Here is a 125,513-nt window from a genome sequence, read left to right as displayed (position 1 = left end):
TGGCTTGTGATACATGGACGGAGCAATATATCATGAACTACATTAATGATTTGAAGTTGAGAAAAGATAAAAATGGAATCATTTTGGTTATGCTCCTTCAGCGTGGTGTCCATCCCTGAAGGGGAAATAGCACAATGTTATTGAACACCTGCTATGAGTCAGGTGGCGGATGGTTTATGCGTGCTAGCTCAATCCATCCAACAGCCTTATTTGGTATGTTATTCCTATTTTACAGATGAGAAAACAAACTTGGAAACTCCAAGGTCTCCTGACTGTTCAGAAGAGGAATCCTATTCAAACTACAGGTCTGCAAAGCCTGTTCCTACAGAGGTGCAGTAAAGAACACAACCCCACACTCCATCCTCTCTTCCCCACCTTGGAGTTTGAAGACTCCAGATGGTTATCTGGTTTTCAGAGCTCACCGCCCTCTTCCCTCCCTTTGAGCCCAGTTCTTCCTCCTCCATATCTGTCCTAGTTGGTCATCTCCAAGCCAGTGAGTTACTTCCTGTCCATTTTATTTGCTCCCTCACTTACAAATGTAATTTCAGAATTTTAGAACTTTCCAACTGGAAGGAACCACATAGACTTTTCTGAAGAGGAAGACCTAACTGGCTTGTTTAGATCACAGACCCACTGTCTGAAGGAGCTGCCACCTATCTGCTTGTGCCCCTGGTGTGTACACTTTGTGCTCTCCTGGGCTGGTTCTCAGAAGTCCAGAAAATCTATATGTAACCAAAGAGTGGAAGATTCGAGCTCAGCAGCCAGGCATCCTCGCTAACTCCAGTCCTGTGCGTTCCCTCAAAAGCTGCATTCATTTGAGCTGTGTCCTGCATTTTAATAATGACCCCTCCTAGGCACAGGGCATTACTGGACACAAAGCAGTTTAGGTTCCTGTCCCCATTTCACCTAAAAGAAAACTAGGCTCTGCAGGAGACATTCTTCAATAGTTACCACATTGGGCATCTGCCATAGACTTTGTAAATATCATTAATGCTTGAAACATATGAAGGTAAGCATGATCTCCATTCTATAGAAAAAGAAATCTGCCCAGGCAAGTTAAAGGGCATATTAGGTCACGTATGAGATTGCATAGGATGTGGCACAACCAAGTTTTGAACTGGGGACTCTGTAGCACCAAATCCCCACTTTTTGTATAGTGCACACAGACAAGGTCATATGGCAAGCAAGGGATGGAACAGTGAATACAGCTGAGGATTTGGGCATCAAATACTGTCCTTTATGATGTACAGGCTCGAATATTCTGGGAAAAGATTGACATACACTCATACATATGCACAAACACAGTGTTTTTTTTTTAAAGATTTTATTTATTTATTTGACAGAGATCACAAGTAGGCAGGCAGGCAGGCAGAGAGAGAGGGGGAAGCAGGCTTCCTGCTGAGCAGAGAGCCTGATGCGGGGCTCAATCCCAGGACCCTGAGATCATGACCTGAGCCAAAGGCAGAGGCTTAACCCACTGAGCCACCCAGGCACCCCACAAACACAGTTTTAAATACCCTTTCATGTAAATATAAAATTTCATCCAAAGTGCTAAAGTATTATTAAATGTGCTTATTTTTGAAAAAAAAAATGCTGTTTTTATTTACATGTCCTAACCTAAGCTCTGAGCACTTTTTATATCATTTGAAGAATGGAATGCCATTCTGAATTTTGAGTCCTGTGAGAGATGTTGGGTAAAGACCCTCATGCCATAAAAAAAAAAAAAAAAAAAAAAAAAAAAAAAAAAAAAAGACCCTCATGCCATTAAAAGGAGAGGTTAATGTGTTGGGCTTTATTTCAAGGTAGAGATGAGGCTCGTCATCAGTTTGGGTTTCACTACAGAATGGCAGTCTAACTCCCTGAGAGCCCTGATTTATTATAGGGAAATGCTGGCAGACATTTTAGACTTGCAAAATGACTACCAATCCCAGTTCAAGCTAAATTAGTTCTAAATTCGTTCTGCTGATTTAGATGTTTGGAGGAGCGGGTTATGCTGTCCTTATTGAATTCATGCCATGTTCCAGATAAGAAGCTGTGTTTCTCACCCCAAGCTGATGGTGTGTCCCTCCCTGGTTTTGCCTTTTGGCTGAATGCACTGCTAAGCATGGAAAAAGCCTTAAGTCAAGCAAAGAACCCACTCCTTGAAGCCCTGATTTCCTTGGCATTTGCCTTTGGCGTCATTTCAAAGCACCTGCCTTTCAAGGCAAATAGTACATCAGGTCAGCTGTCCCTGGGGTCCATGCACCTAGTGCGACCACAGCTCTTGGATGCTGCCTGTCCCCCAGCCTGCCACTGAGCTCTGCTAAGGAAGGAAAGATTCCTTACCAGGCAACTTTGTGTAATCACGTTGTCTGTTTTTATCTTCTTCTAGATGAAATAGATTGGCCCTTTTTCTACTGGTGGTGAGTCTTAATTCGTCCTGCTTAGAAAAGGGTGCCCATAGAGAATTTTTTTTTGCGAGGGGGGAAATGAGTCAGATGGAATAGGTGCTGCTTGGCATACTCAGCCGAGACCCTAACCGAGCCCATGACTGGAGGGCCTGTAGGAAAATAACACATTTCTCTCTCAGGGTGAGCCGTGACTCAGGGGATTTGGTGTTGCTGAGGATGCTGGAGGCCAGCTCAACAGGGGAGGAGAGGTGGGGTCCTTGTGACATGTGGAATTAAGCATCTGCCCTCGTGATAGCATTTCCAGTGCAATGTGCATATGTCCGTGGGTTCGGGGGCCTGACCTAACTGAGCCTAATGAGAGGGTGAACTTAGGTGTTCCCTAGGGTGCCTGCAACTCTGATATTCGGATCGACATAGAAGGCTCAGTGAGTAGGAAGTGTTGATGGGGGTTAATATTAACTTTCTTAAGAGTCTGAACACATCATACATTTATTTTTGAGCTCTTAAAATGACTCATTTTCAGGACATACGAATAAGACTTTTATTCACTGGAGAACCTAAAGCATAATAGCAAGTGGAGGAGGACGGAACTGGTAGGAAGAGCCGTTCTGCCATCTCTGCGTCAGAGAAGATAGCGCGACAGTGAAGAGGTGCTCTCGAGGGCGGGCCGGCTAGAAGGAGGGCCTTCGTCATGCTCAGATGATAGGTCCCAGTAATGACAAAGGTAACCCATGAGGTACTTGACCCTCGTGGGCTTTAACACCAAAGCTGGAAATCTGAGGCCGCTCCATCACCACTTACACTGAGCCTGGAGTCTGACTTTCAGACTCTGAGACTTTCAGGTCTCAGGATTATGTTCCATGGGGCTCTGAGCCTAAGCGTCCAAGCAGCAGACAGGCTCAGTTGGAGAGACACACCTCCAGCCTTGGTGGACTGAGGCGTGTCAGCTTCTCCCTGCATTTAGGATACGCCTCCAACAGGGTACCAGCTCCCAGGGCAGACTGTGTGCCCATCGGGCTCACCTGACATGAGACGGGCTGTCCTGGGTCTTGTGTGCTGTGCTCCTCCTCTGGGCCCTGGTGCCCAGCTCAGGACTGCTCTTAGGCTTGTGCTCCTTTGTGTCTAGAAGAAGAGGAAGCAAGACCGGTGTCCTAGACAGAGCCGGACAATCAGCAGGCTACCAGGAAGGCACTCCGCTCCATGCTGACTTGGAGGCCTTTCTCCACCAGTAACACGTGAATAACCTTATGTCTCTGAGCCTCTGTTTCCTCTTCTATAAAATGTAAACTCTTGTCTACAAATACTAAGCATCTGTTCCCAGCCAGTTGCCATCCTAGGTACTGAGGATACAGTATGATCAATGCGGACAAGACAAACAAGGGTCCCACCTTCGTGGAAGTATGGCTTCAGGCGGGTTCCCTGAGATTATACAAAATGCCTAGCATCTTTTCTGACCCTAGTAGGTGTTCACTGCTGGTTAGTCCTGATGACTTTTCCTCCAAATACAGTAGAAAAACTTTTAAAACATGATCTTTCCCACCTCTTGCACATGTACTTCTCTTTGACTAGAAGGCTCTTCCATGCTCCCTTTGCTTAGCTAACTCCTGTTCATCCAGTGCTTGGGGTCCCTGGTCACTTCCTTAGCACAGCACCTCCCAGACAAGGTCCAAGTTCGGGGTTCCCTGTTGTGTGTTCTCATTGCAACTGGCGCTCTACTTTGAGGTATCCATCCTTTTGATAACTACTACTCATCCAGTGTCTATGTTCCTGACCAGACTATAAAACTGGGGTGGATGGCATCCATGTCTACCCAAGTCTCAGCTCCTGGCTCCAAGATGTTCCATAAGTATTTGACCATCCGACTGGATCACATGTGAATGGGATGTTCTCTTCCAAATTAGAGAAGTCTATGGGACCAGAAAAAGGAGAATATGGCCCATCAGGAGTACTTGGGCCCTTTCTTTCCTCCCTCTTCTCTGACCTAATATGAAGAGGAGAGATAGCCAACATGGCTGATAAAACAGGCCATGCCCTGGGCAGCATCTACATCTCCTTGGAGGCAATCAGATAGCCAAGTCACCATGCAAATGATGGCATGTTGGGTTGCCCATTGGTAACAAGATTTATCCATCACCACTCAGGGTGCTGCTGAGAACAGGGCAGTAGGAGTCTCCTTTGGGACCATGTACCACCGTCTCATCCTCATCTGCTCTCCCACAGCCAGGCAGTAGGATTTAAAGGAAACGGTCTTGTCTCTTATAATTAGCTAGAAGAAGCTTAGAAAAATGAAGTCCAATGGCACATGGCTAGAATGATGTCAGCAGTAGAAATGTAACCATGTTGATTTTTTGCTCTGTCACGTGGTATGAAAGATGCCCCCAGCCTCAGTACATGGAGGAAGAGACTCCAGCAAACACAGTCATTTACATGTGACTCACTGCAAAGGTTAATGTTCTGCCCTTTGGAGCCCTGTGGGATGGAACAAAACAGCGATGTGGCCTGACCCCAGTGGTTTTCTTTTGGCCAAAATCCAAATGCACTGGGCCGTGCTGGACTTCCCACATGCATTCCTATGAGCCCCCCACATGGAACTGCATGGCAGTCCTCTTTACCAAGCCTTTCTAAGCCTCCGTGTGTCTTTGCCCGTGCTGTTCTTTCCATCAGAAGTTCCTTCCTTCCATGGAGATACGGAATAATATCTATCATCTATCTACACATCATCATCTCTCAGTGTTTTGGTCAACCCTCCATTCATTCATCAAGACTAAGATGAAATATCATTTTGTCTCCAACCTCCTCTGGCCACCTTCCTTCTCCAAAATTGATTAGGTGGTTTTATTCAAAATAACGAGGTAGTAAGGTTATTTCTTGATTTCTTCCTCACTTTCATTGATTTCTTCCTCACTGATGACAGAAACCAAATATTCTTCACTTTTTTATCCCCTTCAACCAGTGCAGTGTCTAGGACGTTGCCAGGTGCAGAGTGATAAATTAGGAGAAAACTAGGCACTGGCAAACTGTGCCATGGGGCCAGTGGGTCAGCCAGAATGCCTAACTGCAAGGATATGTGCCAGAAACTACTAGTGGGTATTTTTGTGGACAGACTGTGAAAATGACCAAAAGTCATTGAAGGTTGGTGGGCAGAACAGCACAAGAAAGTAGAACTTTGGGTACATTATTTGAAGGTGTAACAGGATGGTGAAATTAAAGGATGAAAATCTTATGCCCATTCTACAGATGAGAAAACTAAGGCTCAAGGAAGTTAAATGTTTTACCAAAGCACACAGAGCTAGTAAGCAAAGAAATCTGCTTTAGCAGATCCGATTTCAGAGATCGTGTTCTTAGATATTATGCAAAACCTCAAACAAATCTTCAAACACTACCTTGAACTTGGGTCCTTCAGGTCTTTGGGGAATGCTCTCTCAGCTGTATTAAGTTTAACTCCAGAATGTCACTAACCCTTATTGGAGCCTACTTTAGTTTCCTCTTCAATAAAATGAGAAATGCTGAGCTATGTGTCTGTGAGACCAAATTCAGGCCTGAGATACTAGGATTCTCTGCAGGATGCCAGCAGACTTCTTAACCTGGTGATCAGCTCAGTCAAAACATAAGTCCACTGGTGTCTTGGCCCTAAAAACCTTGTCATGGGTTGCAATCATGACCCTAAAACACAACAAAGCCTAGGAAATACTATCTTAGAGGCCCAATTATTCTTCCCAAATAGGTGTTTAAAATATATTCACACATTCAAGTATAACCGTTGAACTCACAGAAAGTAACTTTATCTGAATAGTTGAACTAAGTCCAAGTTTCCACTCCCTCTCCATGGCCTTAGGACTTCATTCTACCTGTAATTCTGTATCATACTGAAATAAAGTCCAGCATTTTGTGCCCCATACCTGTGGCACCCCACCACAACACAGGAATCTCAGTCAGATAATGCATGCAATTCTGACTTGAGACTGAATTTTAGGGTCGAACACATCTGAAAATGGCTGTATGGTTCTGAGTGAACTCTGAAATGAAAACTTCCCACCCAAACCACTGAATAACATCCTGTTGTTTTCATCAAATCTATGCAGTAACTCCTTTGATTTGGCTTTCGTTTGGAATGATCTGTCCGATGCCATTTTTCTGAAACATTCAGAACAAGATACAATCTCATTATGGTCAGCTACATAGAGTGGACCTTTCAGAGCATAAAGAAACATCTGTCCTCCATCTGCAGCGCTTAGAAAATAGGGCTTTCAATGGAGTACATTGTGAGACGCTAATGCTTTTAAAAGGGCAAGAGATCCATTTCTACTAAAAATCTCGATAAATATGTCTAGCAGAATATTTTCATCTTTCAAACTGTTTTCCAAAGAGCATTTCAAAAAGCAGAAGGTTTAAGAACATAATCTCTGGGTTCAGCCAGACCTGGTTCAAATACTTGTTCTGTCATAGACGAGCCACATGATCTGGAAAAGTGACTTAAACCTGATAGTTTCCCATTTTTTCAGGAACCTAAAGTAGAATAATAATACCTACCCTAGGAGATAATGTTTTCAAAGAGGATGGCCTGCAGCAGAGCACTAAGTAAACATCAGTTCTCTTTCGGCTTTGTGACTTGCGGCTGTTCATACTGGGGGCAGAACAGCCTGATTCCTGCTGCAGCTGAAAGAACACAGAATTTGGAAGGAGAGGACCTGAATTTGCCCGCCACCGCGGCCACTTACTAGGGGTGTGACCTTGGGGAAATCACTGAATCCTTCTCAGCTCAGCTCCCTCATCTGGAAAACAAGGAAAATAAAAATAGCTAACTCAGTGGTAACAAACATGAGGTACAAATGAGACAATTTATGTGAATTTACTTTGTCAGCTGCTAAGCTCTGTGTGTACGGACTTATTTGTTACTGTTAGTATTGTGGACTGAATGCTCGTGTCGCCCCACAGTGCAAGTGTTGAAACCACTTAACCTCCCAAAGGGATAGTATTAGTAGGTGGGCCCTTGCAAGGTACTTAAGTGAGGTCCTCAGTTGGAGGACTGTGCAACTCTTGATTCTCAAGATGGTGAGTTCGAGCCTCAGGTTGGGCATAGAGATTACTTAAAAAAATAAAAAACTTAGAAGAAGGAAGAAGGAGGAAGAGGAGAAGAAGGAGGGGCAGAGGGACAGGGAGGAGGAGGAGGAGAGAAGAAGAAGAAGAAATAGAGGAAAAACCCAGAGCTCTCTCTCTCCATGTCTTGTGATGGCAAGAAGTCAGTTGTCTATAAGCCAGGATGAGAGCCCTCACCAAGAACCGAATTGGCGACACCTTGATCTTGCACTGCCAGGCTCTGGAACTGTGAGAAATGTTTATTGTTTAAGCCACTCAGTCTGTGGTATTCTATTACAGTGGCCCAAACTGACTGTGACAATAACACCACCAGAACTGAAGAACATACCTTCTTTTGTTTTGTTTCTCAGGAATTTTGATTCATAAAAATCTTAGTGGGGCACTGAGTGGCTCCATCAGTTAAGCCCTCAAATCTTCATTTCGGCTCAGGTCCTGAACTCTGGGCTGTGGGATCGAGCCCCGCGTACAGCTCCATACTCAGCTCAGAGTCTGCTCAAGAATCTCTTTCCCTCTCCCTCTGTTCCTAGCTCTGTTCACACATAGACTCTCTCTCTCCAAAATAAATAAATCCTGGGGAAAGAAATCTTAGTTAGTTCTTAAGTGATGATAACTGATTTCCACTTAGCCACAAAAGTAAGGATTCTGGGGATGGACTAAGGCAGCACACATAAAAGTAGAATGTCCTCTTTCCCAACAAAACCTCACCACCTCTGTGTGCTTGTCTTAGACTGGACCTCTGTGAATAATTAAAATGTGGCCTGGTGAAAATTTCACATGTCTGAAGAGGTGCTGAGACAGAAAGTGTTGTCATCTGTGGTTTCTGCCTGTTGGGTGTGGGTTCGACATTACAATTGTTAGTTTTTCAGATTTCACCTCCCACCCCTTCCTAGAGTACTTCACCCATCTCTACCTCCCTGGTTACCTGCTCCCCTTTGTCCTTGTCAGAGGGTGGAAGTCCCTGGGCTTAGGACCTTGATATCAGCCAAACTTAAGTTTAAATCTTGTCCTGAAAACTTTCTGGGTGTGTTACATTGGGCAAGTCACTTAACCTTTCTATACCTCAGTTTTCTCATCTGCAAAATGGGAGAGAATAATCAATATCTCCCAGGGGGGTTGGGAAAATTAAGTAAGACAGTGCCTTTAAAATCCTTGGAGTTATATCTGAGAGTGGATAGGTACTCATCAAGTCCCCCTTCCTTTCTCCAGGCTTTCTTCTTACCCACTTCTCATTTCTTATACCTGATTATTGATAGCTCTCTGGGACCCAAATGTTCCAAGGACCTAGCCTGAACACCTGCAACTTCCTAGAGTAAGAGAGTTTGCTTGGTGATAGCCTTAATGACCAATTATATTCAGCTAAGATTGGTTTTCTGCCACCAGCACCAATCCAAAAAAAAATTTTTGTTTTTTTTCTCAATCAAAAATGTATGTATACAACATATATAGGCTTTTTTTTTTTTTTTGTCTTTTAAATCTTTGCGGGGGGGGGGGGGGGGGTTGTGGGAACTGCTTGGGTTCCTGCCCAAATCTGTGTTTCCTGAGTTGTAATTCTGAAACCCCCAAATAAATGCTTCTGCTTTTATTCTAGCTCAGCCTCTTTTCTTGTTTGACATTTCTGATGTCTGAAGAAGTGGGATCTGAAGTGACACACAGCCTCAACTTGGTGCTGCTGTTGGTCGAGCAAGGTACCTTCTTGAACCCTCTGTGCTCTGTTGTCCCCCCACCTCACAGCCTGAGTTCCTGTGCTGAGTTCTGAACCTGCCTCCTTGCTTGAGGTTCTAGCCTCTCTTTGGATATCTATTTGGTGCTGGTTTGTACAGGGGAGTAAAACTTCTCTGACCCAATTCTGTTAGGTAGAATTTCTCACAGGGGATTCACACAACCCATCTGACTCTATCCAGTACTCACAGGGGATTAACACTTTCCTAACAGGATTCTGTTCGGTAAGGCTTCTACAGGGTATTAACACTCTCCTCTCCAGAGTTACCTGAGAAGCACTCTACATTTAAAATTGCAATGGTCACAGGGGAGCCTGGTGGCTCAGTCGGTTAAGTGTCTCCCTTCAGCTCAGGTCATGATCCCAGGACCCTAGGATCCAGCCACACATGGAGCCCAGCATAGGACTCCTTGCTCAGTGGGGAACCTGCTTCTCCCTCTCCCTCTGCTTGCTGCTCCCCCTGCTTGTGTGCTCTGTCAAATAAATAAATAAAATCTTTTAAAATAAATAAAATAAAATTGCAATGGTCACTTTGGAGATCCTTTGAAATTTGAAAATGAACTTATTTGCATACACAACTGGAAAGGGGGAATATAACCAAGAAAAAATCAATGAGAAGCCTATTTCAGTTGGTATAGAGAGGTCTCCAAGTAATAAAATGACTCAAAACTCTCTTCCTTATAAGAAACTAATCCTGGCTCTCTAAAGACAACTCTGACCTTCCCTAGAAGCTATCTGAAGTAGAAAAGCTTTCTGGAGCTCCTGAACTGACCATTGTCACTACTACTTCCCCTCTGCCTTCTTTCCCCAACCCTCTACCTATCTACCCCAGTGTAGTTGAGCTTTTCATCAATAGCAACACCCTAAAGGTCCCCGAATCATCCAGGCAGTCAAGCACTCTTTGAGATAAACACTAACAAAGGGGGTTCAGGAACTCCCTCTGTTTCTTAGCACCCTTGGACTGAAGTTGGATTGTGAGTTGCTACTGAAGAATTTCCCAATGCCCTTCAAGACCCTCTAGAGTCGGGAGGAGGAGTCAAGATGGCGGGGAAGTAGCAGGCTGAACTACATCAGGTAGCAGATCAGCTAGATAGCTTATCAAACCATTCCAAACACCTACAAATCCAACAGGAGATTGAAGAGAAGAAGAACAGCAACTCTAGAAACAGAAAATCGACCACTTTCTGAAAGGTAGGACCGGCGGAGTAGTGAATCCAAAGTGAAGGGAAGATAGACCGCGGGGGAAGGGGCCAGCTCCCGGCAAGTGGCGGAGCAATGGAGCACAACATCAGGACTTTTAAAAGTCTGCTCCACTGAGGGACATCTCTCCAGAGGCTAAACCGGGGTGAAGTCCACGCGGGGACAGCATGGCCTCAGGTCCCGCGGGGTCACAGAAGGATCGGGGGTGTCTGAATGTCACAGAGCTCGCAGGTATTAGAGCGAGGAAGCCAGTTACAGAGGCAGAGCCAAGGAGTGAGCTCTCAGCTTGGGGTTACCTTGAACCATAATCCGTGGCACAGACCAGTGCTCTGGAGTGAGGTCCCCACAAGATCAAGGGAGACCCCGCCCTAGAAGAGCTCAAGGATCTGCAGGTTTTGGAGACTCCAGGTGGAGCTGTGTGCCAGAGACAGAGATGCTTGGTCACAGGCTGGGTGAGCTCAGAGCGCAGCCAGAGTCCAGGGAGATGGGAGCGATTGAGCGCTTTTCTCTGAAGAGTGGGGCCCTGAGCTCTAGGCTCCTCTAGGCCGGAGACTGGGAGGCCGCCATTTTCATTCTCGTCCTCCTGAACTCTATAGAAAGGATTCAGGGAACAAAAGCTCCCAAAAGCGAACCCAAGTGGATTACTTAGCCTGGCCCCTGGTAAGGACAGTGCAATTCTGACTGGGGCAAAGATACTTGAGAATCACTACAACAGGCCCCTCCCCCAGAAGAGCAACAAGAAATCCAGGCAAGACCAAGTTCACTTACCAAAGAGAATAGCGGAATTCCAGAGGAGGAGAAAGCAAAGTATGGAATTCATGGCTTTCTCCCCATGAAACTTTAGTCTTGAGAAGTTAATTTTTTTTAATTTTTTTTCTTCTGCTAATTTTTTTTAACTTTTACCCTTTCCTCTTTTAACATTTTTAACTAGCTTATCTTAATACCTTTCATGTAAAAAAATCTTTTTTGAACCTTCATTATTATAGTCATATTTTGTCCTTCATTGTATCTCACTTTATTTTTTGTATACACATAGGGCTTTTTCTTCTAAAAAATTTGGGGGTACAACTTCTTCTAATAGATCAAAATACACCCCAAATCTAGCACCGGGCTTGATCTAGTCTCCAGTCTGAGCAAATTCTCTCACTTTCTTTTTCTTTATTCTCCCAACCAACTTACCTTATCAATTCCTTTGTTAGAAATTTTTGAAAAATTCTTTTTTCATCTTTATAGCCATATTCCATCCCTTCATTGTGTTTACTCTTATATATGTTTTTTCATTCTTTAAAATTTTGGGAGGTAGTTTCTTCTAAGAAACCAAAATACTCCCAAAATTAAGTGGGTGACCCTGTTCTAGTCACCAGTCTAATATATATATTTTTTTTCTTTTTTATATTTTTGCTTTATTTGTTTTCTTTTTAAATTTTTTTTCTGAACTTCTTTTTACCCTCTTTCTCCCCCCCCCACAATTTAGGGTCTCTTCTGATTTGGTTAAACCACATTTTCCTGGGGTCTTTGCCACCCTTTTAGTATTTCATTTGCTCCTTCATATATTCTTATCTGGACAAAATGACAAGGAGGAAAAACTCACCACAAAAAAAAAGAACAAGAGGCAGTACCAAAGGTTAGGGACTTAATCAATATGAACATTGGTAATATGTCAGATCTAGACTTCAGAATGATGATTCTCAAGGTTCTAGCCGGGCTCAAAAAAGGCATGCGAGATATTAGAGAAAACCTGTCTGGAGAAATAAAAGCCCTTTTTGGAAAAAGAAAAGAAAAAAAAATCTAACCAAGTTGAAATCAAAAAAGCTATTAATGAGGTACAATCAAAAATGGAGGCTCTTACTGCTAGGATAAGTGAGGCAGAAGAAAGAATTAGAGATATAGAAGACCAAATGACAGAGAATAAAGAAGCTGAGCAAAAGAGAGACAAACAACTACTGGATCACAAGGGGAGAATTTGAGAGATAAGTGATACCATAAGATGAAACAACATTAGAATAATTAGGATTCCAGAAGAAGAAGAGAGAGAGGGGGGAGCAGAAGGTATACTGAAGAAAATTATTGTAGAGAATTTCCCTAATATGGCAAAGGGAACAAGCATCAAAATCCAGGAGGTGCAGAGAACCCCCTTCAAAATCAACAAGAATAGGTCCACACCCCGTCACCTAATAGTAAAATTTACAAGTCTTAGTGACAAAGAGAAAATCCTGAAAGCAGCCCGGGAAAAGAAGTCTGTAACATACAATGGTAAAAATATTAGATTGGCGGCAGACTTATCCACAGAGACCTGGCAGGCCAGAAAGAACTGGCATGATATATTCAGAGCACTAAACGAGAAAAACATGCAACCAAAAATACTATATCCACCTAGGTTATCACTGAAAATAGAAGGAGAGATAAAAAACTTCCAGGACAAACAAAAAATGAAAGAATTTGCAAACACCAAACCAGCTCTACAGGAAATATTGAAAGCGGTCCTCTAAGCAAAGAGAGAGCCTAAAAGTAGTAGATCAGAAAGGAACAGAGACAATATACAGTAACAGTCACCTTACAGGCAATACAATGGCACTAAATTCATATCTCTCAATAGTTACCTTGAATGTAAATGGGCTAAATGCCTCAATCAAAAGACACAGGGTTTCAGAATGGATAAAAAAAAAAACCCATCAATATGCTGCCTACAAGAAACTCATTTTAGACCCAAATTTTAGACCAGATTTAAAGTGAGGGGGTGGAAAACAATTTACCTTGATAACGGACATCAGAAGAAAGCTGGGGTGGCAATCCTTCTATAAGATCAATTAGATTTTAAGCCAAAGACTATAATAAGAGATGAGGAAAGACACGATATCCTACTCAAAGGGTCTGTCCAACAAGATAGAACAATTTTAAATATCTATGCCCCTAACATGGGAGCAGCCAACTATATAAACCAATTAATTACAAAATCAAAGAAACACATCGACAACAATGCAATAATAATAGGGGACTTTAACACCCCCCTCACTGAAATGGACAGGTCATCCAAGCAAAAGATCAACAAGGAAATAAAGGTCTTAAATGACACACTGGACCAGATGGACATCACAGATATATTCAGAACATTCCATCCCAAAGCAACAGAATACATATTCTTCTCTAGCACATGGAACATTCTAGAATAGATCACATCCTGGGTCATAAATCAGGTCTCAGTCAGTATCAAAAGATTGGGATCATTCCTTGCATATTTTCAGACCACAATGCTCTGAAGCTAGAACTCAATCACAAGAGGAAATTTGGAAAGAACCCAAATACATGGAGACTAAGCAGTATCCTTCTAAAGAATGAGTGGGTCAACCAGGAAATTAAGAAGAATTGAAAAAATTCATGGAAACAAATGATAATGAAAGAATAAATAAGATTGATAAACCCCAGGCAGACTCATCAAAAAGAAAAGAGAAAGAACCCAAATCAATAAAATCATGAATGAAAGAGGAGAGATCACAACAAACACAAAGAAATACAAATAATTATAAGAACATATTATGAACAACTCTACGCCAACAAACTTGACAATCTGGAAGAAATGCATGCATTCCTAGGGACATATAAACTGTCGCAACTGAACCAGGAAGAAATAGAAAACCTGAACAGACCGATAAACAGTAAGGAGATTGAAACAGTCATCAAAAATCTCCAAACAAACAAAAGCCCGGAGCCAGATGGCTTCCCAGGGGAATTCTACCAAACATTTAAAGAATTAATTCCTATTCTCCTGAAAGTGTTCCAAAAAAATAGAAATGGAAGGAAAACTTCCAAACTCATTTTATGAGGCCAGCATCACCTTGATCCCAAAACCAGACACGGGGGATCCCATCAAAAAAGAGAATTACAGACCAATATCCTTGATGAACACAGATGCAAAAATTCTCACCAAAATACTAGCCAGTAGGATCCAACAGTACATTAAAAGGATTATTCACCACGACCAAGTGGGATTTATTCCATGGCTGCAAGGTTGGTTTGACATCCACAAATCAATCAATGTGATACAATACATTAATAAAAGAAAGAACAAGAACCATATGATACTCTCAATTGATGCTGAAAAAGCATTTGACAAAGTACAGCAACCTTTCTGATCAAAACTCTTTAAAATGTAGGGATAGAGGGCACATACCTCAATTTTATCAAAGCCATCTATGAAAAACCCACCGCAAATGTCATTCTTAATAGAGAAAAACTGAGAACGTTTCCACTATGGTCAGGAACATGGCAGGGATGTCCATTATCACCACTGCTATTCAACATAGTACTAGAAGTCCAAGCATCAGAAATCAGACAACAAAAAGAAATAAAGGACATCTAAATCAGCAAAGAAGAAGTCAAACTATCACTCTTTGCAGATGATATGATACTATATGTGGAAAACCCAAAAGACTCCACTCCAAATCTGCTAGAACTTGTACAGGAATTCAGTAAAGTGTCAGGATATAAAATCAATGCACAGAAATCAGTTGCATTTCTTTACACCAGCAATAAGACAGACGAGAGAGAAATTAAGGAGTCAATCCCATTTATAATCATACCCAAAGCCATGAGATACCTAGGAATAAACCTAAGCAAAGAGGCAAAGAATCTATACTCAGAAAACTATAAAGTACTCATGAAAGAAATTGAGGAAGACACAAAGAAATGGAAAAATGTTCCATGATCATGGATTGGAATAAAAAATATTGTGAAAATATCTATGCTACCTAAAGCTATCTACACATTTAATGCAATCCCTATCAAATTCCCATCCATTTTTTTCAAATAAATGGGACAAATAATCCTAAAATTTATATGGAACCAGAAAAGACTCGAATAGCCAGAGGAAAGTTGAAAAACAAAGCCAAAGTTGGTGGCATCACAATTCCAGACTTCAAGCTCTATTACAAATTGTCATCATCAAGACAGTATGGTACTGGCATAAAAACAGACACATAGATCAATGCAACAGAGTAGAGAGCCCAGAAATAGACCCTCAACTCTCTGGTCAACTAATCTTCGACAAAGCAGGAAAGAATATCCAATGGAAAAAAGACAGTCTTCAACAAATCTTGTTGGGAAAATTGGACAGCCACATGCAGAAAAATGAAACTGGACCATTTCCTTATACCACACATGATAACAGACTCAAAATGGATGAAGGACCTCAATGTGAGAAAGGAATCCATCAAAATCCTTGAGGAGAACACAGGCAGCAACCTCTTCGATCTCATCCACAGCAACCTCTTCCTAGGATCAATGCCAAAGGCAAGGGAAGCAAGGGCAAAAATGAACTATTGGGACTTCATCAAGATCAAAAGCTTTTGCACAGCAAAGGAAACAGTCAACAAAACCAAAAGACAACTGACATAATGAGAGAAGATATTTGCAAATGACATATCAGATAAAGGGCTAGTATCCAAAATCTATAAAGAGCTTAGCAAACTCAACACCCAAAGAACAAATAATCCAATCAAGAAATAGGCAGAGGACTTGAACAGACATTTCTGCAAAGAAGACATCCAGAAGGCCAACAGACACATGAAAAAGGGCTCAATATCACTCAGCATCAGGGAAATACAAATCAAAATCACAATGAGATACCACCTCACACCAGTCAGAATGGCTATAATTAACAAGTCAGGAAATGACAGATGCTGGTGAGGATGCGGAGAAAGGGGGAACCCTCCTACACTGTTGGTGGGAATGCAAGCTGGTGTAGCCACTCTGGAAAACAGCATGGAGGTTCCTCAAAAAGTTGAAAATAGAGCTACCCTACAACCCAGCAATTGCACTACTGAGTATTTACCCTAAAGATACAAACATAGTGGTCCAAAGGGGCACGTGCACCCAAAAGTTTATAGCAGCAATGTCCACAATAACCAAACTATGGAAAGAACCTACATGTCCATCAACAAGATGAATGGATAAAGAAGATGTGGTATATATACATACAATGGAATACTATGCAGCCATCAAAAGAAATGAAATCTTGCCATTTGTGACGATGTGGGTGGAACTAGACGGTATTATGCTTAGCAAAATAAGTCAATCAGAAAAAGACAACTATCATATGATCTTCCTGATATGAGGAAGTGGAGATGCAACGGGGGGGTGTAGTTTGGGGGGCAGGAAAAGAATAAATGAAACAAGATGGGATCAGGAGGGATACAAACCAAAAGAGACTCTTAATGTCACAAAACAAATGAGGGGGGCCGGGGGAGGGGTGTAAGGAGAGGGTGGTGGGGTTATGGACATTGGGGAGGGTATGTGCTGTGGTGAGTGCTGTGAAGTGTGTAAACCTGGCAATTCACAGACCTGTACCCCTGGATCTAATAATACATTATATGTTTATTTAAAAAATTTAAAAATTTTTTAAAAAGGCCCTCTAGAGTCTGCTAAAAATAATAATAATAATTTGGTCACTCAAACTTAAACACCTGGTTATTCTGATCTCTACCAACTTATTCATATGCTTGTAAGTGAAAGCCATGCTGGGGAACCTTTTTTCTCCTTAAGGAGAAGAGAGGAATCCAAACTTCTGGGTACAATAGAATATGCCCTTTGACTGATGTACAGAAGCGTCTAAAAAAAACAAAATAACTTCAGAAACAGTTCCAAAAGGATCCTTATAACATACAAATAATGTAAAAGACTTTGGCCATCTAATCCAGTAACCCTAACTTTGTCCATCTGCTAAAACCATCATTTGAATCCAGCTATTCTTTTTGAGTTTCATACCTGAGGCATGGCTGAAATTCAAAACAAAAATAAATAAATAAGTAAAAATAAAAACTATAAGGTCTCTGCATTTGTATGTGTATATGAGTATGTTATAGATATGTGATCTTCCACCTCTGGATGGTGTAAGTTCAGAAAAGAGCTCTATTTAATTGGCTTGAGGAAAATCAAGTGCTTATGAATTAAGTATTTGTGAAGTTCTCAGAAGTATAATAAAAACTCACCCAAAATTTTTTCAAGTTCATATCATTTAAAATAATCTTTGATAAATAAAAGCTAATTCAAGTTTGTTGGTTTAATCCTGTCTTCAGAATTATTAGCATTAAATATAATGAGATCAACCACTTTTTTTACCCAGGTTTACTAATCAAATTAGCTCATATGATCTCTGTGATACAAAATTTGTCAACAACAGCGAAAAATAACTTAAAATGATAATCAATTGTATAATGGCTAATCCAAGCATAATTACTAAAAGCCAAGTAATTTAAATAAATATAAATAAGATCAAAGTTTATACTGAGTTAAACTAAATATGTTTATTGTCTCAATGTCTCAATCATCTTTCAAAATTAGATAAACATCAAATGCTAAACATAAATTTATCTACTTTTTGACCTTTTTGTTTATTTTTTATTTTTTTTAAAGATTCTACTTATTTGTCAGAGAGAGCACAAGCAGGGGGAGCGGCAGGCAGAGGGAGAAGCAGACTCCCCACTGAGCAAGGAGCCCAATGAGGGACTTGATCTTGGGACCATGGGATCATGCCCTGAGCCCAAAGCAGACCAATTGACTTAACTAACTGAGATACCCAGGCAACCCTCTTCTGGCTTTTTAATTTAAATTTAAAAATATTATGAGAAAGAATAATTCCATAAAATGAAAAATAAAATGCATGCATGAGGGTAGACTGAAAACAGAAAATATGTGTCAGTTTATTGACCTCTTATTTCAGTCACTCACAGGGTTTTATATGGGTATGTGCTGGAACATAACACATGGTCTTTCCTGTTGTGAAATTGATCCAACATATTTAAAAGCCACTGCTCTTCATACCACAGTAAACTGAGCAACAGAATGTGCTTGTGGCCATCTGAAAAGGCCAATACCCAACCACCCACACTTTCTCACCTGCAGACACAATGCTAACTGCTCAAGGCCAAGCTGTCATCACTCCTTGATGGGTTCATACTTCGTTGCCTTGTCTTTTCCAATTTACAGCCAGGCAACAATCTTTGTTTAAAAGAACTTCCCACATGTCATATAACTACCGTCAAGGCTGGGAATTCTGGTGGTGGTTTTCCCCCGACAGATACATGGCTCTGCCATCAGGTTAGGAGCTGTTCCATCTTTCTAATCCTTCTTCTGCCTCACTCAGTTCAGGACAACCCTTCTCAGCAATAATATGGCAATCCTAGTGCCCTTGCCTGTTCTATCATTTCCATTCTAGCAGAGTGATATCAGGATGAGTGTGGAGACAAATAACTCTCACACTATAATTTTCCTAGAAGTACATGGTTTATTTTAATTCTACTGTATAGAAGGAATTTATATTCATTTAATGTCATGCATAAGCAATTTTACTACCTTCTAAAAGTAAGTCTATAATTATTCTGTAGCAACTGTCATACATCACTTCCAGATAAATTTTTGAAATTAAAAAAACTACGATTTGAGGGGTATCTGGGTGGCTCAGTCCATTAAGTGTCTGCCTTTGGCTCAGGCTGTGATCTCAGAATCCTAGGATCAAGCCCTGCTTCCCTCCCTTTAATAGAAAATTGTAAGCAAAGACTTCTCCTTACCTCTAATATCATCTACCTAGAAAACAAAGATTTGTCTGTTTTGTCTTCATCAATCTTTCATTATTCAAATAAACCAAGTCTTCTGGTGTTAAGACAGCTGTTTTGCTTCTGACTATGTGACCCTTTGTGTTTGCCTTTGAAATTTTTTGTCATTGCTTTGGTCAAATAAATACTTAAATATTGCTTTTTAATAATCTATGGTCCTATTTCATCAAATGTTCAAAACCTTTTGGTATTTCTGACAAACTTCCCCAAATCACATTCTAAATAAAATCTTTCTGACCTAAAGCTAACAAAGAATTCCTAGAGGGTCTCTAGAATTTCTCAAAGATCTGTTCCCTCTCCTTATAAAAAGAGACTACACTAATTAGGATTGATATGCCCAATTAATGGGAAGCAATGTCAAATAAGTGTAATACTAAGCTTCTTTTACATTGTATTTGCATAAATGTATATTATAAATGTTGTAGAAGTTATACAAAATTCCTAAAACTCTAATGGAAACCTGATTTCTTGGTGTTTTGTTTTCCAGGCTTAAAGGAACCCCTTTCCTCTCCCCTCTCAGCTATCTGTAACTTACCATCAGTTGATACATTGTCTTTACAACAAAGGTCAAAATATTTATCTTTTTCTCCCTACATCCAGAGTTCTGAAACCCTTGTTAAATATTCTTATTTTTCATGACAAATATATGTATTTGCACAAGTTTAATAGAAATCTATTATTATAAAATGATACCCAATACTTGTAGCCTCTGCTTCTTTGAACCACAGTTGATAAAAGACAACCTATTTCAATGTTGTAAGGGCCTAATTGCTTGTATTAAAAATAACCATGCTTGGGGCACCTGGGTGGCTCAGTGGGTTAAGCCTTTGCCTTTGGCTCAGGGTCCTGGGATCAAGCCCCGAATCGGGCTCTCTGCTCAGCAGGGAGCCTGCTTCCCACCCCCACCCCCCGCCCCGCCTGCTTCTCTGCCTACTGTGATCTCTGTCAAATAAATAAATAAAAATCTTTAAAAAATAATAAATAACCATGCTTTGGTAGAGCCATCTTCTCACAGTGTGTTCCTGGGGAGAGAAATCTTAAACATCACACCTTACAACCTAGAGATGTTGTGTGTTGGAGAAGACATCTCCAGAAAGATTCCCTTCAGCCCCATTGGCAAGACTCCCATCAGGTATAATGAACCAATCCCTGTGTCAGCAAACTCCAACAAAAAGACCCTTGGATTCACAGGTCATATCTCAAAAACAAACCAAAACAAAATGCAAATCCTGACCAGACCTACACACTAACTGTTGACCTAAAAATAAAGATTCCCAGGAACTGAAGCCAATGAAAGCTGAAAGAGACATTTTTCCCAGGATGACCTGCCTGTATACCGTTTTCTGTTGCTTCTACCTTGGTTTTTGTTTTTGTATTTGCTTTCCCCTCTTTCTCCTGGACAGACAGTGCTCTTACCGACATTTCTCAGTCTACTGCAAAAGGAAGAAACCTGCTAGATCAGTCACCAAAAAACTCTGATCTGCTCACAATGTCAGAGACCCCTCAGTCTTCCCCATAACTAATTTCTCTTTAGTCTCAAATGCTACTGTTGATTATACCCACAAGGCTATAGATGTTACCCCCCAGGGTTACATTATTACAACCAAGTATTCCCCTACCTGCTTCAGGTTTTCCCCAGGCATAGCTGTACTAGCTTAACTAAACACCTTATAAAAAGTGTTGCTGGGCACCTGGGTGGCTCAGTCATTAAGCATCTGCCTTCGACTCAGGTCCTGATCCCAGGGTCCTGGGATTGAGCCCCACATTGGGTTTCCTGCTCAGCAGGAAGATCACTTCTCCCTTTCCCACTCCCCCTGCTTGTGTTCCCTCTCTCACTGTGTCTCCTTCTGTCAAATAAATAAATAAAATCTTTTTTTTAAAAAAGTTGCCAACAGTGACTCCATTTTTATACATTGTTATCAATCTTGTTAAAAAAAATGACACTCTGCTGTCCCTGCCAATTTGCCAAATATAATGGAAGGTTTTACTTCCTTAGATCTGCTCTATCACACTGGAGTTTACTGAACCCTTAAATACTTAATAATCCAACATTTGTAACAATTCATTAGATTAATGCCTAATATCCCTGAAGTTTATAATTTATTTTTTGCTAATTGTTCTTTTTATGCTTATCACCTTGCTAAAACCTCTATAAGCATCTGTTTATGGTCATTCCATAAATTAATTCATCTGAAACTCCAGGTGACCTCATAAAGCCCCATGTGAGTGAACTGCCTAACAACCACTTCCTGACAGCCCCCTTATTGCTCACATGCGGCCTGACCCCAACAACAGTGATGCCTCAAAACAACCATCAATGACTAAAAATGCTCCCCAACACCAGACATGACTTCCTGGGACAGGTCTATTCCAGCAACAAGGGACTAAGTCCGCTATGGTTGATCAGCAATGCTTTCTGACAAAGTTCAAGATCAATAGAGGCCATGTGAAAGGTGAAATTCATTAGGGTTACTTATGTCAAGAGGTTTTTAAATGGAGCCAAGAGGCCATTAAGGAGATGAGCCTTATGCACTTCCTAACCTGGTAGAACCATGAACTTTTGAACTGGGCCAAACAGCAAATATTCCAGGGACTTAGCCTGAACACCTGCAACTTCCTACAGTGAGAGACTTTGCTTGATGACAGCTTTAGTGATCAATTATATTCAGCCAAGATTGCTTTTTTTGCCACCCATACCAATCATAATTTTTGTAAACAACATATACAGGTATTCCCTTTTTTTCTTTAAAAACCCTTGACTTTTGGGGCACCTGGGTGGCTCAGTGGGTTAAAGCCTCTGCCTTCGGCTCAGGTCATGATCTCAGGGTCCTGGGATCGAGCCCCGCATGGGGCTCCTCTCTGCTCCGCGGGGAGCCTGCTTCCTCCTCTCTCTCTGCCTGCCTCTCTGCCTGGTTGTGATTTCTCTCTGTCAAATAAATAAAATATTAAAAAAAAATAAAAATAAAAAAATAAAAACCCTTGACTTTTGAGCCCTCCCCTGGGAGGGGGGTGCACTTTGGATTCCTGCCCCAATCTGTGTTTCCCAAATTGCAATTCTGAGACCCCAAATAAATGCTTTTTTTTTTTTGTAGCTCAGCCTCTTTTCTCAGTTGACACCTTGTATAAACTTTTCTCCATGTATCTTTTTGTATTTTCTTTTAATTTTGTGTCACGTGCAAGTTTTACCTATTCAGAAATTACTTTAAAAACGCTAGTGATGTTGGGGGTCACCTACCTGGCTCAGTCGGTGACACAGGCAATTCTTGAGCTTGGGCTTGTGAGTTCAAACCCCACGTTAGGTGTAGAAATTACTTAAAAATAAAATCTTTAGGGGTGCCCAAGTGGCTCAGTCAGTTAAGCATCCAATTCTTGCTTTCAGCTGATGTCATGATCTCAAGGTCGTGATAGCAAGCCCTGGTAGCAAGCCCAGGCTCAGAGCTCAGTACAGGGTCTGCTTGAGAGATTCTCTCCCTCCATCCCATTCCTCCTGCTTGTACTCTTTCTCTCTCAAATAAATAAATAAATCTTTTAAAAAATAAAAATAGATAAAATCTTAAAAAAAAAAAGTCAATGATGTTGAAATGAGTTCTTGAGTTACATAATCTAGAAATAATTCTCCCATGTCTTAGAGTATATCCCCTAAAGCTTTCTAATAATATCGACAAGGGAAATTGTGGCTCTTGAAGCTGAAAACCACTGTCTATTAATAGCCTATTAATAGCCAAAAAAGAGATTCTAATCCTGTGGCCTCCTTGTCATAGAATATTTGTAACCTCTTTCCTTAAGATTTGTAAAGTAACCATTTGCCACCAATAACAGCAGTAATGTTTATGGAGATCCTATTATGTGTCAAGCACTGTTCTATGTACATTTCACACATTTCAAGTTAATTTTCACTACAACCTTATGAGGTAAGTTGTTATATATTAGAAAATGGAATCTCAGAAAGTTTCCTAACTAGCAAGTGACAGAGCTGAGATTCAAACCTGTTACAGGTTTATTATAAGGAGCATAGGACCATTGCAAAGATTAAAGTGATTTAATGCATTAATGTGCTTAGAACATTAAAAGTGCTTAGAACAGTATTTATTTTTTTTAAAGATTTTATTTATTTTATTTATTTGACAGATAGAGATCACAAGTAAGGAGAGAGGCAGGCAGAGAGAGAAAGAGGAGGAAGCAGGCTCCCTGCCAAGCAGGGAGCCCGATGCAGGGCTCGATCCCAGGACCCTGGGATCATGACCTGAGCGAAAGGCAGAGGCTTTAACCCACTGAGCCACCCAGGCACTCCATTAGAACAGTATTTAAAATGCTTAGAACAGTATTGCTTTCAGTAACTATCTCCATTAAGCACTAACACTAAGAATCTGGAGTTCAGGGAGGAATTTTGTAAGTTAGAGATATGATTGAGTCTGCAAAAGTACATGAAGTTATTTTGATGAACTGAAATGTAAGTTAAAGTCCCATGTATTCAGTGACTAAGAGCTCTACGTTTTTCAAGATAGTTTTCCCCTTGTTTTTATTTCCTCTGAGTGCCATCTCTCAGAAGACTTCCTGCAACCAATTCCAAGTTATTTGTTCCCCCTCCCTCACCACCATTTTAATGCTTTTTCACCATAGAGATTTTTAACATAAAATCAGAGGAAAATAACGCTTTATTTTTATTTTTTTTAAGATTTTATTTAGTTATTTGAGACAGAGAATGAGTAAGAGAGAGCATGAGCTGGGATGGGCAGAGAAAGAAGCAGACTTCCCACTGAGCAGGGAGCCTGCTGTGGGACTCTATCCCAGGACCCTAGGATCAGGACCTGAGCCGAAGGCAGATGCTTAACGACTGAGCCACCCAGATGCCCCGGAAGATAACATTTTCAAGTGCAGCATCAGGATGACAATCCACACAAGCAGAAATTTTGCTCTTAGATCTTTCCTTCATGGTTTCTTTGTTTGTTTGTTTGTTTGTTTTGGTTCTACCTGTGAGAGAAAAGAACAGGTGAAACAGGAGACCTGCAGGGCAATTTTCCACTTCTAGTGGTTAGTGCGTAAATACAGTCTGATATCCTCTGTTTCCAATGTGTATAAAAATTGTGACCACATAGCTACTCACTATTTAAAACAAAGGAACAAGTAATATCTGAGCCTGACTGACTGAAAATACACCAGGTTTCCAGAGTTGAATGTCAGGCTCAAAAAATATAAAGCAAGACGAAAAAAAACCCCCAAACCTGCCTATTGCCATCAGGAACGTGCTCTCCAGTGTGATAGTCCCTAGCCATGTGTAGCTATTAAGTTCTTGAAATGTGGCTAGTTTTAATTTAGATGTTCTGTAGGTATAATATACACACTGGATTTCAAAGAATTAGTTAAAAACAGAGTAACGTATATTGATATTTTTATATGGATTACATGTTGAAAGGATAATACTTCAGGTTTAATAATGTCAAAAATCAATTTTATTACTTGTTGTTTTAAACGTGTATACTAGAAATCATAAAATTATCTATGTAGTTTGCAATATTTCTCCTTGGTAGCACTGCTCTAAAATGAAGTCTCAACTTTGCCTCTACCTGATCCTTAAGTCCCTAGGACCTTAGAAACATTTATATATATATATGTGTGTATATATATATATATACATATATATATAATTAGTATATAATATAAAAATATAAATGTATTAATATATAAAGTGACTATATTCATATCTGGAAATAAGTGCATTTGTTATGTACCAGCTAAGAGTACAAAGACTAATAACACAGGGTTCTTGTCCTTAAGAAGAAGTGAACTAAGATTCATTGAGTCCTGCTATGACCCAGGCCTTGGGCAACCTTGCAAACGAGATATTATAATTATGATTTTCACTATACAGCTTGACTCCAGCTTCCCAGTCTTCTCTATTTGGGGGCCAGAAAGTTTGTTCAAACTGAGATGAGCATAGGTATCATGGTCTTCTCTACATTCTTAGTCATAAATACCCTCCTTCCAACTCTGGCCTGTATGCCTTCATCATTTGGTATACTATAACAAAATCCCACAGCCTGGGTAGCTTCTACGCAACATTTATTTTTCATAGTTCTGGAGGCTGGGAAACTTAACATCTGGTGCTGCATGGTTGGGTTCAATTGAGGGTCCTCTCCTGGATTGCAGACTGCTGACTTCTGGCTGTGTCCTCACAAGGAGGAAGGTGCAGGAAGCTCTGTGGGAGCTCTTTTTTTTTTTTTCCCCATTTTATTTATTTTTTCAGCGTAACAGTATTCATTCTTTTTGCACAACACCCAGTGCTCCATGCAAAACGTGCCCTCCCCATTACCCACCACCTGTTCCCCCAACCTCCCAGCCCTGACCCTTCAAAACCCTCAGGTTGTTTTTCAGAGTCCATAGTCTCTTATGGTTCGCCTCCCCTTCCAAATTTTTTTTTTTAATAAACATATAATGTATTTTTATCCCCAGGGGTACAGGTCTGTGAATCGCCAGGTTTACACACTTCACAGCACTCACGATAGCACTTACCCTCCCCAATGTCCATAGCCCCCTCCCCCTCTCCCAATCCCACCTCCCCCCAGCAACCCCCAGTTTGTTTTGTGAGATTAAGAGTCATTTATGGTTTGTCTCCCTCCCAATCCCATCTTGTTTCATTTATTCTTCTCCTATCCCCCTACCCCCCCATGTTGCTTCTCCATGTCCTCATATCAGAGAGATCATATGATAGTTGTCTTTCTCCGATTGACTTATTTCACTAAGCATGATACGCTCTAGTTCCATTGTGGGAGCTCTTTTTAAAGAAAAAAAAATAGGGGCACCTGGGTGGCTCAGTGGGTTAAAGCCTCTGCCTTCGGCTCAGGTCGTGATCCCAGAGTCCTGGGATCGAGCCCCACATTGGGCTCTCTGCTCAGCAGGGAGCCTGCTTCCCCCTCTCTCTCTGCCAGCTGCTCTGCCTACTTGTGATCTCTGTCTGTCAAATAAATAAATAAGATCTTTAAAATATATATATGTGTGTGTGTGTGTGTGTGTGTTTATTTATTTATTAAAAATATATTTTTTATTAACTCGTATTATTTGTTTCAAGGGTACAGGTCTGTGATTCATCAGTCTTGCACAATTCGCAGCACTCACCATAGCACATACCCTCCCCAATATCCATCACTCAGCTTCCCCATCCCTCTCAACCCCCTCTCCTCCAGCAACCCTCCATTTGTTTCCTGAGATTAAAAGTCCCTTATGGTTTTTCTCCCTCTCTGGTTTCATCTTATTTCATTTTTCCCTCCCTTTCCCTATGATCCTCTGTCTTGTTTCTCAAATTCCTCATATCAGTGAAATCATATGATAATCATCTTTCTCTGATTGACTTATTTCACTTAGCATAATACCCTCTAGTTCCATCCATGTCGTTGTGAATGGCAAGATTTCATTTTTTTTTAGGATTTCATTTTTTGATGGCTGCATAATATTCCGTTGTATACATACACCACATCTTCTTTATCTATTCATCTGTAGATGGACATCTAGGTTCTTTCCATAGTTTGGCCATTGTGGACATTGCTGCTATAAACATTGGGGTGCACAGGCCCCTTTGGATCACTACATTTGTATCTTTAGGGTAAATACCCAGTAGTGCAATTGCTGGTTTATAGGGTAGCTCTATTTTTAACTTTCTGAGAAACCTTCGTACTATTTTCCAGAGTAGCTGCACCAGCTTGCATTCCCACCAACAGTGTAGGAGGGTTCCCCCTTTCTCCGCATCCTCACCAGCATCTCTCATTTCCTGACTTGTTAATTTTAGTCATTCTGACTGGTGTGAGGTGGTATCTTATTGTGGATTTGATTTGTATTTCCCTGATGCCGAGTGATATTGAGTACTTTTTCATGTGTCTGTTGGCCATTTGGATGTCTTCTTTGCAGAAATGTCTGTTCGTGTCCTCTGCCCATTTCCTGACTGGATTATTTGTTCTTTAGGTGTTGAGTTTGGTAAGTTCTTTTGTAGGAGCTCTTTTATAAGGGCACAATCCCATGTATGAGGGCTCCCCCCTTATGACTTAACCAACTTCCAGAGGCTGTACTTCCTAATACCATCACATTGGGAGTTAGGATTTCAACATATCCGTTAGGCCAGGGTGTGTGTGGAGGGAGGGGGAGTGGGGATACAAACATTCAGACTATATAGCACCATGTAACTTTCATAAAGAAACCAAATGAATGGGTGAGTGGATGGGTGCTTTCTCTCTCTCTCTCTCTTTTTATTAGAGAGAGAGGGAAGGACAGAGGACATGGGAAAGAGAGACTCTCAAGCAGGCTCCATGCCCAGCACAGAGCCTGATGTGGGGCTTGATCTCACACCCTGAGATCATGACCTGAGCTAAAATCATGAGTCAGACATTTAACCCACTGAGTCACGCAGGCACCCTGGATGTGTGCTTTCTTTATTGTATGTACCCATGACGAGAGCTTCCTTTACCTTTAAATTTGTGAACTTTGGAATCCCTTTAGATAATTAACTGCAAGGAGATAATGATAATAGTGACCCTGCTAGGAAAGCACAGAAGCTTCATTTCTCAAAACGACTTACTTCTCAGGCATCTTGGCTTCTCACCACACAGTGAGAAGAGGTTGCTCTTTTTTTTTTTTTTTTTCTTGAAGACAAAAGCAGTCATTCTTCTAGATCTAATCCATTTGGTTAAGTTTTACTGTTTGTTGAGCAACGTGTTTTCATTGTATCCATTTGGATGACCAATTGGCCATTCTCACTTCCCATGCCCCCAGCTGAATTCCAGATGTGCCATGCCTCCCCACCTGTCCCCCTAAACTATGGTCAGTTGCAGAAAATGAACATTTCATTCTTCCGGTAACCAGGCTAAAAACCATGGAGTTGGCCTTCCCTCCCTTATTTCTTTCCCACCCTCTCCCCTCTGGCAGCCCCAGCAGCTCTACCTTCGAAATAACATATAGGCTACAGTTCAAGTGCTCCTCACCACCAGATGCCAAGTCCCCGGTCCCGCCCATCGTGGGGCCTCCCTTCATTGTGGTGATGGCAGCCCGACTCCGTCACTGAAGAGGGACAGCCACAGTTACCTTGACACAACTTAGAGCATAGCTCCCCTGCTCAGAACCCTCTGAGAGCAACCGCAGGAACCCCTCGTCGGTGGCCTCTGAAACCCCACGCTCACAGATTCTAGCGATTTCTGACTTCTTGCCATTTCTCAGAAACAGAGGTGGTCCCCGACTTCAGGGCCTCTCCCGCAAAATGCTCTTCCTCTGCCTTCCACCCGGTGCACCTCATACCTGCTTCCAGTCTCTCGTCAGCGTCCTCCTCTCTCAGGAGGACTTCCTACCTCAGTGTATTTCTCATTTGCAATCATCCTGCACAAATACTCCCTTGCCCTGTTCTGTGTTAATCCATGACCCCTATTGCCAGCTAATGTATTATGGCTTTTACTCATTTGCGTCTCTCCCCCACAAAGGAATTTAAACTGCACAAAGCTGGGGATGCTATTTTATTCATTGTTTCCTTCCCAGTGCTTAGAACAGTGCCTGCCACGAAATAGATGTTCAGTAAATATTTGGTAGGTGACTGAATGACATTTTCATGATGAGGAAAATGAGGCCCGCGAGCTCTGTTTTAGCCCAAGGTCACAGGACTCGTGAGTGCAAGGGTCGCACTGGGGACTCTTCTGGGGCACCTTCCACTCTCTCCATCTGGGTCAGCAGGTAAAGGGGGCAGCTGCTCTGGGGGAGAGGCACACACCAAGGTTCAAATGTGTATCTTGCTGGAAGCACGGAGCTGCAATAGAAACAATGATTTTGGAAGCATTTTGGACAATCTCTGAGATTAGAGAAAGTCATTTGAAGGCATATGCCGAAGCTTTCCAGTTTTAAGAGTGGCTTTAACTATTTTTCTTTCAGCTGTAGCTTTCTGGGGTAATGAATGTACCATATGTCGATATCTCCAGGTTCTCATACAAATTAGGGAACTAAAAAAATGCCAGATGACTAAAACAGATTTCTGCTTGTTTCCATGGGAAATCAACTGCTGGGAAACCTTAGGAAATGGGAGGGAGAACTTGTTCAGTTCAAGGTGTTAGTTCTCTGGTGAGTGGTGACCCTCTGCCTGCAGCCCAGGCTCCAGCCCCCAGGGCTGTTCAAAATTTTGGACAGGCAAGACACTGTCCTAGGCTGCTGCTGTGCTGGTGGCCAAGTAACACCGAGAAGGTCAGCATGTCTTGTGTGTCTCAAAGTGTCCTTTGAGCGTCCACTACCAGGATCTGGTGCTACACTCCAGGCCCCCAAGTGTCAGGGCCTGGCCAACCACACTACAAAGGCACCTGCTAATGATTCATAGACTCTTGATAATGTAGGTCCTCTAACCTCAACCTCCCAGGGTGGTTTCAGCATGTTTCAAGCCTTCTAGAGAATCTTCTGGCAGTCAGAGGGATGCACCATCAAGGATTCTTGCTGGAAGAGTCAGTGTTGGCTACTTGCAAGTAGATGGAGCTAATTCAGGGGAATGGGGGGAGCACTCTGGAAACACGGCCAAGTATGCCCTGGGAGGCTGTGCCAGCAATGTCTCCAGGAGGCTGTGAGGAGGACTCGTTCCTGCCTGCCCAGAAATAGCACCAATTTACCTCAGTGAGAGAATGCTGAGAGAAAAGACTGCAAAAGATTTCAGTATTGTTTTGCCAGTGGCGATCTCTGGCTTGTCTGGGGGAAATTGGTTCAGGAGCATACTCTAGACTAAGCTGAAATGGAAAAGGTAACATTTCTCTCCTTTCTTCACCCAGAGTGTAAGTCGAGCCTGCCAGGGTGCGGCCCAAAGCTGACACATCATCTATAACAGAGAATGGGGGGGTTAGATTTGAATTCAGACAGCGCTGAATTCTCCTGCTTCTTCTCTAATTTATGAGCTGGTAGACCTCCAGAAACTCACAGACACAGTTTTGGTCTCTCTGAGGTGGGATGATCAAACCTCCTCCTCCTCCCCAGGGAGGTTATGAGGATAAAATCAGTTAACTCGAGTCAAAGCATTCATATGGAATCTGGTAGGCAAGAGGGGTACAGTGCATTGGACCTTCTCTTTTCTTTCCCTCTGCCGCCATGTTTTACTGCCAAAATTGGAAACAGATACCTTGGCGAGCAACAAATAGACAGTGGTCTCTCTCTTGCCATAACCACTGTCGCCATAACCACTGTCACCAGCACCAGCAGCTCGATTCTCCTCAGAAGTGCTACTAGGATGTAGACAGCCCAGAGGACTCCAGATCTTCACACAGAACATACCCACTGACTTATAACTTGTCAGCCAGGCTCAGTTGTCTTGCCAAAGTGGAATGTTCCTCAGAGAAACTAAGTGGAAAAGGACACTTATGTTGTCTTTGTCAAAATAAGCCATCGGTAGGACCCACCCCAGGGAATCAAGACCATAGATCATAATGCATTTCAAATGCCTTCCCCTAGGCTAGTCAAAACATTTTGATTCTTCTTTCTTCAAATGACTCACAGGCATGGTTCCTTAGCATGAGGCCAACCTAACTTACGGGTTCTGCTTAAGCCAGAGCACAGGAAGTGGTATTATCATTCTGTGGTCCCAGGAGTCTTTTAGTAAATCAATCTTTCCATTACAGCTATGATATCCAAAGTCATGCTCTGGTGACATAGTCTATTTCTGTAGATTCCAGTAATAGCTACTTAATACTGGATTTTGTTTCTACCCAACCCAGTTCTGACACTGACTAACTGGAGTTGGTGCAGACTCCACAAGTTCAAGGCAGAGCCCTCCCCAGGACTGCCCGCCCATTAGATGATAGTCACAAGTTTCAGGGAGTCCCCGGGTCACCAAACTTCTGCCCAACTGCCCAATGTGAGGGTTCCATGACTCCTTCAGGTTTGATAATTCACCAGAATGACTCCTAGAACTCAAGAAAATGCTATACTTACTACAGTTGTATTAGAAAGGTTACAACTCAAGAAGAGCCAAACGAGGAGAGCCTAGGACAGAACTCAGCTTACGTGCCCTCTCCCCATGGACTGAGAGAGAATGTGTCACCCTCCAGGCACTTCTGCGAGTTCACCAACTGGGAAGCTCCAATGAGCCTTGATGTCAGAGTTTTTATTAGGGTTTCATTATGAAGACATGACTGATCTCAAACTCATCCCCTCTCCAACTCCCTGTCCCTACAACTTTCCCTCACCCCATGTGAGGCTGGGCCAAAACTGTAACACTCTAATCACATGGCTGGCCTTTCTGATGTCCAACCCCCATCCTGAAGCTATCTGAAGGCCCAGGCTGATGAGTCATCTCATTAGCTTAACAAAGACACTTCTATCATTCCGGAAATTCCAAGAGTTTTAGGAGCTCTTTTATCAGGAACCAGGGGCAAAGGCCAAATATATTCTTTATTATATCATAGCCTCTTATTATTATTTGTAAAACATTAGGGCTTTGGGTTTAAGCTTTTTCCTTTGGGTAGTGTGGAATCACTTAAAGCAAGTGATTTACTGAGCAGCTACTATGGGCTGTTCATAATATACATGCTGAGAGCTATACTTTTGGAAGATAGATGATTGCATGGAGGGTGGTCTGCATGCAGTGAAGACAAGAGACTAGGAAGGAGCCAGTAGCCCCCGTGTACCCATAAATCGATGAGAGCTAACCTAGGGGGGTACAAGTGGAAACGGAAAATTTTGGAGGCATTTGAGAGAGGTTTTGAAGGAAGATTTCAACTCGCAATCTTTTTTTGTTTTTGTTTCTATAGAACAGCCATCCATCTTTATTAGATTTGATAAAAATCTGCATTATTAAAGGACAGGTAATAAAATTAAAGCTTATGTTGAAACTAACATACTAAGTTCTGTAGTATTTAGAATAGTACATAAGAAATGTCAGCTGGGGAAACGGGTAAAAGCATCACTATATCTGCAGGTGTTGTCCATAGTGTGCAATCACATAAAAATAATCCCAGGGACAATGCAACGGACTTACGTTTTGTAATGTGTTTTCCTTTTGGGGTGAGGAAGAGTGGCAAAGAGGAGCAGGAAATCAAAGGCATAAGCAGAATGGCTTCTCCCATTTCAAAATGGTAATAAAAATATTTAGATCATGGCACTAGGGCACCTTTGAGGAAAAAAAAACACACCTTGATCAGAGTAGGCTCATTGCATAATTCTTTAGTAATTGTATAATTTTTGTGTAATGGAGAGGGCTTAAAGAACAATTTTACTTTAACTGTGTGCTATCTACTTTTCTTCTCGCTCTCTGGGGCTTGATCTATTTCAGCATCACACAGCTACTTCTCCACACACTTTCTAGAAAAGCAGACTCTCATTCTTGAAACACCTTCTATCAAAGGAATCATCAAGAATTCTACCTCTAAGCAATCAGTATCATAACTATCTCGTGGCTGAAAAGAATTCCCTTTTCTATATCTTTATTTGAAGCTCCTCAGTAAAGGGGCTTGTGAAGAAGGTTTTCACTCCTTTTGATTCCTTTAGTCAAAGGATAGCAAGTACCACCAGAATCTTCTGTTGCTTTATATTGAATGCTTCTTCTTCTTCCTTTTTTTTTTCCCCCCTTGGAGTCCATGGTGGGGAGCGGGGAAGGAGAAAGAATCTTAATCAGCTTCCACACCCTATGCAGAGCCCAACCTGGGTCTCAATCTCATGACCCTGAGATCATGACCTGAGTGGAAATCACAGGTCTGATGCTTAACCGGCTGAGCCACCCAGGCTCCCCCAATTCTGACTCTTTTATCTGTTTTTTGTCTCAATTGTTCTACGGTGAAGTTCTACTGGTGACAGCCTTCTGTAATTGGCCATTCTAGCCCACCTCCTTCAGGGACACTGACCATGTAAATACCCATTTAAAGTTCTTCCATCTACTTCCATATCATAAGGTAAAACCTCATCTAGTTGATAATATTGAATTCGATCTTTAGCCTTTTCTTCAACCTAGGATTCAACGGAAGTTTTGTTTGTGAAAATTGTTTTCATCTGGTTAGAAAATAACATCCCAACAGCAATGGTTGTTCCTAAAGCTAATCCCAAGGCAAACAAGGTGACCGCAAATGCTACTAACTCGAAGGGAATAATTGGAGAGAATCCTTGGAGAGAATCTCTCCAAGCTGCATTCATATCAATGTTCAGCATATTTCTCCTAAAGAAGAGCCAACTATAAAGCTGTGTAAACATAGTCATAACAAAAATGAAGGCAGCATGAATACAACCCAGGGGTGCTCAAGGAGAAACAGTGTGGAGGAAGCATGGTTTGGGGAACCATAGCAGTTGTTCATCCGAGGAGACCAATGGTACATCTTTATCACACACCTGTTAGACCTTCTGCAGTGACGCGATCATAGTGCCTTATATGCTTGGTGGGCTTTACTATCCTGAGATTTTCTGGTTTCCACCCCCAAAGTGACAAACCCAGGACCCATAAACATAGCATGGGAGTAATTAAAAAGAATTTTATAATTTATAACTCATCAACATGATGAAATAAAATCACACTTCCTCCAGTGATATGCAAAGGCCAGGACCACAACGCAGGGTCAATCATGGCCATGGTAGAATGTGTTTCGATATCCCCAAGGGCTCTGATGGGACTCCAGGAACACAGTCTTCTCCTTAGAAATTTTCAGATTTGATAACCAAGCAGAATGTATCCATCTTGGTGGTAAAGAATGAATGTCCTATACGTTTAGAAAATCATAGGTCTCCTGGGGCACCTGGGTGGCTCAGTGGATTAAGCCGCTGCCTTCGGCTCGGGTCATGATCTCAGGGTCCTGGGATCGAGCCCCGCATCGGGCTCTCTGCTCCACAGGGAGCCTGCTTCCTCCTCTCTCTCTGCCTCTTTCTCTGCCTGCCTCTCTGCCTACTTGTGATCTCTCTCTCTGTCAAATAAATAAATAAAATCTAAAAAAAAAGAAAAGAAAAGAAAAGAAAATCATAGGTCTCCTTTTCCTGTGCACACATTTTCCATGTGCCACAAATCCATGTGTGTTCCCTCATTATCATGCCTTCAAACTGTGGGATGTTAACACAGATTATGCCATTTTCACTTTTAACATGCACAGAGCTCTTTATCTTGACCAGAGGAGTCCAGGATCTTGACTTGAAACCCAATCTCTGGTCCCTGGTGCCTGCCCTCAGCCATTGCATTTCCTGTTCCACCTGGAACAAGTTTTCCCCTTCTCAGATAACTCCATCTGGGTACCTCAGACCAGTCGAGCCAAAAGCAAATCCTTGTTGCAAGAGGGCAGAATGTGGAAACTGCCCCAGCCAATCTCGTCTCCCCACCAGTTCACTCCCCAATTCAAAGTTTTGTCTCCATTACTAACTACTATGTGAAGACTAGAGAATACTAGTTGAAGGGTTAAACTACTGTCTAAAGAAATCCAAGTAATACTGATTAACTAGCTCCTTTGTGACTCACAGAGCTCTGTGTTCTAAACTTTGAAAATTCAACTAGCAGAAAAGATCTTAATATTTTAGCTCCTGAGCAACCTTCAGCACCTCTGTCCTGGTTTTTAATGCCGTATTTCCATTATTCTTCTGAACAAAAATGTTGACTCCTCTTGTCTTCAAATGGCTGAACTATTTCTGTTTTAAAATTAACATGGTCAGTTTTTACCCTTCAAACGGACTTTTGAAATGTGTTCTCTTTGGAGCGCAAGGCCTTCCCTCCTCCTGCAGATCACAAATTCCTGAAGCAGCTGGGGGAATGTTGGAATGCACCCCTGTGGAAATCAGGTACAACAAGAACCTGTAACATTGATATGTTAAAACTGGCTATTTCTTCCTACATGCAGATTTCGGTAAACAATAAAAGCAATATTTCAAAATGTTCAATGAATACTCTTTTTTTCCATAACATTAACAAAAGACACTGAATCACTTATATTCACAGAAGTTCTGCAACATATTTTACACAAGAATTTCTCAAAAAAATAATTTCATGGGTTTCGATTGGGGGACGAGAACTAATGATTATTTTCTGTATCATGGGTGATATGTTGAAATAGAAACAAAAGTATAAAAAATATACTTTATTATGTTTACTTTTTTAAAAAATTTATATATCAAGCTTCAAGATTTTGGCTTTTAAGAAAACTGGCAACTCACAGTTCTTCATGTTTATCAGTTCATAATTTTTTTTAAGATTTTTTTTAAATTTATTTGACAGACAGAGATCACAAGTAGGCAGAGAGGCAGGCAGAGAGGGGTGGGGGGGAAGCAGGCTCTCCTCTGAGCAGAAAGCCTGATGCGGGGCTCCATCCCAGGACCCTGCGGGGCTCGATCCCAGGACCCTGGGATCATGACCTGAGCTGAAGGCAGAGGCTTTAACCCACTGAGCCACCCAGGCGCCCCAATTTTCTTTTTAAGTAGACTCCACACCCAACATAAAGCTCAACATGGGGCTTGAACTCACAACCCTCAGAGAACTGAGCTGAGATCAAGAGTCAGACGCTGCTCAACAGAGCAATTTATTTATTTTTTATTTTCTTTTTAAAATTTTTTAAATATGCGATTTATTGTTTTAAGTAATTTTTTATTTTTTTAATTAATTTATTTTTTATTTATTTTTAAATATAATTTATTTTTTAAAATTTTTTTAATGTGAATTTATTTTTTTAAAAATGTGAAGGAAATACTCCCCCTTTGATGCAATGTTTAAATAATTAAGTCAACAAATAAGTTTTGAACCTCAATGTGGGAAACGAAAAAAAATATAAAGTGTCAAGAAAGAGAAGATATAATTAACTGTTGAATATTAATAAAAATTGACACATTGCATATTTATGATCAGGCGCACATATTAAATCACCTCATCCTCTCAACACACTACAAAGTACTGTAATTATCCCCATTTATCTATGGAGAAACTGAGGCTCAGAGAAGCTAAGCAACTTATCTAAGTTTTCACAGCTGTGGAAGCTAAAAAAAATGATAAATTACTATAAGAGTTTTCAGAAAATAAAGTGTTAGAAACACTTCACAAAGCTAGGATTTGGATAAGGCATTTAAAGACCAATACAGTTTGGAGGGGAGGAGAAAGAGGAGAGAAGAAAAGTGAGAGAAATTAGAAGGGGGAGTAAAGATACATACAAAATCAAGGAGATGGTGAAGAGCTGTGAAGCCCACTGAAGGCACATGCAAATTTGATGGCGGGGTTCCCTCAGAGTAATCCAACTGTAACATTTGGGAACTTGATTTTGCCAAAAAAAAAAAATGGGTTTGTAAGAATTCAGTTATATGGGTTTTTTGTTTGTTTGGTTTTTTGTGTGTGTTTGGTTTTTTTGTTTGTTTGTTTTGTTTTTTTAAATCAGTGCTAGTTAAAATCAAGATAAATCCAAATCCTTTTAGTTAAGGAGTTACAATACTTCTGTGCAGCTGCTTGGGGTCCCAGAAAGGTTGGAAGATGGATTCATCTGTGCTTCTCTTGAACTTCTAGCTTCACTCTATATATCAGAAGCGGACAGGCAGGAATCTCCACTCAACTCTTGGCTTTTCAAGGCCTTGACAGGAAGAGGGGAAAATCTCCAAAAAAGTTGTTCTGCAAAGACCATGCTGACTCCCTCATTTTCCTCTGAAAATGTTGGCAGGGGGCACAGAAGTGCATCTCCCTCTCACATTTGAAATTTGTACCATGCCGGTTGTCTTCAGAACACTGAACAGATCTAATCGTGCAGAAAGTTCTGCCTAACTTTGCTATCACTAGGTTTCAGAAATATTTTGGTATTTCAGAGGCTGGGCAGCAATCTATAAAGACTGTCCTCACCATTCTAAGGAGCAGTCCTCCAAGATTTTGAAAATTCCTTTCTCCTTCAAGCATGCCAAAGTCCCCTAGTCCTCCCACCTCCATGCTCCTTGGGAGATTGGAGGGGATAAGGGGCGAGTCTGATTTGAGGAAAAGCATTGTGATGCGATTGCTGGTCTAGACAGAGTCACAATGTGCCCATCTGGGGACTGTGGCAGTTGTGGTTGATTTGGTATTACCTACCACTCCTGATCATGAAAGAGTAAAGCTTGCTCAAGTAAAGAACTGATAACCTTTAATACATTGTTGCTTTTTTCTTCTTCTCTCAATACAGACTTAAAGAGAAAATTCTCTTTTAGATTATTAAATCTATAGTCTTTTAGATTGCTAAAAGATTTTTCACGTTAGGAATTCAAGATAAATCAAAATCATACACAGAAGATTTCAAGGTGGCTTAACTGGAGTGTCTCCCCACTCAAGTGGTCCACATAGTATCTTCTTTCTCTGTCCACATGAGCTGATGACAGACATAATTCACCCTTAGTGGTCCTAAGGTATATTCCTCATAGAAAAATCAAACATTATATCTGAGAAGATAATAATCTAGAGATAAAAATCAGAAGAAGTAAGAAAATTGATGTTGATTTCTCTTAAGCATTCTAAAGGGGGAAAAAATCACTTTTCCAGCAGTTTAAAACATAGTGATGTTATAAAGTAAAAAGGGAATCGTAAGAGTATAGGCTTTGGAGTCAGGTTGCCTGGATTCTGTTTTTGGCTCTGCCACTTACTAGCCGCGTGACCTTAGGCAAATGACATTACCCATCTGTGTCCCATCCTTTCCATCTGTGAAATGGGGACTGTGACAGTACCTATTTTATGGTATTGTTACATGGGTTGAGTCAAATAATACATGTGAAATGCTTAAATGGTGCCCGGCATAGAGTATTTTTTTTTTTTTTTTTTTTTTTTGACAGAGAGAAATCACAACTAGGCAGGGAGGCAGGCAGAGAGAGAGGAGGAAGCAGGCTCCCTGCAGAGCAGAGAGCCCAATGTGGGGCTCCATCCCAGGACCCTGGGATCATGACCTGAGCCAAAGGCAGAGGCTTTAACCCACTGAGCCACCAGGCTCCCCCCAGCATAGAGTATTAAACAAAGTTTACTTTACACCCTATCTGTGGCATTCAGATTACTGTAGCACGTTATCAGACTACCACTTACGATTTCCAGACTGGGTTTCCAAACTAATTTATAAAGTCCCTGCAAACATAGTTTCTGACTGTTTGAAAACAGCTGATCAGAAGCGTTGTTATAGAAAGCACAATTTTGACTTCTGGTTTAGCCAATGAACTCAACAGTTAATGTGAAATGACATCAGATCAGACTGTTGTCAGGAGCATTTTATAAGCTGAAGAATATTGAGGACGTTCAAGAAAATCTGGATGTTTTCAGTCTCCTAAATAAGGCCATGATTGTTTTCATGTTGTGGTAAAATGATCCTCCCTTTGGTCACGTGAAGCAATTTATCTTATCTGAACTCAAGTCTTTTTCTATATTGTTTTTGGAAGCAATCAGTGCAATTAATTCGGAAGTTTCCCTGACACCTCCTCCCCCTACCCTGCCCTGTGTGCGAGCGCGCACACACACACACACACACACACACGTCCATTCTTTTTTTTTTTTTTTACACTGAATCCTATGGTTGGGTTGTAGAAATGGAGTTTACACCCTGCTCTGTTAGATGTTAAAGCCCATGGTCTTTTTTTTTTTTTTTTAAGATTTTATTTATTTATTTGACAGACAGAGATCACAAGTAGGCAGAGAAGCAGGCAGAGAGAGAGGAAGGGAAGCAGGCTCCCAGCCAAGCAGAGAGCCCGATGCGGGGCTCGATCCCAAGACCCTGGAATCGTGACCTGAGTTGAAGGCAGAGGCTTTAACCCACTGAGCCACCCAGGTGCCCCCACACGTCCATTCTTTACTATAAGATGGTACTTCCTTTTCATTGAGGATTAATTTTTCAATTTCTTTTGAAAAACAAGATCACATGTAAAATAATTTCTAATCATTTTAATGAAATGTTATCATGCTGAGCAGAATTCCTGGCGTCTTTCTTTGAAATTCCATGATCAGAGCACATCACTTCTTTTTTTTTTTTTTTACATTTTTTACTTATTTATGTTTATTTCTTTTCAGCGTAACAGTATTCATTGTTTTTGCACCACACCCAGCAGAGCACATCACTTCTAATAGCCCTCTACTGAAAGGACATCAGAAACAAGGAGACAACCATAAATGCTACAACAGGCCTAGAGAGGCAGTCAGAGAAAAGAATAGTCACAAGACTGGAGATGATTCGGAGAGGGAGAACACCTAAGGATATAAACTTATTCTACCAATGTCCAATTCACAGGGGGAGGGAAAAGCCAGTTATTGTCAGAACTGTGGAGGATCTGAGACTTCATCCCTTGCAAGCTAAAAAAAAAGGGGGGGGGCACCACAGTTTCTTGAATGGTGATAGAAGACAGGAAACTCCTGGATCAGATGAAAGTTCATTACTCAGCAAAAGCAGAAGCCAGAGTATTAGCATTTTTGTGTCAGTTACTTGGGTCCCAACACAGTAATAGGTTGTGCTATAGAAAAGGAACCATGAGCTTAGGGAATGTGAATGTTTTATAACAAGTGTGAGTGAGTACGCCTGCCTCTTCCTCTGAAGAGAAACATTATTATACTGGACAGTACGTTTGATTGCCTTTTGCTCCAGAGGGAGACATTTTCTTTAAATTCAAAGGCTGTTCACTCTGTAAGTATCCCTGAATTTTATAGTCTGGAAGAAAGGGCCTTACTTACAAGACGGGCAGTGCCTTGTTCATAAGATGTGTGAAAATACTAGAAACCGATGGAGAACTGTCTTCCAAGACATTAATAGATAAACTATTCCACACCAGCCCTTTAAGTACTCAGAAGGTTTGTGTTTGTCTTATACCAGTTTCAGGTTTCTAAAAAGTGTCAAAGAACCCAGGGACTAATAAGAATATGTAAAGGCAAGGAAATATTCCTCTGTGTAAAGGAGGAAAGCCACACTTACTGGTGAGAATGGGTATTCTTTGTCCTATTAGAGATGAAAGGCACTCTATTTAGGGCTGATGTTTGGAAGGAAAGTAGCTATGGAAAACATCTACCCAGAGGGCTTATATTGGTAAGCATTCATTAAATGAATTAATAGGGCTGATAATTTCCTGTGCTTTCCAAAGAAAAAAGGTCACACAAAGATTCTGCAGTCTTCAACTCTGGAATAACAGTTCAAATGTTCTATTCTGAGAGAGTTTGTTCTTCCTGGAATGTTGGTAGTTGTGACAAAGGAAACAGCTCCATTATCAAATAAAGCTAGAGAAATGCTAGGGTCAGCAAAATTAAACAAGTATTTTTAACTCGGGACTACTCAGAGTGCTAAGCATGTTAACACACATTGTGAATCCCCAAAAGGGAGATAGTATTTTCCAAGAGAATTTGACCACGGACCCCCTATTTCTCCAGAAGTTCAAAGGAGAGAGTTCTAAGGAGAGCTGCCTGGAAATGCCTCAGCAGAGGAATGGCCCTAGCTCACTGGCCATGGATGGTGAATGACAACAGTGCTTTGGGAAGATGTTGCCTGATGGGTCTGCCATGCTCCAGGCAGATTTCCTATGGATTAGAGCAATGGGGGGCCTTTGCCTTTCCTTGATCAAATGTTGGTGATTATATCCATTACTGACCAAAATCTAGGGAGGATAAATATGTATCATTTTAAGATAGATCTGAAAAGTTTTGGCACTGAATAAGCCCTAAGAAATTACCTATTCCAACCCCTTCAGTGCAAATAAGGAGACTGAGGATGCAAAGACATTAAGAGACCTGTCCCAAGTCCCAGAGTTAGTTAATGGCAGAACCACACCTGGAATCTAGGTCTCATTAATCCCAATTTATGCTCTCTTCACTAATAGCAATCAAAATGACCATTAATGACCACTACCATTGATACTGAGAAGGAAAACCAGGCTTTTTTTTAGTTTTTTGTTTTGATTTTGTTTTCTTTTTTCCCCAGAGAGGTAAACAACATGGGTAAATCCAGGAAATTAATAAATGAACTCGGGAAAATGCATCATATATCAGCATGGGTGATGGCTTTAAGAAGAGATCATCTGGGCGTGGTTTTTAACATTTTCTAAGTATACAAAGCACCTTTCATGATCGTTTTCCTTTTTTTTTTAAGATTTTATTTATTTGTTTGTTTGTTTGTTTATTTTAGAGAGTGAAATGGAGGAAGAGCCCATAAGTGGGGAGAGGAACAGAGGGAGAGGGAGGGAGAGAATTTCAAGCAGATTCCAAAGCCAGCACAGAGCCTGACACAGAGCTTGATCTCACAACCCTGAGATCATGACCTGAGCCAAAATCAAGAGTGGAGTGATTAACTGAGTCACCCCGGGTGTCCCCATGATAATTTTCCAAAGAGAGTCATGTTTATGTGAGAAACAAGAGCATCTTCAATTTCACTACCCTGGTAAGGTTTCTTGAGCCATCGATAGCCATGCCTCAGGGAGCAAGCAGCTTCTTAGTGAAAGGGAAGAAGCAATTCCTTAGACTTGAAATTAGGTGCTTTGTCAGGGCTGATGTCACTGAAATTTGAAGCAAGTCAGTGTTAAACTGTGATCTGAGATGTTCTATGGTACATTCTATACGCATAATGAGATATGGAGTTAAAAGACTGGAAATGTGGAGTCCTGGGAAATTGAGTTACCTTCCTTAGGAGGTACAGCTTAGTGTTTTGTCTGTTTTAATAAATAAGGATGTTCCAAACCCCTTAAGGATTTTTCATTACCTTCAGAATAATTCACTGCATGGCTACAGCTAGTCATTTCAGATTTAATTAATGAGTTCACACATGTAATGTTCTTCGAGCAGTGGCTGCACGTGCTTCATGAATAGTAGCAGAAAGGTATTATTTCATATTATAATTATAACAGTTAGATTCAGGTGCAAAAAATAAAAGCCACCGTTGAGAATGTCGAACTCATTTTTTACTGTAAGCTTGTATCATATATGTATTACATGAAAGTTACTTACTTATCACTGGCCCATATGAATAATAATTTTAAGAATGAGTTTCTCTACCGGTATATTTCATATTGCCTAAACTCAAAGCCACAGACACTTTATGATCTTTCCTTAAGTAGTTTGTTTTCAGTCATGAAATGTTTTTCAGTTAGATTAAGCTGAAAAAAATCTCCTCACGAAGACACATTTGGGATGTGAGTAGGCTATTGGGAAAAGCACAAACTAAAGCCATTTCAAAAACTCCTTGAAAAGTACCTTATCGAATATACTTGATGTATTCAATTTTAAAATATTCATTTTCCATCTGATTGAGCAGTGGTTAAGCAGAAGAACTCTGAAATTGGACTTGCCTGGGCCCAATCCTAATTCTTCTACTCAGTGCTCATCTGACCTCTGATTAGTGACTTGTTTATAATGTGCCTCAGTTTCTTCCTCTGTCAGTAGGAGGAAATAACACTGCCTGGATAGCAAGGGTAAATAAATCAGACAATACGTATAAAGCTAGTACCTAGCACACAGTATGTACCTAGCAAGTGTTTATTATTATCATTTCCAAACTATATCACAGATTAGTGGGGCCGACCACTTCAATCTTATGTGTCTGTGTGTGTTGGCGGTGGGTGAGGGTTGGGGGAGTGGTGATAAATAAACAAGACTGATTTTAGAAGAATTTGGACCATAATTTTGTAGTATTTTATTTTTAAATCCTCAGCACCAACAGCCTCTCCTCTGGCACACATTCAACTGTCATTTTAGGGTCAAGACCACATTTGACCACATTACCTCTTGGGCAACTTCCTGCTCATACGACATTTTCTAGGGGATGTTTTATTCTCCCAGTCTTAGCATTTTTAATGGCACAGAGTCAAGGATTTCAAAACTGTTGGTAAAGGTGGATTTTAACTGGCAGCCATTAATTCAGAAACTGCTAATTGTTGCAACAGTGTTATAAGAGCTGAAACTTAAAACAATGCTTTCTGTTAGCTCAGGACCTTCCCACAAAAGCTCAGAACCGCTCTGGGGAACAGATGTGCATAGGGTGGGTAGAGAATGCTGGGTTAAACCCTGCTGGTGGTTTTGGTTTAGAATTTAGATTTTACTTTCACTATTACTAGGCAGGATCAACTGACATCAAATATAAAATAAAACAAGCATAGCAGGTTGGTCTTCAAGAACAGGCCCAGCACTGAAAAGGCAAGGTTTAAGCACGTGCATATACATAATACATAATGTCAGTATAAATTCTATGAGCTAGAGGATTTTGCATTCTAGAGTCTGACGTTTAATACAAATTACTGTATACTGAAAATCAGAACCAGTAAAAAATTTCTGAAAATTTAAAAAATGCATTCTTTCAACATTTAATTCCAAGCTCTGTGCTACATGTTGACATAGGGATAAAAAAAAAAAAAAGTACAGTAGTGAAACAAAAATGCAAAAAGATAGATAATACCACATCATGGTAAGTGCTAGGGGAACACAAAGAAGGGAGAAATACACTTGCCTGGAGCCTATGGAAGCTTCACACAGAAAGTGATTTTTGAAATATGCCTTCATGGAATGCTATAGCTCAGCCTGCATTTTACTGTAGCTAACAGCAAAACAATATAATTACCACTTCCGTACTCTTTCTAAGTCTCACCAGAACCTTAAAAAAAGTAGGTACTGATGTTCGAATAGACAGACGGAGAAACTGGGGTTCAAAGATTAAGAAGGTCAGGGCCACATAGTCAGTAAGGAGTGGACTGAGGACTTGAGCCCAGATCCGTATTACCCCAAATCTGTTACCACGCCCCCACACCGCCCAGAAAGATCCACTTCAGCTCCCTACTGCCAACCAGTGCACTATGAACTTGTAGCTGTGTGGAGTCTTGGTGTGGGAACTCACTCTTGAAAGCCCATTGAGAATGTCAAATTTTGGTCTAAAGAATTGGGTGAGTGAAAGGTCAAGATGGTGGGTCTATACATAGTTCACCGAGGTATAGTGCCCTCTCCTTACTCTGAAAAGCTATCACATTTAGTTCGAGACTGTTTACTCTGACTCTTGGGCTGCCAGATTCTGTCTCTCAAGATCTGTGAATACTTTGAAGTTAGGGAATAAGCCTCATACAGCAGTCTCCCCTTATCTGAGGTTTTTTTCCATGGTTTCAGATGCCCACAGTCAACTGTGGTCCAGAAGGAGATGATCCTTCCTCTGACAAATTGTCAGAAGGCTAACATTACATCATAACACTTATGTCATTCACATCACTTTATCTCGTCATGTAGGTATTTTATCGCCTCACATCATCACAAGAGGAAGAAGGGGGAGTACCATACAATATGATATTTTGAGAGAAAGGCCATATTTACATAACTTTATTAAAGTATATTGTTATAATTGTTTTATTTTATTACTGTTGACTTCTTACTATGTCTAATTTATAAATAAAACTTTATTATAGGTATGTATATACAGGCAAAAAACAGCATCTATAAGGTTTGGTACTATCTGCAGATTCAGCCATCCACTGGTGTATTGGTGCTTCTTTCCCACAGATCAGGGCCTCTGTGGTGCTTCTTTGAGACCCTCAGAGGTCAGCACTCAGGAGTCGGCTGTGGATTCACCTGATGGTTTTCCAAGGCCTTGATAAGTGTGGATGTTGATTTAAGTTAGGTTGACCGAGGTGAAGTGACTAGACTTTGGGTGTACATGATCTAAAATAAGAAGGCATGACCTAAGCAGTATAACAGTGGTTTTCAGACTAGTGCCTCTCAGACTTCAGAGTGCATGTGAATCTCATGACTACGTGTAGCCCTACCCAATACACCTATTTAAAAAGGAAGGAAGGAAGGAAGGAAGGAAGGAAGGAAGGAAGGAAGGAAGGAAAGTCATGTCCAGACAAAAGTATTGCAATTAAAGATGAGACGGAGGCAGGAGACTCAATTTTCAGGGTTCATATCCCATTTCCAAACCTTGTTGCCATTCCTCGTCCTTTTGCTTTCAGGTCTATGAAGAGTAGATTAAGTCCATAACAGCTACCATTTATTGTGTACTTACAAGGCACTTGGCATTGTTTTTGCTGCTTTAAGCATGTTATCTCATTCACACAGCATCCTAGAGTACTATCCTTATATTGCTGATGATGGGGGAAAAAAAATAAAATTAGCAGTAACTCCCTTGCATTTACACAGGAAGAGTAGGGATTTATTCCTGATTCACCTGAGTCCAAAGTCTAGTCTAATAGTTCCTTGCCACTGGGTAATAAGGAAGCATTTCAGGGATGTGTAAGCTTGAAGTCAGGGTGGGATGGTGCAGAAGATGGAGACGCTCAGAAAGCCTTGCAGAACAACGCGCCTGACAGGAGGTTTATGCCCTTCGTATTTGCCTCATTAGAGCGTTTAAATCCACGGTCGGCGGGCAGGGGAGGGGGTGATACTTAAGAGAGGGAGCTACCTCAGATAGTATCTGGTAGCTTGCAAGGTGCTTGCAATTTTAGCACATTGCTGAGGCCAACCTCTCCCTTTCCCCAGGAACTCTCCACGAATTTTTCCTCCTGCTATCTAGGAGGAAAGCTCCACCCTAGATTTTTGTGAGGATCTACGGAAATTAAGGCTGGTGGTGTTAGAGTCAGAGGATTTAAGGTTGACTTCCACAACATACTGGATTGGAAAAAAGTGTGGTAGTTTGCCCAACGAGCGGGGGCGGGGGGGGGGGGGGACAAAAAACAGTTGAAAGCATAAGAGAACAACTTCTAGACAAATTGTCTTTTCATTTTGACTTGGAACTAGAAATGGGGTTAAAGGAGGTGCCTGCTTTCTTAAGGCTTGCTTGTAAGCACCAGTCAACTAGTGAAAGACGATTAGGAATGTCAGCCTTTTCCTGACTGCCAGGACAGAGCAGTAGGTTCGTTTTCAGTACTCTTCGAACAACTACCATTGAGAAGGCATCCCAGCAGACTTTATATAACCTAGTAATGTTGTCTGCACATTTTTCAGGAGGAAGCAGATTTTCCATAGGAATAGCTGTCAGCTTTCAAGAAGATAGTTTGCTTTTTCATCCTGAAATTGAGCAGGAGACTGTGGAGAAGAAAATCATGCCTCCGATCAATCAATAGGGAGAACCCCTCCCCCCATACTCTTAACAACAGGTGGTTGTGATGAGGACGGTCAACTCCTTTATGCACAGTTCACAATTGTAGGCGGAGCGTTCAATTTCAGCGTCTCTTAACCTGTTGCTGAGAGACGAGGGAGCCCAGCACTCAGTGTCCGGGAACATGGGGTTTCCTGCTGGAGAGGAGGCTGAGGTGTCCAGGGAGATTGGTTTTACCCATTCTCCTCCGTCTCCCTCAAAGCCTTACCACCCCACCCCCGCCCCGCCTCATTTTTGTGTTCTTCTGGGGTCCTTCTGTTCTCCTGAGGAGCGGGAGATGAGGAGGAGGGATGATCTCCATCCTGACCCCAGTCCTGCAGGGGAGTTGCCAGAAGGGCTATTTTTAGTGGTAGCTGCTCCCCTCTAACACCCAGGGGAGGAGCTGCGGCAGTGGAGCGGCCGCAGAGCGCGGAGAAGGCTCGGTTTTCCGCGCCCTGTTAGGGATGGGGGAGGTATTAGGCGCAGCCAGTTCCCCAGGCAGAGGCCGCAAGGTGGCCGTCTCAGAGGCCCGGGCGGCCCCGCCGGGAAGCGCGGGAGGGTTCGTTTTCCACATCCAGGGGAAAGCCTCCGGCGGCCAGCGGCAGCCTCGCCGGCCAGTCCGGGCTCGGGGTGGTCTCCGCAGAGGAGGAAGTTCCCGGGCACGGCTGCCTGCGTCACAGCGGGGCTGGGACCGCGGGGCGGGCGGGCGGGCGGCGGCGGCGGCGACCCCGGGGCCGGGCGCTGGGCGGCGCTGGCTGCCGCTGGCCCGGCTGCGCGCGGGGCGGCGCTGGAGGCGGCTCCGTCCGCGGCCGGGGAGGCGGAGGGGAGGAGGGCTGCGGGGCTGGGGCGGTAGCTGCGTCCCGGCTCGGAGCCCGCGAAGAAGACGAGGAGGAAGGCGCCGCCGTGGCCGCGGCCGCAGTGCTCTGGGAGCTCCACGCCATGAGCAGCGGCCCCGCCGACGACCCCGCTGTCGCCGGCCGCCGCTGAGCCGGACCGGGAGACAGCTCGCCGCTCCCCAGCACCCTCCCCGCCGACACCCTCGCGCCCGGAGGTAAGGGCGGGGACCGCCGAGGGATGGAGAGGGGTGGCCCGCCGAGGACCGCCGGGCTGGGTCCGCTAGGTGCGCGGGAGCCACTGCTCGCCCCGCCTCGCTGCGCCCTGCCTGCTCCCGCTCTCGGGCGGGCGGAACGTGGTCGCCTGCCCGGTGTTTGGTCCTTGCAGCCACCCGCTATTGGGGCTTTGGGACCCGCCAGCCCCTACCCCACCCATCCTAAGCCAGCCCCAGCGTCGGGACCGGGGACCCCAGCCTGGCGCGGAGCACCGCGCGGCAGCCGCAGGTTCTGCGGACTTGGTGGGGGGTTGGGGGGATTGGGGAGTGGAGGACGAGGAAAAAAGGCGGCCACCACCGGGGCGATCGTCCTTCGTCCCTACCTGATAACCCGGTGAGACCCCACGCCTGTCCCTTCTGGTCTGCTCTCCCTTTGTACCCCCGAGCCCCTGAAGTTAGCACTTTCGGGGGGAGAGGAATTTGATGGTCTCCGACGGGAACCGGAGCGCGGTGCCTGCCCCTTTGCAGGACCCGAGGGGAGAGAGGGTTTAGCCGGGTCGGGAGGGCCCCAGAAGCCAGGTGTCTAGGCCAGCGGTTGAGACCAGAACTGCCGCCTTCAACCCAAACCCAGGGTCGCCGGTATTTCCCTTTCCAGCTGGTTCCAAGCAGCGAGGTGGCTAGGGATGGAGTTAGCAACTCCGGAACCTTGGGATGTGCTCCTGTAGAGGCTAATTCCGTTCTTTTCTCCCCAGCCAGTTCTTCCCTCCCCCACCCCACGCCTGCCGGTGTACATAAGATTACAGTTCCTTCAAAAGCTTGCACGGTACCTAGCTCTGAATAACCGCAGACACCTAGCCCACATCCCAGGACGGGTATTTCAGAGTGTGAAGATCAAACTTCACTTGGTTCAAATTCTTTTTAAACATTTGAAACTCAGCAAATCCGTTAGGTTAACACTTGCAAGTCCCCATCCTCCTTAAAGTAAAAAATAAGAACCAGTCATATTTGTGGGAGTGCTGGGCTTGGGCAAAAGGAGGGTTGAGTGGCCCTATTTATTGCAGCTTTATGGGGGAGGAATAGATAAAAGAAATGGCAGTCTTATTTTATTCACATACTTCTTATAATGTAAGAAATGGAGGTTCGACCCACGGGCACATTTATGGACAGGTATAGACTGCTTTCCTAAGGCATCCGTGAGGCTTCTTCATGGACAAGTCAATAAGATGCCATCTAGATGGGAAAGGAGGCAAAGTGATGGTAACCCCCTTGCTTGGCCCAACACTGCAAAATCGCTGGAACCAAGGAACTTTATACGTGTGTACATTTTTAAATTTTTTAACGATTTGTGTAAAACCAAAATGTAGATTTAACTTCCCCAAATTTGCTCAGATTCATAAACCGTGTGTTGGGCATGTGGATATAGATAACGCATTAGGTGTATACAGCTCTAATCTATGATATTTGTATTTCTTCTGAATTGCTTAATTAGGAAAGACCAGAGGCGTAACCCTGATTTACTTTACTTTGGAGTGGTTAATTTAAGTACAGTGTTGAGATCAGTTTGTTTGTTTGCTTTTGAGGGGCAGTTGGGGGCCAGCGTTGCAAGGACGGCTCCTTTTCATGGTTCACTTAATGGATTGACCACAGATGGTTCCTACCACTTCAACAATGCTATCAGAGACAGCAAGCATGTTTAACAATTTTCTTAGTAATAAAATTATCAAAGTCTTTGTTAATGGTACTAATCTTTTATTTCTCAGATTGACTAAGCACTTTGTTTAATGAAATGCTTTTAGAAGAAAATGCTTTTAGTGAAAAAAATATGAGGGAGTATAAAAGAATGAATAATTTTCCATTTATGTAAATTTTAACTTTTAAAAACAATACAAAGTTAGCAATTTTTAAAATGCCTAAGATGTCTAATTTTTACCAAATTGCTGTTACAATTTTCCAGTAGTCTGTAGTATTTTTAAGTTATAGTCACCAGTAACATTATAATAGAGCCCAAGTGTAAAAACAGATGGGGTTGAAGGTTATACAAATTTTGCCAAGCATTGTGTTAAAGATTTTATATGGTGGGTACATTGCTATAATACAGTCGAGCACTGTAGGTACCTAACATATCTTATACTTAGATTCATAAAACAAATTCTTCTTTTTTTTTTAAGATTTTATTTATTTATTTGACAGAGAGATCACAACTAGGCAGAGTGTGAGAGGGAAACAGGCTCCCTGCTGAGCAGAGAGCCAGGGATGCGATGTGGGGCTCCATCCCAGGACCCTGAGGTCATGCCTGAGCCGAAGGCAGAGGCTTTAACCCACTGAGCCACCCAGGCACCCCCCATAAAACAAATCCTTGAAGTAGATGGTGCCATCAACTTTTTACAGAAGAAGGAGGGTCAGAGTTTGTGATTTGCCCAAGACAAGACAGCTAGTTTAATGCCTGAATGAGGCCAAGCCTCTTTAGCCTTATTGATGTATTTTTTTGTTATCCAAAGCTGCCTATCTTTTTTTCTACAAAAATGTATTGTTAGCTTGCTGTAATGACTCTGTGAAGAAGCTGAGATTGATGAAGTAGAATCACCTGTCCAGGGTTTTCCATGGAACTAGTATATAGCAGAATTCACATCTGGAATCAGGGTCATCTATTTCTTAAACCCCTGTTCTTGCCACCGCTCTCCATAATGACAGATTAAGAACTTAACCTGATGCACATTTCACTTTTTTTCATCAGCTGTTCTCATCCACGTGACAGTGATGGTCTCAGAGGCTACAATACACTCGCAAGGTTTTATATTCAGTCCCTAGAGTGCTGGCTGTATCTCCAGCCCAAGATCACTGATGAAAGCGTATTTGCAACCAATGAGGGTGACATGACTATAAAGGTATCTTTGAATGGACTTCATTTCTCTTAAAATATAAATCAGGCTATGTTGGCATGAGGAAAAGAGCATGGTCTCAAGATGGGAAAAGCTGGTCTCAGATTTTGGCTTTACTGTCCAAGAGGAGTGTAAACTAATAACTGCCGTGGAACTTTCCTGAGCCCATTTCCTGACATATAATGGAGTTAATAAAACCTACTTTGTTGGAGTTATTATCTGGACTAAATGTAACAATCCATATAAAGGACAGCTCCTGTCACCTACTAGGTGTTCTGTAAATGGTAGGCATTAGCACCCCTGTATCCCAGTACTGAAGGAAATTGCTGCTGGATTTTGCTCCATCTATATTTTACATGCATATAGTGATTAGTCATTGCTATCAGTGATTCATTCTTCATATGGCTAGACAAAGGTCCAATCTGGTCTCTAGCATCTTTAACTTTTGAATCACATCCTTTTTTTGACTTATAAACATTTACTCACCTTACATAGTTTTTCGTTTGCTCCACTCTGCATTTTTTTTTTTTTTTTTAGAACTTTACTAGCCATACTTCAGTGAGTTGGAATTTGTAATTTTTGGCAAACGCACTTTCCTGTTTTCTGTGTCTTCTGATTTCTCAGCCTTGCTTATCACTCAAGGCACCATGACAATCCCACTATCTTCCCACCACATACCTCACCCCTGACCAGATCTCCGCTAGCTAAAAGGCTGCATGTCCTTCAAGGCCCAGCCTAAATGCTACCTCCTTCCTGAGCCCACATACCTTCCATTTTAAATCCTTTCTCAGTTCACTTATAATTCAGATACCATATACTCCTAATAATTAAAAAAATATATTATCTTTTTAATTTTTTAGTTATTTGACTAGATAATATTCTATGAAAGTCTGTACACTCTTTGAGGGCAAGGGAATTTTTCTGTTTCTTTATATTTCTTGCTTAGTATAAAATACAAATAGTTTCTAATTTCTTTTTTTTTTTTTAAGATTTTATTTATTTATTTGACAGAGAGAGATCACAAGCAGACAGAGAGGCAGGCAGAGAGAGAGAGAGGGAAGCAGGCTCGCCACTGAGCAGAGAGCCCGATGCGGGACTCGATCCCAGGACCCTGAGATCATGACCTGAGCCTAAGGCAGCGGCTTAACCCACTGAGCCACCCAGGCGCCCAATAGTTTCTAATTTCTGAATGAAAGATGAGTCAGATATACTGAGGGAGAGCCTTATAGTAATTAGGAAAGGGGCCTAAATTATTTGTCCCTGTCACAAGATTATTAGTGACACCTTCCCCTTTATTTTGAGACTTATTTGTCCCACCCTTCTCCACCAGTTTAATTGGTATTACGTTTACTGGAAGGCCTTTCTTTTTTTCTTTTTTTTTTTTAAAGAGAAGGTGGGTGGGGCACAGAGAGAGAGGAAGAGAGAATCCCAAGCAGGCTGCATGCCCAGTGCAGAGCCTGACCCCGGACTCAGTCTCACAACCCTGAGATCATGACCTGAGCTGAAATCAAGAGTCTGTTGCTTAACTGACTGAGCAACTCAGACATCCCTGGAAGACCATACTTCTTAAAGCCTTGGCCATTTGGGACCAGATAAGATAGCTATGTTTCATTAATAAATGGCTCCTGTGGTGGTATAGAAAACTCATTAACTTTGCAAGTACTGAGCCCATCAACAGTATTTGAGTAGTTTGATATTTCCAGTGGGCCAGATGGATTTCTTTAATTAGGAATAGGATTTACCTGAGGGAAAGGAATACCTACCGTGAGAGAAGGTTGAGGTAATGAGCAAGGAGGATTTCAAACCCCTTTGGTTGGTAATAGGACTAATCATGGCACAGTGCAGAGACTGCAACCAGAAGTGACCTTCATGAGAGAATCAGCACAGGGAGAAGATGCAGACCATTTCCCACAAATGTGAGAGGTGGGAAAAATGGAAGTGGTAACAGAAATGAAGCACAACTACAACATTATATGACTGAGACTTGCAAGATAGATGGTATTCCTGGAGTGTAGAAATAGGAATGACACTGTGAGGCAAGATTGGCAGGAGAGGAGAGGAACTAGGGTGGCCTCAAACGCCCAGTACCTTAATATATTCTCATTTGCTGCCTGGGCTGGCCCAGAAAGACAAGAGGATAATCTCAGAGGTTTGCTTACAGTAGATAGTTTGGCAGAAACATATTGAAAGTTTCCTAATTATCAGGAATAGAGAATGAACTCTTCAATAGAGAATCTGGGCTATCTGCTTAGAAGTGTGACACACAACTTCTGGGAGTGAATTTAGGATTACTTTTTGATATTGGATGGGTATTACTCTAAAATATGGTTCTATAGGGGCTCCTGGGTGGTTCAGTTGATTAGGCATCTGCCTTCGGCTCAGGTCATGATCCCAGGGTCCTCAGTGGGGAGTCTGCTTCTCCCTCTCCCTCTGCTCTCATGCTTCTACTCATGCACTTTCTCTCTCTCTCTCTCAAATGAATAAAAATAAAAAGATCTTTTAAAAAATCAAATAAATAGAATAAAATAAAATATGGTTCTATAGTCTGTGATGTATCAAATTGTGAATGGCAGCTGGTAGAGAAATGGTAATGTGGATTCAGAAAATGAATAGGATTTAGAAAAGGGGCAACCAGCAAAATTCAGAAATCATGTTTAAGAAAGATGCCTTAAAGCCTAGGGAAGTAACTGAAGATGTTTCAGATGACTGAAGTATTTTGAGTCAAAGGAATCCAGAAATATATGTTGTTTGAAGAACTCTTCTAAGAACTGGAAAAACCAGAGCTATTCTGTTGGAGAAGGGCTGAAGGTAGAGCAAAGAGGAGCTATTTTGGCTAAGCCATAGAACTGCATGAATGCTTGAAACACTAGCGAGAACATAATGGAGCTCATAGAAAAGTGTTTCCCAACCTTTGTTTTGTTTTTTTTTTTTTTTCATTATTACTCCTCCTCCACAAGTTTTTTTAGATAAATTGTAATATTGCAGATACACTGTATATCTGTTCATGAACTGTGGCCTTTTGGCAGGCTACAAACAATTATTTAAGATTTTTTTTTTTTTTTAACCCTGCCTTTCAGAACTGATTTTTGACAGCGCCCCCCAGTTAAGAACACATGGTGTGGCATGATTCTATATTATGTCCGAAAATCATAAAAGGGCTGGAACTAAAGACATAAAGAAAAGTCAATATATGTATTTGTATGAATGTGTATGGTACCTTAATTCACAAATTCTCTGGAATTAAATTGTTCTTTTCTTTTTTTGCCTTTATAAAGAGAAGCATACTCTCTCGACTCTTAAGCTGAAATATACTTGTAAAAAAATACAAGGCTTCTAGTTGCCCCAGTTCTCCTTTGGCAAAATTATTAAATTTATAAAGTTATCTTCCAAAGCCCCCTCTACCTTCACTCTTTTCTTTCCTGGATAGGAAGCCCTCCGCAGACTTTAAATGCTCAATACCTTTTATTTACTTATGTTATGCTGGGAAGTCTCTGCTATTAACTATTCATTCTTGTAACCAGTCAATTATACATGAGCATAAATTAGTTTGTCTTTAATAGAGCATTTGTATTTTAAGCCATTTATTTATACTTATGAAATACTACGTTCCCTTCCAAAGAGATTTCAGTTTGTAACAAGTAGATATTTGCAGGGGAGTGGGGCTGTGATGTCATTCTCTGCTTTTTCATGTTCTGTTCCTTACTCCAGTTCCCTAGGGAGCATAAGGCTGGGCTTCTGGTGTCCAGTCTCAGGAGCTGCAAGCATTAGAAGAGCTTGGCTTTTTTGTATATTGACTTCTTTCAGCATTTGGAGCCCATCAGCCCTGGCACAGTCCCTTCTCCCCAAATAGCTCATCCTCCAGCTTTTGTTTTAACTGTATTGTTCTTTTTCCCTTCCTTCACCGTCAAACCTCCAGTAATTGTTTTTCAACATCTTTTCTCTATCATTTTTGGAGCTGCACTGAAACCTCCCTGAGGGCAGAGACTGTATCTGTCTTGTTCAGTTCTGTACCCACAGCACCTACACGGACTCTGGACAAAGCCGCTCAAGACAGTTGTGGGATAAATATTTACCGATAGATGTTACAGTAACATTTCTAAGCTACCAGTTTGGAGTGTATCCTTCTCCCTTTCTGTTATTTTAATTCTGATTATGAAATTTGATAGTGTAACTAGAAGTTATCCTTCTTAATAGGGTTATGAAATATGTACAGGTAAATATTTCTGTATGTGATTGGAAATTAGGGGCTAGCATTACATAAAATATATCTGAGGCAAAAGCCACTAAATAAGCTAAATGAATGAAAACTCAGGAGTCCTGTGATTTCATTCTGTGTATTTGAAGAACTTATCAAACCAACAAAAATTATTAAGTACTCTTTCTCAAATATTGTTGAGGTTTATGAAAATTAGGAAAAGGTTCAGGGGGTGCCTGGGTGGCTCAGTCAGTTAAGCATCTGTCTGCCTTCAGCTCAGGTCATGATCTCAGGGTCCTGGGATTGAGCACCGCATCAGGCTCCCTGCTTGGTAAGGAAACTGCTTCTCCTTCTCCCTCTGCCCTATTCCCTGCTCATGCTCTCTCTCTCTCTCTGAAATAAATAAATAATTTTTAAAAAGGGGGGTTCAACTATTTTTTTTAAATGGGAAATATAACCAATAAATCCAACTTCCGGAAAAGTATTACAGAAGATTCTCAAGCTAATAACACCTTGCTTCATTAGAAAAACACTCCCAGACTAATTCGTATTATCTCCCTTGACATTAGCTCTAGGATAATGTTCTTATCAGCAAAGTTGGGAAATACTGTCCAGCACACACAACTTTCTAGTTTGTTTGAATATGCTCATTTCTATATCACTAGTATTTAGAATAGTGCCTCACATGTAGCAAAGGATCAATAAATATTTGTTGAATGAGTAAATGAATGAAATCCAAGATGGAGAAAGATTAACCATATGCCATGAGGGCAAAAGCAAATTTATTTCTAAGGAAATGGTGCTGGATGACTAGTAGACTGAATATACTGTTAGAAAAACTTTCTAGACAAATCATTTATTTATGAGCATACATTAAAGTTCTATTCCAGTCTGACATATAAGAGAAAGGTTTCTGGTAAGACAGTTTGAAAATTCATTCTTACTAGGGACATCTTATAAAAGGAATGGGTGGTTAGACATCATTATGAGACTAGATAAAGAATGTGGGTTGAAGGTTATTAGACTGTGGAGTAACAGTTGGCAGTTAACTGGGTGGCTTGGTAGCTGGTTTCCAAGGACGAGCCTAATCCCCATTCCACATTGTACAGGAGGCTAGCCTGTGCAGTAAGGATGAAAAAATTAAGACATAAAGATGAGAAAGGGTGAAGTAAAAGTGTCTCTTCTTATAAACTTTGTGATTAGAAATTAGGATTCCATATACTAAGGAATCTACAAAGCAGCAATTAATAATAAGTGCCTCACTAATCTCTAACTGACCTGCAGGTATTTAAAATTTACCCAAAAAAGCTTAGAAGTAAATATGTTGACAGTCATTATTTTAGTCAATCCTTGTACATAAACATGTAGAAGATTTTACTTGTCCCAAGAGTGTATCCTAAAAATGTAATCACATTAATAGCATTTTGTCTATTAGCTTTCTTCCCCCACATGACAGCTTTCCCCATAATGTGATTGCAATAAACAGAGCAGCCTACTATTGAACTAATTAAGGAATTAGGGAGCAAATCAATTAAAACTAATGATCTCCAGCATCTCTTTTACTTATGAATGCCATGTTCTGGGTTGTAGGAGAGGGAGGAAACCTTTGATGCTACCTAGAGACTGTCTAGTGTGTATCAGATATATTCTGAGTATAAAAAAACTCCTGTCTTTATTGCTCCAAATTTGGAACATATCTTAAGACAACATTATAAAATGTTGTCAAGAAATGTCCAATGTCCAATGATAAGATAAGGCCGTATTGTTGGTTGTTGCAGTAACTACCCACCACTAAATCAGAAAGTCTATTTTAAAAAGTCAGAATTCGGGGCATCTGGGTAGCTCAGCGGGTTAAGCCTCTGCCTTCAGTTTTAGTCATGATCCCAGAGTCCTGGGATCGAGCCCGCTTCCCCCATCTCTCTCTGCCTGCCTCTCTGCCTACTTGTGATCTCTTTCTCTTTGTCAAATAAATAAATAAAATCTTTTTTTAAAAAAAGTCAGAATTCTAGTTTCTCTAGAGGTCAGGAATCTCTAATTATTCTGCTTGTTGACTTTCATATATTTACAATTTCAATTCCAAAAAACAGTATAAAAGCAAAAAAGCTGGGGCACCTGGGTGGCTCAGTCGGTTACACATCTGCCTTTGGCTCAGGTCATCCTGGGATGGAGCCGCACATGGGGCTCCCTGCTCAGCGGGGAGCCTGCTTCTCCCTCTCCCTCTGTCATTCCCTCTACTTGTGCTCTCTTGCTTTCTCTCTCTCTCAAATAAATAAAATTTATTTTAAAAAACACAAAACCTGGGGCGCCTGGGTGGCTCAGCGGGTTAAAGCCTCTGCCTTCAGCTCAGGTCATGATCCCGGGGTCCTGGGATCGAGCCCCGCATCAGGCGGGGGCTGTTTGTGGGGAGCCTGCTTCCTCCTCTCTCTCTCTCTCTCTGCCTGCCTCTCTGCCTACTTGTGGTCTCTATCTGTCAAATGGATGCATATTTAGAAAAAAAAAAAAAAAAGCACAAAACCTAATTGCCTCTTTCTAAAGAACACATTAGGTTGGGTAAAGACAAAAATAACTTTTGCTACCTGGGTAGGATATATAAGTAAATAATTTTACAGCCTCATATTGAAAAAAGGCCATCTCAAAAGTTATTTTGAGTTATTTATTCTATTAGTTATTCTATTAAAATACTTTAAAAAGTAATTTTATCTCAGTATGTGTTGTTTTTCGGATAAATCACATAAGCTAAGCTAAGCCATGGCAGATGACGGTATTTAAAATGTTAGACTTTACTTTTTTTTTTCTTTTCAGCGTAACAGTATTCATTGTTTTTGCACCACACTCAGTGCTCCATGCAATACATGCCCTCCCTATTACCCACCAAAGTAAAATTAGACTTTACTTTTTAAGATGAAATTAATTTTATAGAGCATGTTATAAAATGATTATGATCTTCTTTGAGTGTGATGAAGAACAGATAATGTTTGTATATATGATATGTAAATTTAAACTATCCCATGATAGTATTTTGTCAAAGATTGTTCATTCATTATCTAATTTTAATATTAGTCCCAAGCTTTAAAATTAATTATCTTGAATTACAATTTACACTGCCATTTAAAAATAGTATAAGGGTGTCTGGGTGGCTCAGTCAGTTAAGCATCAAACTCTTGATTTCAGCTCAGGTCATGATCTTGCGGTTGATCGAGCCCCAAGTGGCGCTCCATTCTCTGCTCAGAATCTGCTTGAGATTCTCTCTCTCTCTCTCTCTCTCCCCCTTTGCCCATCCCCCCATGTGCATATAGGCTCTCTCTCTTTAAATAAAGAGATAGGGGCGCCTGGGTGGCTCAGTGGGTTAAAGCCTCTGCCTTTGGCTCAGGTCATGATCTCAGGATCCTGGGATCAAGCCCTACGTTGGGCTCTCTGCTCAGCAGCGAGCCTGCTTCCCTTCCTCTCTCTCTGCCTTCCTCTCTGCCTACTTGTGATCTCTGTCTGTCAAATGAATAAATAAAATCTTTAAAATAAATAAATAAAGATATAAAATCTTTAATAATATGATTCCTATTCATATTAAAAATCTACCAAATAAATATGGCATTCCATAGTTTCACTTTACTGCAGCATTGCCTAAAATTTATAACCACCATTAAAAAAACAGATACTAGCTGTAATTCAATTTTGTTGAACATATCTACAAACACTTAAATTTTTAGTGTAAAGAATGATCTGACCTATGATATAAATACAAGGAATTTAGTAACTTCCAATTAAATATGCATCTTATTAGAGAACAGATAAGTCATGCATAAGCTAAAATACATTTTAACCGCTTTACTGAGATATAGTTTCCATACTGTAACACTTAGTTTAAAGGATACAACTCAGTGTCTTTTAGTATAATTACAGAATTCCTCACCATAATCTAATTTTACATTTTTGTCACCCCAGAAAGAAACCTGTACCCATTAGCTTTCCCTCCCCACCATGCCCCCCCACTCTCCCTCCTGCCAAGCTCTAGGCAGCCACCAATCTGTTTTCTTTATCTATAGATTGACCTATTCCAGACATTTCATGTGAATGGTATCCTACAGTACATGGTCTTTTGTGACTGGCTTCTTTCACTTGGCATACATTTGAGGTTTATCCATGTTGTGGTATGTATTAGTACTCCATGCCTTTTTATTGCCAAATAATATTTTATTGTACGGATATACCATATTTTCTTTATCCATTTATCAGTTGATGAACGTTTAGGTTGTTATAAGGAATAATGGTCCCATGAATGTTTGAATACAAGTTTTTGGGTGGACATATGTTTTCATTTCTCTGTTGGATAGATTTATGTAGAAATGGAATTGCTGGGTCATGTATAACTTTGTGTTTCAAGTTTTGAGGTGAGTTTGATGTAAATGAGGTATAATTTTTGCATCATGTCCCAAACTAGAATAAAATCAGGGCTGAGATATTAAACTGTCTCATTAATTTTCATTAAAAAACAGTTTAACTTGTCCAAGTATTCATCTTTAGGAATATCCATTGAACTCTGAATTTTAGCATACTTCAACCACAGTTTGCAAAGTACTATTAAAGCACTGCTAAATCTCTTTAAATTTTGGATTAAAAATTCTGGTTAAGAAATATAGAAAAGGAGGCACCTATGTGGCTCAGCTGGTTGAGCATCCAACTCTTGATTCTGGCTCAGATCACAGTTTCGTGGTTCTGGCATCAAGCCCAACATTGGACTCTGTGCTCAGAAGAGAGTCTGCTTGGGATTCCCCCCCCCCCCCGCTCGTGTTCTCCATCTTTCTCTAAGATAAATGAAATCTTAGGAAAGAAAAAAGAAATATAGAAAGCACTACTGAGGGCTAACTCTATAGCTATTTGTATATTTTTGGATTCCTGATCCTTAGGAACTGAACACCACCAGTTAATGCCAAACTTCTGTGCATTTTTCCCCTTTTTGTTGTCCAGTGAAGGAGGGATATTTTTCATACCCCTTACTCTAGAAATAAGTGTTTATTAGCTTCTGCCTAGAAAATGTGAACTCCATTCATTTGAAAGTCTACTGTCTTGTTAGTTTCCCTCTGGAAAGAGGTAAAGTCACCGATAAAATTAAAATATCTCTTATTGGTTAACATTTTTTTCAGGTACTGCTCTTTTGCCTGGGATGGTGATAGAGAGGCTGTCTTGATAAATTGGATCTGTTTCAGTCTATTTCACACTATTCTTCTAACTCATTGTCAGGCCAAGACCTGGCAGAAATTTCCCTTAACCCTTTCTCCTCACACCCTAAAATCACCTAGACAGATTTCCCTTTTCCCTTCTTCAAAGTGAATCTGTTTGTTTAAGGAAGTATTCTCCTAACACACAAGAGACAAACTCTTGCAACCACTTAACCTTCATTCTTAGAGGTATCCTAAGCAAGTGGGAAGCTAAAGGTCTAGTAAGGGCCCAAGGGACTCACTCACCATAAAAACAGAATACTATAAATAACTGCTTCCAAACACAGGCAAATGAACAGAAAACCTCTGAAAAAAATTCCTATGTACAATTTTAACTGTTAGGCAGATGCAAATATATACACAATATGACCATAAGCAAAACACAGAAAACTTCAGACTTCTGTGAATGTTGTCAAAGGATGATTTTCAAAAAGTTGAATGTGACTCTTAATATAGAATGAACATGTTAAGGATTTATTCAAGCTCTTAATAAAGAATCCAGCTGCTTCAAAGAGCATTCAAGGAACTATCTGAAAAAAGAATGTTAGAATAATATTACTAGGTGAGATAGAAAAACTAGGTAATGTCCTTCAGGGCCATAAAAAATAAACAATATTTGGGATTTTCTTTTATACTGGAAAAAAACTACAAATCTGGAATTTAATCAGCAATATTTAGCAAGTCCAAGAAAGGTATATTTCTCTAAATCTTTGGATGAGCCTGTCAAACAGGTCTTTAGTATTACATCAAAATGGTGTACTGCCTTCCCTTTGTCTCGTTTCCAAGTTTTGGGTACTTTTTTCTTAATAATGCATACTTTTCCTCACCCTAAATTTTCTTTTTAAGGGCTTTGACTGTTTCTTAGTAAAATAAGAGACATTTAGCCATGGAATGTGTCAAATACAAAACACTGGCCATGGAAATCCTTAAAACACGGGACAGAAACTTTGGGTTCTACACTTGACTCCTTGGGAGTCCTTTATGTCTCTCAGATGTCAGTGTACCTGTTTAACCTCGTTCTGGGAAGGAGTTCTATTTGAACTTCAACCCCATGTTCAACCACTTCGTAGGGCCCAGACTGCTCTCTAAGCTCTCAACTTGGATGGCAAGTCATCTAAGCCCGGTAGAATGAGAATCCATTCAGATGGCCAGTAGACTTGGGCATTCAAGTGCTCAAATTGCCATAAAACAGCAAAAACTCCAAGGCTCAGGAAGAGAAACACAAAGCATGTCAATAGCATGCATGTCATGAAGTCTCTTAATCCAGAGGCTACTTGCAGCTCTGCCTCTTCTGAGCTGAGTGAGTCTCCATTGAACTTCAAGAACCATTACACTAGGCATTGGCAAACCGTGACCCACGTAGTTTGGGTCTGCAACCAGTTTTTAATCTGGCCCACTTGCTGAAATTGGTTTTTACATTTGTGAAGGGTTGTTTAAATTTTTTTTTAAAGAATATGCAACATGGACTATATGTGACCTGTAAATCCTAAATATTTACTATCTCTCCCTTTTTAGAACAAGATACTTATCCCTGCACTAAAAAAAAAAAAAAAAAAAAAAAAAAAATGACAGCTTTGTTGTTAGTATGTATCAAAGTTCTATAACCAACTTCCTGTAAAAGAAAAGCTTTCTTGTTGGCTAATTTAAAGATTTGCTCTTGATAGGGACATTTTGTGGGAAAATAGAATGGTTAGAAAAGCATTAGATTTGACATCAAAAGAAAATAATATTTGTTAAAGGGCACTAAACTTGGTTGACAGTTGGTCAACTGTGTGGGTGGTAACTAACTTTGCAGAACAAGTCTTAATGTCATTAAAGTTCATGAGAATCAGTTACTTGAGGTTGTATTGAGAGCACATTTCTTTCTGGGAAGAGGTTGCAACTTATATCATAGAAACAGATTAGGAACAGTTTTTCTTTTACAAGGCAATGCATTGTATATTTTAAAAGCATACACTGGGATACAGTAAAAGAAAAGTAGACTCTAGGAACCTTTGACGCCAAACTAACTCTTACAGTTTAATTTAGGACTACTCAAATAAATAGGAAGATGAAAAATTTGGAAGGGACTCAGAAGACCATCACAAAGAGGATTAAAGCATTGAAAAACTGAATCTATGTGGAAAAAATGAAAGGAATTGGATGTTCCAGCTAAGATGAGGATGACAAGGAGAAATCTAACAATTACTTCCAAGCTTATAAAGGGAACTCCAACTGAATGTGAAGAGCAATTATACATCTCTTCTCAAAAGAGGTAAAAATTTAGGGCATCTGGGTGGCACAGTCAGTTAAGCATCTGACCTTTGGTTTCAACTTGGGTTATAATCTCAGGATTGTGAGATTGAGCCCTACATTGAGCTCCATGCTGAGCATGGAGTCTACTGGAGATTCTTTCTCCCATTCCCTCTGCATGTCCCACTCATGCTCTCTCTTTCTAAAACAAATAAATCTTAAAATAAAAAAAGAAAAGAGGTAAAAAAAAATTAACTTGCAGCATGAAGAGGACATCAAGACATCATCCTTTACACAAATTTTCATAGAGCCTGGGTCTTTAAGACACTTTAAAAATAGAGTAGAGTTGGGGCTCTCTGCCATGGGTCGAATATGGTCTTGCCTGAAGGCTTAGTCAGATAACCCCTTGAGTTCATGTATTTTTCATTTAAGACCATACTGGATACAAGTCATCAGGTCTGCTATCCTTTGAGGAGATTAAAACCAGCACTGTCCCTAAGGACTTACTCTGTGCTGGAGAGGGTAAGGTAAACAAATATATGAGTAGCAAAGGTAAGGGGTAGCACTACCACAGGGGACAAGGAAATATTTGCAAGTATTTTAAATATTTGGAAAGGGAACCAATGAAAAATATGGCTTAGAAGGCAAAGACCTGAACTCAGGGAGACAGCCATCCCTATTGGAAGAAAGAGCAATCCAGGCAGAGGGAATAGTGAATCTAAAGGCGTATCCGTGGCATGATGAGGAACAGTAAGAGGGTCAGGGTGAGGGAAGGGCACTGAGCAAGGGGGATAATAGCAGTAATTAAGAGAGGATATTATAAAAAAAAAAAAGAGAGAGAGAGAGAGAGAGGATATTGTAGGCTCATGGAATGTCTTGCCCACTTCTTTTTTTTTTGAAAGTTTATTTTTAGGTAATCTCAACACTCAATGTGAGGCTCAAACTCACAACCCAGAGATCAAAAGTCATATGCTCTACTGATTGAGTCAGCCAGCTGCCCCCCTACCCTTTTTAAAAGATTTTATTTTTGTCCACTTCCAGTCTGAGTGAACTGAGGAGCTATTAGAGGATTGTGAACAAATGAGGGTGAAAATCTAACTTAACTTTTCAGAAGATAATTCTGGCTGCAGTGTAGAGAAGCACTTAGCCAATTTTTTTTTTGGCCTTGGGGCCCTTCACTCTTACAAAATTGTTGAAGACCCCAAAAGAGCTTTGTGTGTCTTATATCTGTAGATATTTTACCATATTAGGAATTTAAAACTAAGTATTTATTTTAAAATGACAATAATGAAGCTACCACAAGTTAACACAGATAATGTATTTTAATGAAAATAACTGTATCTTCTTCCAAAAAAGAGATAATAGCATTGTTTACATTTTTATAGTCTCATCAGGATCTGTTCAGCCTGTTCACTGTCAGATGTCATATAGCTCCTAGAAAACTCCACTGTATACTCAGGAGAAAAGGAAAATAAAAAGGCAAATAATGTGTAGTATTCACCTTACTGGTCCCCTGAGAAGGCACCCGTTGAGAAAAAGAGGCAGAGAAGGGACCAGACTGTAAGAGGCAAGTATGGAAGCAGGGACTAGTTAGGAAGCTGTTGCAATAAACCACGAGAGATCCACTGGTGGCTTGGGTCGTAGCAGTCAATATGGTGAGAAATAGTCCTATTCTGGAGATAATGTAAAGGTTGACCCAGTAGGCTTTGTGGACAGAGTGGACTGGGTTGTGAGAGAATAAAGTCAAAATTCCAGGTTTCAGACCCGAAGAACTGAAATGTGAAAGATTGTGGGAAGAGCAGATTTGGGGGTGAAATGAAGAACTCTGATTTGGACTTAATAATTTTGAAGTACCTGTTAAACATCCAATTACAAATATCAAGTCTGCAGCTGGATATTTAAGGCTGGGATTTAGAAGGATTTTTTTAAATTGCCTTTAGATCCCTCAGTACTTTTTATTTATTTTATTTTTATTTATTTATTTATTTTTATTAACATATAATGTATTATTTGCCCCAGGTGTACAGGCCTTTGAATCGTCAGGCTTACACACTTCACAGCACTCACCAAAGCACATACCCTTCGCAATGTCTATAACACAACTACCCTCTCCATACCCCCCTCCCACGACAACCCTCAGTTTGTTTTGTGAGATTAAGAGTCTCTTATGGTTTGTCTCCCTCCCGATTCCATCTTGTTTCTTTTTTTCCTTCCCTACCCCCCAAATTCCCCATGTTGCCTCTCAAATTCCTCATATCAGGGAGATCATATGATAATTGTCTTTCTCTGATTGACTTATTTCACTCAGCATAATACCCTCTAGTTCCATCCACATTGTTGCAAATGGCAAGATTTCATTTCTTTTGATGGCTGCATAGTATTCCATTTTATATATATACCATCTCCTCTTTATCCATTCATCTGTTGATGGACATTTAGGTTCTTCCCATAGTTTGACTATTGTGGACATTGCTGCTATAACCATTCAGGTGTACATGCCCCTTCGGATCCCTACATTTATATCTTTAGGGTAAATACCCAGTAGTGCAATTGCTGGGTCATAGGTAGCTCTATTTTCAACTTTTTGAGGAACCTCCATGCTGTTTTCCACATTGGCTGCACCAGCTTGCATTCCCACCAACAGTTTAGGAGGGTTTCCCTTTCTCTGCATCCTCGCCAGCATCTGTCATTTCCTAACTTGTTAATTTTAGCCATTCTGACTGGCATGAGGTGGTATCTCACTGTGGTTTTGATTGGTATTTCCCTGATGCCGAGTGATGTGGAGCACTTTTTCATGTGTCTGTTGGCCATCTGGATGTCTTCTTTGCAGAAATGTCTGTTTGTGTCCTCTGCCCATTTCTTGATTGGATTATTTGTTCTTTGGGTGTTGGGTTTGATAAGTTCTTCATAGATTTTGGATACTAGCACTTTATCTGATATGTCATTTGCAAATATTTTCTCCCATTCTGTCAGTTGTCTTTTGGTTTTGTTGACTGTTCCCTTTGCTGTGCAAAAGCTTTTAATCTTGATGAAGTCCCAATAGTTCATTTTTGCCCTTTCTTCCCTTGCCTTTGGTGATGTTTCTAGGAAGAAGTTGCTGTGGATGAGGTCAAAGAGGTTGCTGGCTGTGTTCTCCTCAATGATTTTGATGGGTTCCTTTCTCACATTGAGGTCCTTCATCCATTTTGAGTCTATTTTCATGTGTGGTGTAAGGAAATGGTCCAATTTCATTTTTCTGCATGTGGCTGTCCAATTTTCCCAACACCATTTGTTAAAGACTGTCTTTTTTCCATTGGACATTCTTTCCTGCTTTGTCAAAGATTAGTTGACCATAGCACTGAGGGTCCATTTCTGGGTTCTCTATTCTATTCAATTGATCTATGTGTTATGTTTTTAAGAATGCATAAAAGTAAGTTTTCTGAGCCTTTCAGTGTCAAAATCTATTATTTATTCTACTCTCAGACTTGAAAGTTAGTTTGGCTGGATATTGAACTCTAAATTAACAATTACTTTCACTAAGAATTCGAACGGTTTTCTTTTTTACCATTATCTTTTGGTATGTAGTATTATCACTGAAAAGTCTCATGCTGGTCTGGGTTTTGTTTCTTTGTGTGTATCCTCTAACTTCTCTCCCACAGAGGCTTTTAGGATTCACCTCTTTATCCCTGAGTTCTGAAACCTCATGACGGCACAGGTATTTATATCCATTCATTGTGCTAGACACGTTGGTCAGCCTTTTTAAATATTGAGTCTCATATCCTGCAGTTTGGGAAGATTTTGCAATGTTTCCCTGGTAGGTTCTGCATTCATTTTATCTTTTTACTCTATGAACTATCTGTCTTTTAGCTGTCAGATCTGGAATCTATATATCTATTTGTTCTTCCCCTTTGCCTTTTTATTTGACTTTAAGATGAATTTCCTCAGCATTATCATCTAACCCATATATTGACTTTTTTATTATCTTTTTAATTTCCAAGTTTTTTCTGATATGTTTGTTTTATGGGCACAGTATCTTCTGTGAGTACCCTGAGAATATTAATTATTAATTTAAATGGGGTCTGTTTGTGTGTTTCTCCTGCTTTTGGTTTTTCTGTGCATTCATTCACTCTTGATTATGTATTTATATCTGAATTTCGGGTTGGAAGCATTCCCCAAATGGCTGGTAATCTATAATAGTGTTTTCATATTTAATAATGAAGTATAGAAAGCTGTTTAGGAGTATTGTATGAATTGTAGAATTTATCCACCGAAGAGCTTCCCAGTGGTTGTTGAGATGGTAAGCAACCTTTTGGGGAAGGCTTCCACTTAGACAACATTGTTCCAGGATTACAACCTAGCATCTCATTGCCTTTCAAGGTCATATCTACATCATCTTTATCCCACATACAGCCCAGTAGTGTGTGTGTGTGTGTGTGTGTGTGTGTGTGTGTGTGTGCGTGTGTGTGTATAATAGTGTGTATTGACTGGACACATAGGGGTGAGACTCTTTTTATTGATGTAAAAATACCAGGCCTATAGGACTTGTCTAATATAGTGTGGTCAGAGGTGAAGTTTGGTCTCGAAACTTGAACCTCCAGCCCACTGTTCTTTCTACAACTAATGCTCTTCACACTTTCCATCAGAGCCTCCCACAGGATAGAAGAGATTTTCAGAAATCAGACTTTCAGAATTTCAGCTTATTTCAGAAATCTAGAGTAGAGCTAGAAGTATTCTGTTGAAGGACCAATTTTCGTTTACTATCTTGTATTTTAATTTTAAAAAGCACATTTAACTACACCCTTGTTGGTTTCAATATAATACTTTCTTTTAATTTAAAATCTTTGAGTAAAGTCAGTGTGCCTATAAAATCTGCCATGTGTATCCCTTGGCTTCTCATCCTCCCCATCTGGCGTGCATTCACCTCTTCCACCGTGAGCACTGGCCCATGCGACTAGAGAGTTAGGATATTATTGCAAATACTTCAGAGTCTCTGCTTTCTCCATCCCTAACAGTGACTGAAATAAGAAAGGACATTCTTTCTTTCTCTCTCACACCAGTGAGAAACATAATCCTCTGGGTATATGATGTCAAAGTTCAGCCTCCTTGTCTTGACATTCCAGCATTGGTATCACGTATCTCTCACTGGTCTGACCGAAGATGATGAATACTAAGCCTTCATCCCAACTCGCAAGTGGGGAGGAGGATACTTTGAGGGTATACCCCTTGCCTTGAAGGGCACAACTCAGAGTTGATTATATTTTTTTCTCTTTCTGTTTCACTGGCCAGGACTAAGTCACATGGTCACCCCTGGAGGGCTGGAACATGTACTTACCTATTATCATGTAAAAAGGAGAGACTGGATGTTGGGAGACAATAAGTGATCTTCTCTCCCACCGTGATATTGCTGTCTTATAGCTGAAGGCACAAAAAGCATAGGCGCACACGTTGCTGACCATCCCATAGGCCCCAGAAAGGCAGCTATGTTGGTAGATGGCAGCAGTCAGAGGAACAGCCTTTCTGAAGTTGTGTGTTCTTCACACAAGCAGGTCTACCCACCTGATGGTGTGCAGTAGGAAAGGGTTTGTTCTTAGCTCAACTTCTCAGGTTAACCTTATCATCACTTTATCATTATCACTATCTTTAAGATTTCCTTCCACTCAGGAGTTTCCTAAAACTCCAGGTCATACTCTAGACATGTTTGGTGCTGAGTGAGTAAGCTCTGGGAGCCAATAAGCTGGGGGGGACCTGGCAGATTTGCACATCCGAGACCTCTGGGTTTGCAGACACCTGATTCAAGAATTGAGGCAGGGTGGCATTTTCATGGGGTTTGTTTCAATATACCTATACAACAAGGACAGGTAACACTTGGAATTGGGATGGTTGATTGGAGGAAACTGGCCCATCTTGAAAAAATTCACAAACATTTTAAGAAGGACACCACAATTTGGGGGTACTTTTTGGACCCTCTCCATGAACAGTAAATATAGAGAAATATACAGTAAATAGGATTGTTGAGGACCCAAAATCTTCCCAAGAAAGAAGCCTAGCTCATATTTTCTTAATTAAATAATGAGGTTGATAATTGTCATATTTACTGCCAGGCACTTTTCAAACTGTGCATAATTTAAAGATGTTGACACAGGGCTAAATTTTAAACCCAGGTCTTCTGGCTGTAAAATTTGCATTGTAACCACTACATTAGGTGGAACAAAATGGTGAGTGGGGATGACTTTTTATTTTTGTAGATGAATGTGGCTGTTCATGACTAAACTTTGTGTTCTGGGAATGTCGATGTTCAGTGATGTAATATATACATACAAGGTAATAACGGGTGTTATTTATTAGTTTTATTGTGGGCATATAGTTGTTTGGGACTAAGGACTTTAGATCACCCTAGATATACACATCAGCTATAATCACTTCACAGAGAAGTAAATTTGCACAAACTACCTTTACATTTTATATTAAGATGCTCTGAAATTCATGCCAGTGTTCTAAGTAGGAGCACATCCTTTCTTTGTAGATTCACCTAAGGACGGTCGTGGGCTCAGTAAGCAGCGGCCACTGGGGTTAGAAGGAGGATGCTGAATCTGATGAGAGCGTGCCTCTGCAGAAATTTTCAGGGGATCTCTTCTGCCATAGAAGAGAAAAAAAAACGTTAGACCCAAACTGGAGCCACACACAAAGGACCATGTCACGTTAGAATATTTTATATACATACCCAAAATGGTGTAAGGGAGGCGAGGTGTGTTCTCAGTGTCAAGCAGCAAACATATTTGTAGAGAACCTCGGGAACGTGAGTGTGTGACTGCGAGCATCTTTACACTGACTCAGCTGTATTGAGATTTTTTTGTAATCGAAATACACCACCATGCTTTTCAAAAGCCCCCCTGTGCCACATCCAAATATGAGCAGAATAGGTCCCTTATATGAAGAAACCACAAATCTTGAAAACAGTGGTGTTCCTTGATGTGCTTTGGCCACACCACTGTTTGACTTAACTAACATTTCTGGTAATGGAATTGCTTGAGTCTCAGAATTAGTTTGCTTAGAATTTTTATGTTTCTGCCAGACCTCTTCCTGTTGATATATACAAACTGAATCAAAATTATTTGCATGACATCATAAGTAGTGTAAGTATAGCATCTGAAAACAGCCTAAGGCTTTGATAGATTAATTAATCTATTTGGGTGTGTTTGCTTGGAAACCTGGAGCAAAGCCTGTTGTAAAAATATATTTGTTTTTAGAATATAATCTGAAAAAGAGTTAGAAAGTTTGTAACCTCCATAACATTTTAATATAGTAATTCCTGGGAGCATGGGTAGCTCAGTCAGTTAAGCAGCTGCCGTTGGCTCAGGTCATGATTCCCAGGGTCCTGGGATGGAGCTCCGGCATCAGGTTCCCTGCTCAGTGGGAAGTCTGCTTCTCCCTCTTCCTCTGCCCTTCTGCCTTCTTGTGCTCACTCTCTCTTTTGCAAATAAATAAATAAAATATTTTTAAAAATTAAAATAAAATAGTCCTTCCCCATCTCTCAACATCTTGTACTCCAACTAAGACATTTATTTTGTGGAAGTGGGGAAGGTAGAGAAACACAATTTTTAAAAACAGACAACTATGTCTATTAATAGACAACTTTAAAAAACTTTAAAAAAGATTTTACCTAAGCACCATCACTGTTTTTATATTAGAATCACCTCCAAACAGGATTGAAGAAATCTTCCTTGCCTTTTTTTTTTAAGATGTTATTTATTTATTTACTTACTTAGAGAGAGCATGAGTGGGGTGAGGAGCAGGGGTAGAGGCAGACAGAAAGAGAATCTCAAGTAGACTCCACACTGAGCGTGGAGCCTGAGGCAGGGCTCGATCTCAGGACTTTGAGATAATGACCTGAGCTGAAATCAAGAGTCAAATGCTTAACCAACTGAACCACGCAGGCACCCCTTCATTGTCTTTCTAAAACCAAGCAATTGGTATAAAAACTGAACCTGTATCTTATTCTTCATTATCAAGTGATAAACTATATTTATTAATAATATGGACATTCAGTATGCTGAAAATGGACAGTTTTCTCACAGGAGAATGGACTCTTCCTACTCTCATTTAGCTATTGAATGAAGTAGATGCTACCCTTTAAATTCTTTACAGTTATTGGGGCACCTGGGAGGCTCAGTGGGTTAAAGCCTCTGCCTTCGGCTCAGGTCATGATCCCAGGGTCCTGGGATCGAGCCCTGCATCAGGCTCTCTGCTCAGCAGGGAGCCTGCTTCCTCCTCTCTCTCTGCCTGCCTCTCTGCCTGCCTCTCTGCCTGCTTGTGATCTCTGTCTGTCAAATAAATAAATAAAATCTTTAAAAATTCTTTACAGTTATTAAGTGTTTGACCAAGAGACTGAAGAGCTAAGAGATTTAATGCCAGAGTGTTAGGAGCCACTGCCAATGGAAAAGCAAACAGAAATTTAAAAGAAAACACACACTAGTGTAATACACACACACAGAGTAGATATTATCCCCCGAGTATAATATAAATTTAAAGGAAAGCATCTCCGATATGATAATGTAAGGTAATAGGAAATTTTAAGTAGCACCACTCCCGTTTTTAAAGAAATTCTATAGGGAAAACACCCTTTCTTGTTAACTGTTTCCTAAATTAAATCTCAGAGGAATTCAGTCTTCAATTCTGTTGTTTCTATTGTCTGTGGAATGTTAGGTTTAGTGACTGAGAACAGCTGGCTGTAAAAACAGATTTCCTCATTGTAGTCAGGCTTCTCTGCTTACCGTTGTGTACCTCTGGGCAGGACATTTAACCTTCCACAGACGTGATCTCTTCTGTAAGCATGGGCTCACGGTACCGGAGCCTGGAGATGTTTGGGGATGAAGTAATATGTTACATGCCAAGGTCTAGACCCTGACCAGGTACACAGCCAACCTTAGCTCACATTGTGTTGGAGGTGCGTTTTCTTTTATACGTGAAGAGATCTTTGCTAGGTAAGCTCAATACTCACTGTCATTCTAAAATAAAATGACTGTAAAATAAAAATGAATTGCAGTTCTAACATTGACAGGCATTGTCTGCATTCCAAGAATGTTCTGGAAGGGTAAATCATTGCTGCCCATGTGGAGATTCTTGTCCATGTCCGACCGTGACTCCTCGAACTAGGGCAGAGGCTCAGCGTGCCAATGTGAGCAGCGCTCTGCCCTTGCAGAGCATTTGGAGATGAAGTCCTATGTTAATGCCAAGGTCCAGACCGTGGCTAGGTACACAGCCAACCACACGGAGTTCCCGTGTGGGAGGGGCGATAGATGGTGTGTAAATAACCCAGGAAGGGGAGCGAAGGAGTGAACAGAGCAGGTAGGGAAAGTGTTGACCCTGGGCTGCATAGGAAAAGACTCAGCCACAGTCTTCCAAAAGAGGACTCTGCCCTTATGGTCGAAGACCCTGGCAGATGTCCTCCAGCGGCCGCAGGGAGAGCCTGTCTTGAAGCGCTGTTCTAGGGAAAGAGAGGGTTGGAGGTACACAGGAGCTGAAGACGTAATTAACCTATTCCTTATAGCTATAAAATATACATGTATAGAGTGCTGAAGTCCTTCTAAATAAGTGAGTTCTGCTTTGATAGGCCCAAATAAAGTTCTGATTTTTCCTTCAGATTTCATCTGATGCTTGGGTTTATGTTTTATCACAAGAGGAGGAATTAAGGTGTTAGTAGGGAAATAGGTCTCAACCTCAGCTGTGTGTTAGAATCCTGAGAAACCTCCTGCCCAGGGGCCACCCCAGCTCTTCTGACTTCACTGGACCCAAGTATCAGTATTTTTAGAGCTTTTTAGCTCATCCCAGTGAGTAGCCAACAGTGAGAGCCACCCCGGGTAGCTATACTGACCCTGGGTTTTCTTTTCCCCAAGATGTTCTAATAAGCTTCAGAAGACTGGCTCAGCCCAGATTCTGTCAACAGGTTTTCCAATTGACAGTTCGTAATTTCCTATCAGGTCACGTGTTTTCCCTTTGGAAACACATGCCACTTTCTGCCGTTTTGTAAGTGACGCTGGCTTCCAGGGAAAGATTTATCTTGGGCTCTGAGTGGAGTGGCAGGGGGCTTTTCTCAGCTGGCGTTCTGCCTCCAGAGAGAGAGTCTTGCCTATTTTTTCACATTTCCAAGGCATGACCAACTGACAGGTTTTGTTCTAGAGCCTTCTATTCAGTCATTTAATAACGGGTTCTTCCTGTCTGCCATAAACTTCTCACATAGTGGTTTGAAGTCCATTTTTGTACCCAAAGTTGAAGCATTTTGTGCACTTAAAGGTTCTTGACTCACTGCTATACATCTATATTCCTTTGTTTATCTCAGTGTATGTGACATTCCTGTATGGGTTCTGTTTCTACTACCTTTTCATTCAGCAAATATCTATTGAATGACAAATATGAGCCAGACCCTCTCCTAGATGTTATAGACAAAAGAGTGTCCAAAGCAGGCAAAAATTCCTGCCCTCGTGGGACTTACATTCAAGTGAGAGGGAACAGAAGAGGAATATATAGGTAAAATATGTGGTAAGTTCAAGGTGTCAAATGCTATAAAGAAAAATAAAGCAGGGCAGGAGGCACAGAGTGCTGGGGTTCGGGTGGTTTGTGGTATGAAATCGGCTTTGCCGTGTTATCCAAGCAAGAGCTGAAGTCTTGGACCAGAGCGTTGGTGACAGAGATGGTGAAAACTGGCTAAAATCTGTGTATGTTTCACTGAGGCCTTCAGAAAACAAGGGATTGAACCAGACAGATATCATGAAGGGGAGAATTCCAGGCAGAGGGTACTGCAAATGCCCTGAGGCAGGAGTGAACCTGGAATGTTTAAGAACCTGCAAGAAGGACCAGTGCCCTAGAGCAAAGCGAGAGTGAAGGAGAGGGCCAGGATACTGATATTGGAGGGGGGAGTGGTGTAGACTGCATGGGGCCTTATAGAATTTTGGTAAAGCTTATGGCTTTTTTTGCTCTAAGTGAGATGAGCAGAGGAGATGTCTAGGAGAGTGTCCAGCCCAATATTTTAATACGATCATCTGGCCGCTCTGTTGAGACTTAATCTGCATGGGTCAGTGGTAGAAGCAGGGAGATCTGTTCTAATAGCAATAATCTAGTTGAGAGATAATGATGGCTTGGACCAGGGTAATAGCAATAGAGATGAGTCAGAAACAGTTGGCTCTGGATAGAATTTGTAGAATTTGTTGCTCTTAAGTAAGTGTCTGATGTTTCTCCACATTCCTCTTAAAAGAGTCTCAAACTCTAGTAATGGACCCGAATCATTGTAGTTATAGGAAAAGATTAACTTTCTGGCTCTCGAATACCCCAAATTCAGTATCCTGTTTTTTGGTTTTTTTTTTTTTAAAGAGCAGCAGTATTGCTGATTTGTTTTACTTCTGATCCACCTTAACTTCTCACCTTTTCCTGCACTCAGGCATTACTGGTCAGTTGCCGGCAGACTATATTGACACAAATTATCAGTGATCACTGTTGCATTGCTGTTGCCTATTGAACACCTGTTCTTCCTTTCTTGTGGCCTTTACCAGATTCCGTGGTACATCCCTGGAAGGTGGCTTAGGCAGGCAATGGGAATAGAGGAAAGAACATAATCCTACTAATATTTTTATAAAGGAACCCTGAGTTCAGAATAAACCAGGCTGAGAACACCTCTTTTCCCACTCCCATCTTCCTTCTCCCAACTCCTTGAACAAGGCAAAAAAAAAAAAAAAAAAAAAAGAGTCTCCTTTTCAGTCTCTTCATAAATCTCTCAGGGGGCTTTGGATGCATTCTTTGCATCCCCTTTGCCCCTATGTGGAGTGCAGGTTGCATGAGAAATGCAGTGTTGTAAGCCATCTGGTGGTTCTCCTCCCCAAAACTAAGTGCACTTAACTCTTAAATCCTGGTATTCACAGAAATATATCTGTTACACATTTTTAACCACTGGGAGGATTTCAGAATAAGTATATGTTTGTCTTTCATTCCACAACTATTTATTGAGTACTTTCTGTGTGCCAGGCACTGTTTTGCACACTGGGAGATAGGAATGAACAAAATAAAGTTCCTGTTTCTTTTTTTTGTTTGTTTATTTTCAGCGTAACAGTATTCATTGTTTTTGCACCACACCCAGTGCTCCATGCAGTACGTGCCCTCCCTATTACCCACCACCTGGTTCCTCAACCTCCAGTTTCTTATAGAACTGAGCTTATAACTCAGGAGACAGACAACATAAGTAAACAAGGGAGTGCATATGTAGGACATCTGTCAAAGATAATGCTGTTGAGAAAAGTCACTTAGAATGAAAAAGGGAATGCTGGACTGGTGTGCTACTGGCCTTAGCAAGTTAGTATTCATATTTTAAATAGGGAGAAGAATAAATGAAACAAGATGGGATTGGGAGGGAGACAAACCATAAATGACTCTTAATCTCACAAAACAAACTGGGGGTTGCTGGGGGGAGGTGGGATTGGGAGAGGGGGAGCGGGCTATGGACATTGGGGAGGGGAGGCGAACCATAAGAGACTATGGACTCTGAAAAACAACCTGAGGGTTTTGAAGGGTCAGGGGTGGGAGGTTGGGGGAACAGGTGGTGGGTAATGGGGAGGGCACGTTTTGCATGGAGCACTGGGTGTTGTGCAAAAAGAATGAATACTGTTACGCTGAAAAAATAAATAAAATGGAAGAAATATTTAGAAAAAAAAAAAAAATAGGGTAACCAGAGAGGCACCTGGGTGGCTCAGTTGGTTAAGCGGGTATCTCTTGATTTCAGCTCAGGTCATGATCTCAGGGTCATGGAATCGAGTCCCACATGCAGCTCTGTGTTCAGCGGGGAGTCTGCTTGAGATGCTCTCTCTGCCCATCCCCCCACTTGTGCTCACTTGTGTTCTCTCTCTCTTTCTCTCTCTCAAATAAATCTTAAAATAAAATAAAATAAAATAAAATAGCGTGACCAGAGAAGGCATCTGATAATATGACTTTTGCACAGAAACCTAAGGAAATGAGAGTGACTCAGTCCCACATCTGGTGGGAAAATGTTCCTTGCGACAGGAAGTCCTTAGACAGCTTTCCTCTCGCTATGCACTTCCTAAGTGACTTCATCCTGCCCCATGGCTTTACCTACTTCCTGTAGGCTGATGACTCCCACATTTGTATCTCCTGCCCAGATCTTCCTAGCTCCAGCCTACTGTATCCAGCTGTGAGCGAAGCCCCTGATAGGTGGCTCAGACTTAACAGGTCTCTAACCAAGCTTATCACTCCCTCCCCAAACCCGCTCTTGCTGAGGCATCCCTCTCCTCTTAGCAGATGGCAATCCCATCCTTTCTCTTTTGCAAGTCAAAAATCTTCGTGTCATCTCCCTCTCTGAAACCCCACATCTCATGCATCAGGTTGATCAGGATTACTTATACTGGGGGAAACTGGAAAAGGTGGAAACTTGGAAGGTGGGACAAAGCAAGTGAGATAAAGCAGAATGCTTAACAGTAATGGAAGGATCTGCAGGGCACTATTTGATGGTGTGAAGAAAACTGAAGCTAAGGGAATGTGCACCCTGGAACTCAGTTGATGTGAAGCTATGTCATAAGCCAGATGTGTCCCTAAAAGAGCTACAACTTCAGAGTGGTCTACTATATTTGGATACATCGTAACATCAAAAATTAGCTGGCACAACTAAGGCTATAGCCCCAGGGATTGGAAAGAGACTTCAGGTACCCATGAGAATATTCACATGAAGTTCACCTGAAGTATTTTTGTAAAGTTTATTTATTTGAGAGAGAGCCAGGAAGGGGGATTGGAAGGGGTGAGAGAAAGAGAGTCTTAAGCTGACTCTACACTGAGCGGGGAACCCAACACTGGGCTTGATCTCGTGACCCTGAGATCAAAACCCTAAGCCTAAACCAAGAGTTGGACTTTCAACCAACTGCACCACCCAGTCACCCCCATCTGAAGTATTTTTCTATTCCCTGCCTCTGGAAACTTTGTGGACCTGTGTGGGGAAGCCAAAAATGCAGAGTCATAATTTTAAAAAGACAGTGAACATTAGAACCATTTTGTAGAAAAACCAGTCCCCTTTGTGGGCATATCTGTACTAAAGCAAAACACTTTGCTGGGGCATCAGGGAAGGGAAATTCTGATAATTTTCTAGGGGCAAGAGATGGTTAATAGTTAAGTGTGTTGGCCATATTAATTTGAAAAAGAACAATGAAAAGGAAGTAAGTAGTCGCTGTCCTTCTATTTTAATTTGGTATACATTTCCCAGTATTCAAGTTTTCAGTACAGAAGGTTCTTGCTGTTTTGCTACTCTGAGTTCCTGGAAATCACAAGGGGGTTCCCCCAAAAAGAGATTGGAACAGTGTAAAATTTGAGTATGGCATTCTCCAACCAAGGGTTTAGTATCAAATGAAAAATAGGTATAACCAAAAGTATAATATTAAGGACTCTCTGTGCCTCTGGTAAAATTTTGTTTTTCTAGCTATTTATGCTAGAATAATAAGTCTCATACCAGTTCCTCCTTTCCAGAGAGAAGCTGAGCCCTTTATAAAACTTTAAGAAGATCTTACCTCAGACTGGATTTCTCTCTCAGTGCCAGAATTTAGACTAGAGTGAGCAAATTGCAAATATGATTGCCCTGAATTCAGTCCTCAGATAGCTAACTCCTCAAATAGGTGTTGTGTCCATGGATGACAAGGCTGAATTTCCCGTAAAGGAAGTTGTTAGAGACTGAAATAATTTCTCTAATGAATGCAATGAGCTTGGACATTGGAATTTGACAGACCCAAGTGGGAAGCTTTGCTATGCCATTATCACTCTTTGAAACTTTGGAGAAATTATTTAATCTCTCTTTGCACACTTCCTCTTCTGTAGAGCAGAGATAATACTACCTCATGGGTTTAATGTGAAAGCCCCACAGAAAGCGTGTTTAATGCCTGGCAGTTAGGAGACACAATCATATTAAATAGTCATTACTATTATGCTTTTCCTTTTCCATCTAACAAAAATGATTCAAAGTTTGTTTCTTCTGTTTTTATGAAGAATTGCTCTTTAGTATGATACCCCAGGTTAGAACTGAAGGCTTCAAAGACCAAGGAACTCTTATTCTTGCTAGTAAACACCCTATCACACTTACCAAATTTGATTGCTAGCTTTATCGATAGTATTAGTATCTGTCACATGTTGAGTGCTATAGTATTGTAATTAGTGTTTGCTACAGTTCTCCCAGTAGTCCTGTGAAGAAAGATTCTATCCTTTTCTCCATTTTAAAGAAGAAACAGATCAAGTAAAGCCTGCTCATTGTCACCCAGCTCACAAGTAGGCAGAACCAAGAGTCACACTCAGGTGCTTTGACTTACGTGCTGTGCCCCCCATCACTGTAATTCTAGAGGAATATGTTAAAACCCTCATACTACATTAATAATGACTGTCTGTTCTTGCCTTCATCACTCCCAAAATCACCTCCCAAAATGCAGAGCTTGGGCTTGGAAAATGTAACCTATTCCTTACGTTTGTTTCTTTCTTTTGTCTTTTTCTAAAGCCAGAACTCTAGAATGTGTGGCGGTGCCATGCCATTTGGGGGAAAAGGAGTGGGTTGGAAATAATACATAAAGCTGAACTTCTAAAGGCGTTTAAGATCACACACTACTGAAGAAAGTCTCGTCTGCTCCCTGTAGACCCTTTGCCTTCCCCCCATTTAATTCTGGGAGTTAAAAGAAAGGTACAGAATGTTTATTAGATTAGCTTAGTCCTTATTACTATGGTTCTACTCCCTTGGATATTCTCTTTCTTTAATCTGTTTACATGTTTTTTGCCCGTTGCCATGGTAAAGCTCATTCCATGAGTGAGAAACCTTAGTGCTAAAGGAGGTTTTCTTAATGTTAAATCTTGCATTTTCACTTCCACATTTTATCTTGGTGTTACTAGGGCAACCCAAATAATTTCATTTTCTCTTTGAAGTTGATGCCTTTAAAGCTGTTATACCCTCATGCTGACTCATTCATGTTCTTACTTCTTTTCCAGTTTAATTCCCACTGCTACTTTCTTTACACAGATGTTTTCTGCTTTTCTGTAGCCACAATGGCTGAGGTAGTGTTGGTATAGGAGTTAAGTATATGGGGGAATTATAAATCCTACTGAGGATTAGAAAAGAGCTATGGACCTTCTTAGCAGATGAAAAAATAAATGCCAGACTAAGAAATAATGGATGAATATACAAAGACAGGCTCTTCAATAAATGGTGTTGGGAAAACTGGACAGTTACCTGCAAAAGAATGAAACTGGACCACTACCTTATACCCCACATAAAAGTAAACTCAAAATGGATTAAAGACTTGAATGTAAGACTAAAGCCATAAAACTCCTAGAAGAAACATAGGGGATATGCTCCTTGACGTCAGTCTTGGCAATGATTTTTTTGGATTTGACACCAAAAGCAAAAATAAACAAGTGGAGACTACATCAAACTAAAAAGCTTCTACGTGGGAAAGGAAACCATCAATGAAATGAAAAGACAACCTAGGGAATAGGAGAAAATACTTGCAAATCATATTTCTGATAAGGGTGAAGAACTCATAATTCAATAGGTGGGAAAAAAGCAGTTCTATTAAAAATGGGCAGAGGATCTGAATAGTTCTTTTTCCAAAGAAAACATACAAATGGGCAACAAGTATATGAAAAGTGCTCAACATCAGGGAAATGCAAACCAAAACCACAATGAGATATCACCTCTTGTTATCTATCAACCACTTACTTGTTAGAATAGTTACTATCAAAACAACAAGAAATAACAAGTGTTGGGAAGATGTAGAGAAAAGGAACCCTTGTGCACTATTGGTAGAAATGTAAATTGGTGTAGACACCAATGAAAACGGTATGAGAAAACAGTACGAGGTTCCGGAAAAAATTAAAAATAGAACTACTGTATAATCCAGCAGCTTCACTTCTGGGTATTTATCGAAAAGAAACAACAACAACAAAAAAAACTAACTCGAAAAGATAGCAGTACCCCCCATGTGCATTGCAGCATTGTCTACAATAGTCAAAACATGGAAAGAACCTAAGCATCTATCGATGGGCCAGTGCATAAAGCAAACGCGGTGTATATATTTATGTATAGTAGAATATTATTCAGCCATAAAAAGAAGAAAATTCTGCCATTTGTGAACATGCATGGACCTTGAGGGCATTATGTAATATGAAATTAGGAAGACAGAGAAAGACAAGTACTGTGTGATCTCACTTAAATGAGAAATCTTAAAACAAAATTTGTAGATACAGAAAAGAGACAGGTCGTTCCAGAGGCAAGGGTAGGCAAAATGGGAGAAGGGGATCAAAAGAAATGAACTTCCAGTTACAAAATAAGTAAGTCTTGAGGATGTAATGTACAGCATGGAAACTATAGTTAATAATACTGTATTATATATTTGAAACTTGCTAAGAGAATCCATCTTAAAAGTCCTCATCATAAGAAAAAAGTTTTAACTATAGGTGGCTGGTGTATATTAACTAAACTGATTTGGGTAATCATTTCACAATATATACACATATATCAAATCATAGTATACACCTACAGTAATACAGTGTCATGTGTCAATTATACCTTGATCTAAAAAAGACATGATGAGGTGTCTATGTGGCTCAGTCAGTTGAGTATCTGACACTTGATTTCACTTCAGGTCATGATCTCAAGGCCCTGGGCTCAAGCCCCGCATCAAGACTTCTCACTCAGTGGGGAATCTGCTTATCTCCCTCCCCCTCTACCCCTCCCCCTACACACATGTGCACCTGCTCTCTCCAAAGTAAATAAATCTTTTTAAAAAGACATAAAAATATGGAACAAATATTATTTTTCATTATCCAAATTTATTTGGGTCAACTTGGGTTTTGAATAGCAAGTTGCAAGGGTTTGTATAGCAAGCGATTCATCAAAGAATCTGTCCCACTCTATTCTAAGTTCAAATTATGAAACATAAGGCCTCTGTTCACTTCTGTTTTTGTTTTTCCTTCATCCCAAGGCAATCTCCTGTTTGGCTTTATATCTCTGTCTTTCTGTGGCACGTCCCTTGGCACACTATACCTGCAGGAGTTAAATGGCTAGCTGGTGTGCATCTTTCCCAGTGTTGGTCTGGCTCATAAACCTTTTGAGTTTGAATTCATGCAAAAAACTGAGGAGCAAAGAGAAAAGTTTAACAGACCTGTGACCCACCTCTTTGACTATAGCTTCTTATCTTTTATCCTCAGTTCTTGACATATAGTAGTTGGATAACAAATATTGAAAGAGGGAGGGAAGGAGGAAAGATGGAAGGAAGGGGGAAGAAAGTAAAGGGAAAAAAAGAAATATATTCAAGGGAATTAAGAAAAGGAAAAAATTTAAAAGTAATAATAATAAACCACCTGTGTTCAGTCCCAGGAAGTTACTGAACAGCCCCTCCCTGGACATGACTGATCTGCTGAGATTCCGAACGATATTCACTGTTTGTGGTGAGCATTTCATTTCATGAATTCGGTATCAAACATGGCCTCCCCACCCAGAACTTTGGGGTATCTTTAGACAATTAACAAGAGAGTGAAGGCACTGTGTGGGGGATAATTTCCAGAGATCTGGTGGAGGTTGGTTCATGTGTTTTAGAAGGAAGTTCACCAATAAAGTACAAGGTGAAGCTGATAAGGTCTCCATACTTCTACAAAAGGTTGCTTTGCATAAATTTTTAGAAAACTAGAAAAAGACTCTTGGTGAGTCTTGGTGCCTTTGACATTTCTGTCTAAGAACGTGTAACTTGTTGCCCTCTTTGTCTCATAGTCTGGACCAGCTTGGGCTACCCTATGTCTCCAGAGATAGAAAATATCAGATCTAACCTTATTCAAAGTACACAGAAATGAAACGGTTATGACAGAGTGATGGAGGGCAAAATGATATATCTTAAAGGGGAAAAAAGAGTCATCACATTACAGACTTTTCATTTTGCCTGGAATGTTGTCCTGGTCCTGGCTTCCAGCTTTACCTAGGTAACTATTCCTACCTCCGCTCCCATGCAGACATCACTTCTTGAGCCCCCAGTAGCTCAGGTATCTCAGTATGTGTCAGTGTCCTAAACTACTACTTCATCATACCTATCACAACTGTGAGTAGATGGTTGTCATTATTTACTGTCTCTCCACCATAATGTAAGGTTCATACAGACAAGAGTTATGTCTGGCTTACTCACTGGTATATCCACATGGGTGAGCTCAATACCTTGCAGTTTAAAGCTACTCTAGGGCTTGTAGAAAGAAGGAATAAGGGGCACCTGGGTGGCTCAGTCGGTTAAGTGTCCAAATCTTGATTTTGGCTTAGGTCATGATCATGGGGTTCTGGGATCAATCCCTGCTTTTGGGCTCCACTCTTAGCAGGGAGTCTGCTTGAAATTCTCTCTCGCTTTCCCTCTGCCTGCTCCCCTCCCCACTGCCCCACGCCAAAATTAAGTAAATCTTTGGGGGGGGGGGAGATGAATGAATAAAGCTGCCAGACGCTGTGGTAGGTGCTAGGGATACAAAGCTCTTAAAGACACTGTGTCTATCCTTGAGAAACTGTGCTCCTGAAGTCAGTATCTCCTAAGATAATTTATCCCTTTCTCAGCTTCCAGAGGGTAGAGAGTAAGGGCGAATCATGATGGCATGGCTTTTTTCCACCTCATCTTCCCATATCCGACATCTTTCCCACAAGAATCCCATCATGGACTCTTTGTATCTAAGGACATAGAAATGAACCGTCTTATCTTTCCACCAATATCTGGTTCTTTGTTGAGTAGATATTTATTTTGGTTTTGCCAGAACAATTTAAATTTATGTCTAGAGAGACATTTTTTTTGGTCCTTAAAACATTAGTCTGTTAACATGGGTCATCTGAAAATAGAATCAAACATTACAGAACAAATAAAAACAAACAAATCCCCACAGTTGTTGTTCCGTAAACCTTGATTTTTTCCCTTGGACCTGAGCCACCCAAAAGATCATCCACACATTCCTAAATCCCATTTTACTTGAGAACTTCCAGAGTCTCTTAGCTTTGAAATGTTTGACTTTAAAAAGTTAGGGATTTTTTGTTTGTTTGTTTCTTCCTTACTTTTTCCAACTAAATCTAAGGTTTTAGATAAATTCCTGTTACCATTCTACACAATTTTACATTTTTCAGTATTTTGATTAATACATAAAACCTACCAATTTGGGATGCCTGGGTGGCTTAGTTATGCCTCTGCCTTCAGCTCAGGTCATGATCCCAGTGTCCTGGGATGGAGTCCCACATTGGGGTCCCTGCTCAATGGGCAGCCTGCTTCTCCCTCTGCCTCTGCCTGCCACTCCCCATTTGTGCTCTCACTCTCTCCAACAAATAGATAAAAATCTTAAAAAAAAAAAAAAAACTCTCCCAGTTTAACAACTACTGAACTAGTTGTGCTCCTTTCAAGCCTCCCTAGCCCACTTTTTCATCCTACTGATGAAGTGGTGGACCAAAATAACTTTAGATACCAAAAAGCACCATGCAAGTTGATAGATTACAGGGCTTCAGTATCTTGTTTTCTAGGTCTTTCAACTGTTAAAAAAATATATATTTAGAAGGGCCCTCCATGTCTTTGAGATAGTTTTCTCAGGAAGGGACTCCACTGGCCCTAAGCCATCTTTCTTACTAATAATAGCAACTGCAAGTAAACAATTTCATAATATGATACAGTTTGTCTATAAAGATGGCACTGCTTTGGGTTTTATTCCATGTTAACTGATGGGTTCTATGTTTTTTCCTCTATTTTCTTTTTGCTGACAAAGTATTTCAATGAATAAGCCTGAGATTTCAGTCTTAAATGGTCTTGTAGCTCTGTTTTTAATTATTCATTTATTCAACAAATATATGTCAAGCACCTGTTACATGCCAAAGACTTAGGTAATGGGAATAGAATGGAGAGCAACATTCATCCAAGATCCACACAAATGAGTGGACAATGGGGTCTGTGACAGAGGCCACCTTGGGAGTCCAGGGTGCTGCTGAGTCTGCGGGCTGGGTTGGACCCTGCTGGGGAGATCAGGGATGGCTTGCCTGGGCAAGTGGTGGTAGAGACCAGGTCTGCAGGCTGCATAGGTATCTGCAGAGCAAGGGGGTAGGAGGAGGGGATTGAAAGGATATTTATTTCAGTCCTAGGATGAACCACAAGACCCTGCTACTATGGCTTCAATCTCCCTCATAGTGACTTTTCAAGAGCCACACAGATCACTTGACCTCTGCAGTCATATCATGTGTATCACCTCCTTTCACTATTTCTTTTGGGGATGAGAGTAATTTTTTTGTTTTTGTGTTTTTTTAACAGAAAAGAATCTATTATCTTCAGAAACAGTTGTACTTTAGTTGATTCATATCTTCCAGGTTTTTCTTTCATTTAGATTTTTGGCACATTCTAGGTCTGAGAGGCAAGGAGCCTTTGACCGTACTCTCCTAGAACCTTTGTCCAAAGAAACTGTTAATTCCCTCTCTCAGCTTCTAGAATGCAAGCCTCTAGGAGTATCAGATATCATCATGTAAGAATTCATTTAGCTTTGCTGTGAGAAAATAAGAGAAGAGGGAACTCATATAATATCTAACTCAGAGAAGATGGGCCATTAAATCAATATGTTAAATTTAGAGCCAAACCCAACAAATATTTTTCCTGTAGGTCAAAAGCCTTGCATTAAATATTTATTAGTTGGATGAACAAAAACTAATATTCTAGTTTTTAGGTGCATCCACATCCATTTTAATATTCTGACAGTCAAATATGGTAGTTGTTAATTTTCTTACAAAGAGTCATGTCTTCCTGGGGCCTGGAGGACCTGGACTTCCTTCTATCAGGGATCTTACTGAGCACATCCAACAGGAAAGACAAACCAAGAGCTGATTTTTTGAAAACAGCCTTTTTGAAAAGCTCCAAAGAAGATTATTTAGCAGTTAATGTTTTTCTGCTATTATCAAACCTTCAGTGTAGCTCCCTGTAAAGGGTTTAATAAAAAGGGCAATGAAAAGGTTATACTATAAATCCATTAGTCTTCCAGTCTCTCACTTTAAATGCCAATCTCTGGTTTCCTGAGTAATGTGACTTTGTTTCCTAGTTGTTATATTTAACATAGCTAGAAATTTTTAAATCTTACCACAAAACAAAACAAAACAAACAAACAAACAAACAAACAAAAAAACAGCTTAGCGGAAAAGTTCTTGGTAATGAGTTACTTTAGCTGCCTGTCACGCTTTTGGTTGACTCTGTTTTTTTAGGTATCAGTCTATCCATGGTTGTCAAAATTATTTGTAAAACAGGGCAAACTGCCTACTGGAACAGATGAGACAACTACTGCCCCCCGCCCCCGGCTCATTGGGAATTCAACTTAAACAATGGAGCATGGTAGGCCCTGGAACTAACAATATGAAACCAAAGGTGCCCTCTGGCTCTCAGACCACTTTAAACTCCAAAAATGTAAAAAATGAGTAAGAACTTTCAGCGTTGATGTTCCGAAGGACGGGGCCTCCCTGTCTCCCCACCATCCTCTGCTGGCTGTCCTTCTGTCAGAAAGGAGGCAGACTCCCAGGTAGACTGACCTCTTGGCCAGGCTTGTTTTGTCTGCATTTTCTGGCCCGCTCCAAATGTTCACGGTGCATCTGCCACTTAGGGTTGCTATGTTTTCTTTGCTCAGGCAGGCAAAACTGGACTGGTGATAAATGTTTCTCTTTGTCCATTAAAGGAAGAGATAGTCTTCAAAGCAGTCAGTACGCATCTACTCAAATGAACCCTAGACTTAGGTTTTAGAAGTCAAGACTGATAAGATGAACTGAAATCTTGTCTCGATCATATTTAAATGATATCAAGAGTTGGAAGGGAAACACACAATCTTTTCAAGTGTTTAGAATCCCGTTAGGGAAGGGGTGGAGGTTTGTGCATACACGGTGCCTCCTGCAAGACTGTTCCTGCTTTAAAGGAAAGAGAAACAGCAGGAAACGAAGAGTTGACCAGGAAGGCCAGTGGAATGCCTGAGAGCCGAAGCCATATTTTCTTGGAGAGACTTTCTGTAAATTTCCAATGACAGAGGGGAAGGCAGTGAGTAATATTTGATGATAATCCTTTATGATCACTTTTTAAGACTATTAGATCACAGTGTAGCCTCATTTTAGAAAAAATTTGTGAACTCACATTTACTTGAAATATACACCATAAGCATTAAATGGTAACTAGCGTCATACAGATGGAGCTAAAGCTCTTTGACGAGAATTCTAAAGAAAGCAAAGCCTTCTTTTAAGATCTCACCAAGATTTAGAAGTACACTGTTCCAAACCATTATTATCATAAACAAGACTGTTACATATGGATCTGTTTTCTGTCTCTCATTTCTTAATAGAGCAATGTTCTGATAAGGGAGTTACAGAAGTTGGCCATTGGGTACAGGCTGGACCTCAGAAGTCACTATTGATCTATAAATCCCTTTAGCATTCATGACAGTACATTGTGCATTAAAATTTCAGTGATCCTTAACTTTGAAATTATAAATTATTCCTGACTCTCTTCTTCTTCTCACTCTCTCCAGTAGTGCATGCTTTTTGAATAATCATTATTTACAGTGTGAAGCTATATGGTAATAGTCACTCTATACTTTATAACAGAGAATAATAATAGAAACAAGAGCTTGGTCCTTACTACAAAATGTTCCAGTGGGTGTGCATATCTGTGTGTGAGTGTGTGTGTATATGGAGGCCTAGTTTGATTTAACAAATGTGAATTGAGGTCCATTCTAAGGCGTTGTATTGTTTTCTAGAAGACAGAGAGATAAACAAGATTTAAACCCTATCTTCAGCGAAATAAAAATAACCTCTTTAAATGCAACATTGGCATAGGAAACACCAATCAGTCACATTTACAAAGCAGACCAATTATAATTCATGCTTTCATAGGAATTTCTTTAACACGGGGGTGAGGACAGGTACTTTGTCTTCTGTTTTGCTCCCTTCCATTCCCCTAGCACCTAGCTCAATACCTGACCTAGCTTACACCCTCATGATTCTATAGCAAGTACATGAGTCCATGCTTGTGAGAAAAGAAAGTTCAGCTGTGGATCATCATATATAACAAATTTTTAGTGGATTCAAAAGCTTCTGATTACAACAGAGATAACTGTGGAACCCCCATGTAAAGTAAAGTCCTTGAGATGTAGGACCTGAAGTAGAATTATGAAAGGGATTTTTCTTTAGGGTATGTGAAAGGTATAATGAGGAAGAGGTTTATCTTTTTTTTTAAGAAAGAGAACTGCTAAGTAGGAGTAATTTTGCTTCCCACCAATACTACCAACTCTCAGAAAAACAGGTGAAGCTCAATTTGAATATTTTCCAAATGACGTGACTGGAACATTAATTTAACATATGGCATCGTGGAAATGTGCAAGGAGATAATAACACAGATGTATCCATTGGGTTGCAACTTTTACTCGCCTCTTCTCACTCTGCCTTAGTCAAATTCTTGCTTTTTGGGACTATAAGGCCAGGAGAGCTCAATAATCATTTAAATGTACTAAAAATCGCTTTTTAAAATTTCATACCATCAAATAGGGATATGAAAAGAAAAACTGAATGCAGAAGAAATTCTGCTTAAACTCTTTGTTTCTTGGGATATTTAAAATTCTTTACATTTGAATCATCTCGATGCAGTATTCACTAAGAGCTATAAAGGGGGAGATTTGGTTAGAAGTTATGGCTCACCACTGGCTGTGTTCCTTGGGCAAGTCACCTAATCTCTCTGGTCAAGTTCTTCACTCATAAAAGGAGAGTTCTTGACGAAATCATATCTGCTGTGCCATTCGAGTTCTAAAATTTTATAACTCGTTTATGATTTTCTTTTAATGGAATATAGAACCATGGAATTGTGATCTTCTTTGGTGGATTTTTCTAGAGCTATTTTGTCATGTATACCACAGCTACAGAGTAAAACATAATCTAAAGTCATGTTCTCCCAAGAGAGAAAGTTATCATTTTAGGAACTGGAAAATTTGGCATTTTCTCCTGTTTTTTATCTCCATCGTTGCACTGCCAGAAGAAAAGCAGTTTGTTTTACTTTTGTAATTGATGTTTTGAGCATATCCTGATGACTTTGTTTGGATTTATGGAGCCTTTGGGTACAGCTGGAAGGAACCCCTAAATAAATCATTGGTATCTCTGTGTTCTTCCTCACTTGCACTCCTTCTCCACATGAGCGTCAGGACACCAGCTGATGTTCTGGCCCTGCACTGGGGATCTTCCTCCCATCACGTTACTCAGAGACACGCTTTACCTTTATAATGATTATTTCTAAAGCTAAAGTCAGCTGCACCCCTGTTCCTCATTAAAATGACTACATATCCACTAATTTATTCAGCAAATATTATCCCCTATATGTCAAGCATTATTTTCTGGGTAGTTGGGATACATCAATGTACAAAATAGAATTGAAAAGTACCTACATTTCATGAATGTTAGTTCATAAAACTTACATTCTTGCAGGAGACAGACAAAAAATTAAGGAAAACAATATATTTTGGCAGATTGGATGTGTGATGTAAGAGACAAAGAACAATCAGGGATGACCCCAAGGTTTTTAGCCTAAGCAACTGGAAAGGGAGTTCTAGTAACTGAGATAAGAGAGTTACAAGAGAAACAGGGCTTTGTTGGAGTTGGGAGGAGGTAGGAATAAGGGGATAGAACTGAAGTCGGTTTGGGACATACTGCATTTAATGTGTCTGGTGGATATCCACAGGGAGATGTCCAGTAGACAGTTGGGTCCATGACTCTGGATGAAGAGATAAATTTGTGTTTAGTATAGATCCTCTTTAAAGCAATGTGACTAGATGCAATCACCAGATGATGAATGACTTTGGGAAGAGAAGAGGACCAAAGACTGAGCACTGAGCACTCCAGAGTCAGAGGTCAGGAAGAAGAGGAGGAAACAGCAAAGGAGTTTTAAAAAAGGAGCAACCAAGGAACGAGGAGGAAAACCTAAAGGCTGTGGCATCCTGAGAGTGAAATAAAGAATGGTCAAATTATGCCCGTTCTGCTCATATCCTGATAGAGTGAATAGGAGAGGACTGAGAATTGTCCATTTGATTTAGTAACATAGATGAACAATGTATGTAGATTTCTTTTCTGTAGAATTCATATTCTATGTGCTTCAGTTCATTTTTAAATACCTGTTTTCATTTGGAATTGGCTCTTGTTCCTTTGAATGGTATATGGTTGTACTGTCTAAAGCTGACACCACTTTCCAGCTGCCAGGAAAATGTGGAACAAAGCAAATGCTGACCGTACCTGCTAGTAGGCATTGGAGAACAATGTTAGCAATCAGGTTTGAATCAAAGTAGAATAAGTTTCATATTCTTAAAGTTAAGGATTAATAGAGCAGAATTTGTTCTGTGTAATTAATTCTGGAGAAGATGATACTAAGATTCTCCTGAGAGGGAAGAAGACGGATTGTTCAGGAAGAGCCAAATAAATGAAACAAATAAGAAACTCTAGGTTTGCAACTAACCTTAACGATATTCTTTACCAAAGGATTATAGGATACGATCTTTTGGAGAAGTAAATTTTGTAGAGCCATTAAAAGGACTTTCGGGGAAAAGTATTTTTAATAAGGAAATGCACATGGATTTCTCCAAAGGGACATGGGGCAGATATTTAACATAATGTAAAAATTATATAATTTTAATTAAGACACCAGAATCTCATGACTGAATTGAAAGCTGTATTTTCAAAGACATTATTTAATTAAGTAAACTAAACTCTTACATAATATGTTGGAAATTCACGTTGGAAGAAATATAGAGATAATCATTTACATTTCTGAAATAGAAAAAATAAATAAATAAAATTATGCTGATTGATGTGTAGGGGAAAAAAACCCATTTAAACCCAAGCAGTTTATTTTCAGAAGTGACTCCTTCAGCTTGAAACACTAACTCTTGAAATGGTAACAAATCAATTGGAAGCTACAATAATAATGAAAGAGAAATCAAGTGTAGTCCGGGTTACACATGTGTGTCATCAGAGGTGCTGACATTCGTGAAAGAAGACAAATTTTTTTTTTCAATCAGTGAACATGAGGTTCATCTGTCCTCTCTTTAATTATTAGAGTTTTTTAATCAACTTCTTGTTTCCTACCCTTTTTTGCATCAGAAATAATTCCAAGGATTATTGCTGTGCTGGATATCACCTTTGGGCCTTATGATATGTAAAAATTATAAAGTCTATGTGTGTGTATGTATTATACATGTCTGCATACATTCATATGTAGTATATATGTGCACACATATATGGTATGTACATAAGCATGCCCATATACATACACTTACTCAAAAGACGTGAAGCATGTTGGGAACTCGAACACTAAAAGGCTGTATCATCAGCTATTTCTCTAATAACCCAACTTTTAAAAAAAATTATTTAAATTCAGTTATTTAACTTGCGGTATATTACTAGTTTCAGAGGTGAAGTCAGTGATGCACCAGTTGCATGTAACACCCAGTGTTCATTACATCACATGCCCTCCATAGTGTCCATAACCCAGCCACCTCATCCCTCCCCCAACACCCCTCAGCAACCCTCAGTTTGTTTCCTGAGATTAAGAGTCTCTTATGGTTTATCTCCCTCTCCGATCTCATCTTCTTTTATTTTTCCCTCCTTTACCCTATGCTCCTCTGTTTTATTTCTTAAATTCCACATCTGAGTGAGATCCTGTGATAATTGTCTCTCTCTGATGGACTTATTTCACTCAGCATAATACCCTCTAGTTCCATTCACATCTTTGCAAATGGCAAGATTTCTCTTTTTTTTTTTTTTTTTTGATGGCTGAGTAATATTGTGTAATGTATATTGTGTAATATATATTGTGTAATATATAATATTGTGTAATATATATTGCGTAATATATAATATTGTGTTATATATATATATATATATATATACACACACACACACTGCATGTTCTTTATCCATTCATCTATTCTGTTGTTGGACATCTGGGCTCTTTCCATAGTTTGACTATTGTGGACATTGCTGTTATAAAAACTGGGATGCAGGTGCCCCTTCAGATCGCTACATTTGTATCTTTGGGGTGAATACCCAGTAGTGCAATTGCTGGGTCACACAGTAGCTCTATTTTCAACTTTTTGAGGACCCTCCATGCTGTTTTCCAGAGTGGCTGCACCAGCTTGCATTCCCACCAACAGTGTAGGAGGGCTCCCCTTTCTCCCCATCCTCACCAACACCTGTCGTTTCCTGACTTGTTAATTTTAGCCATTCTGACTAGTGTGAGATGGTACCTCACTGTGGTTTTGATTTGTATTTCCCTGATGCCGAGTGATGTGGAGCATTTTTTTCATGTGCTGTTGGCCATGTGTTATGTCTTCTTTCTTTTTTTTTTTTTTTAAGATTTTATTTATTTATTTGACAGACAGAGACCACAGGTAGGCAGAGAGGCAGGCAGAGAGAGAGGAGGAAGCAGGTTCCCTGCTGAGCAGAGAACCCGATGCGGGGCTTGATCCCAAGACCCTGAGATCATGACCTGAGCCCAAGGCAGAGGCTTTTACCCACTGAGCCACCCAGGCGCCCCTAGAAGGAGAAGCAGGCTCCCCGCCAAGCAAGGAGCCTGATGTGGGACTCGATCCCAGGACACTGGGATAATGACCTGAGCCGAAGGCAGAGGCTTAACCCACTGAGCCACCCAGGTGCCCCTGTCTTCTTTCTAACGACCCATCTTAATTAGGCTGTGCCAGTATTAGGAGGCAGTGCATAATACTTAAGTTTCTTAGAATCCTTAGTTTATCTAATCACCACTGGAAGTTTGAATTTCATTTCAGGCAGCAAATAGTATCAGTGGTTTTTCTTGAAGCATTAGGCTCACTTTATTCATTTCGATAAATTATCTTCCACATACTAAAGTCTGAAAAAACAGTTGTTTTATTCAAATAAAAGTGGCATACTATGATAAAGTAGCTAATTCAGCTTTCAATTCAAATAAGGACTTTTCTTTGAGACAACCATTGTACTGTGGAATGCAGCAGAAATGCTTTATGCATTCTTCTCCATCATATAGTGCATTAATACAATATGTAGTCATGGGTTGTGAGTTATTAAAATAATTTGCAATGGCTCAATAAGGACATTAAATGAAACTGGTATTTTTTTCAAAGTTATAAGTGTATGCCAATGAAGAATATAATCACCACAGTACAGTCTGAAATCTCTATCTTGATTCATGCTAAGATGCCTTACCCACCATTGCTTTTGCACCACGAGTTAAAAGAGGCAAAAACAAAAACAAAACTTAACATTAAATAGTTTTGACCTTATGGACTCCCTAAAAAGGTTTTGGCCACTAGGGTTCCATGAACCACACTTTGAGAAGCTTTGAGGTAGAGGCTTACTGTTCTTTTCTTGATCTGAAGCTCTCATTTAAAAAGCAAACCCTGGGCACTCAAAATAAGCAAGGTTCTTTGAGTCCTTGGCCAAGTTGCCTTCACAGGCATTAGTCTCTTAACATGGAAAATAAAGACAAGAAAAGCCCGGTCCTCCTAAGTATACAGGCACCTCCTGTGAAGGAAACGACCAAAAAATCCGTCTGAGAATGTAGACCAGACCGCCCTTGTTAGCATTGCCACAGCGGCTGGATCGGCTCACCCCAGATCTGATTTGGAGGAGCACTGCTCCACGCACAAGATCGGAATTCACATATTCAACAGTACTGGTTTAGGGCCTCCTCCTGTATGCCAGGTACTGTGTTAGTGATGGGAATGCAAAATAAAATAAGACAGCAGCTTCTGAAGCAGAACTTGGAGGCTAAGATGAGTGAGCACCTCTGTGACTGCCCCTGAAACCTTCAGGACTAGGAAACATTTGGGGCAGTGAGGTTGTAATGATTCACTGAGAAGCAAAGAGGTCATGAAGTGTCGGGACATCAAACTTTGGACTAGTCTGAAATGTCAAAGATGTGAGGAATCTGCAAAGTTTTTTATTTAGCTTGTGCGGCTTGCCAGCCACATATGTTTTGAGAACACACGTGCATGATTTATAGGATCTCCCTTCAAGAAGCTTGCAGCCTAGTGGTGGTAACAGAATGGAGTTAGGCAAGTTGGGTTTCGATAAAATGAGAAAAATCATTAAAAAAAAAAAAAAAAGTCGGGAGTGCCTGGGTGGCTCAGTGGGTTAAAGCCTCTGCCTTCGGCTCAGGTCATGATCCAGGGTCCTGGGATCGAGCCCCGCATCGGGCTCTCTGCTCAGCGGGAGCATGCTTCCCCATCTCTCTCTGCCTGCCTCTCCACCTACTTGTGATCTCTGTCTGTCAAATACATAAATAAAATCCTTAAAAAAAAAAGTCAAATCAAATGCTACACGGATGTCAAGTAAGTAGGTGAGAGTGGCACTGGGCAGTTGAAATTTTCAACATTGTGTTAAGGCACAAATCCAAAAAGAAGACATATCTCTGCTTAAGGAAGTCAGCTAAAGCAGCAACACAGAAGGGATAACACAGTAGTTTCCAAAGATAAACCACCTGTGAACTCAAAAAGGCTTGTCTTGGCTTGGCTTGGGCTGTTTACTGTATAGCTGTTAATTCAGTATTCAGGAAGGAAAGATCCAAAACACAAACAAGGCTTGGGAAATTGGCTGCCAATGTAGCCTTGCCCTTGCTTTTTAATGAGGACTGAGTAACAAGGACAGATGCAGAGATAGATTATTGGTTCCAAAGGTGCCAAACAGGAGAGAAGTGTTCTTTTTGTCTCTCATTGGCTACCCTTATTTGTTACCATAAGATAAGAAAAGAACATTCCTTCTCACAGTAGCAGGATGATAAACCTCGAGTCCCGGATCACAATAAAGGCAGTAGGGCTGAGCCGTGAGAAAGTACAATGCAGACTAGAAGAAGATGGGCATCTTTCCCCTTCTCCCCCAGAGCCTCAGGTGATCTTATTCTATCTTCTGTTATTTTGCTAGAGATAGACATTTCCGGGAGCAACTAATTTCTCACAGGAGAAATCAGGATGAATTTGAGGTTCATGGTGAAAGATGAGAATACAGAAAATAGAGAAAAGAAGTCAAAAGCACAGGGACAAAAATGGGAGGCAAGAAGAAATGAAGTCCTTTCCAAACTATCCCCTCCTCCCACAGCAACCATCACCAAGGAGATCTTCCCTCTTACACGACAAGGACCATGTGGCAAAGTGCTTTGCCTTCCCAGGGAGCAAGCACTTTTCTTTTACAAAGAGAGATCAGTAAATAACACAAACCAGTGCTGAGATTGCACATAAGAGTTTAAGCAGCAACCCAGGTAAATAACAGAAACATTTCAAAGGTTGGTCTCTTTTCCCTCTAGCACCTTCCCCTTTTGTTTAGGGGGAGGGAGAGTCCAGGAAATAATGCTCTGCCCTGGCCATGGTCTCTCCAGTCCACACATAGCCAAAGGGAGCCCACTTATGGGATAATAGTCAGTAAAGGACTTGCCTTTTCCATGAGGAAACCACGCTACCGGTGGTTTTGTTTGTTGGCTTAATAAAACACTCAGACGCCATGACACCTCCTGGACAGATGCAGACTGTTTCTCACAGTTGAAACAGCATCTCCAAGGCTGTCAGTGCAGTGTGCTGTGCACAAAGATGAACTAACCCACAACCTCTCCTTTCTCAGAAACATGATTCCGGTGACAGAGTTCCGGCAGTTCTCTGAGCAGCAGCCTGCCTTCCGGGTGCTGAAACCGTGGTGGGATGTGTTTACCGACTACCTTTCGGTGGCTATGCTGATGATCGGTGTGTTCGGATGTACTCTCCAGGTAGGTGCCTAGACTCAGGTCCCAGCAGAAGCCAGAGCAAGACGCTCAGCTATCGAAACCTCTGGCAGTGTGATTTTGAACCACGTAAGTACTAGTTGCCCTTCTCTACCTGTGTGTGGTGTTTGTAGTCACGGCAGGAAGCCCAAAACACATAATTACTGAACATTCCTAATAAGGTAAATAGGGTACTTATAAGATTTCACTGAGCCCAGATAGCTGTTGCCTGTGGTCAAGTAATACTTGATGCCACTGACATCAAAGGGAATCCCTTATCTTTCAGAGTTGGCTTTATAGGATAATATAGTATGTGCAGCCACAGTGTCATGTATATTACCCGAATGGAAGCTTTTTCTTTACCTCTTATACTAATCCCTAATAGGATTTTCTGAAAGAACTAGCATTTTGAGAAGATAAAATTATTCTACCTAATGTTTAATTATTTTCAAAGTATGTATTTCCTTACTTATTTTAGAGAGAAGAGAGAGAATGTGCACATCTGTGCTCGTGTGGTCGGGGGAAGGGGGAGAGGGAGAGGGAGAGAATCCCAAACAGGCTCCATGCTCAGTGCGAGCCCAATGTGGGGCTCGATCTCATGACCCTGCGATCATGATCTGAGCCAAAATCAAGACAGATGCTTAACTGACTGAGCCACCCAGGCACCACACCCCAGATTTATTTCTGAATTAAAATGTAACCCAATCAAAATTTATTCTTTGTAGATGCTATATATTCATATATTGAATCCAGATGCTTTTGCTGACCTGTTATGTGCCAGGCACTGTACTTTAAGGAGATGCACACACACGTATATACATACACACACAGCTAATGTCTCAGGTAAAACTAAATAACCCAGCAGTTAAGTGTTATACTATGATAGAGGGATATAAAGCAGTAAGGGATCACAGAGATGGGGCACTGGGCTTGGAGAAAAGAGAAAAGGGAATGATTGTATTAAAACTTGGAAAACCAGGGGCGCCTGGGTGGCTCAGTGGGTTAAAGCCTCTGCCTTTGGCTCAGGTCATGATCTCAGGGTCCTGGGATGGAGCCCCGCATCAGGCTCTCTGCTCAGCAGGGAGCCTGCTTCCTCCTCTCTCTCTGCCTGCCTCTCTGCCTACTTGTGATCTCTCTCTCTGTGTCAAATAAATAAATAAAATCTTTAAAAAAAAAAAAAAAAAACTTGGAAAACCAGGGAGCATGGATGGCTCAGTCAGGTAAGCATCTGCCTTCAGCTCGGGTCTTGATTCCAGAGTCCTGGGGTCGAGCCCCACATTGGGCTCCCTGCTCAGCAGGGAGTCTACTTCTCCCTCTCTTTCATGCTCTTTCTTGCTCTCTCGCAAGTAAATGAATAAAATCTTAAAAAAAAAAAAAAACCTTGGAGAATCAGCTATAGTCAGGGGAAGGGACCTGGGGTGGCAAAAGGTGCCAAAAAGGACAAAGAAAGTTCTAAGTCATGGATGTGGGGAAGAACGTGATTTCTCAGGGAAATTGTCAGTAGGACTGGCACCTGTTGGGTGTCATGAATGTGAGAGTTGAAGCTATGCCTGTGAATGGAATCACCAAGGAGAATGTGGCAGGTGACATGATGTCAGAAGTACCAAAGCACGAATAAAGGAAAAAGGGGTGCCCCTGCAGGAGACTGAGAAGGGGCAGCCACACAGATACATGGAAACCAGGAGAGAGGAGGGCTCAAAAGTCATGAAGATTGTGATGGTAGGCATACAGCTAACTCATGGACTAAGGAGAGAAACGTGGCACATAGGTCATTCGAAATGAGTTTGAGTGGTTGGAAAAGTGAATGGAAATTAAAGACTGTGGGGTAGATGTGACTTTCAAGTAGATTAGCTGAGAAGAAGATAAACTTGGAAGAAAGGAAAATAACTAGAAGTGGTGCAGAATAGAAATAAAGGCCTTTTAAGTGTTGACTTTTAAGGGGTGTCTGGGTGGCTCAGTTGGTAAAGAAACCAACTCTTGATTTCGGCTCAGGTCATGATCTCAGGGTCATGAACTAAAGCCCTCATCAGGCTCTGTGCTAGGTGTGGAGCTTGCTTAGCATTCTTTCTCTCCCTTTCCTTCTGCCCCCCCACCCCCGCCAACCTCTTTTAAAAAAAAAGTTGATTTCAATAATAGTTACCACATAGTGTTTCCCAAGTGTCAGGAGAGTTTCTGAATACTTCATACATATTTTAACTCATTTCATCCTCATGGCAACTGTAAGATGTAGGTACTATTATTATCCACATTTCCAATGAGATAACAAAGGCTCAGAGAGCTTAGGGAAACCTCCAAGGTAAATGGCAAAAACCCAGGCAGTTTGGCCCCAAAGTCTCTGCTTTTAATCTCTAAGCCCATGCTGCTTTTTATTTGTAGCTTGAAAACATTTTGCCCTTCCTCTGCCCCCCAAAAAGGATGCCAGTGAAAAACTAGAACTTGTGAGAAAGAACATATGTTCACTAGTAAATAAAACAAATGGTTGTTGAAGAAACCACAGTGTCCCAGGCACTGCCCTAGGTGCTCAGAATTACCAAGGCAGGAGGAAAAAGTAAAAGACAAATATCCCTGCCTTATGGAGTTTAAATTCTGTGGGAAAGCCAATAAGAAAAACCAGTTAGTGGATTATATGTTAGAATATTATATATTATATTATATCATATCATATTATATCATATTATATCATATTATATTATTATAATATTATATATTCGAAGGTAATAAGGACAGTGGAAAAGAAACAAGAGCATACGAGGATGGTCTCAGCAGGTGATGTTAGGAGTTGCAATTCTCAAGCAGGAAGCCTTCATTGGGAAGGTGACGTCTGATAAAGGAATTAGAGGAAGTGAAGGAGGAGTCCAGGCCAATGTCCAGGGAGGAGCCTCCCCAGAAGAGGGAAGAGCAAAAACAAGAGACGAGTGGACAAAGTGTTCATAGATCCCTTCCCCTTCTCCAGGAGAATTTGACATTTGACTTTCTCAACTTTCTAGCTCTGTTTCCCTGGAGACCTGATAAAAGTAGAATGTTAGCCGTGTTACTAGGCAACGGTGCTGATGGTAGAAATGACGGCTGTTTGGTCAATTGTGGCTGGGCTGGAAGACATGACAGATGCCTGGGAGGAAGCCACACCATGGGACTTCTGTGATTGTGGGGACACCTATAACTGGTCAGGCACATCCCTTGATGCACCGAAAGGGTATCTGTTGAGTTACAACAGATTATCAGTCCCTTTGGAGCATAAGGCTTTCAAGACAAGGTAAAGGCAGACCCCCACCTCCAGCGGATCTCTTTTCCTTGTGCCTGAGATGATCTGGGGAGGAGGGGCTTGTGATGAGGTCCTGGGCAGGGTGTGGACCATACACAGATATGAAGGTTCCTTCAAAGGTAGGAAGCCTGATGCTGCTTTGCTGGCAAGCTGTGACTTTCATCCTGGATCTTGCTAGGTGATTCCACAGCCAGATGAGTGTTAGGCTCATCTTAGAGTCTGAATGTTGAGATGAACCTAGAAAGACCCCTGCTGATGTTCAGGCCTGAAGCAGGGGTGTCCGTGGAATGCTGGAGGAGGAGCCACGAGGCCAGAGTCTGGAGCAGAGGGAGGGAGGGGCAGGGTAGAAGAATAAGGCCTGAGAGGCACTGGCTGTGGTTCACGTAGGACCTGGTTGTCCCCTATAAGGGGTTAGGCCTTGCTCGGAGTGAGATGGGATATGGAGGCTCAAGCAGAAGGTTGTCAGATTCTGACTTGTGTTTCAACAGAGAATACAGTATAAGGGGCAAGGGTGGAAGCAGGGGGTTATTTAGAAGGCCAGCGCAGTATCAGGCAGGACAAGAATCCGATGGCTTGTACAAGGATTGAAGCTGTGGTTCTGGATATATTTTGAAGGATAAGCACTAATATTTGATGAAAGATGGAATGTGATATATGAGAGGGAAAAAATCATGACTGTAAGGTTTTTTAGGCCTGAGCATCTGAGAAAAGTTTGGTTTTGAGCATAACTAGATATCCATAAGTAGATGTCCTATAAGACCGAGGAGTTCAGGGTGGGTGAAGAAGGATGGTCCTCTTCATGAAGAAGGAGGTGATGGATTCAGATCCAGGTGGCAGGATAACCCTTGATTTGGGGGGAGGGGCTGTCTTCTACCCGATCTATGAGGAATGACGGCTACAGATGCGTTTTGTGGGGGGAGAGTGAGTGAGAGGCTTAGGAAGATGAGAGTCTATGCCTCATGGCTTCTGTGAGGTAGAAAGTGACACATCCGCGGGGACCTGGTGAGGTCAGGGGGGTGGCGGCATGTGGCAACAAGGAAGGCATGGAGTAGGGTCCTCCAGGAGAAGGGCAAATAGTTCAAGTGGCCGGTTTGGGAAATAGAGAGGGAGGTGACATGGCCAGGAGGACTCCCATCTGTTTTACTTAATTACTATGTCACGGCGCCTGGCCCGGCCACAAGACCTACTTACAGAGTTACAGAGTGCGGGAATCGTTTCTCTCATTCGTGTCCCCATGGCAGGATGAAATGCAGAAAAGAGAAATCGCACAGAGTGTCTGTAAACATTAGTAGTTTGGGGCACCTGGGTGGCTCAGTAGTTAAGTGTCTACCTTCAGTTCAGATCATGAACCCATGGTCCTAGGATCCAGCCCCACATTGGGCTCCCTGCTCGGCAGGAAGCCTGCTTCTCCCTCTCCCACTCCCCCTGCTTGTATTCCCTCCTTCACTCTCTCCCTCCCTCTCTGTGTCAAATAAATCTTTAAAAAAAAAAAAAGAAGTGTGCCCATAGTGGGCTCAGAAGGTACAAGCAAAGGAGTTCAAGTGAGTTCAAGCACAGCGTGGTCATCTCTTCCTGTGCTGCAATCACAGTCATCTTCCTGGAGCACAGCCCTGTCATGTCTCTCTATTGTGCAGTGGGTCTTGGTGCTCCCCAGGGAGCACCCCACCCAGCGCCACCACCGCGCCTCAGAGAGTGACCTACCCTGGGCCCTTCACACACGGGCCTGTTTCATCCTCACAGCCTTTAAAAGAAAACAGACCTCAGTTAACTAGATCCAGGGAGTATAGTCTGAGATGTCAAGGCTCTAAACAATGGGAAATGCCTCAAAGGAAGATTGCATCAGAATATGAAGGCTTCCAGGCTCCAGATTCAGATGGAGTAGACCATTCGATCCAACAAACATCCCTATGTACCCACAATATGCCAAGCATGGCATGGGGTGCTAGGCGCTGGAAGAGAACTACAGAACAGCCCCTGCCCTCAGTGCTAAGAATCTAGAGACCAGAGAATATCTGGAGACTTTGGTCTTTAGAGGGAAACTGTAGAGGTAAATTAGTCCCATTTTTCGGATGAGAATTTTCATCTGAAAGGTTAGGTATTCTGTCCCAAAGCCAAAAGGAATGCAACAGACATTCAGATCTCCTGCTGATACACCCCTGTGCACTTGCAAATCATAGGTGCACAAATCATAGGGCCAAATACTCACTTGTAAAACAGGATCTTCAGTATAAAAACAAGTACAAAACAACTAAAAGGGAAAATAGAAAGAGAAAGGATGAATTTCCCCAATTCCATCTTAGATTTTCTAAAAGATTGTTCACTGTACACCCACCATAAAAAAAGAGTAACTTTCAATCTATAGTAAACATTGAAGAAACAAAAAAATAAAATATGGTATAAATTACCTAAGAAAGTAAAAACATCCCATATAGCCACATTACAAATGAAAGTAATGTTCCTTAGGGGAAAAATTTGAGCTCTTATTTTAGTTCTCCTATAATCCTCTGAAATTGGCTTAATGACTGATAATTTCATAAACAAAAGCTTCTCTATGAAACTAAAATTCCTTTCCCAATTCCAAGGCAATAGTTTAAATACTTAAATAGGGGTGCTTGGGTGGCTCAGTCCTTGTGTCTGCCTTCGGCTCAGATCATGATCCCAGATTCCTGGGATCGAGCCCCGCGTCAGGCTCCCAGCTCAGTGGGAAGCCTGTTTCTTCCTCTCCTACTCCCCCTGCTTGTGTTTCCTTTCTTGCTGTCTCCCTCTCTGTCAAATACATAAATAAAATCTTAAAAATAAATAAATAAATACTTAAATAATCTTTAAAATCATATCATAAAATAGGTTTTTATGCCTTGGGTTTCCCTTTGTAAAATGAAAGTGTGATCTTTCTTTCTGATCTTATTTACAAAACAAGTTATTCCTGTGGTTCAAACACATGACAAAGCAAATCTAAGGTAGGGTTACAAGAACACTCAGTGGTGATAAAACAGTAGTCTGATAGCTTTTTGACTTTTTGATATGGCTTCTTCCAATAGCAAGTAAAACTTGATTGTTTATTCCTAAAATATTGTGTTCAGTGGTGCCTGGGTGGCTCAGTTGGTTGAGGGTCTGGCCCTTGGTTTCAGCTCAGGTCTTGATCTCAAGGTCAGTCATAGGATCAAGCCGCACTCAGCTCTGAGCTCAGCATGGAATATGCTTGGGATTCTGTCTCTTCCTCTCCCAATCTGCCTCTCCCCTGTGCATGTATGCTCTCTCTCTCATTAAAATAAATAAATAAAATCTTTTAAAAATATATTGTTCATAGAGGTATAACACTTTGCATTCTGAGAATACTAGGGAAAGGAGGAAATTGTTACCTATGAATCAGTTGTTATAAGTGTCTTTTTTTTTTTTTTTTTTTTTTTTTGCCCTGATGTAAAGGGTTACAGTCAACACGCGGGTCTTACTCTTTGGACAAATATTTGTCCATTTCCAAGCAAGTAGCTATTTTCAAGGCTGTCATGCAATAAGAGCACGTATAAAAAGCATTCCTTAGATTACATCAGTGCACATTAGAAGCAAATGTAAACTCATTGTAAACCAGGAGACTGTACGTATCCTATTCCTGCACAGTCACACACCCTTGAGGACCAATCGTGTAAACACCCAACTTTGTGCTATAAACAACACTATTCAAAACTCAACACACTCAATAAAATGGAACAAATCCTGAAAGGTCAACACATTGCTTCCTGGAAAAATAAGATTGCTTTAGATCTCTGCTCCGTGACTCCAGGTTATCTTATTATGACCAAATCCAAAACAGCCCACAGGCAGGCTGTTACCAAATATAGAGTTAGTAGTTAGAAACCAGAAACAGGAACTGGACGAAACAAGCCCCCTGGAAGTCCAAGGGGACTGCATTGTGACTGTTACACAAGAAAGACATTTCCTGCTTTCTGAATTAGGAAAGAAAAGAAAGCCAAGAGAATGATTTCAGTGACTTGAGAGCACCTACCAAAAAATCCTTGGGGATGTAACCCAATACTCGGGCTCAGTCTGGCCAGCAGGGTCACCCTGGAGAAGAGTTTGGGACATCTGAGTTTGTTGGTCAGAGTCGATCCCCACCTTGGTTTTTGGTGCTTATTGAAGGTAACTTCTGCTTCTCTGAGAAGCCATCTGCTTCTCTGAGAGCCGTCACAGCAAATGGCCTGCAGGTGAAGAGGCTCACAGATGGTTCCCTGGAAAGTAGAGGTGAAAAAATGAGACTCCAGAACGATTCTGGAGGAGTTCATTTTGATCACGTGCCCTGAATTCCAGCTTCTGTCTCCTTCCCCTACCTTCTGTCCCATCCTGCCTGGATTTTTAGTAGATCTTTGTCCTTTGTCAATTTTTTTTTTTAAGACTTTGACAGAGAGAGAGATCACAGATAGGCAGAGAGGCAGGCCGAGAGAACAGGGAAGCAGGCTCCCTGCTGAGATCATGACCTGAGCCGAAGGCAAAGACTTAACCCACTGAGCCACCGAGGCGCCCCATGTCTTTCATCATATTTGAATTTAGAGATGGAGAGTCAGAAAATGTTACTTAGATTAACCTCTTGTTTTAGGTGAAACTCAGAATTCTGATGAAAGAGAAGATGGCCCCAGTGGGGAGGCTGAAAATGAAGTCCTGATCTAAGATCTGTGTTATAAAGTTTCTGTGTACCCTCACATCACCATTCTACTTTAGGTCTTTGAGGAATGTAAAACAGAAATCATTTGATGCTGAAAATAATTTTAAAGAGCAACCTTTCCCATCTCTGTAGGATGGTGGTGGGTGCTATAAGGGAAACACAATTTCAAAGTCCTTGTTGCATCTAAGTAACTAAAATATGCCTTAGTTAGGACTTCCTTGTTACACTGGTTTATTCAAACTGATACTTTTGATCTTCCCTAGAACTTAACTGTTGTCATCTATCACTTTGACAATTTAATGTGCAGTGAATTCCTGGCCATGAGAATAATATGTGAGTGCCTTTCACCTTGTCCTTTTGGGTTTAACATGGGCATGAATTTAAATGCTTTTCTTAGATCATCTGGTGCCGTCCAATGCCAGTTAATGAATGAAGAACATTTCCTTTTATCTTACTATTATGGATTGTTATGATCATGTTACCTATTGATTGTTTAATAATGCATCTTTTCCCTCAAATAACATAGCACTGATAGACTTTAGGGGTGTGTGTGTGTGTGTGTGTGTGTGTGTGTGTTTCTATAAGAAGCAAATGAGATTTGCCATATATTTAATCTCTGTTGTTCATCCTGAGTTATAAGTCACCAAGACCTGTGTTTAAAGGTCTCTGTCAAGTAGGTTTGATCTGAAGGGCATGATCTTGTGTGTCTAATCAGGGCACTGTACTTGGAGACCCTCTCCAGTCCTCTAATCCTATCAGCCAAACAGACCCACTAGTCCTCCTTTGCTTTCACTTGGTTTCTCTCGAAGTCCCCTCCTTCCCATTTCACTGAGGACACTGACAGCATATGGGTCCTCTCATCCACACAGGGACTCTGAGGTAAAGATTTGGCTAACACCGGGACAACATTTTAATTGTAAGGCTAGTAAATTTCTAGGTTATATCTGGAGTCTTCTGCTTAATATAAAGAGTGCTGCTCTTTCTTCCTCCACTGTACTGTTTTTCTGTATAAACACTTGCATTGTTGTTATGTTTACTTTATAATTTCTATTGTTTTGGAACATCTAGCCCTTGTATAGTTTAAAAAAATTTTTTTTTAAATTAAGCCAGTATTGTTTTGTGTTCATTTTTAAAAATATGTAATAAAACACTCCCAACTAGAAGATACATACCAACTAGAAGATTTAACAAAAAATAAGATACCATTCAAAATAGCCACTATCACATGTATAGGAATTAAGCTAACCAAGAATGCACAGGAATTTCACAGAAAATTTTAAAATGTCTAGTGAATGACATATAAGACAATTCAAATTAATGGAGAGATATTATAAGTCCTCAGTACAGAATTGATATTGCAAAGAGTCCAGTCCCCACAAATTATTTTATAAATTTAAAGCAATATTAATAAAATTCTAATTTGATTTTTTTAGAAACTTGATAAATTTATACCAAAGTTTATAAGACAAGTGCTCACTTAATAGCAGTGATGGGGAATAGAATGGCATAAAGGGAGAAAAAGAAAGAAAGAGAGGAGGAGAGAGAGGAAGGAAGAGGCACTGTAGGAATGATAATTGCTATGCACTGAGGAATATGGATAATTCAGCCCTCTGCCCTTGAGCCTCCCCTCTCCCTGTCCCCCTCCACACATACCACCCCAACTATATGAACTAATTTATTTAAATATTCTTTATAGAGTCAGGTACTCCATTTAAATCTTATCCTTTTTTTCAGTTATAAACTTCTAAATCTCTGTGCAAATATTTCTGTTGTATTTTACAAGCCAGAAATTTCTTTTTTCTTTTCCAAGCTGGAAATTTCTTAACTCCAAATTCCACAAGTAGAAGAGTTCGGCTATAAGATTCATCATACTTTTGTCTCAAAAGCAAAAATCTGCTGGAAGAAATATCTCTAAGTGATCTAAACTCCATAAGGTCATGCTTCATGTCAGGTTTATCCTCTATCCCCAGGACCAAGGGTAGTAGCACGCCAGTGTAAGCACTCACTAGAATTCATTCTGTGGAATGAAGCGATGAGTGAACGAGGAAGAGTAGATAAGACAGTTTTTGCCGAGTGGTAAGGTGCAGTGAGAATCTAACAGCTGTAGAAAGGGGCTGAGACCTTTGAATCACAAAGGTGTATCCATTTGTGGGTATCTCACACCATAACTTCAGAGACTGTGACTAGTGCAAGAGAGAAACCCACACCCCCTGAGGCCTGGTGGAAGGTATGCTTGGCCTAAAGTTGAGAAAATTGATGGGAACATGAGAATAGACAGCAAATATGTGTGGAAAGTTGAAATGTCTTAAACTTATGCCCTGTGTCCTAGAACACCAAATAGAACCAATAACAAGTTTTAGGAAGGAAGATTTTGGCTCAGTACCAACCCGGACTCTCAGAAAGTCTAGAACTTTCTGAAAATGTCATGTGAAGTAGGGAGTTTTCTTTCCTTGGAGATGCCCTTCCACGTGGCCCAAGAATCTGTGTGTCATGCAAACAATGTTCCTTTGTTCTCTGTAATAAATAGTGCTAAGCAGGGAGGTCAGGGGGTGATAAAAAATGACAAGTCTCTGGGGGAAAAAAAATCAACTTAAAATACATTATATAGAAGTGCTTTGTGAAAAGTAAAGCCAGGTGTGCCTGGGTGGCTCAGCGAGTTAAACCTCTGCCTTTGGCTCAGGTCTTGATCCTGGGGGCCCTGGGGGCCCCCGGGATCAAGCCCCACATCGGGCTCCCTGCTCAGCGGGGAGCCTGCTTCATTCTCTCTCCGCCTACCTCTGCTTACTTGTGATCTCTGTCTGCCAAATAGATAAATAAAAATCTTATAAAAAAATAAATTTTAAAAATTCCAAAAAATTTTTTAAAAAAAAGTAAAGCCATATAAGGAGAGAGAGTGACAAGCATTCTACTGTAAAGAGGGTGGTCAAGGACGTCCTCTCTGAAAAGGTGACATTTGAGCAGAATTAAAGGAACTGAGAGAGGGAGGGCTGTGGGTATATAGAGGAAGAGAATGCTAACAATAAAACAGAAGAGGCCAGTGTGCCAGGTCCAGAGGGAGCATAAGGGAGTGCCGCCCCTTGCAATTTTTCTTGTTTGCATCCTTTTCGTCAGGTTTGACATCAGCATTAACCTACCTTGAGCATCACCACTAGTACTTGGGAGCACTGTGCTCCCACAAATATCAGAGGTCTTAGAGTGAAGCTTTCAGATTTAAGTCCGACTTGTGAGATTTAGGACAAAGAACTTAATCCTACAGCTTTGGGGACCTAGGACCTTATGAATTGCCAAAGCCATTAGCATGATCCTTGATCGACACTTTAGCCGGAGTGTGTGGCAGAAAATGTCAAGAGTGTACCTCATTGTCCCTACAAGACTTGAAGTTGCTAAAAGGCAGGATGCATGTCTGATTCATCTTTGTGCCCACCTGCATGTCTCAGACTTGCCACAGACTCAAGAAATGTGTGGGGTAGATGCATTAATATGCTTCAGCAGCCCGAAGAATTCACTGACTGTCTTAATAAAAAACAATTATATGAATGTTGCAGCTTAAAACTGAATCATAAACTGACAGAGGAAAACTTGTGTGGGGTAATTAATGAGGAGGTAATAAAAATCAGATCTTCCCCCAAAAGTAGAAAAGTAGCCAGTAGCAAGTAATCTTCCTTTAGAAATATCAGAGATTAAGCGCAGCCTTCTAGAACTGGGTGAGCACGGAGGAAGCATCATTCTTAGAATAATCAGCATAAGCCTAGTGACAAAGAAGTGAGATAGGCCCTATGTTTGAGCAGCAGACTTGGAAAAACAAGTTGTTTGAAGATGTATTACAGTAATGTGCTACAGAGCAACACAGCCTGACTTATATGTGGTTCTATACCCTCGTGTGCTAGAAAAGTACAGCCAAAATTTGTGTAGGAAAAATCATGCTCTTTTAGCAAAGAAACTTCCAGAAATTGAGGTATCTACACAGAAGTTATAAAGTCAGCTCTGCAAGACCAGTGGGATATATTTTACAGAACTGAGAACTTGCTATGTTTTGACCATATGTGGTTGTTTTATAATAAAATTGTAGTTGACCGCCATGGTGAAAACCAGGTTTTTCTTATCCAGACGGTTGCCCATTTATTCAGATGTTGTGCAGAGAAGTATACTGCCAACATCCCGAAGTAAACCATATTACGGGCACTGATTAACTTTTAGAATAGTATTAATACTTGACCTTGTACCGCGGGATGGGATTTTATGAGCTTCCCTAGAAGTCTGAATATCTCCATGTTGTTTTTTGGGAAAATGATTTCTTCATTCTAAACAATCAGTTTTCAAATGGACTTTTGAGGGTTTTGTTTTTTTTTTTTAATGTTCATTAGCTCTTTAGTATACTTTAGTCTTCAGGGATCTTTAAAAATTAACTTAAAATTTAGTGGTTCTTGAGTAAGGGTCATACTTTCATAATACTTGGTTATTTTAATCTCTAAAGTTTGTAGTCCTGCACTAATTAGATTTCCTTAAAAAATAAACACAGCAGAATTTCAGAATTGCCAGGGAATTTAGAGGTGATTTACTATAGGTTCCCATCCAATAGACAAATCTCTTCTATAACATCCTTGACAGATTAATATCTAGTTTCTATTTGAGCATATGCAGTGATAGGGAGAAGTATTCTGTTTAATGAAATTTTTGCGAATTTCAACAAAATCAGTATGTATTTATTGAATAGTGACTAGGTGCCGAGGACTATGTTTGGCTTTATGGGGAAAACAAAATAATTAAGGCTCCATCTCTGCCCCAAGGAGCTTAAGGAATAATTGGAAAGGCAAAATAACATATTCATTCATTCATTATACCACTTTATTTTACACGCTTTGTTACATGCTAAGTTCTAACAACACAAAACTTGGTCTTGGCTCTGAAGCTGTTTGCACTGTTACAAAGATAAACATTCATATACATCCATCTTAACTGTAAGATAATTGTAGCAATGTGTATGTTCATGCTCACATGTGGTCATGTTTCAATGACCATTATTTGCAATGACTATGAAAGATGGAGAACGTTTAAGTCCACCTGGGGAAATCAAGTTTGTCAATACTCTATATTGGATGATTTTTAAATTACATTCCTGGGGAAGAAAGGGTTATGGAGTGTTACAAGGAATACAATTTGTGAGGCAAAGTAAAATTTAATATATGTTCACTTGGAAGATTCTAGCAAAAGAAGACTCAGGGTTTTTTGTTTGTTTTGTTTTGTTTTGTTTTGTTTTGTTTTGTTTTGTTTTTGTTTTATGTTAACAGGGTTTCTTCTTCCTAAAGAATAAAGAAATAAAGGCTCTTAAATATGTATAGTGACTTTTCATCATATAATAGCAAGTCCTAAATATTAGCTTTCCTAAGAAGTAAACTATGTTAACTGGCAATATTAGGGTCAGCTATTTTAAAATTAAGCTCCAAGCATATTAGTCCTTCAGACTGGTGAGAGTCTTTACACTGATACCTAAAGCTAAGGCTCTGTAGCTTTTTTTTTTTAATATTTTATTTATTTATTTGACAGACAGAGATCACAAGTAGGCAGAGAGGCAGAAAGACAGAGAGGGGCAAGCATGGTCCTCGCTGAGCAGAGACCCCGATGCGGGGCTTGATCCCAGGACCCTGAGAACATGACCTGAGCTGAAGGCTGAGGCTTAACCCACTGTGCCACCCAGGCGTCCCTAAGGCTCTGTAGCTTTAAGTTCAAACATGTTAGCTTATGTTTTGGGATAATGATGTTAACTTTTAAAATATAGGTGCTATGGTGGTATACAGAATTGTTGAATCACTATATTGTATGCCTGAAATTAATAGAACACTTTACGTTAACTGAAATTAAAATAAAAATTTAAAGGGTGCCTGGGTGGCTAGTTGCATGAGGGATGGCTTTTCATTTCAGCTCAGGTCATGATTTCAGGGTCGTGGGAGCAAGCCCTGCATGGGCCTCTGTGGTCAGCATGGAGTCTGCTTGGGATTCTCGCTCTCCTCTCCCTCGTCCCCTCCCCTGCTTGCGTGTGCTCTCTCAAATAAATAAATCTTTAAAAAAATAAAAACTTAATTTAAAAAAAGAAGAAAATAAAATGTAGGTGCTACATATTAGACTCAGAAATGTTTAATGCATGATGAGAAAATGTAGAGATATCTCCTTCTGGATCACTTTCGTGTATGACTATGTTGGTTAGTCACTTAACTTTATATTTTTAGAAATTCTACACCATCAACCACGAGGCTTTTGTCTATTAAACAGACCATCAATTACATCATCATTTACCTTGTAAGAAGTCTCATGCTCACTGGAAATGCAAAACCTGAGTTGATTTTTATAATTTCAGCTACATCAAGTAAATTTAAAGAGAAAAGTTAAGTCTTCCCCCAGATTTCAAACAGAAAATATGAATTCTCCCATAGATGGGTTTTTAGTTAAAACACATAGCTTTTCTGAACCTCAGTGTTATTAAATGAGCAGGATAGTCCTCATCTTCATTTCACAATTTATTGTGAAAAAGTGGTGATAAAATAGAAATGTATTATTTTTAGTCTCTTTAACTATATACTTCAAATGCCTTCATCTGGTGCATTTCCTTATAGCCCTAAGTGTGATTAGTTGGGTTCTCTGCTAAGCAGATTGAGAAAGGTCAAAGATAAAGGGCCAAATGCTCAATTCTTTTCTCTCCCAGAGCACCACACAAGAGCTTGGTAGACAAAGGATAGCACCAGTCTAAAGAACATTTGATGAAAGCTCAGCTCTGGCCCCAAAAAGTCACTATATCCATCTTCTGCTGAGCTAAGGCAGACCTCAGATAAGTCACAAGGCCTTCCTTTGCCTAAGCACTGAAGGCTATGTGATCTGGATGAAGAGGGGCTGAGCGGCAGCTCAAAAAGCCTCATTATCCTCTTTCCCTGCACTTTAATCTCTGCCTGCCCAGAGCGAGAAAGGGGACACTCAGGCAAGGAAGAGACTGAAGGGAGAAGGGAGGGTTAGGAGAGGGGAAGAGATTGCTGATTCAATCTAAAGCCAAGGGGAGAGCTTCTCAGATCTACCTTCCCCAGGCGCTCCTTGGATACGGTCTACTTCCAAGAAAGAGGCAGCTCCAGACCCATCATATCACACCACCTTCAAGGAAGAAGAGAGACTTCAGAGTGGTGACCCCCAGGGGCACCTGGGTGGCTCAGTCTTTGAGTGTCTGCCTTAGGTTCAGGTCATGGTCTCAGGGTCCTGTGATCTAGCCCTGCACCGGGCTCCCTGCTCAGCGGGAAGCCTGCTTCTCCCTCTGCCCCTGTTTATGTTTCCTCTCTCGCCATGTTTCTCTGTCAAATAAATAAAATCTTTAAAAAAAAAAAAAGAAAAGAAAAAAAGCGACTCCCAAGGGAAGCTCTAAAGAAAGAGTCCAAATGAACTCATCTTAAGAGCCTGCCACTCTTACGAGCACCAAGCTTCCCTACTTTTCCTTTAATGCTACTGTCGCTACTAGCCCCATTTCTCCTAGAAAGTAGGGAGGAACAAAGAAAAGTCTTGCGTTCTGCCCAGAAGTCAACAATCTAGATAAGTCAGAAAAATATCGGTAACTGAAATTCAACCTGCATGGTAAAAGATATATTTACCTGGAAGGTGTGGAATCTTTCTATCCAAGTTAATGATATTTCTGGAGTCCAGATAGGTTAGCTTCCAAAAAGCATGATGATTTCCTACCATCCAATAAACCTAATGACTAAGAATTGCCATGTCTCTTGCCTTACCTGCTAGCCTTTCCGTGACGTCATAACAAGGTACAGGAATTCTCTCATAAACTATAACCTCTGTTCCTTCACATAAGATTGACCACAGCCTTGACATCATTCACTTGCTGAGTACTGTAGCAATGCTTCTTGGATTATTAGAGTAAATTTCTAAAATAAATGACCATTTTTTTAAAAAATCCCTTCAGTACAATTTTTTTGTTTGTATGCTTGCATTGTTTAGAATTATGCATTTTTGTGCTGGTTAACTGCACTATTGTCTAGATAGCCCAGAGGATTTATGTTTCTCTTTGGACTCCTCCAATTTCTTTCATCTTAGTCCTGTTCACGCATTTATCTGTGAACTACAGGGTGTCTAGGGATAAGTCAGTTGAATGCAGAACTAGGATTTCAGTTCCTGGAGATTGCTTCAAAAAGATCTTTCCCTTCATTATTTCAAGAGCATAACTATAAATATTTTAAATTCCACAGGCAACTGAAACAAACTCTCTCTATTGTGAACCATTTACTGTAGTTTCCTAATGTTTACCCATAGTTTCTTTTAAATCCTCTAAATTCTCTCATGTGGTTTTGACTTTGAAATGCTTTCTACTTAAATATTAAATTGCCATGAATCAAATAATTCACTAGTCCACTTGGCTTATGGAAAAATGCCATGAAGCAAAAACAGTTTTGAATCTGATCCACTCCCTCATTTTTTAATTTTTTTTCCCCTAATTCCTTTTGCATCCCGGTGCAGCCAACCTCAAATGGAGAAGAAAACACAATGTAGATACCAGTAAGATACAGGAAATGAGAGCATCCTTGATGACTGGAAAGTCTCAGACTCACCAAAGGTTTAAAAAATTAATATTTGGGGCACTGGGTGGCTCAGTCAGTTAAGCAACCAACTCTGGATTTTGGCTCAGGTCATGATCTCAGGGTCGTGAGATCAAGCCCTGCGATGGGGCTCTGCGCTGGGCACCAAGACTGCTTAGGATTCTCTCTCTCCTTCTCCAAGTCCCCCACCACACTCACAAAATCGTACCCGCGCTCTCTCTAAAAATAGTCAGTTAAAATAACATTTATAATATGTGTAGTCGTCCTCACCCTTGAAAAGTCAGTGTATTTACAGTGGTAGGAGAATCACCTTTATTAAGGGAAGTATCAAATGTAGACATGATTCTAAGGCAGATGTGATGGTTTCTTTCTGACTGAAGAATAAATGGATGGTGCTTCCCAATTCTGGCCCCCTCTTCGTGTATCTTAAATGAGTGAGCACTCAGCTCCGGCTTTAGGAATCACAAGGCAGACATCATTTGGCAATTTGGAAGATGTGTGAAATGAATTGTTTCATCTCAGAGGAAGGTAGCTCGAACACATGTATTTCCAGATGTTCACTGGCATCTGATTTTATAAGTGTGCATGCTTACCATTGTGGTTTGTTTCCCTTTGGTGGGAAAATGTGTTTGCTTATTCACCTCTTATTTATTGCATAGCTAATTTGTACCAGGCAGTGTTAGTTAAGGATGGAGTCAATGTTTAGAGAGCTTGCTGGTCTAGGAGGTAAAATGAACAATTAATTATGCTGTTTCCTTATCTGCTGTGATAGGGGGCAAACCAGGGCTTGAAGGACTGTTCAGTTTTTTTGTTGTTGTTGTTGTTAAGATTTTATTTATTTGAAAGAGAGCATGGACAAACAAATTAGCAGTGGGAGGAACAGAGGGAGAGGGAGAAGCAGACTCCTGACGGAGCAGGGAGCCTGACTCCTGGGGGGCTCAATCCCAGAACCCTGGGATCATGACCTGAGCTGAAGGCAGCTGCCTAACCATTTAACTGACTCAGCCACCCAGGTTCCCTCTTCCTGTTCTGTTTGAGTATATGTCCTTATCCTATATGGTAATAATTCCAGAAACTATAAATTTTTCAGTGTTTAATTCTTCTCCCAGACTAATGGCATACAAGTCCCTCAAGCACAGAAATTTCTGATAATGCAGGACTGAGAAGAAGTGCTTGATGCCTGGGTTTTAGTCAGTACAGATGAACCCTGTAGCAAGTGAACTCTTGCTCTACCTTACCACCGAGAGAATTCATGAATTCAAAAATTCACGTTTTTATCAGTTCATCCCTCCATTCCCTTGAATTTGGCTTCAAGGACATCGACTCCACGCATCAGAAGTGCCAGGATATGACTTTTTTTCTTCTTCTTTTCCCGTTGCTGTCGAGGAAATGAGCAACCAATAAAAACAGACATTTTACACATCCTTTGTGTTTGTTAATAAACACCTTGAAAATTGGGCAGTTTGCTTAAGACTGGTGTTTTCTTCTCTCTCTTCCTTGTTACTCTCTGGCTATAGGTACACTTCCTCCATACAGTGTCTTATTACCTGTCCATCACATATGATTTAAGCGCCATCCTTAAAGAGAAGGCAGATGCAATGCTCACGGCACACAGGGAACCCCACACCCTCGCAGTTATGCGTTCCCATTTCCTCTGGAGACAGGCGCCGATTTGTGCTGGTGAGAGGGATGTCGGGTGCAGTGCTCGGAGATGTCTGTGTCTGTGCTCCCGTGGTGACTGCCCCCAAATGTACACACAAATGTACACACACCAGCCTCGGAGAACAGCAAGACATAGGAATCAGACATTTGCTGAGAATGAACCCATTTTGGTGTTCACCACTCTAGAACCACCTTCCCACCTTTTCAGTTCCTGCTCTTTCTCACCAAGACGTGTTTGTGCCTGAAATATTTCCACCGGTTAGCCCTGCAGTGAAATCTGATTTTCAGAGTGAATCCTGTCACTGATGGAGGCAAATATTGTCTCTTGAGAATAGGTGCTTTCTTTATCTTCTAGCACCTTGTTTCTGGGAGAGTTAAGTTTGTACATTAACTGATAACTTGGAAACATGAACATTAACTTCCCTCCCTTGTATCTCTCCCTTCTCCCGGGGGGAATGAGTCTACCTCAGAGAGAAAGAGCCACACTCCATCTTTCCCTTCTTTTCTCTGGCTCTTCCCATGCAACTCTTTGTTCCTGCCTCTGGGCCCACGAGGTTCTGATCTTAACCCTCCCATAACCGATCCAAGTCCAGTAGCTTCAAGGTCCAAGTGAAGGTGCTCCAACCCCATGAAGCCTACCCCCCTCACTCTAAGCCCGAGTGCTCATTGTACTTACCACACCATTCACTTGGTGAATGCAAACATGCCTTGTTTGCACCCCTGTGACTTTTCATGTGACTCTTTATGTCTCTCCAATAAAGCCGAAAGTGCTTTTAGAAGAGTAAACCTTAAAAAAAAAAAAAAAGAAGAAGAAGAGTAAACCTTGGTTATGCCTCCTTGATTTTGCTATGATGCTTAACATAGAGTGGATATTCAAGAAGTTCTAGCTGAGGGGCGCCTGGGTGCCTCAGTGGGTTAAGTCTCTGCCTTCGGCTCAGGTCATGGTCCTGGGGTCCTAGGATCGAGCCCCCCACATTGGGCTCTCTGCTTAGCAGGGAGCCTGCTTCTCCCTCTCTCTCTGTCTGCCTCTCTGCCTATTTGTGATCTCTGTCTATCAAGTAAATAAATAAAATCTTTAAAAAAAAAAGTTCTACCTGATAAAACTAAAACTACTCTATCCTTAGTATCTCTGAACAAGTTCTGGGAAATAGGTCTTTAGGATCTGTTTCTTGCTAGGTCATTCTTGGGTTAGGAGAGGGGTTTTTTTTGTTTGTTTTTGTTTTTAATGTCAGATTGGGGCCAAATCTGGATGATTAGCTGTGGGGTAGAACCCTTTGGAATCAGCTGTATTTGAATCTATGGGATGGGAAGAGGACAGGGTTTATCACCTTCATATTGGCCCATCTGCCTCTTTGTGACTACCATCTACCTGATTGTAACTAGACCATAACCAAGTTAAAGTACTACCTCTTTGGGACGTCTGGGTGGCTCAGTCAGTTAAGCATCTGCCTTTGGCTCTGGTCCAAGTCCCGCATCAGGCTCCTTGCTCAGAGGGGAGCCTACTTCTCCTGGGGCCTGCTGCTTTCTTGCTCTAGCTCTCGTTCTGACAAGTAAATAAAATCTTAAAAAAATAAATAAAGCACTACCTCTTTAAAGAATCAACCCCAATCTAAAGAATATGCCTGGATCATAAGTTAGCATGTTAGAATGACACCTGCCGTTTTATCGTACGCAGCAAATGTTCTCACTTCTTTCAGTGGTAGTATAGTCATAATTGTGACTTAAAGTCTAGATGAGAGAAATAATCTTGGGGTTTTAATATAAAGAAAAAGTAATGGACTTAATTGTTGAGGTTGTAGGACGATATGTACTCTCATGCCGTTATTGGGAGATGCATAAAGAATCAGCATTTGTGTGGTTGGGAGAGGGATTTGGCATGACAGGTGTACCTTGTCTGGCACTACCCAAGTAATGCTGATTCTTCATAGTCCTGAGACTGAATTTTCATATTAAAACACACACACACACACACAGACTTTATCTTCTGGAAAAGATCCTAAAGCGAGTGTTGCCCTAGAAACACTTGCTCTGTTCAATGTAGGTAGCCACGATAAAGTGTAAGAGGAGATTTTTTAAAAATGCCTGCATGGACTTGAAAACAGGAGAGCATTTCTGTGGAGCAGGAATGGACTACTGAGTGGGGCTGAGCTGAAGTGACTGCTGGGCTGTGAGCCAAGGACAGGCAGTAGCAGCCAGGGGCTGCGCTCCCGCCAGCAAGGGGAGCTAAAAATGCATGAAACAAGATAAGAGACCAGAGCCTGGTCACTGTTTGAAGCCAAAGGCCCCCATTCCCCAAAAGGAAGCTGCAAAGAATGACAAGTAACTGGGTGGTGGACTGGTGCTTCTGAGGAAACCGAGCCTCCCAACCAGGAGTGGAGCCAGCCTGCCTGCTGTTTCCCAACCGGATCTGTGAGACCCTGACATGGGAGTGGAACCCCAGAATGCCATGATAAGAGCCAATGGTGGGTTGGGGGGTTGGGGGTTGGGTGCAGGAAACCGCAAAAGAGCACACAGGAGATGGTGGGAGACAATCTCCACCTCAGAACCAGCCTCCCACTGAGGGCACAGGAAGAAAACTACTCTCAGAGAAGGCTCTCAGCAAAATTAGCCGATGGACCATTGATTCACTTGAGACCAAACTACATTTTGAACCAAATAATGAAGTTCAAGTAAATATACTTATAGTGGTCAGAGAGATAAAGATATGCCATTAAAAACTGGGGAGCTGTGACAGAACAGCAAATGGATAGAAAACATTTAGAAATTTTAAAAAGTCACTGGATTTAAAAATATGAAAAATAAGACTATGAATTCGCTAAGATTCCAGAGTTTACCCAGATTAAAATTAAATTAAAAAGCACCCACACCCATGGGTGATCCCTGAGAGGCTCTAACATCCATCTAATAGGAATGATGGGGGGGAAATGGGAGAGATGATAGAGGAAGTGTGTAAGCAGTATTTAAGGAAATTTTGGTGAAGTTTTCCAAAACTGAAGGAAGTTGAGTCCAGAGCTACAGATATTGAGCAGGACTAATCCATGTATATTCAAAATTAAAGTGAAATTGTAGAGGATCTGGGATTAAAGGCAAGATCTTAAAAGCTACCGTAGAGAAAGCTAGATTGCCCACTAAAGAACAGCAGACTTCCCAGCAGTGAAAATAGAGGCCAGAAGAAGATGGACTAGTATTCTAAAGTACGGAAGGGAAACTGCTGCCAGCAGAGAATTTTATAGGATGAAAGCAATAGAGACACGTTCAGATACACAAGGCATATGAACTTTCAGTCCACAGACCCTTATTAAAAGGGATTTACTTAGAGAAGATACAGGAACTAAGAAAACTGGTGAGCTCATGATTTCATAAACCTACAAATAACCTCAACCAGCTATAGGTCATTTTTTTAAAAATGTGTGTTTCAGGAGAAAACGGAAACAAAGCCCAAGAACAGCACAATGGGGTAGTTCACTGGGAAGTTCAAACATGCTTGGGGGCAGGGTTGCAAAACTGAGAACTTTAAATATGTATGTTTTAAGAAATTATAGGTAGCTTCTTTCTAGAAATACAGTCTACACCTTACTAACCAGGTGAGGCAGAATGGGAACTAGCTAAGTGGTGTGATCAGTGTAGCAGAAGGCAGAAAGAAGGAAAGGGATATATATTAAAAAAAAAAAAAAAAAAAAAAAAAACAACAGAAATAAGTCCAAATACTAGTAAATATCCAAATATGAGTGAGCAAAATAATGTAATGGGTTAAATTCACTGTAAAAAGGGTGATTGGTTTGGATTTTTCTTTTTTTAAGATCCACAAGAGAGACACCTAAAAAATAAAATAAAACAAAATCACAGACGGGAGCAAAGTCTGTGCAAGAACAGTATTTTTTTTTTTTTTAAGCTGTTGGGGTATTAATATTAGATCGCATTTAACCCTGCCATCTTCAAGAATGCACTCTTTATCGAAACAAGGTCTACATTTGCATTTTAAAACATGCATAAAACTTGTAACCGCCACCACAAACAGGATACAGAAGATCTCAATCGCCCAAGGCATTCCCTGGTGCCAAAATCTTGCCCAGAACCTCTGGTGGCTGCCCGTCATTCTCTATCCCATTTTGTAGAATTCCATATAAAGTGAGACGGCGTGTCATTTTTTACATTGACATTGGTTTCAGTAGAAAAATTACCTAAATGCATGTCATCATTGAAATGTTTTTAGTAAATTAAAGCATACCCACACTAGGAATTCTCTGGTCCTCAAAATGAAATAGAGCCCTATGTGCCAGTGCATTAGGGTCTTCAGGACATAAAAGCTCAAGGTGCAGGAACAGTCCATATAGTGAGATTCCATGCATTTATATGTCATATATATGCAAATACACAGATAGAGATCTGGAAGAGTGTCCACGAGACTCACCAGGCTTTCTAAGGAACGGCACAAAGGTAGGAAAGGAGGAACGAAGGACTCTACCATCTGTGTTTAAAAAAAAAAAAAGGTTTATGATAGCAAATAATAAAAATATTTAGGCATAACATTAAGTATCCAAAATCTATGTAAGGAAAGCTATAGAACACTCTTGGAAGTCTTAAAATTGAATGGGAACAAATGGAAACACACCGTGGAGAAGAAGAATCAATGCCATAAAGATGTTAGTTCTTCCTAAACTAATTTATAACTAATTTAATTCCAATAAAAATACCACCAAGGTGGTTTTTTTTTCCCCTTCTGGGTCTAGGCAAGTTGATTATAAAGTTCATTGTGAAAGACAAGCAGGGGTTTGAGCAGTTATCACACTGATTGCTGGTTAGTTGTCTTTCTCCAGTGCTTGACCTTGAAGGCCTTATTGCTCTTGGTAACCCTGACATATTATCTGACATAGAGCAGAGAGGCCAAAATGCTTGCCTTCTCCGGAAGGCACACGCAGAACTACTCCACTCTCCTGTTCTGCCCCTCCCGTCAATGTCCTCGCTATCTCCGGAGTGTTAGAGATTAGCTGGCACTTACTTCTGTTGCTCTGTCTTTGTTATTTCAAGCAGCTTCTCTGAAGCTAAGTGGTTTGGTTTTGTTCTGTTTTGTTTTAACCTGCTCCGCTCTTTGTTGTCTCATTCATGCAAATGCGATACTTTTTTGTTACCACAGGTGGGTTCTGCTTTTCACCGCACCGTGCACTGAGGTTTCTGGAAATTGTCTAAATTAAGCAGATCTTGTTTTTACATTATCATAGTGGTTGTTATAATTCTAACAAAGTACTGAGACTCAAATAACTGTCATCAAAGCTGCCTCAGACAATCTAAGACAGAGGCATGACCACTAATGTTTTAAAATAGTGACAGCTACCACCAAAAGGCTTGACGGTGTGAGGCATTTCAATAGGTAATACAGTACGCCCATATTCCACTTAAAAATGCATCTCTTTGCTGGTATAAATTGGATAATTATGATCTGAAATATTTTATTTCTTTTCCTAGATCTGAGCAGCATTTCAAGCATGGTTTGGATGGGCCGTTTTCCTTTTTTAAGGCAGCTTGAATTTTCGCTCTCTCTCGAAAACACATTGAGTTTCATTTTTTCCCCCCTAAACGCAGCTGTTATGTTATCTCAAAATAATTTAAAAATGAGAATTTATGAGTCCAAATTTTACTGAGCCCATTTCTGCAAACCCTGAAACTCTTGGGTTCCTTTTCCAGAAACATTACCTAGATATTATCACAGTGATGGAACAATTTTACCTGTATATTTTTATCCCTCCGGGCCTTTCATTGTAAGGCCTTGAAAGAACATTTTATACGTGTTTGTCACCTAGACATTAGCTGCTCCTTATGATCTAGACCGTGATGGATCAAATTCCAACCCCTGTACCCATGACCCTCTCCAAGTTCTACAGACTCCTGGAAGGATTTGGTTCTCATGGTCCTCATTCCTGCTGCCATGGAAACAGTTTAGATCATAGATTTTTACCATCGCAGGCAAATTCTCCCTGTCTGTACAGATTTAATCCGAGCATGAAGGTTTGTTCCTTTTTGTTGTGATTTTTATAAAATTAACTCACAAAAGCTCTGTGTGTGTGTGTGTGTGTGTGTGTGTGTCTGTGTCTGTGTCTGTGTCTGTGTCTGTGTGTAGCAGATTTTACCAGAGTTTGGGGCAAGACTGAAAGTTATTTATATCTCAAAATAGAAATAATGAGTATACACTCCAGCCTCCCACCATGTTGCCTGACCCATTTTCTTTGATTCCAGCCCCTCTCTGCTCTGCTGACTCACCTCTTCCCACCTCCAAGCCTGTTCATCCGAATATAGTGTAGGGTTGGCTCTCTTTGTTGCCACCTCGCATCTGACCTTTGCTCTCAGTGACTCACCTTATTCTGGATACCTCCCTTCCCGGTTCCCAAACCAACTCAGGTATTTTCCTTACCACAGATGATTTTTATTCAAGAATTATTCTTATACTTGCCTTTAGGATAACAACTTTCTTACCTTGCTGTATTTTTGGATTGGATTCTCTGGTTTATGCTGCTTTTCCATCTTTTTTCTCCCCCCACCCCCACTCCATTTTCCTTGCCTCTCCAGTCTCCTTCACAAACACACGTTGTAGCTATGGGTCTCAAGCCCTTTTCCTCCAAAGGCATTCTGAGGGTTGCCTCTGGATGAAAATGATGGAATTTCTCTGCCTTGTGATATGTGTGTGTGTGTGAGCTGGTGATGAGCGAGGGGGGTGTGGGGGGGTGGCTTTGTCCCTGCCCACCCCCTAGCCATTCTCCCTCAGTCCTGCACCGGCAGCCTAGAACCCTGAGGATCCATGTTGCTGCCTTTCTGTAAGGTTTGTTTGGTGCTCTAATCTTTAAATGATTGATAAATGTACAGAGAAGTGAGGTATATAGGTTTCATTAACAAATTTCTCCAAAAAGCAAAAAAAGAGGAAACAAAGAATTTCAGGTTCTTACAAGATACTCTTTTTTACAAAGATACCACAAAGCACCCTGTGCCATTTGTTGTTATGGTTGCGGCTGCTGTTTTAGGAAGCCTGGCTGCCTTCCTTTTGTCTGTCTTTCCCTTCTTTACCGTGCCTTCGAAAACACAGATCCTTCACCCAGTTCTTCTCAACGCTACCGTGTTCAGAAATACTGTGTCTCTTTAACATGGAAGAGGCAACTTCCTTCCTCCGTCCTGTGGCCATTTTACTGTTTAAATCCTCACCCTGAACCTGCCCTGTTCCTTCTCGTAATCCTGGATTAGGCAACCTACAGTCACATGTTTGGGAAGTTCTACTCTGAGCTGCGTCTCTGCCGGAGTCTTCCGACGAGATGTTCTCTCAGCCGCAGGAGCAGCTCTTGTCCTTAGCAACTGAATTCCAGCATTTTTTCTACTCTTTGCTCACTTCCGAACAGTTAACAGCTGCTGGAAAACGGATCACCGTCCTTCCCCTCCTGCGATTGAAGTAGGCACATTTTAAAAATTGTCTTCGTGAAGACTGAAAAAGAAATCTGGCATCAGAAGACTGAGAGGAACTTGGGGAGGTCCACTCGGTCTTCCTCCCCTACTCTGGGCTGTTCTCTGTGAAGCCCTCTCAGCGGAAGCTCTGTGAGATGAGAAGACGTGTGGAGGGGTGGAAGAACACTAGGCTGTAAACAGAAGACAGGTCTAAATTCCTGCTGTGTGAACTTAGACAAGTTAACTGACATTCTCTGAACCTTAGCTGGTTTTTTCTTCTGTAGAATGGTGAGAGTATGACCTGCCTCCCTCCTTAGCATGGCAGATGCTAGCCAATTGGGTACCTTTATGCAGAATATTAAAAGGTAGCCCCACCTTGTAACCACAGATAGCCCCCAGGAGGTTGGCTTCCATCCCGCTGAGGGGAGCCCAGCAGGAGTTCAGCCCACCCTTGTTTGCCCCATTTGCTTGGCACCCTGGTGCAATGTCTATCCTGAAACTCTACAGGGTTTCCCACTTTATCTTCTTGGACAGAGCTTTTGGAACTCTTGCAAGCTCCACAGGTCTATCATCTTCCTCCATTAGGAACAAGCCTGGGGAAGTGCTGGGCAAGGGGCCAGGAACAGGGTCTGCCTGGCTGCTTGGCGGGGAGTTAGCACTTTAAGAAGGTGCCTGCCTTTTTACCTTCTGATCTCGCTTCCACAAACCAAGTCTTCCGTGTTTTTATCACAACACTAACAATGCTATATGAACACAGTAGCTCGAAGGTGTCACTCTTGGGGAAAGTGCTCAGGGAAGCACTCCCTTTCCCTGCTCATCTCTCACCCCTACCTTCTGCTTACTACACAGACTGTTGGAGCATTAAATGAGACCACGAGCAGGAAGGCATCCAGAACATGACCCCAAAGGCTGAACTGCTTATTAATCTCTCTTCTATAGTCCTTAAGGATAATCTGCCATTTGTCTAGACGTCCTCCTGCTATTTTCTATTCCAGGGGGTTCCAAGGTAGAGTGCTTGAACCCCCAGAAATGCAAAGGGTGTGCATTGAGATGTGAGATAAAAATGGAAACTCTTATTCAGGCACACCTCATTTTATCACACTTCACAGATACTGTGTTTTTCACAAATGGAAGAATTGTGGCAACCCTGTGTCAAGCAGGTCTGCTGGCCCCATTTTTCCAACAGCATTTACTCACTTCCTGTCTCAGTGTCACATTTTGGTAATTCTTCCAATGTTTCAAACATCTTCATTATTATTTTATTTGCTGTGATGATCCATGACCAGTGATTATAAATTGCTGAAAGCTTAGATGATGGTGGACATTTTTTTTAACACAATACTTTTTTGTTCTCTTAAGAGACTATAGTAGGGGCACCTGGGTGGCTCAGTGGGTTAAGCCTCTGCTTTCAGCTTGGGTCATGATCCCAGGGTCCTGGGATCGAGCCCCGCATCGAGCTCTCTGCTCCCCTCCCTTCTCTCCCTGCCTGTTTCTCTGCTTGCTTGTGATCTCTGTCTGTCAAATAAATAAATAAAATCTTTAAAAAATAGACTTTTTAAAAAAAAATTTTTAAATTTTTAAAATTTTATTTTTAAATTTTTAAAATTTTTAAAATTTTTAAAATTTAAATTTTTAAAATTTTATTTTTAAAAAAAAATAGACTATAGTGTAAATGTAACTCTTCTATGCCCTGGAAAACCAAAAAATTCATTTGACTCACTGTGTTGCAATATTTGCTTTATTGTGGTAGTCTGGAACCGAACCTGCAGGATCTTCAAGGTATACCTGTATTTATTTTAAGCTTCAAGGGAAAGGAATTAAGGTTTTCTAATATTTCACATATGGCTCGACAGTGCTTTGTGGGTATAATTATGAATAGACACACATATACTGAGTAGGCACGCTCAATTTTTTCTCTGACATAGGTAAGTGATACAAATGCTTGAAGACCGGGGCACCTGGGTGGCTCAGTGGGTTAGGTCTCTGCCTTTGGCTCAGGTCGTGGTCTCAGGGTCCTGGGATCAAGCCCCGTGTTGGGCTCTCTGCTCAGCAGGGAGCCTGCTTCCCCCTCTCTCTCTGCCTGGCTCTCTGCCTCTCTCTCTCTGTGATCTCTCTCTCTCTCTCTTTCTCTGTTAAATAAATAAATATATATAAATATATATATATATAAATATATATATATATATATATATATATATATATATATTTTTTTTTTTTTTTTTTTTTTTTTTTTTTTTTTTTTACAAAAATGCTTGAAGACCACTGTTCAGTTCGCATACCTCTGTGGCCACCAGATTCTAGAAATGCAGTCACATCTGTGATTTCTTCCTTGCATCTCCTGATTGACATAGTAAATAATTGCTCCCCACTTTATCTTCTTGAACAGAGCTTTTGTAACACAGTAACTCTTGTAGTGAGACTTCTTCTCTTCCCTTTAACCTCATTCTTTCATTGTTATCTGCATAGGGTCTTGAAGAAGTAGGCTCTTTTCCTGGAACATAATTTGCACATGCTAATTTATTATGATAAAGTCAAATTGGCATCTTTTTGGTTTAATTTTAGAAATGTGGTACAATCAAATAAGAATGTGGGCTCTGGGTCCAGGTGGCCTGAGCAAGATGACAGTAGCATGTGACTTAACTTCTCTGTACCTTGGTCTCCTCAATGGTGAGACTGTTCCTCCTGGTTGATTCAAACAGTATTTTGCCTTCTGCTCCCTCATCTGCAAGAGGATGCCCTCTCTCTTACCCAAATCGCAATAGTAGGAGACTCCTGGACATTCTCAGGGCTTACTATTTTTTTTCCCCCAACAAATTGTGGTATTGGTAGACAGATCAAAGTTTTCAATGTAATGTCTTGTGTGAAGAGCCAGTAAGTTTAAACCTAATTGTTTTACTATAGAGTGCTTCTGTATTCTTTCATACCTCTCTGCAGAGAGATGAAATGGTCTTTATAAAAGCTTAGTGAATTCCCATTATGAGACCATTTGCATCCATCTAGGCATGCAATCCAGGATATGGGTAGAAAGTAAAGGGGAGAGGATCAAGACAGGAATTTCTTTCACATTTCCTCCTACCAATCCTGTTAATTCCCATACACAACCCCATCTAATCCAGGGAGCCATCTAGTCTGAAAAGGGAATATACTTCCCACACCAATGACTGATTCTCCCAGGCTCCAGGGAGAGAAGAAATGCAAAATTTTAAAACACACAAATGTTCTCTAAATCCTTTGTTGTAAGTTCTTCTGTGGCCTAAGAAAAATCACTGTGTTCTATGTCATAACAGACCTGACGAGCAAAGTCAAATAATTCATTTTCCCAGCACGTGGGCAGGGAATGAAATCCTGGTGCTGGAATCGAACATTGTATTCTCCAGGCAAAGGAAATGGACATTTATTGGATGTTATTGCTGCTGTCTTCACACTAATGACATTATCAGAGCTCTTTGAATAATATAATTCGAAAATATTACTTCTGTGTTTCAGGTCATGCAAGACAAGATCATCTGCCTTCCGAAAAGAGTCCAGCCTTCTCAGAATCACTCTTCCGTGTCCAATGTCTCTCAAGCAGTCGCCAGCACCACCCCGCTGCCTCCCCCTAAGCCGTCTCCTACCAACCCTGCCACTGTGGAGATGAAAGGACTCAAGACAGACCTGGACCTCCAGCAGTACAGTTTTATAAACCAGATGTGTTACGAGCGAGCCCTCCACTGGTATGCCAAGTATTTCCCTTACCTAGTCCTCATCCATACCCTGGTCTTCATGCTCTGCAGCAACTTTTGGTTCAAGTTCCCTGGCTCCAGCTCCAAAATAGAGCATTTCATCTCGATCCTGGGGAAGTGTTTTGACTCCCCTTGGACCACACGGGCTTTATCAGAAGTGTCTGGGGAGGATTCAGAGGAAAAGGACAACAGGAAGAACAACATGAGCAGGTCCAACACCATCCAGTCTGGTCCGGAAGGCAGCCTGGTCAACTCTCAGTCATTAAAGTCCATCCCTGAGAAGTTCGTGGTTGACAAGTCCACAGCGGGGGCCCTGGATAAGAAGGAAGGTGAGCAAGCAAAGGCCTTGTTTGAGAAGGTGAAGAAGTTCAGGCTGCATGTCGAAGAAGGCGATATACTCTATGCTATGTATGTTCGCCAGACTGTGCTGAAGGTTATAAAATTCCTCATCATCATCGCGTACAACAGCGCCCTGGTTTCCAAAGTTCAGTTTACCGTGGACTGTAATGTTGACATTCAGGACATGACCGGCTATAAAAATTTTTCTTGTAATCACACCATGGCCCACTTGTTCTCAAAACTGTCCTTTTGCTACCTGTGTTTTGTAAGCATCTACGGACTGACGTGCCTTTACACCTTATACTGGCTGTTCTACCGTTCTCTCCGGGAATACTCTTTCGAGTATGTCCGCCAGGAGACTGGCATTGACGACATTCCGGATGTGAAAAATGACTTTGCTTTCATGCTTCATATGATAGACCAGTATGACCCGCTGTATTCCAAGAGATTTGCTGTGTTCCTGTCTGAAGTGAGCGAGAACAAATTAAAGCAGCTGAACTTAAATAACGAGTGGACTCCTGATAAACTGAGGCAGAAGCTGCAGATGAATGCCCATAACCGGCTGGAACTGCCTCTTATCATGCTCTCTGGCCTCCCGGACACGGTCTTTGAGATCACAGAGCTGCAGTCTCTAAAACTTGAAATCATCAAGAACGTGATGATCCCAGCCACCATCGCGCAGCTTGACAATCTCCAGGAGCTCTCGCTCCACCAGTGCTCAGTCAAAATCCACAGTGCAGCGCTCTCCTTCCTGAAGGAGAACCTCAAGGTCCTGAGCGTCAAGTTTGATGACATGAGGGAGCTGCCCCCCTGGATGTACGGGCTCCGGAATCTGGAAGAGCTCTACCTGGTCGGCTCTCTAAGTCACGATATCTCCAAAAACGTCACCCTCGAGTCTCTGCGGGATCTCAAAAGCCTTAAAATCCTCTCTATCAAAAGCAACGTTTCCAAGATCCCTCAGGCTGTGGTGGACGTTGCCAGCCATCTCCAGAAGATGTGCATCCATAACGACGGCAGCAAGCTGGTGATGCTCAACAACCTGAAGAAGATGACCAACCTGACGGAGCTGGAGCTGGTCCACTGTGACCTGGAGCGCATTCCCCACGCCGTGTTCAGTCTGCTCAGCCTCCAGGAACTGGACCTCAAAGAGAATAATCTGAAGTCCATAGAGGAAATCGTTAGCTTCCAGCACTTGAGAAAGCTGACGGTGCTCAAACTGTGGCACAACAGCATCACGTACATCCCAGAGCACATCAAGAAGCTCACCAGCCTGGAGCGCCTGGCCTTCAGTCACAACAAAATAGAGGTGCTGCCTTCCCACCTCTTCCTGTGTAACAAAATCCGGTATTTGGACTTGTCCTACAATGACATCCGGTTCATCCCGCCCGAAATCGGAGTTCTGCAGAGTTTACAGTACTTCTCCATCACGTGTAACAAAGTGGAGAGCCTTCCCGACGAACTCTACTTCTGCAAGAAACTGAAAACCCTGAAGATCGGGAAAAACAGCCTCTCGGTACTTTCACCGAAAATCGGGAATTTGTTATTTCTTTCCTACTTAGACGTTAAAGGCAATCACTTTGAAATCCTCCCTCCCGAACTGGGCGACTGCCGGGCCCTGAAGAGAGCCGGGTTGGTTGTGGAAGACGCTCTATTTGAAACTCTGCCTTCGGACGTCCGGGAACAAATGAAGGCGGAATAACTTCTTTTTCTTTAAAGCTTCACTGAACCGTGCTTCTACCAAATACAGTATAAATAATTAGGTAGTCTTAATGCCTTTCTATTTTATTTTTATTTTTTTTCTTTTTCACACAACACAAAATGTACACAGAGATTGAGTAAGGAGTCTGTATTTTTTAATAAAAATTTAATTGTATTTTTTCAATATTACTATTTTAAAGTTTTATTTGTCCTGGAACCTAATGTATGTATTATTGTTTTCTACTGACAGAAACAGGTGGTTCCATCTGGGTTTTGTGTGTGTGTGTGTTTTCATTTCCTTCTCGTGAAAGGGAGGGAATTTTAAGTTGCATGCTTTTTGGTCTCTTTTAAATAGATATCTTGCCAAGGTGATTATTTTGCTTGTTTATACCTGTCCAGGGTCCTTGTATTTGTTTTCCTTGTGTGTGTACCAAGGAGTCTGTACTAGTCATCGTCATACTGGCTGCCTTCTGCATTGGCCAAGGCCTCCGTCCTACAGAAGACTCTTCTCTGGAGGGCAAATTCACAGAAGTGCATTGCCACAGACGATTGTTTTCAAAATTTCTCCTCCTCTCCAGCAGAACCCCAACTTATGTTATTTCCTATACCTGACAGTTCATGTGATCGTTAGGCTGGGATTTTGTTACGTGAGTGAAGACAGTAATCTCTTCCATGCTGAGCTGATCTGAATTGGTCATTTCCCATCTAACTGATTTGTGTTCTCACCAACATTTCAAAAATATCATTTAAAAACAAAGTGCAGAGGCTCTCCCCCACCCCACCTCACCCCCGCCCTCCATCTTAATATTGCTATGTAGTACTGGTGAACCACCTTAGAGGAGCTAAATTTATTTTAATTAAAATGGGTAATTAAATTTAAAAGT

General features: G+C 41.0%; 1 protein-coding gene and 1 pseudogene across 1 annotated transcript; one reads left to right on the top strand and one right to left on the bottom strand.

The window, feature by feature from the left end:
* Positions 1-32,230: 32,230 nt before the first annotated feature.
* Positions 32,231-33,662, bottom strand: LOC123925173 (annotated as a pseudogene).
* A 13,105-nt stretch (positions 33,663-46,767) lies between these two features.
* Positions 46,768-124,915, top strand: LRRC8C (leucine rich repeat containing 8 VRAC subunit C). Its single transcript, XM_046023090.1, has 3 exons — positions 46,768-47,003; positions 93,159-93,300; positions 122,357-124,915. Exons 2-3 carry the CDS (start codon positions 93,163-93,165, stop codon positions 124,628-124,630), a joined length of 2,412 nt encoding a protein of 803 aa, XP_045879046.1. The 5' UTR covers positions 46,768-47,003; positions 93,159-93,162; the 3' UTR covers positions 124,631-124,915.
* The last annotated feature ends 598 nt before the right edge of the window (positions 124,916-125,513 follow it).

This window comes from Meles meles, chromosome 1, assembly GCF_922984935.1.
Source record: "Meles meles chromosome 1, mMelMel3.1 paternal haplotype, whole genome shotgun sequence".
Taxonomy (NCBI): domain Eukaryota; kingdom Metazoa; phylum Chordata; class Mammalia; order Carnivora; family Mustelidae; genus Meles; species Meles meles.
The sequence above is the reverse complement of the archived record's forward strand: the minus strand, read 5'-3'. Positions and strand labels throughout refer to the sequence as shown.

What these genes read in the sequence shown, in the direction of transcription:
- LRRC8C (XM_046023090.1), top strand. Translation starts at nt 93,163, where the DNA reads ATGATTCCGGTGACAGAGTTCCGGCAGTTCTCTGAGCAGCAGCCTGCC. An exon ending in TGTTCGGATGTACTCTCCAG is followed by an intron (nt 93,301 to 122,356) that starts GTAGGTGCCTAG and finishes TCTGTGTTTCAG; the next exon opens with GTCATGCAAGACAAGATCAT.